General features: G+C 41.5%; 5 protein-coding genes across 18 annotated transcripts; 2 read left to right on the top strand and 3 right to left on the bottom strand.

Moving 5' to 3' along the window:
- Positions 1-2306: 2306 nt before the first annotated feature.
- LOC113027699 (myosin phosphatase Rho interacting protein) lies at positions 2307-38907 on the top strand. Of its 4 annotated transcripts, XM_026177395.1 has the most exons (24): positions 2307-2695; positions 2882-2947; positions 12611-12762; positions 12871-12955; positions 13051-13222; positions 13526-13970; positions 17019-17145; positions 18219-18323; positions 22633-22689; positions 23060-23128; positions 23212-23301; positions 24387-24496; positions 24661-25216; positions 26159-26296; positions 27826-30402; positions 33189-33336; positions 33461-33578; positions 35142-35301; positions 35426-35539; positions 35696-35782; positions 35875-36037; positions 36130-36215; positions 36558-36632; positions 37946-38007. In XM_026177395.1, the coding sequence occupies exons 1-23, from the start codon at positions 2471-2473 to the stop codon at positions 36588-36590; spliced, it is 5883 nt and encodes a 1960-aa protein (XP_026033180.1). In that variant the 5' UTR covers positions 2307-2470; the 3' UTR covers positions 36591-36632; positions 37946-38007. The 4 variants fall into 4 exon arrangements, with proteins under 4 accessions (XP_026033180.1, XP_026033179.1, XP_026033181.1 ...); XM_026177394.1 differs by lacking the exon at positions 36558-36632 and having other exon boundaries at positions 2308-2695; positions 37946-38907; XM_026177396.1 differs by lacking the exon at positions 36558-36632 and having other exon boundaries at positions 2552-2695; positions 27826-27885; positions 37946-38907.
- Positions 38908-41402: 2495 nt separating this feature from the next.
- Positions 41403-52340, top strand: LOC113027698 (transcription factor 20). Of its 4 annotated transcripts, none has more exons than XM_026177392.1 (6): positions 41403-41637; positions 42728-45399; positions 47099-47192; positions 48397-48446; positions 48564-48627; positions 50051-52340. In XM_026177392.1, exons 2-5 carry the CDS (start codon positions 42733-42735, stop codon positions 48624-48626), a joined length of 2874 nt encoding a protein of 957 aa, XP_026033177.1. In that variant the 5' UTR covers positions 41403-41637; positions 42728-42732; the 3' UTR covers position 48627; positions 50051-52340. The 4 variants fall into 4 exon arrangements, with proteins under 4 accessions (XP_026033177.1, XP_026033176.1, XP_026033174.1 ...); XM_026177391.1 differs by lacking the exon at positions 41403-41637 and adding an exon at positions 41663-41769 and having other exon boundaries at positions 50077-52340; XM_026177389.1 differs by lacking the exon at positions 41403-41637 and adding an exon at positions 41663-41769.
- Positions 52341-54911: 2571 nt separating this feature from the next.
- Positions 54912-69651, bottom strand: bsk146 (brain specific kinase 146). The gene is made up of 5 exons (XM_026177388.1): positions 69409-69651; positions 61246-61496; positions 60372-60574; positions 60057-60248; positions 54912-59975 (listed from the first exon to the last, which is right to left on the bottom strand). Exons 2-5 carry the CDS (start codon positions 61415-61417, stop codon positions 59217-59219), a joined length of 1326 nt encoding a protein of 441 aa, XP_026033173.1. The 5' UTR covers positions 61418-61496; positions 69409-69651; the 3' UTR covers positions 54912-59216.
- A 10661-nt stretch (positions 69652-80312) lies between these two features.
- On the bottom strand, positions 80313-126293 carry LOC113027695 (uncharacterized). Of its 8 annotated transcripts, none has more exons than XM_026177383.1 (48): positions 125953-126293; positions 125430-125600; positions 120165-120982; positions 118653-118842; positions 118200-118558; positions 117616-117735; positions 117339-117536; positions 117053-117193; positions 116260-116520; positions 114322-114502; positions 114050-114216; positions 113759-113899; positions 113496-113674; positions 112790-112962; positions 110834-111058; positions 110632-110741; positions 109893-110108; positions 108167-108293; positions 107832-108051; positions 107585-107732; positions 106779-106956; positions 106481-106658; positions 105738-105864; positions 105508-105627; positions 104812-104962; positions 104610-104722; positions 103937-104087; positions 102749-102997; positions 102249-102461; positions 98303-98484; positions 98001-98184; positions 97419-97561; positions 95673-95854; positions 92572-92831; positions 92235-92472; positions 91968-92151; positions 89020-89146; positions 88743-88829; positions 87691-87876; positions 87348-87610; positions 87039-87187; positions 85739-85823; positions 84438-84552; positions 83075-83206; positions 82736-82987; positions 81349-81490; positions 81084-81240; positions 80313-81005 (listed from the first exon to the last, which is right to left on the bottom strand). In XM_026177383.1, the coding sequence occupies exons 3-48, from the start codon at positions 120969-120971 to the stop codon at positions 80592-80594; spliced, it is 8925 nt and encodes a 2974-aa protein (XP_026033168.1). In that variant the 5' UTR covers positions 120972-120982; positions 125430-125600; positions 125953-126293; the 3' UTR covers positions 80313-80591. The 8 variants fall into 8 exon arrangements, with proteins under 8 accessions (XP_026033168.1, XP_026033171.1, XP_026033170.1 ...); XM_026177386.1 differs by lacking the exons at positions 125430-125600; positions 125953-126293 and adding an exon at positions 122477-122865 and having other exon boundaries at positions 120165-120212; positions 120309-120982; XM_026177385.1 differs by lacking the exon at positions 125430-125600.
- Positions 126294-130135: 3842 nt separating this feature from the next.
- LOC113027833 (sulfotransferase family cytosolic 2B member 1-like) lies at positions 130136-142333 on the bottom strand. Its single transcript, XM_026177654.1, has 6 exons — positions 142094-142333; positions 133064-133275; positions 132231-132357; positions 131959-132053; positions 131667-131847; positions 130136-131094 (listed from the first exon to the last, which is right to left on the bottom strand). The coding sequence occupies exons 1-6, from the start codon at positions 142230-142232 to the stop codon at positions 130985-130987; spliced, it is 864 nt and encodes a 287-aa protein (XP_026033439.1). The 5' UTR covers positions 142233-142333; the 3' UTR covers positions 130136-130984.
- Positions 142334-143306: the final 973 nt, after the last annotated feature.

The raw sequence follows: 143306 nt of genomic DNA, 5'->3' as shown, positions 1-143306 counted from the left end.
TTTCAACATTGAAAAACAAAACAAAACAATAACAGGATATAATCAGATTGGTTGTAGATATTTAGTAAAGGTGATCACAAGGGAATCCCACCGACTAAAAAGGTATCAGTGCTTGCTGTACATATCTGTGGGTGCAGCAGCAGGAGCTCAGGGACTGGGGATGCTCTGCTGCAGAATCAGTTGGTTCTATCAATACAGTATTAAATGTTAACAGGTTGGATATAATAATCGTAGAGTAGACCGTGGTCCCTCATTTATTGCAGCAGGGGTTCTCAGAATAACTAGCCCCTGGTCACAGTTCTCACAATTGATTCTCAAAGTGCAAACCTTTGTAGATTGCAAAACGTAAAAGTATTATTATGCCGCGGTTTGTCTTCATCTGCCCGCCACTTTCGTGCGCCTTTTTCCCTCACGGTGCAGGTGTCTATTTCCGAATGAGGCTCATAGTTATGGGTGTTTTTGTGCTGTTTTTCTATTGGACGCGATGGTTATCAAAACCAAACGTGATAAATTTGGCAAGCGCAGGAGATTTGTCAATCAGGCTGCAGAATGCAATGCTGTACTGTGCAATAAAAAATCAGCGAAAAAGCAAAGCAGTGACGGATGAACAGTGGGACCACTGTGTGCTGTTTATTAATAAACAATAAAATATATTCCTAAATGACAACATGCATAAAAGCAGAACGGTATTTGTACGTCAGTGGGAAAATAGCGGTGGCTTGCTAGCTTTTGTGCGGCTTCCCCGGGTCAGTGAAAACTTTCAAAAGAGAAATGAATGAACTTACCAGGTTGCCCGATCTCTTTACATATCTTCCTCCAAGCTCGGTCCTTTTTATTCCTGTCTCGGTACTGAAAGCAGCTGGTGTTGTACAGCTCCGAGTTGTTTGCTACCGCATTGATTAGCCTTCCCCTCCATTGAAGTATGAAAGGCTTTGGCTGGATCTGCCCCTTTGACCTAGGTAACAGCCACGTCACCAGGCTCCTGATTGGTTGTCGCGGCGCGATTTGACGCTGGAGTTCAGATTTTTCCAACTCGAGCGGTAGACGCGAAACGCGCGTATGCACAAAATGCAACACAAAAACTCACGCGCGTGGTTTTATTCGCGAGTCAAACGCGCCAGACGCGCTACACTGACGCGCGTTTCACGCGTTTTGGCGTTTCACGCGTTTTGGCGTTTTCGCGACGCAAATCTGCTTCCGAATTTTCGCGGGACCCGCAATCGCGCGTCATCGCGCCTTTCCATTGACTTTACATTTTAGTGGCAGACTCCGAGCCAACTAGAATGAACCAAATTCTTCTGATGATGAAATTCTGAGGAATGCAGCTAGTGGTGTCGTTGATAATAAGTTTAATGTTGTTCCACAACTTGTTGGTTGCACCCAATATACACAAGTAGGGATGGGTATCGTTTAGGTTTTATCCGATACCGGTGCCAAACCGGTACTTTTGAAACGGTGCCGGTGCTTAAACGGTGCTCAAACCGGTGCTTAAAGAATGGAGAACACAAAATTGGGCCAAAAACTCATGTTCAGCTGTTTTGTTTTGTTTTTTGGTAAAAAGATAACAATGTTAGCCTTTTCTGCAGCTATGGGGCATATATGGTATCATTCTTGGCTGGAAGCAGTGCTTAAACACTGGAAAAAACACAAACTTTGTCCAAAAACCTCTCATGTTTAATTGTTTTCCACTTTTTCTTTGGTCATTTTAGCCTTTTTGTCCAGGGTGAAGGGAGTATCTGCCATCAAACAAGAAGACAGCCGCATGTAGCTATGATGATGTTTGCTAGTTCACCTTACATGCATTAATGTAATAACGTGGTTAGCCTACTCAACGTAAATTACACACGAACAACATGAAGCTACTCACACAGAGAAGAACGGCTGCTGCTGCCATCATCATCCGTCATCATTTCTGCTACACCGGCAGGGCTAGGGGCCAGGACTCTCCTCTTCGGGTTTTTAGGGGATGTTGCAAACTCCGGGTCCGATAACAGGCACCACACCCGCAGTAGATGTGCACAGTGTGAGGTCTCGCAGCAAGCTATCAAATACGGCGCATTTCTCGGCTTTTAAAAAAAACGCTATGCGTCGCCAGGTGTTTCATCAGATTGTAGCTGATGCGAATTCCCAACCCTTATCCTTAGTTGGGCTTTACATACACGATACACAAATAATTTTTTTCAGTATTCAAATGCATAAAACGACAGGTGATAAAGCTGGCTTCACATCCAGCTTCATCTCAGTTTAGTTGTTGCTACTAGCAGACAAAAAACTGCGATCACATTTGGTGTTTATATGGAAGTTCTGTCCATCTTTTTCATTGAGGTACTTTTCAGTCAAACACGCCATCAGTCAGTTTGTCATATGAATCTCATCTACTGTGGTCACATGGGTTTAAAGAGGCACTGAAGCATGTCATCATATTGAGCTGATTACATTAAAAGACACGCAAAGCGGTTTTGTGTATAAAATGCAATGCATGAAGAGAGGCAACATCCAAAAACACCCAAAAAACCTTCTCCCTCTCCTTCCCATCGCCTTTATTTCCCACTCTTTTCCAGTTTTAATGATTACCTTAATTGCTGTTTTGTTTTTTTCTTCCTCTTTCTTTTTACAGGCCAAACCTATTTATGGTGGATGGCTGTGCTTGGCTCCTGAAGGAACTGACTTTGACAATCCTATGCAGAGATCTCGGGTAAGGGCATTTGTTGTAGTCCTGCATGTTGCTCTATAAAATGTTCGTACAATGTACTGTATGGACATTAATGCTTGCATATCTACTTCCAGTTACCAGAAATGCCCTGAAAGAGGAGTACTGAGTATGATGCCTCTAAGTCGATACAATTGAGGCTAGCCACTAATACCTAATTTCTTCTCACAGAAATGGCAACGGAGATTTTTTGTGCTGTACGAACATGGCTGTCTGCGCTTTGCCCTGGACGAATCGGTGAGTAAAGGATGTTTTTTTTCTGCATTCCGTTCTGTATGGGCGTGGAAGCCAGGCTGTGAAGGTGAAAATCAAAATTGTTTTAGATCTTAAAGTTCAGGGCATAGCAGGTGTCCATGTCTGCGTGTTGTAGTTGTACAGTTTAGGGGTAGTGCAATTTCTTGGTATGTGTGATTCCTACTTCAAAAGACACTGAAAAAGTCAGCTTGCTGTGACTGAGGCTTTGCTGCTGAATCAGTTTTCACTGAGTTTCACTCGACCCATCAGGGCTTTCACTAACACTGTCACTCTCTTTCTTTAGAGGAGCATTTCCTACAATAACTGTTGATCTTACTTGATTATACTCTTGTGTGATGTCTATACAGATGTTTTGGAAACTGCTCATTAAGGCTTTGCAATATGGTTAAAAACAACCCTCCTATATCAGTATACTTAAGAGACATGTGACATTTAACCTGATTATATGTCAGGACATAAAAAAGTTTATAAAGACCGACGTGAGCTATGTAGAAAGTGGTGCAGATGTGAAGGTGATGTGCTAGCTAGAAGATGACTTTGTTGGCATTTGTGGATGACACTGTCTCTGCTGCAACTGTGTGGGAAGCTGCGGCTGGCAACAGTGATTATGTTACTGAAATCAACCATAAACTGTCTAGACAGACCCGAGATTCAGTATAACAGTTATTCAGATGTTGTGCACAGTGTTTGATGCCACAGAAAATGAAAAACTGTGCTTCTCCTCTACTAAGCTACAAGACTGGCTAAAATAAAGGCACTTGAGCCAAATTTGGTATTGTGTTTGTCAGTTTACCTGGGTATTTGGCTGCACAGCGTAAAAGATTTTGGGGTATGCAACCTGACCGGGATAACAGTAAGGTGAAAAGTTGGCTTGAACAGGATGGAGAGTAAGAGTGGAGCTCACGTTGATGAGGAAACAGGTGGGGGGAAAGCAGCATAAAAGCACAGATGGTGGCTGTAGGGGAACGTTTTTAAAACTGTTTCCCCTCACCAAGCTAAAAAAAACAACTTTGTTTTTTACTTAGAAACTTGGAGGAATTATATATTATAATTGCACCACGAAGCAAAAAGCAACAGCAGTGCATACAACAAACATAAGCTACCCACAGACCAGCTGATTTTAACACAGCTGCAAAGGCAACTTGTTATTGGTTAGCAGTTGAGAAATGTTAAAGCGTGAAACATTTAAATGCAAGCAGAAAGAGTTCTAATCATTTACAGGAACAATGGAAAACTCTAAAAGATTCTTAAATCAATCAGTCAATATTTGTATGGATGGTTTTTCACTTCATCCAATAAATTGTGCTCAGTTTAGACCCCATGCTTGCTTGTGTGTGTATAATGACTCTGATGCATGTTGTGGATAAAGCATGCAGTTAGTAAGCACTTCATATGGTTTGTTGCTGCGTAGTCAAAAGTAATGCAGCTACTAAAATCATGTGATGTGGCTTAATGATTTCTGACTCCCACATTTCCAATTTTAGACGTTCTCCTAGGAAGTTTGCTTGCTTCGCTTGCTTCTGCTGTGCAGCAGAAACATTTAGTGTTTTATTGTTTGTAGCGTGTTCTCAGTTCTGTCTGGGAATGTGGTCTTGATACTGAAGGTTGATTAAAAACACTTAGCAGTGCTGAAAATCTCAAACCGCATTAGAAACTTTCCTCACTAGTTCACAGAGGAGCGAATAGAACTGAATCATTTCATTGAAATAAGTAAAGGTGCATGTTTAATGTTGTGGAGACTTTGAGTTAAACATTTACTCTCTATAGCTTTTTTCCAAGCTATAGAGAGTAAAAGGCTGGGAAGTGTCTCCTGCCCGCTCTGAGCCTGCGCCTTGTGCTAGTGTAGCGCCAGGGGAATGCGACACGGGTGACCAAACCCATACCAGCCGATCAGGCTGGAGATTAGGCTGCTTGTGAGTAAACACTGGGGGCCGCACACTACCAACCAGCCTGCCGGAAACACAGAGAGTGACTTTCTCATGTATCCTGTAGAAATCATAGGTCACACGAGTGTTTACCTTTGCCTTTCATCTTTCTTTTTGTGAGTGAGCAGGACAGTGAGGGGGAGGGAGATGAGCTGACTTTACATCAGCACATGGTGAATCTCTTTTCTGTTGCCAGTGATGACAATGGGAGGAAATGTGGTGCTTGTGAGCGTGCGTGTGCACGTTTCCACTGTGTAATGTGTTTCCAGCGACACCCAGGCTGGTGTGCAGTTGTTTTCCTCTCATTGTAACAGGGATTCCAAAACTGTCTGCCTCATTGTCTTTTGGTCTTTTCATCTGCTCCACAAGGCAGGAAAAGTGGGTCAGGGAAGTGGCCGCTTTGTGCTCTAGACCCCTGAAGATAGGAACTCTCCAAGCCCTCGGAGCTTATGACAACCGTTACTGTTTTCAAACTCATCAGGCTCATGGTTGTTTACAGAGTAGCTCAAGCCACCAATGGAGGGTTAAAATGATGTGATTGAGGTTGACATTTATTCCTGTTTCTCTGACTTTCTCTGGCCTTGTTGTATCAGAGATTTAGATGAGCCACTCCTACTCGCTCTTTGTCTTTAACTGTTTTGATGGCATTCTCTACACTTTTATTGTCGCATGAAGGGAAAACGACACATTTGGAACCTTATTTTATAGCTTTGCTATCAAGATGCTTCAGAAGGGTTCAGTGTTTGTTTCTTTTTACTGACTAAGACTAAAACAATAGTTTTGATTATAATTATGGTTCACACTCATTCAGTCAGGTGGAGATGCTGTGTAAGGTTTTACATTTTGTAAAACTATTGACCAATAATTTGCACTGTGTAGTCACAGGGTACTATATGGCATTCTCGACTATAAATAATACTTTCTAAACTGTAGACCACTTGTTGCATTTGAGCAGCAGAATGCAGAATGCTAACCCTTCCTCTTCTTTATTCTTCCTTGTTGCTGCTTCTCTGCTAAACAGACAAGACAGATTTTTGACACACACACTTGCAAAGCCAAGCCAAATGTATTTATAAAGCACTTCAAACAGCAGCCACTAGCCAAAGTGCTGAACATGTGCGTAAAGACTATAGAATACAGCGCTGTCTCTCTCCGTCACTGTAGAGCTCAGCAGTATGACTAGAAAAAAATCCTTGGAATTGCCACAGTTCCTCCAATGTCTGAAACAAGCTGTTTAGTTGGGAAGGACAAGTAAACATTTGGAGTGACTGGAAACCTGACTAAAATCCTACCACACGCCGGTAAAATTTAAAAAAAAGAACAAAAAACAAGACCACGCAGAGTGAAACTCGCCCCAAAGGGCAAAGGATAGACTAACCTTTCATGTTTTGTTTTTAGTACAATATGATGACATCCTGTTATGCTGTCGTTATGCTGTCATTATGATGTCGTAGAGCGTAAAGTGTGCTCTCCGTGCCCTTTCGTATGATATATTACTCAATATGGTTTCTTGAAATTTTTTCAAGGTGAACTTTGGGCGCTGACAATGAAGGTCAAGGTCAAATACTAAGCCAACCTAGGTATTCATGTCCTCCCAGGCCTAGTATATTATCTCTTAAGGTTCTGCTGATTTTTCACGTTCGGCGTGACCTTGACCCACTGTTCACACTGATAAAATCAGGACTAGCTCTTATTGGTATCTGCCGTCACACAAAATATGAAAATGATATCTAGAAAACTGCGGACACTAGACTGCTAGCAAACAGACAGAATCGATTACACACTCCTTCCCTTCAAGGGCAGAATAATAATAACTAATGTTAATTAATATTTTAGACAAGAATTAGTAACAAAATATATAGTTTTTTTTAATGTTCTGGCTATTTTAATATTCAGAAATCATGCTCTGCTCGACTGTTTAGTTCCTCTTGCTTTACAGACACCCACATATAAGCAAGCTTTGTTCTGATTGGCTTCTCCACACAAACAACAGGTAACACAGGCAGGTTTCTGTGCTCACTGCCAGAACTGCGTGTTGGAGACGGCCACTAAGAGTATCCCCTTTCACTGAAATCTCAGGGATTAAAAGGATTAATTGGACTTAACTCTTTGGCTGCGTTTAATATGAGCGTCTGCCACTGGAACAGTGTATATACTGTACATAAGATAAAGTAAGAGGGAAAATGATGGGTTTCCTTGAATCCCAAGATCGTTTAACTTGGAGCAATGACGTCGTCTGATATTTTTCGCCATCTAGGCAGCGGTCTATCTGAAGCAGTACACCCTTAATGCTGAACTATTTTCTCCATGAAAAGAGGGAAAGATGCTTTTCTGTCTAATGCAGCATTCCTCCTTTAATGCCCTTATTTGGTGAACTGCAGTGTACTTGCAGCTCCGGGACCATACAGAGAAAGAGAAAAGGAGCACTAGCCCCTAAAAAAAAAAAAAAAAAGGGAAAAAAACCCACAGAGGAAACGTCAGATATGCCCCAGACCCAGACATTCCTCACACACAGCCTGCCACAGTAAGCACCCTGCTCCGCTGATGCTGGCCCATCATAATGCTTCCCATACTTGAACGTCACTCTTAAACAAGTAAATGAATGGAAAGGGAGACATTTTTCATGAAGATCTAACACAGAGTGGGACCACCCTGAAAGCTTTTAGGTTAAAAGGTCAATGACCATGAGAACACGCTGAAGAAGAGGTCAGGAGGTGACCGCTTTAATCCAGAGCTGCTTCTGTTTTACATCATGTTTTAGAAAGGGAAACTGGGATTTCTGTCACCAGTGCTGCTAGAATAACCCACTCTAGCACATCTCAATCAGTTCATGGTTGTTTTAACATTTAGGCTTCTCTGTGTTAAAGGTTTTGATGATGGGGAACTGTATCGAGGAACAAGCAGCACATAAAACAGCAGTCTCTCTCCAGAGCCTGCTGTGGCGGATTTGCCTTTGGCTCTGCCTGTAAAAAGCCTCCTGGAGGATTTATCATTTATGGAGTGGGTGTACTCCACTCAATTCTACAGCTGGCCCACTTATTTTTTCATGCCGTTTTAACAGTTTTCTGGAAAGTTTACTGTTGGGCTGGGGCTGTAACATAAAATGTTTTTTTTTTTTAAATACAGATTTTACCTAAAAGTCCATTTTCTTAGCATGAAGCATTTTAATTGTCAGTCTCGTGTGGGTTGTATTGTTTGAGTGCCGTTTTCTCTGTGTTGTTGTTTCTTGTGTCGTGTCAGCCAGAGATCTCGAGAGGACTGTATGAGAAAGTCGTTTCTTTTAATAATACCCCATAGCCAAGCTAAAATTAGTCACCACATGGAAGACGGACACAATTGGAGGATATGGAATTGGCCTGGTTTTGTAAAAATCAAACCCAGGACAATTCATTTGTTTTTGAATAGTAGCCTTGGCAGATACATCTCCTTTGTTTTGGTGCCAGTAGCCGAGGGCAGTTTCTAAGCAACAAGTTGCCTTTATGCTGTCAGCATCAGCTGGACTGCAGTAGTTCATGCTCCACCTAGCAGCAACAAAATACAGTAAAGCCACCTTCGGGCACAGTGAACAGCGAAATCAATCTTACTTACTGGATCAAACACCAGTAAATATATTACAAGAAATCCAGTTTTAACAAGTTTGCTTTTCCTAAAAGTCCACATGCCGAACACATTAAAAATAGTAAGGCTGCTGAGGACTTTGTTCAATAAAATATTTTACAGTCAGTATTTGCATAGGAAAACAGTAAGGCCACTGTATTTCAGAATTTTCAAGGGATTTTCTAGCAGGCAGGAAAACCTTCAGGAGTCATCGTCTAATTTTGAGCCTCTTAAGGAGGACATGAAGCACTAAACATCCATCCATCCATTCGCTTCTGCTTATCCTTTTCATGGTCGCGGGGGGTGCTGGAGCCTACCCCAGCTGTCAAAGGGCGAGAGGTGGGGTACACCCTGGACAGATCGCCAGTCTGTCGCAGGGCTAACACAAAGGCTAATTTACATCATCATCAACTCTGTCTGTGAAGCTGGATTTAAGAAATAAGTGCTTAATGTTAAAGTTTCAAAAGCATGTTTAGTGCCATCTGCTGTCAGTACTGAACTGATGTTGTCATGTGGTTTAGTTGGTTGCAGCAAATAGACATTAGCTTATGTTAGCTAACCAGTGAAAGAATTGATAACTCAGAGGAAGATAAGGAGACTATAACTAAAAATCAGTTTAAATGGATCACTTTTGTGCTGCCCCAGGCTGCAGCAATGAGTTTTATGTTAAAGCTGAGGATATACTGTCCACTTTCACTGTCTCTTTAGACGTAAGTGGCTCTACGGATTTTGGCTAGCTGCACTCAAACGGGAAAATCCAGCTGTTATCTGTAATGTTCGGGTTTGTAAAGCACTTTATGAATGAGATCTGTATAGAGGAGACCCTGTTTAAGTCACCAGACCGACAAGCTGGAGTTCACACTCCAGCTTTACCTCACCAGGCCGGGTGTAGCGAGTCGTGCAATCAGCCAGCAAAGCAGATCTTCGCATGATGCAATCAGCGCTATTTTATAAAATGTTTTCTTTTTTCCCAACACAACACAAAGTTTCCTGCATAACAGGTTACTACATGCGTATCACACCAACAAATCACTAACTTCTAATATGAAGTACTCCATCGCACCCATCAAACATTTTTTTCCTGCAGACATGCTGCTGATGATTCCTAGTCATGCTTCGGCAAGAAGCGTAGTTATGTTTGCGGTGTGGTGCACTTACGTATGTAGTAAACAGTTTGGATGTGTTTGGGCAAAGAGAGATGATTTCATTGCATAAAATAGCGCTGATTGAGGCTGGATCCAACAGAGGGTAAAATCCAGGAGTTTTCCATGCTAAACTCCCAAATTTTATAACATTAAAATATAGCAGAGATGCAGGCTGCTAGAGCTGATCAGAGTCTGCTAGGCCTCAGCTACTAGGTTGTGGCCTAGTTACTATTGGGTGTGTGGGTGGAGCATTTTTTTTATGTTTCATTCCTTCATTCAGATCATTAAAATCAGGTGTTTGAATCACTTTAATGGCCACAGGTGTATAGGACGAGTATGAAACTCAGTGACCTGGCAGTATAAAGGCCATAAATGTCAATAATTGCATGCTGAATGAGTAAAAATGTTTAAACTGAGCAACATTACATTTATGTGTTTCGTGTGTTGTGCTGCACCAGAAAGACCGTGTTCTTTTTGGTGCAGACCCATAAGTCTCCACCCATTAAAGGGACAATATTTCTGTTCCTCAGCCTTAAAGCAGAGATAAAACATTCATTCTTAAAACTATCCGTGTACCTGCTCTCATTTGCTGTTTGGTTGTTGTTGAAATGGTTTTGTGAGCTTTAATCTGAGAATCTGGCGTTTCTGGGTCTTTCTGTGCAGAGTTTGCATGTTCTTCCCGTGTTTGCGTGGGTTCCCCGGGTACTTCGGCTTCCTCCCACAGTCCAAAGGCATGCAGTTAGTGGTGATAGGTTAATTGGAAACACAAAATTGCCCATAGGTACGAATGTGGGCGTGAATGGTTGTCTCTCTGTGTTAGCCCTGTGACAGACTGGCCTGTCCAGGGTGTACCCTGCCTCTCGCCCTAAGACAGCTGGGATAGGTTTCCTGAGCTTAGTTGTTTGTTTCGTAGAAAAGTTGAGTCAGAAAGTACTGATGCTGAGAAGAGATTACTAGAGTACACCGACTCAGAATTGTTTTCCACTTCTTAAAGCGCTGCTGGGCTTCAGCTTCTCTGATCACAGCAAATATCGTTCGATTTATTAATGTGGCATTAGTCTTGCAACCCTGTGGGCTTGCACATAGTTGTCAGCCATTTGGTCCTTATTTTCACACATGATCATTTTTCTTTCTATTAGAGGAAATTCTTCCACAGCGTCTCAGTTCTGAGGTACGACGCCATGTAATTGCCATATTTGGCAGGCCCTAGGGCTTTACAGATAGATCTTAATAAAGCTGGATCTGTGTTCAGTGGCCTTAAAAGGAGCTGGAAAAAGACCCAGCACCTGTTTTACATCTGTAGCAGGCACAGTGCAGCAAAGGCTGATAACAGAGCGGCAGGATTCTGAGAAGGTCGGAGAGGAAGTTTGGAGGGTTTTCTCGACATTAACGAGACTGTACAGGTTCAAATGGCAGTCGGACCACACAAAACATACAGGGAAGTGACGTCAGAGCTAGGGCAGGGCGATATGACCAAAAATATTTATCACGATATACATTTGAAAATTTGCAATAACAATATAACTGACAATATAATTGACACTAGACAAAATACTTTACAACTCCACAACTTTATTAATGCAAAAAAACCAAAAACCCATCAATGTATTTTCACTTAAACAAGCAGCTGTTTTTTATGTGCATTAAAGTTATATAAAAATTTAACAGTACAAATGCAAATTCCTCGCTGACAGTTTAACCAAAAGGCATTTCCAGTGGAAATTGGCCGACATATCCTCAGCATAACCATGTATAATATCCACAAAACTTAAAAAGAGGTTATACACACACGATACGGTAATATTATGTTGAAGCACAGTACGTATCACTCCGCCAGGCTCCTGCCTACGATAGCCATAATGCTCCGACAATCCATCAAGCGGTGCGGGTTCGTAGCTTAGCAAAAACATTTGACAGAGTTTCGAGCGCCGTGTACATAAAATCGTTTCGAGGTCGGTAAACACAACCAGAATTCATACATAAGGCACACGGGATTATAAGGGGCACTGTCGACTTTCAGAAAAATCAAAGGATTGATTTTAAGTGTGCCGTATTTTCCAAACAACACGGTAATAACGACGGCCCGCTAGCATGCTCTACCAAAAATAGTGCTTTGTTGTGTATCTGATGGACGAAAGCCAAACCAGTTCCACACCACTGAAGTTGCAGCATTTTTACAAACCAATTCTGATTCATCTGTTTCATTCAACGATCCGCTTTCGCCCTTCTCGTTCTGCGTCGCCGCCATGTGCGTATGTAAACAAAGGCACTGCGCATGCGCGTTTTACCCATATTCTATCGCGATATTTCATTTTCTTATCGTTGCCCGACAACACAAACAACACAAACGTTATACTGGTATTACTGTGAACAGTATAATATGGCCCTAGTCAGAGCTTTGACTGTGGTTTGTGCTTTGTGGATCAACCATGACGCTGAAAGCTATCAGTCTCCATGCTACAAACAGCTCTGTTCTTCACTGAGCATGCTGTTACCTTCACTTTTCACTCAGTGTGCTATAACAGAGGACTCAACTCGTTACCATAGTGACGTGGCGATAGCAGCCGAGGGTTCGTACAGTATGACAGAGAGATCTGAAGCATGTTTTCCTTTGGAACGTGATATGAGTATTTAGCTGGGCGAGCACACCACACATTTGTTCTCGCTCTGTTTTTAAAATGAACAGGTCTTAGGTCTCTAACCTAACACTTCCCTCCGCTTAGCTATGTGACGCACAAGCACAAGCAAATATGGAGGCTAATTTGTAGGTCTGTGCTGAGTACCATACATGCATGTTAAACATAATGATTGGCCATGAGGGAGATAGTAGAGATCTTTCACATGTCACATGCAAAAAAAAAAAAAGTAAAACAGTTACCCATATCTCCAAAGTGAAAACTGGATTACCTACACAGTGTATAAATATCCAAATATTTGGATACGTCTCTGCTCATTTTTTCATATTGTGTCTTTTCTAGCCAAGCACGCTCCCTCAGGGCACAGTCAACATGAACCTGTGTACAGACGTCATTGATGCAGAGCCCAAGACGGGCCAGAAGAACTCACTGTGCATCATCACACCTGACCAGGAGTACTACATCAGAGGAGAGAATAAGGAGATCATCAATGGGTAATTTGTCCAGATATGATTACTGATGGGTTGTCACAGGGTTGGATGCTGATGTCTGATATTCAGAAATCTTTGGGCATGTGTGTTTGTGCACGCACACACCTGCAGGTGGAGTGAACAGCTGATTGTCTACCCCCGAACCAACAAACAGAACCAGAAGAAGAAACGCAAAGTTGAGCCTGCCACCTCCCAGGTAATCCTCCTCACAACACAAACGTTCAAAGGTCAGGATCATGCGCCACCTTCTTTAGGCCGTCATTTTTGACTTCATTGTGCATTCACATCCAGGAGCCGGGTCCAGCCAAGGTAGCAGTAACTGGGTCTGGTATCCCAGAAGCGGAAAAAGTTCCAGATTCAAGCTCCATCATCTGGCAGGAAGAACTGAACCAGAGGGAGGCTGAAGGGGCAGCAGTCTGGACTGCTGCTGAGCTACCTTCAGGATCACCACTGCCCCCTACAGGTAAGGAGAAATAACACATTATAAATAAGGTCAAAGGTGATATTCAAAAAGGATGTAACCAAGTGAAAAAGACACCACATTTAAGTTTTTCATTAGGCTTTACCCAGCCAGTTGTTTTCTAGATAATGGGTTGTTTATTATTGAAGAAGAAATTAAAGCAATTTAAAATGACATAAAAATACATGTTTCCAAGGTAGAGAGTCTAATCAAATGGGTTTTTGTTTTTTTAAGTCAAATTTATTCAATTAATCTTATTTTAAATAAATATATGGCATCATGACATCTTCTGTTCCTCATCTTTAGGGGACTCTGCATCTGCGGCCCAGGCTTCTGATGCAGGCTCAGTGAACGGTGATGAAGTGGACCGGGGCGGCCTGCCGTTGCACGGCTCCACCCCCCAGCCTCCCAGCGACCTGCTGTCCCCGACCGGCTCCTGCTCCAGCCTGGGAGGCATTCCGCGCTGCCTCTCACCAGCTCCCAGCGACCCCTTCCCCTCCGGCAGCTCCCTGCTCTCCAACGGCTCTCACATCAGCGGCTCAGTCAGCTCTCTCGACTCGGATGCCAGCGGCAGCACGGTGACGAGCACAGACAGCCACCCGGCCACCCAGAGGAGCGGTCACTCCTACAGCCACCACGACACGCCGCGGTCTCGGCGGTTGGAGGCTGAGGCTAGAAAGGCTGAGAAGAGGAGCCGGTTCAGGAGCCCAGACAGGCAGGAGAGAGAGGCCGTCTTCAGCCCCGAGAGGAGGTCAGTGTTCACTGACTTCTAAACTTTCTCTTATGTTATACAAATCATCCAGCAAAACAGCAACAAGTGAAGCATTTGGAAGCTGAGCTGTTTTCATTTTACATTAATGATAATCTGATTTCACAGATATTCGCAAGACGTCTCTCTTTGTATGCAAACAGCTGTTAATGCAATCTGACTGATTTTGTCACAAATTCAGTCAGACTGATCAGTGGAAATGGTGAATTGTGCAGCCTTGTACAGTTATTGTGCCGTCTTTTGGATCCATCTTGTCTCATCTTCCCAATATCTCAGAAAATAAATTACACTACCTCTTCTAGGTTGTAGCTACGGTCGATAGCCACCCTGACTGTCAATAAAGCTCTCTGGGAGTTGATCACGATTAGGTTAAGTCACACAGCGTTGTCATTTGTCCACAGACATTTAAATATAATACACAAACTATGAACTCTAGCTCTGTCTTAGTTGTATTTTTTGTGCTCAGATGGACTTGATTGAAAAAAGTACTACATGTGAGCATGCAGGTAGCATGTTGATAAGCAAAGGTGATAAGATCCTGCTGCGAACTAGCAGTTTAATCAGCATCTGATTAAACCTGATGAACCAGGTCAGTGGAATGCTTTCTTAGAATCTCAGCTCTCTGCGTTATATTGGATAGCATCAGTTTTTTACCCGTGTTTTTATGGGAAAATGTGTTCCTTAACAATCACCCCTGCCTTTCAACTTTTTCCTCCTTTTAAAAAAGCACACAGTGCAGGTTTTGTACTTTCCGTTCAGCAATCTGACTCTCTACGACTGGTTATGTTTGTGAAAGGTCTCTCTCGCACACACAGACACCAGTGAGGGCAACACTTCAAACAAACCTAGTAGGTGAGGTTGTTACAGGGGTAGCGGGGTCATCTTTTTCCTCCCAGAGCCAGCTTCCTGTGCCATTCAGATAGCTCCATGCCTGCCAGGCCCAAAGGGAAAAGGAGGTGGAGGAAAGTGGCCCTTGAACATTATTAGTGTCCTGAACCAGTTCATGTTCAAGTGAACACACATCTGTCTGTACAGCAACCAGGGGAGCAGCCTAGGAGCCGCTTTCCAACACTTACCAATGTTAATGTGCCATTATGTAAATGGCACATTAACACAGCAGGCATCTGCATAGCAACAGCAGCCAGCTTTATATTTTTTGACATTGCAGTGTGGGGCCAAGGATGGAAAATAGACACAACAACTCGAAGATGTGGTCCCTGACTGAGAAATGTCATTAAATCCCGTTACGACTGAAATCCCTTTCCTGAAAGTTCATACTTATTCACTGCTGAGTTTGTTAGTTCAGCTCAGGATGAGATGATCGAAGCAAAGCCTCTGGTCAGCAAGATCCATCTAGAAGTAGATGTCGCAACAAGGTAAACTTGTGGAAGGATCATAAAGGGTTTTCTACAGCTGACTGCATGGCCCAGTGTTGGCAGCATGGCACTACTGTGTTAGTTTTCTGCTAGTTTTGAGTCTCCATCATTCACACTGGCTACCTCGTGCAGGTTTATCAAAAGGCACGAGCTTTTGTCCTTGCATGATGGGCTTACATGGTCCAGGCCTGCCTGCCTAACAGATGAACCTTTGTCATTTCGCCCCGTTTCACATTCAGTCATTTGGTTTTAATTTGAATAATATTTTAAAGTTCAAGGAAATTCCCTTTAAAAAGACAGCACGTGCCAAGTGGTGCTTTTCTTTTTCCTAACTGAAATGAAGTAACAGAAGCAACAGCACTTAGCCAGAAAGTGCATGTGCACTCCTGGTCCTTGTCTGTTCCTCATCTGATGTGTATTTCTGACAACTTCATGTGAGCCTGACTGGGGCAAACGGTGGCCTCCACACTGTCCTCATCCTCCTCCCCTCTGCTTTATTCCCTTTTAAGGGCAGCGACTGTAGCAGAAGTGTCCCCAAATAAGGGCAGCATTTAAGCAAAAGAGTAATATAATATTTCCCACTGCTTCTTGCCCTCTTCCTCTCTGTAATGCAGATTTCTGTTATTGAACAAAAGGCCTGTGTGGGAATGTGTCAGAGCAGGCGGTGTTGTGTGTCACAGACTGAGGAAGGTTGCAGATGGACTTGAGCGAGCGTAGGCTGTTCTCAGATCTGTGATCCAGCACTCATTTTACCCTTGAGAGATCGTTCTGTGAATGAGTTTCTTTAGCGTAATCTGTTGCAGATGATCAGCCTGTCCACTACATCAAAGACCCATGACTATTTACTGGGAACATCTCAACTCTTTACATTTACATTTGAAGTATTTGCATTTTTTTTTCCTTCGCCCAAAGAAACATTTCTTGACAGCACTGGCAGAGCAAGCTTTCATTTCCCCTTAGGAGGCGTGACTTAAAAACCTGCTGCTACACTGTCACAGACCTGAAGATTAACCCATAATGACTTTAATCCTGCAGCAGCAAAAGCTTTCTAAACGCATCAACAACTTTACCTGCTGTTTGACTGCAGGGTCAGAAATATAAGCAAGTTTCTGCTTCCAGTATCTGGCACCGATGATCAGTGCCAAAGGGAAAAAGTTCCCAGGGTTTTAAGTATTTGGAGAATGACGCTTTTTTGGGGGGTAATTTTGCAAACATGTGGTCTCCACACAGAGAGGCCCAGCACTTTTGAATTAGGAATCCATTTGTACTATAATGCTACAGGTTGCTTTAAGCAGACCTGTAGATTTATACTCTATTATGAGTTAGTCAGTACTGTAAATCAACCAGTCTTAACAGCACAAGTCCATTGTGATCATCAAGACTGTAAGAACAGAAACAAGCAGATGATCCCAGAGCTAGGACAACTGATCTGATTAGTGACTAAATGTTTGTCAGGCTGCTGTAGAAGAAAATCTCTAATTTTCTTCCAGTTAACTCATTCCCAATTCCAGCGTCTTGAACAGTTTTTTTTTTTAACACAGTACAAGTTAGGTCAACATGCCAGTTGAGAGCCTTTCAGTGTCATTACCATTCATGACGATTTATAGAAACTGAATGCCTTACATGTTTAACCAAAGTGTGCATTTGTTTGCAGTCGCTCCGGTGTTATCGAGAAGTTGGAGGCCTTGGAGTTGGAGAATCCAGAAAAAATGGAGGTGGAGGAGTCGGGGAGAAGCATAGTCAGACAAGGCCGAAGTGAACACAGACGCTTCCAGAGAGAGGTAACGTGTGTGAGTGTGGGTGTGTTCAGTCCAACAGTGCCAATATTGTGCTGCAGTTCACAATAGATATGGTAATATGTGTAAACAGTGATTTTCAACAACATCACATGGAAAGCCAGATGTGTTCTCAGCAGTGGCCCTACCAGGACAAGTTTTGGTTCCCCCTCTGCCCCGCTGCTATCCCACCGCTCCTCCTCTTTCTTTTCCCTTATCCTCACCCTCTTCCCTCCGTCCTCTCCCTCTCTCTGTCCTGTCTTTGTTTTGCTTGTAGGTCAGAGGTCAGCAGGGGTTGCTGTATTCATTTCCAGTTTCCACTCTGTGGTGGGATTCCCCTGGTGATTACATTTTCCTTTCCCACCCTAGCCCCTTGCGCTAAGTTTGAGCAACTCGGGCCTGAGTTTAGCAAGACAGTGACCCGACACAGAGTCCCCACTCGGACACCACTTGGCCCTGGATCTGTTTCACCATAAAAATATTGCGTACACGTACGCAAATAAAGCAGCCAAGACTGCTTGTGTGTCTCTTACTGCACACAAACGCTCTGTTCTCCTTATTGTTGCGTTGAAACAATGCACACATTTCCAGCTGACGCATTTAGCCTCATGCTAACAGTGTGTATTTTTGTTTTCAGCCTCTTTGATTCAGTGCCGAATTCGGCCTCATAAAACACATGGGCTCAACAAAGTAGTGTTTGTCATGAGATTTCTCCACAGCTCATTAATACCCACTCAAACAGACCTGATTACAAAAGAATGGGTCAGTGATTCTTGCCTGTTCTGTGTGTTTTCTATAAAAACATTTGCCCGCTACTTATTACTTGCAATTTACACAAATCTCACAGAAAACTCAAACATGCATCTATGCTTCCTTTTTTCGTCTGTACTATGGACTGTTTTCTATGTGAAGGATGCAGTGCAAAGTGTTATAAATTACTCATCACTTGTATTGTTGATGTTGAGCATGGGAATGCTGACTGTAGTTCACTAAATGGCTGTGGGTGTCAGTAGTGACAGTAGTTTCTTGGAAGTTGCTGAGAGCTTCTTTAAGGGTGTTTATATGCGTGTGTTGTTTAGGAACAGAGGCAAGACGTGGGTCAGGGTCTGGACTTTCCCTCTACCCTGCCCCCTCTGAGAAGAGCCAAGTCGTTGGACCGGAGGACCACTGAGTCAGTCATGACGGTGAGTGTTCTCTTGTTTTTGTAAAGTCTGCGATCATGATAAAACTCCAAGTGTTCCTGTCGGAGAATTGACCTCTCAAAGTGAGCAGTTTGTTTTCCAGCCTTACTCACTAATTGGCAAGAGTCACTGCAGCAGCGGAGATGATAAGAAGTCAGCTGCTGTTGTTTGCTCAGCATGTTGATGGGAATTGTTAGTTCGTCATCCCGCGTTACATCATTATTCGTTTGTTGTGTTATACGCTTGTCTCACACATTAGTTACCTAAAAAACTGTTTGTGATTTTTAATGAATAAATAAGATGATTGAAAAATTTGTTTATATTCATTGAACAATGTTGGCTTTACATTTAAAGCCACTCATAGCGACGTTTCACTGGGCTAAAAGAGCCCCGTTTATAGGGACTCTGGTAGGTTTCCTTTAAAAAAACAAACACTTTCCCTCCTCGTATACTTTGACAGTGGGTGGATGCTCATGTTAAACATGGTAAAATCAGAGTATGTACAGCTTAACCATGTCAGCGCAAGTAAACCCTGTGAGTACCTTTTCAGATTGGCTTAACGCAAGCTGACGCATCACAACTCATTACAGCTTGTTTTTCATTACATCAAGTAACACTTAACTAAGTGGAGTAGTTATAGCAACCCGGTCAAACATCACACGACGTCATTTGTATGCGATGGTAAATGTGTTGCTCGGTCTGTGGCTTTTTGTCAGACTCGGGGACACCCGTGTTGTTGTTTGTTTTTCTTCCATTTTCCGAGTTGCTGGTTTCAAAAATGACAGTTTTAGATTTTCGTGAAGGGGATGCTCTCATGACTCATCGAATGAAGCTGCTGACTAGCCGTTCAGTCAGCAGTCTGACGACGTCACATTCTCGGATCACCTCAGATTGCTTGGAACCCCCTGCCGAGTAGGTACTGCTGGAAAAGCACTACTTGTTTCAGTCAGTGTGAACTGAGGGGAAGAACCAAGGCTCATTAAATGAATCTTTATCTATGTTTTACACTGTGAATCATAAAACGCTACAAATCCATGAATACAAAATATGGAGCAGGAAATGGTAGCAATAAGTCCTCTTTAATCTTGAATTATTTTTAGGGAAAACCTTTGCCTAAAAATGAATCAACTTTAATATTAAAGATATTATTCAATATCTAAATAAAGATTAGATATTAATAAATATGTTAAGATATTTATTAATTTACTTAAAATATAGTTAAGCTGGAGAACAACATGAAAACTGTCATATACAGTAACTAAGAGTACGCATGAAGTTTCACATTTCCACACATCGCGTCTAAATCCAGTTTATTACTTTGACTCTTGTTTTGTCTTCAACAACTTAGCAAAGGTAGTTTTAAGCTTGCTTGACGCTTGTGCAGGTAGCAAACAGTAAGTTTATCAGGACTGTTTGGCTGAAGTGGGAGTTGAATATTAATATTAATATTTAATCCATAAATAGTAAAGTGTCTTATTTCACTGTTTTGTAATCTCTGCTAAAGCCACGCCATGCTGCTGCTAAAAGCCGCGGTGAACCAGTAATGAATATGGTTCAATAGGGTGATGAATAAAGGAGCAGGTTCAAAGTTTGTCCTAATAATTTTCAGACCTGAACGCTCCAGGACTGAAAGGTCAGTGCGTTCTGTCTGTGGCCTCGTAAACAAAGCTGCTCTTGTTCTGTTAAGCCGGAGGATCAGAGGTCAGCCGCAGTGCCAGGGCTTCAGCCGAGCAGAGAGAGATCGCTGGCTTGTTGTTGTTCGAGCCTAAGAGGCGTGATTCGCTTAGGTAACACAGTTAGGAGAATTAAACATTGAGCAAACTCTCAGCAGACATCACTCAACAGTATGCCACAGAAAACATTCTATAGACAGATTTAGTGGGGGTATTAACACTGATGGTGCAAGTGGAGCGTTACGGGTTTGTTGTTCTTTTCCACCTTGATATTACTCTTTTTGCACTACAAGTAGTCTCACAGCTCAAAATAGTTCTTTGATTTTTATTACTGGGTCTTGTGAAGCCCCTCAGTTCCAGCCACTATCTAAAACTTTCTGCTCATTCCTTCACAAACAGTAGGTTTGAATAACAGGTTGATGGAGCACACAACCAGCACTGTATGCCTGAAGTGACCGTATGAAGGATGCTCCCTTTCTTTGGCATCATTTAGATCTAAGTGGGGGGAAATGTCAGAAACTGAGCATTTAGAGTACACTGTAAATAAAAGAAGCACAAAGCCACCGTAAAGATACCCGCTGGTTTCTAGATCCCACATTGGAGGTTAAATGTCAGCATTTGGCTACACTTATCTTGGGTATCCTATTTGGATGAGTGTTCAATGAGAGCATGACACGCTCAGTTGTCAGCTAGCAGTCTTTTTTAGCTAAACTGCAGATGTTCAACACATAGACATAGCTAGTTAATACCAAGCAACATATGAGGCTTAGCCCATAGCTGTCCGCTTGCTGTACTAGCATCACTAGTAGTCAAACTAGCCCTGCCCCTAATTTTAAATCTTACCAAATAAAAATATCTTTTTTTTTTTAATACCCCAAAAGTCCAACTAAATGGTGTATGTAATGAGAGTCTATGGGGACTGACCTGTTTTTGGAGCAAATCTTAAGTGACCTTTAAAGGAACTGGCAGTTTTATTTTTATTTTTTAAGCAGACTTATTTTTCAGCCCTAGAGTTTGCCTCTTGGAACTATGGGAGAGGATTAGGGCCAGTATTTTTTTATTATTATTTTTTTAACCACAATTCTGAGATTATTGTCAGATTTCAAAAAAGTCCAAAAGAAGTCCTCAATTTGTATTTTGGTCTCCCCCCCTCCTCTTCCAATGGCTCTAATCCTCTTCTGTATGGCTCAGTCTAATACACAGTTCGGATTTTTTATTTATATTTTTTCATTCTATCAATATATAACATAATATGTAATAATTTTTTGCTTTCTGTCTATGATTAAAATCACAATTTCTATAAAGTTTCTTCAGAAGACTGAAGAAGTCACTTGGATGAGTGGTGAAATGTTTCTCCAGTAGATAATGGTACGTTCAGATGAACAGAATCAACTTTCTCTGACTTCAGTCAGCTGTTCAGATCCAACCTTTCTCCTGTAAAACCTTCTGCAGCATTTTACAGGAGAAAGTAACTGTCCTTGCAGTTTATTGTGCAGGTAAACGGGCAACTGTGCAAGGACAGCACTGTTTCAGATCCTTCTTCTGACTTTAAATATGTAAAATCTCTCCACATTACTGAATTCCACTTACCTTTTTTTCAACACTGTCGTCTTTTGAGCCGAGGGCTGCTTTGATGGGAGCGTTAGCATTTGGTTTTGTCATGTTGTTGTTTATTTCACTCATGCTCCTAATGTGTTGGTTTGTAAAACTACAGCAGGCCCAACATTAGCACATGTGCTGCTGCTCACGACGTAGCGCTAAATCCATTATCATCGGCCTTTTTCTGGTAAAATAAGGTTGGAACAAGTTCTGTTGACTTTATATTGATCATCAGCCATAGTCTGATGGAAATAAGATTGACTTTAAATGGAATATCTGATACAAACCAACTGTGACCTCTGACAAACTTTATCAATGTGTGATTTCTTTCCTAATGTTCCTTTGGCCTTGTTGTGGTGGTGCAAGGGTGCTGTAACCCCCGTGCTGCAGGGCACGGCGCAGCCCCCTGCTCTCCCCCTGCTCTCCCCCTGCTCTCCAGGTTATTCTTCTCATCCTGCTCTCTCTGTGTGCAGTTTGTTATGCTGCGTGAATTCATTCTGCTAGATCTAAGATGGAAAAAAGAGACTATGTCTGAGTGTGTATGAGCCCGTCACAACTTCCTACTGCTTCCTGTGGTCACTGTTCACGTGTGCGTGTCTGTGTGTGTGTGTGTGTGTCAGGCTGAGCACTTGGGTTCTGTGGGCAGCACAGCCCTGCAACACATGTGGCAGAAGTTGGCCCCAGTCAGCGGTCCACATTTACATCCTCATCCTTGTCTGATCCGCTGGCAGGGTCAACTTCTCCCTGCAGCCGACTGAGTGAGCATGTGTTTTAGCTGCTGCTGATTTTTGAATGCTAGCAGTGAGGTATTGAACTTGAATTTGACACACTGCCACTGCATTACCTCTCGTTTTATTTAGGCGCTGTTTGTGAGAAAAGTTGAAGTCCTTATTGATGCTTTCTTTTAAAATGAAGATGGGTGGTGGTAGTTTGCTGCTGCAACACATTAATAAAGAACAATGAATGAAAAACATGTTGCTTTGTGACGTTTTCTTAGAATCTGTATCCTCTCTTTATCGATTTATTTCTGTATTTTTTAGCCGGACTTGCTGAACTTCAAGAAAGGCTGGATGGTGAAACTTGACGAGCAAGGCCAGGTACCATTTTTATTAGCTAATTAGGAGAAACGTAAAGAGGAAACTGGAAATGGTATTAACCATTGAAAGCTAAATGAAAATGATTGCTGGAGTCTTCAAAAAAATCAAGAGTTCAAAAACCTGAGTCACTGTCTGTCTGTAGCGTTCGATGGCCTTTACACACCTGTGGCCACACTTTGATGTTCCATCTTCAATGGACTTGAAAGACGAGGGTGGTGCTAGGAAGCTTTAAAATACTGTTTATAAGATATATAAAGAGACAAACTCTACACTGACACATAGGACTGTGTGGACACTCGATATGTGACTTGCTATGCTACCTTGCTGTATTACACAGCTCTGTTTTTAAACTGTAAATTTTTTTCTCAAGTGGAAGAAGTACTGGTTTGTGCTGACTGATCACAGCCTGAGATACTACAAGGATTCAATTGCAGAGGAGGTGGGCTTATTTGTTCTCTTTCACACCTTGTGTTTTTATTTCCTTCTACCTTTAAAATGCGTCTTTGTTTCTGTGTAACTCAGGCCTCTGACCTGGATGGTGAGATTGACCTGTCCACCTGCTACAATGTAACTGAATACCAGGCTCAGCGAAACTATGGCTTTCAGATTCATGTAAGAGGCTTTGCTTGTTTTGTCTCAAACCTTTCTGCTCAAGGAAAAATCTTTCAGTGTGATGACATTGTAACAGTTCGTGTGTTTGATTCTAGATTTTGTTGCACTTAACCATTAGCAATACTTAACATGTAATTTTGCTCGTCTTCTGGGGTAAATGCCAGATTTTCCACTCGATATCCACAGTAAAATGTCATATTGTCTCATCATCTGGGTGTTTTTTGTCACTCAGTATTTAGTTTAAACAAGAAGAACATTTTCATTTCATGCATTTTATTTTATTTCAAAGGCATTGAAAAAAAGTGGCCACCAAGTGGTCATCTTAAGCCCTTATGTGTGAACAGTAATGTGAGGCTGTCTGTTTGCTTTATTCTATAAATGCAGTCATAAAATCACCGATCCAATTTAAAAACTGCTTGGTGACTCAGAATGTAAGAGAGTGTGTATGTACCCTCCAATCTGCAAGAAACTTTCCCTGAATATTGTCTCACACGCACATTACTAACATCTCTCTGTTTTATATTAATTTTCCTTGAGTCGCCACTAAATACTGAATGAAGGCTTTGGAAAGTGCTGCAGGCACTTTTGCTAGTACTCCTTATACGCAACCACACAGCTCCATGAGCTGATGTCTCCACGTGGTGCGTTCAACTTTAAGTCAGAATTTCCAACTTCCTGGTTGGAATTTTTTTTTAACTGGAACGCCCCCTCAAGTCAGGCTTCCAACTTGGGAAGTTGGGGCAGCTCCATCAACTCTGACTTAACAATCAACGATGGCAGCAGCGCACGTAAAAACGAAACAATGAAAGTGTATAACTTAGTCTGAACTGCTGTTGTTCATTGGACATCTATGAACGTGCTGCAGCTGTGTTTGTAGGCACAAAAACAGAAATCACTGTATTTGTAGTGATGCGGGATTATTTGGGTTTTCTTACTTTTCCAGGTTTGCTACTAGAGAAGCGCTAATGAATCTGCTACGATAAAGAGAGATTTCTATTCAGGATTTTTTTGGCTGCTACATCTCTTCTCTATATCGCTCTTTCTCATCACTCTGTGTGTTCTTCACTGTGCTTTTTGATGTTTAGACGCAGGAAGGAGTGCACACTCTGTCTGCCATGACAGCAGGCATACGTAGGAACTGGATCCAGGCAGTCATGAAGAATGTCAGACCCTCCACTGCCCCTGATGTGGCAAGGTGGGTACAAGTCACAGTTATAACATGCTTCTCAGTTATCAAGAAACTCAATGCTTTCGTGTAATATTCATGTATATTAATACATTAAAAGATAGATTTCAAAGTTTAGAGATGAAAAAAGAACAGGAAAGCAGAAACTTACTTTGCTTTCTTTCGCCGTTTAGCTCAACCGAGGATCATGGCTCATTCTCTCCTTTAGAGGGTCTCGTCAGACCAGATGTCACTCAGGACTCTCCTTCTTCTGAGGCCTCATCTGTAGACAAAGAAGCCACTTCTGGAGTCATTAAGAGCCGAGCTCGCGAGCGCAGGCGAGAAGGCCGCTCTAAGACATTTGACTGGGCAGAGTTCAGGCCCATAGCCCAGGCTCTGGCTCAACAGCGGGCGCAGGAAGCCGAGAGTCTCCAGGCAGACATGGGGGAGCTCGAGCGCAGTCGGAGAAGAGAGGAGAGACGGAAGAGGTACGAGAACGTGACAAGCTCAGACCCTGCATCGGTTAAAGAAGGAGGGAGGACCGACGATGAGAGGGGAGACGAACCTCCGGGTTCGCTAGGTCCCGTATCTCTGGAGAGGCAGCAGATGGTGGAGGAGGTGATCGAAGAACACTGGCGACAGGTAGAGAAGACGCCCATGCGGGAGGAAAGGAGGGTGCCGCTGCCCACCGCAGTGCAACCTAGAGAGACTGTAGAGCTGGAGCAGCTACTGGAGAGTTATAAGCAAGGGGTATGTTTCCTTGTTTGATTTAGATTGTTGCTGTTGTTTTGAGTGAAATTCAAATATACAAAGTGAAGAATCCAGTCAGCAAGTACAGAGCTAAGCCTGTATTTAAGCTTCAGGGGGAAAATGCATTTTAGATTTTATTTGGTTAGTTTTAATCGGTTTAAGAGCTTCAGTAAATTTAAACTTGCCATTGAATTGATTGCTGCATACAGTATAACATAGTCATGAATAATAACTCTGTAGTGTAACAGTTTAGGTATTTGCTTAACAAGTGAAAGATGAATCCAATGAAGCCAGCATCTTACCAACAGTCAAACACGGTGGTGGTAGTGTGATGGTGTGGGGCTCTAAAAACAAAAACAAAAAAGACTGAAATCCTATTGAGATGCTTTTGCAAGACCTCAAACAAGAAGGAGAGTGGGCAAAATTTCTTCCCCAGTGATGTGAAAGACTGATTCCAGTTTTTGCAAATGCTTGGTTGCAGTTTTTGGTGCCCCAGGTAGCACAACCAGTTATTAGGTTTAGGGGGAATTCACTTTTCCTACATAGGGCCAAGTAAATTTGCGTAGCTTTTTCTTTAATAAATGAAGTCATCATTGTAAAAATGCGTGTTTGCATTTATTCAGGTTGTCTTTAAGTCTCCTATTCAAATAACCATATGGTCAGGGCCTTTCTGTGGGGGGTGGCATGGTCTCCTCCCTCCTCTCTGGGTACTCTGCCTTCTCCCACAGCACCAATAACTGGGCGTTTGCTGCAGTTAGTGAGGTTATGATAATTGGTGATTCAAAATTGCCTCTCACTCTATGGCAGCTGGGATTGGCTCCAGCCCCCCTGTGACCCTGAATTGGATAAGCAGAAGAGGATGGATGGATATATATATATATATATATACACACACTACATTATATATTTTATATTCTAATATTCTTCCTGCCGTTTTTACAGATTGAGGACCTGAAGGCACAGTTGAAGAGCTGTCACAAGCAGCTCCTGGACTCAAATAAGCACAAACAGGAGCTGGAGATCCAGCTGAGAATGGCTCTGGAGAGAGAGCAGGATGACCGATCTGGTTACATCTCTCCGGTGAGTTGTCCCTTTATTCTGCTCTTATGGGAAGTCCTGTTGTAAACTCGATCAGTACATTCTTAACTGAGCAGTGGTTTCTACTTCATTTCGTAACATTTTCTGCATGTTGTATTTTATCGAGAGAAAATCGCAACCAAACTGACGAAGCTACAACGTGGCTACAGATAAACGCCTTTGCATGACTTCATTGCATGTGGAAAACGATAAGATTTTCATTACTAAATTGGCTTATACTAGTTAATCTGCTCGCTTTGTGTTGTAGGTTTTTACTTTATCAGGACTCATGCAAGGAGTTATTTGAGTAATTTTCTTGATTTTGGACCAAAGGACTGTAGTTTTGCAGTTTCTGGAGAGGTGTTATTTCACTGTAAGTGTTAATTACATGTGAAAAGTGATAAACAGACACAAATATAAGAATAATGTTGAAGTGTGTTTAAACATTTACCGTATTTGAGTTTTTTCTCATAGAATCAATACAAAAAGATGAACATGAAATCAAAATTAGAAAAGCGGAAGTGAAATGATGGCATTTTTTTTTTCTCCTTGTAATTTTCTCTTTTGCATTTCGACTTCATCATTCAATTTATAGCAATAGAAAATGGAAAAAGCGAAACTTGAGTAGAACTTGTTTTCTTTTTGATTCATTTTTCAGTTGTTTGTTGCCGAATTCATGAAGAGAATTTTGTCTTTGAGTTTAGAGTGACATTTTCCTGCATAGTCTCTGGCACGATTGCTTCACTTGTTGAAATGTTTGTCTTGACATGGAATAATAACCTCTTGGCCTGTATTCTACTCATTTGCATGGACATCAGATTCTTCTATTAACTGCTATAAAGACATCCATTTGTTATTCTTTTAACAAATTTTATATGTAGAAGTGTACTGACATAAATGTATGATGTCGATTTCTTTGCCTGTGTTTTGATGTATGGATGGGTTCTTACAGAGTGAGGCTGAATGATGTTTTAAATACATATATATGTAAATTATATATAATTTTGTTTTTGGCAGATTTCAAGTATAGTGCTCTTACTCTAGACAGTGAATTATTTTGAGAAAGTTGGGAGGGTGTTTGAAGCATTAGATTTGAGCTGCATAATGCATTTCATTATCTCCTCTCAGACTTGGACGTGAAACCTGTGAAATGTGTGTTTGTAGGACCTGGTATGCCTTTCTATCCTTGAATAAACCACTCAGCTGAAACTAATATTGCATTACTTACCACTTAAAGTAACCTTTAACCATTAAATGTGCATGCTATTGGTATTAACTAACCCCAGCTATTTAAATCTTTCAGTTGCTTTTAATTTACACCTTTAAACCAAAAGAAATTTTTGGATTTGTTTTGAATCTGTTCATTTGCATAATTTGGTATTGTTATGTGGGAATGCTTAATGTAATGTCACTTTTTAATTTAATAATAATAATTTAAAGAGAAATAATTAGTAGTTAGCGCTGGAAATTATAAGCAAGCTTTGTGTCTCCCCTGCTGTGTGTTAACCAACTGTCTGGTCCCCTTTTCCAAGCTGGAGCAACCTTTGGGTCTGGAGGCTGATGTGACGCCCCAGATGAAGAGGCCCGAACTGGTTAGTTCTCAAGCGCAGAGTTTAACAAAGAAGTACCAGGAGACCAAAGAGCTCCTGAAGCTGCAAGAGCTGAAAAAGCGCAATATGCAGGCACAGCTTGGCCTCTCGCTTTCTCACCTTCCCATCAAGGACCCTTACTTTTCTGAATCCCACAAAACATCCATCCTGGAAGGCCCTCCCCCTGAACTTGTCCAAAAACCAGTTAGCTTTTTAATCCAGGACACCACAGAGGCTATTCAAGAACTAGAGGACTTAACGCATGACAATCCTCTGACTCTAAAGGAGCTGGCGAAAGTGTTGAAATTACATAGCTGTAATCAAGACACAGCAGAGAAGCATCAACTTCAGAAGCTGCTGGAGACCTGGAAGCACCAGCAGGAGTTAGAAAATGAAACCATAAAAAAGAGTTTAGCTAGAGCTGGAGAGAGCATCCGCAAATATGAAGCTCGTCTTCTAACCATGGAGGACATGGTGGGGAAAGTTCACAAGCAAAGTTTTGAAAGCCCAAAGGGCTCCTACAGTCTTCTGTCCAAAACTGAGAACTACTCAGAGTCCAGTGATGAAACTATTGGAATGCTGTCTCAGAGGATTGAACTTTTAACTAGTGAAAATGGAGCATTGAAACAGCGATGTCAGGAGATAATAAATCAACTGACTGAGGCTGACAGAGAGATAGACAGACTGAAAGCTGAACTCATCAGCCAGCAAGGTGGCAAACAGCATCACCTTGTCTTGGAGGAGCTGAAAAGACTAAAAGCTGAACTGGCTGAAAACCAAGCCAATGCCATAGACAGGGAGTATTACGAGAGGGAGTTGAATGAGAAGTCCTTGAGGCTCCATGAAGCGCTCGTTACATTGGAGGAGCTTGGCAGCATCCTTAAAGACACTGAAAAGAAGCTACAGTTAAGAGAGGCCACACTGAAAGGTCTGGGCTTCCAGGGAGATTATGAAGATGACGAATTAAACCCAGAGAAAGAGCAACTCCAAGAGCTGCTTGAAGCCTCAGAAGCAAAGTTATTTGAGACCAAGTCAAGCCTTCAGACTACAGAGCAGCGCTGTATGGAACTAGAAACTAGGAACAGTCAACTAGTTGAACTAAATCAGAAAATTGAGAAGGTCAGCAGAGAGAAGCTAGAAGAAGCAGAAAATGAAATAAGGGTGCTAAGAGAGAAGTTGGTAATGAGCATGAGTACAGATGAAAAGGATGCTGAATCTGTTGAGGCAGAAGAGAAGCATGTGGATGATAAAGGACTTTTAATGAAAGTAGTACAAGAGTTTGAGATGAGGTCTGCATCGATGAATCAGGTTGTGGAAATGTTAGAACAGGTAGATGTTGATGTTGAGAGTATGCTTGGTGAATTAAAAAGCACTTTATTTTCCTCTTCAGAGGAAGAGACATTTTACCCGAGTGGAAAAGATGCGTCATTCGTGTTAAAGGGAGAGTTCTGGAGCCAACTGTTGGGCACCACTGTAGCAAAATCAAAGGAAGACGGACAGAGCCGTGACAGAGGGGTAGAAGAACAGATGATGGCAGAGAAGAGCTTAATGCTCTTGATTAGGAGGATTTGTTCGCAGGCAGACGTTGGAAGTGACAGAGTGACAGATTTGGGATCGATGTATAGCTGGCTTGATAATGAAACAAATGCTCTGATTCTTAAACAGTTAAAAGAAATTCTGGAGGAAAAGTCGCAGAGATTTAAGCAGATTGCCTCCAGTTTGAAGCTTGATAAAGATGACAAACTCCATTCTTTGGCATTAGCAAGCTTTGGCCAACAAACACAATCTTCCAAACATCTGCGTGAATCTCTCAAAGAAGCATACATATCTTACTTGATTATTAGGCTCAATGTCCAGTATGAGAAAGGGCTAAAGAAAAAAGAGGAAGAAGTAAAGATGCCTGGCGTAAATTGTCCAAATTGTCCAAAATTAAGAGAAGTTGCCAGTGGGCTTCAGTCCAAATTGGCAGATCTTCAAAGTCAACTATCTGAGGCGTATTTGAAAGCTGCCCCAGGGTCTCAAACTCTGATTCAGATTGAAGGAGAATCCATTGATTCAGTCGATAAAACCATTGAGCTTCATGATATGATAGCCGAGCACAGGAAAGAGCTACGAGAAGTCAAAGATGGCTACGAGCAGGAAGTTGATAAGTTGAGGCAGGAAATAGCAAAAGCCAACGAGACACTTCGTCTCCGTTCAGAAGAGAATGTAAAAGAGATTGACTCGCTGACGAACTGTATGGAGAACTTGAAGGAGCAGCACGAGAGGGAGATGAGTCGTCTCCTGGAGAGGTTTGACCGGGAAATGGAAGAGCTGCGAAGCATGATGAATCTAGCAACTGCAGGCAGGAATGAAGCAGATGACAACGTACCTTTGGATCACGCCTTGACCCTGAAAGAGCGCATCCAAGAGCTGGTGACCCAAGTCTCAGTCATGACCGAAGAGATGAGACGGCGCGAAGAGCAGGGCGACGTAACCATTCTGCGGCTGAAATACGAGAAAGACCTGGAAAACCTGAAGGTGGAAGTGCTCCTTGTCCTTGCCATCCTCCATCTGTGATGCCTTGTTTTCCTTTGTGGCATTCCCAGATCCCCCTCCCTTCCCCAACATCTACTCCCTTCTCTCGCTCTTTGTTCCGTAAACCAATTTTCTTTTGTGTTGCATGAAAACTAACCTGCTGCAGGTTTATGTTATCACTGATGCTGCTTTAGTTGTTTATTGAGGAACCCATTTTGTTGATGTTTCGTCAAAGTTACCTTAATGAATACAAGACTGAAGCCTCAAACTCTGACTTGGAGTTTGAAGCTGATGGCTTCTCTCGAATTTGGGCTTCAGAAATCTGTCAGTGCCCGACTGTTCTGTGAAATGAGTTCCTCTATTGGTAGTTGAGTGTGCTTACTGATCTAATCTCGGCAGTTTTAGTTACAAAGCAAATAACTGATCCTTTGCAGCACCTTGAAGTCTTTTAGAGTTAAGAATTTTAAAAAGACCATTTCTGTTTTCAGATTAATATTAACTTTAATTCTTTTCCTTTTGCCGTTTCTACTGTTTATTCCATACTGTGACTGAGTACTAGCTTTTTTTTCTTGAACTTGTCAGCAGCTAATTGGCAGCACTTGTGATGAAACCCAATATTTTCTCAAGCAGAAAAATTAAATGCCATTCCTAAGATAATAAAGGCTTGTCCTCATATACAGGGTTGGGGGCGGGTTTCCCATTCGGCTCCAAGAGCTGCCCAAAACTGCACACCTCTGCAATGGGGAAAATGCCCTCAGTGACAAGACGTCACTGAATAAATATCTTGATCTGAAATTATTTGATATTTTCTTGAACATAAAGGACAACAGCTCCTAGTTTTTCAGTAGGATTTGTATTGGAGAAGGTTTAATACAAATTCCATTATTATACCCTAATTTGCAAAGGTATGCTTCCAAAAACTCCTGAATCCAGATAGGATAGGCTTCCAATGGTTATTTGTTCCTATATTAGGCCTCACATTGCCATTTATAAACTACCAGAGCTAAAAGTAAATAAACCCATCCCCCATAAATCATCCTGCTATCAGAGGCACAAACAATCAGCCATACCTGTTTATTAAACACAGTTTCTGAGCACTTAATGCAGGGATGTTTAATTTGATATGCTTACATGAATGAGTGTTTGGGGTTGTGTCTGCTAAGTTTCAGTTTTGAGGTAGTAATTGTCGATCACAGCTACAGTACGTTCTGTGATAATGAAATCTGTGACACCATGAATTCAGTAGATGTTGCAGAAAAACACAATTCAACTTTAACAGGGCAAACGGGACCTAGTTATAATTTTGTATGTCTAAAAGAGGGAATGGACATACGGCTTTGGTCAAAAGTTTATTTACACTCATCGTGGATATGAGTGTTGTTATTAATAATGAATTCTTTTGGAATGATTGTATAGCATACATCTTTATTCACTTTATAAACAAGAATTGGGTGAACAATTTCAAATTCATTTTGGATTTTCTCTGAAAGGCTCAAATATAAACATATATTCATTAAAACCTTTAAGAAGTGGTCACAAAGGTTCTAATGTATCTTTTAACTTGACAACACCAAGGCTTATTACTGTTAGTTATTTATTAGCGATCATGATTGACTGCAGCTGGTAATTTCTCTTTGCCAGTATTTTTTGGATTGACCAGTAACACCTAGAATCACCATCACGTGATATGAAATTGGCCAGAAAGTTGAGGACCAGCCCAGGAACCAGCAAGGCTCAAGTCTGCCATGAGCTGGAAACCGCTAACTGTCACTGTCCAGAGTGAAGCCAGCTTTATGTGGCCACGGACTAGGAGGGAGTTAACAAAGAAAGAAGCCCCTGTTCAAAAATCAAAGCCTTCAACCGCCACTCAAATTTGCAGCTATAAATTTGGAAGCCAAATGGCCTCTGGAGAACATTGTATATGGTCAGACAAGAGTAAAACTGAGCTGCTCGGCCCCAATGACAATAGGTATGTTTGGATAGAGCAATACAGACTAGTATAGTAGCAAGATTGCATTATGAAGATGACATTTTAATTCATCATTCACACAGCTTTGTAGCACACCAGTGAGTTTTACTTGTGTTGGCTCCTCATATAGTCTCTTTGACTTCAGGCAAACCGAAGGACCTGGATCGGGGCACAGCCACCAACCAAACACCCAGATTAGTGGCAGTGAATGCAGGACGGAAGTAGGGCAAGGTTTTAGGTTGGGCAAGTGCAAAGACTATTGAAATCTCTCCTTATTGAGGATTATTATTCTCCCTCACTTTATTCTCACCATCCAGAAGTGGCAGTTTTGCAAGCTGATTGGGATGTCCTATGACATGTAATGTTTGAGACACCCAGTTATATAATTGTCAGCTTAACCACACATTCCACCAAAGATTTGGCCTCCAGGCAGATTAGGATTTGTGTGTTAGCTGTAGGATACAAGTGCTGTTTGGAGTCCGGATTTCCAGAAGCTTGGATATTGTGCTGTGGACAGGAGATGGCAGCTTTTTTTTCTCTTACATCTCTCTCATTGTCTTTGCCCTTTTCTTACGTGCGTTGTGTATCCTGTCATTCCTTTTAATCCTTTTTGTACTCACACAGGCTCAACTTGCTCATGGCTGACAAGCTCAAGCTTGCAAGTGAATTGCTATAACTAAATTGATGATCTTTGCTGACATATATATAAAGGTCCAGGAGGTTTTTCCTCCTGCTCAGCTCCTGATCAGGAGAACCTTTTGGTCCCACGTTCAGGTGACCTGTAAACTCACAGCTGCAGTGTGCTCGCTTTTTGCCACAGGCCACCTGTGAGAGAGGTTTCGCTGCAATGGAGGAGTCTCACCAGAAAGTGATCGACGAGCTGCAGAAGAAACACCAGAGAGAGCTGGAGAACCTGAAGGAGGAGAAGGAGAGGCTGCTGGCCGAGGAGACGGCAGCCACCATCGCAGGTAAATAGAAAAAGTCGTACCAACTGTATCTTTTTCCTACTATATCTTTAGCTCATCATAACTTGCTTACAATGCGTTACAGTAAGTTTTGATTAAAAAGAAACTTTTTTGTTTGTTATCTCAGCTATTGAAGCAATGAAAAACGCCCACCGTACAGAGCTGGAGAAGGAGCTGGAAAAGGCTCGCAAAACCAACAGCAATACGGAGAATGCAGACATCGAGGAGATCCGCAGACAGCATGAGTGAGTTCTTCTCATACCCATAAGCACCAAAGTGTTTGTAACCCCTCTCTCATCTCAGCTGATGAGGGCTGACAAACTATCAGGCTGGCTGAACCAGTGATCATGCCTGGTGGGACATGTCAAAAATGCTGTGAAGTAGTTGTTTGACAAGATACAGTGCATTGTATTCTGTGTCCTGATTGGCTGTAGACCACTGTCAATCAATCTCGTGCCGTGTCTCCTGTACAGTACAGAACGCGTTCAGCTTGTCAAATTTACATAAATCTTTGATCACTACCAGCGTGACTCTGAAGTGCTGCGCCGTGTTTGTAAGTTTTCTCCCCAACAAACACAACAATGTCGATGAAACGTCGTCACCTGCAGGTGCCTTTGGTTTCATTCTATAATACTGGTCTTATTTTTCTAGCAGGTTTGAACTTTGAGAGTTTAAACAAGAGAGAAAAGTGTAAAAATGTTCATTCCTGTCTGAACAAAGTGTGTAATGAGGGGTTTTACAGCCTTAAAACATCTGTAATAACTGTAAAAAATAAAGTAGGCTACTTCGCAGATTTCACTTATCGCGGGTTATTTTTAGAACTTAACTCCCGCGATAAACGAGGGACCGCTGTATACTTAAAATATCTTATAAAGACAATTTTAGGTAAAAACTGAACCATTACTCCGTACGGTGTGGAAGTCTGTTATGCAGTGGTGGATTTTGGCTGGCACGGTTTGAGTCTGTCCCTGACATTGAAGGAAAGCAGCCTTCCATGCAAATGGTTATAGGATGAATATTATGTGAGTTATGTTCTGGCCACAGCTGTCCTCAACTCAAATCTCAGCTGAGCTGAACACCTATTGCTAGCTATCAAAGCATTAAACTGCTTTTTTGTAGAAGAAATAAAATTCAGTTCATTTTATATTGTTAGGCACAGACCTTAATAATTCATTAATGTAGAGAAAATCCCAACAATCATGCTCGTCATGGATACATAAAAGAATATTCCTGTTGACTAAGTAGTCCACTGGACAGGAGGAAAAATTCAGATTAATCCGCAAGATGACTTAAAAAGGAGAAAACTGTTGGAATTGAGCCCAAGGTTAAAATTGTCTGTACAAATGTTCCACATGTATTTAAGAGTTGACTGAAAAAAGCAATGGTTCGTGTAGCTCGACTCTGAGTGTAAGATAATTGTACTAATAGGTTTCTGCTGACTGTGCAGGTGTCACTGCTGACTTGTTGGGACATGCATGCATGCACTGTGTTCAGCAGCTTGACACCCTGTGATGCTTCACACAGGAACATGTGTGGAAGTGCAGGTGTTGACTATAAATCACACTGCATTTAAACTGGCTTAGATTTTTTTACATTCTCTATTTTCACTCTGATGCCGGATAAAAGGAGAAGCTCTTTTTTTTTTTTTTTATTGCAGGGAACAGTTTGCTGCTGTTTATTTGCTCTGAAATAAAAGTACTCAGCATTAACCCCAAACTAACAGATGCTAAAGAACTGCCTGACCTTCAGGTTTTTTTCACTCCTGAAGTATTTTTTTCCTCTCAGCACGGTGTTGAATTGTATTTCAGGGAGGAGTTGTGTTCCTTCCAGCGGGAGATTGAGGTGTTGTCGGAACAGTATTCCCAGAAGTGCCTGGAAAACGCCCACCTGGCCCAGGCACTGGAGGCAGAGCGACAGGCCCTCAGGCAGTGTCAGAGAGAGAACCAGGAGCTCAACGCGCACAACCAGGTGCCGACAGAAACGCACACTGCTCACCTGAGCGCACAAATAACTGTGTTATAACTGCCCCAGTGGGCATGAAAGTGCACTGTCATTCTGAGTCTTCTGATTTGCTTCTGTGGGATGTTTTCAGGAGCTGAACAACCGACTGGCAGCAGAAATCACTAAGATGCGCTCCATGACCTCTGAGGATGGAGTGGGAGACACAAATACCACAATACAGGGGAAGGAGCTCTACGAGTTAGAAGTAAGGTTCAAGTCGCATAAGTTCCTGGATGTGAAACGTATGAAAACGAGTCTCTGCTAGTAAGGTTTTAATAGCCTCTCCTCAGGAAATGTTTCCACCCTCAAGGTGACTTGGCTCATATTTTTAGCATAATTTTTTCCTCGTCTTGTTTTCCAGGTTATGCTGCGAGTGAAGGAGTCTGAAGTCCAGTACCTGAAGCAGGAAATCAACTCCCTCAAAGATGAACTGCAAGCAGCCCAAAGAGTACATTTCAGTTTTTTTCTTTCCCCCTCATAAATTCATCACAGATCTAAAGATAAATCCTTTCTCTGAACTGCCAAACAATGTGCTTTCAGGATAAGAAATATGCAACAGATAAGTACAAGGACATTTACACAGAGCTGAGCATTGTCAAGGCCAAAGCAGAGCGGGATCTGGGCCGGCTCAGAGACCAGCTGCAGCTGGCTCATGAGGCGCTCGGGGAGCCGGCGCTGGAGGAGGTGGAACGAGGGGGCTATGGTACAAAAACGCGCCGCAAAACACACCTCATGTTGGAATCGACTCGCACCCAGACTCTTATCTTATTGTGACCGACACATTTTTTCCTCCAGATATCATGAAGTCCAAAAGCAACCCTGACATCCTCAAGATGGCAGCTGCTGCAGCGAAACGCTCAGAGCGCACCATGAGGTCAAAGGTGAGTGTCCTGTGAAGGGGCATGCAAAGAGTTTTATCAGATGTGTTAATTCAGGTTTTCTCATTGAACTCTATCACCCATTGTATCATTGCTCAAGCAACAGCAGATATTGAAAGTGGTTAACTCCAGCCTTCAAAAGCCTGAGAAGTTGTTTCCAGTGACTTGCTGCCACCTACAGGTCACCTGCTAAGTTGCATGCAGCATTGCATGCAAACCGGCTGCAATTTCCTGATCCATGTCGTGACTCCCATCAGAACTGCATTGTAGGCATTGTATTGCAAATGAAACACCGCAGTAGTCTTACACACACTTGCCTGTGTGTTTTCCCCCTTCTGTCTTCAGTCTGTGAGTCGAGACATGCCCTGGGACAGTTAGGGCTGCTGACGACGTGTAAGCTTCCTCCCCCTTCTCCTTTAGGTAAACCAAACCAGACGCACCCATGGGTGGATAAGCACACCCTCCTGTCCTCCACCTCTCAAGCCACTCAAAAGATCAGATTCTGCACATTAGTATGCACAAATACTCCACACTTGCATGGTGGTGAAGAATGAATGTCAGGTTTGGTAGAGTGACTGTGTATGTGACTTATCACTGGGCTTGATTACTAATATGTGGGTCCTTTCACTTTATCAGCCATGAACTGTATTGTATGAGGGGGTTACTTACACAGTGCTAAACAATGAAGTCCCAAACCTAATAAAAAGCTGTTTGTCAGACAAGTCAAGATGCACCTGAACTCTTAATTAATCAGCACTGTTAGGCAGGTGAATGATTAAAATGACAAGAACAACGTGGAAAAACTTTTCCTTCATCTTCACTTTCTCAATAAAATCAAAAAGTAATTTTGCTTGAATATCTTTAAATAGACTTGTTAACATGAGAGTTTTTGTCTTAGTAATAGTTTAATGTTCACAGTAAAATAATACTAGAAGTGTCTGCATCTAGTCGACTCAATATTTTGTTGTTCTTGTTGGTTAAACACATTTTATTAATGCACCAATGCATCAGTTCCCAGTTCAAAGATGCGGTTGGCGACTAACCAGCACGATCTCTATGAAGGGAAGTTGTGAATGAATAAGGGAGGAAGTAAAGAGGTCACAGCCTTGCTAACTGCCACAGTGCTTTGATGTGAAGCTGCCTAGCTTGGAAAATGCTTTTTCAGTTTGAGTGACTTCATGACAAAGGTAAATGTAAAATCAAATATAAAATGTTGGCCAAGATATGAACTTCAATCACAATGGTCATTTTATTTATTGCACATTTTGTTATACTTTTAATTCAATGTGCACAAAGTAAAAGCTTAAAAAGCAACATATGATTTACAGTGAAAAGAGCAAAATAAAATGCAAGTTAACAGTGAGAACAAAGAGGTTTGGAGTCTGCTTTTGAATATGTGCAATTAGCTGAACATTAAAAGAACCTATATATGTATAAGTTATAATGGAGAAACTTCGAGGTGAAGGAAAAGTGTTGACGTAAAACAGTTGAGTTAAACCCATTTTATGCAACCTTTTATCAGTTTTGGGACTCCATAGCACACATGCTAAAGAAGGGTTTGCTATCAGTTGTAGTGTGGTGTGTTAACACTCTATTTGAGAGGGATAACTCACTGGGTGACATCAGGTTTACACTGGGAGAAACACTGCTTGCTCAGAAACAGCACACGTGTCCAGAGTTGGGTTCATCATAAACTTATTTAGCATCTGCTTTTTCTCTCTTCATCCCACCAGAGTCTGAAGGAAGGGCTGACAGCGGAGCAGAGACTCCACCTGTTTGAAAATAAAGACACTAAGGAGTTCTGACAGTGACACGTCACGTCCCCCTACCTTGCTGCATGTTTAGAAGCCCACTATATTTTAGCTCTGTAATGACTTATTTAGTAACAACTACACACTGGTCACCAAACACAAATCATTTATTATTAAAAACATGCTATGAAGTTTGAATTTCATGTTTAGTTTGCATTCCATGCACTTCAGTTAACTGTGACTTTTTTGTATTTTTTTTCCTTACTGTAAATACTGTTTTTAAATGAGCATTTTTCATGCATACACTAGAACTATGACTGTGTAAGCTACTGTTTTAACTCTCTAGACTGTTGCTAGCCAAAAGCATAAATGTGATGTTAAATGGCTAAACTACAACTACATAATGACGAGTAATACTTGCATAACAAAACCGTAGGAATGAGTCTGGCGTTCAGTCTGCACGTTAACGCTCCTCCTCTCCGTTATCATTCCAGCACAGATGGAAGTGTTGCTCAGTAAACAAGCTATAGAACAAAAGTGCTTGTCTGCATTAGAAAAAAAGTGCTCACCCATGTTGCTGCTTTGGGTTACTTTGAAATTAACATCAAAGATGTTTCTGCAGTCTTGGGGAAAAAAATCAGATAAAATCAGTGCGCGACAGCTGAATGCATCAGGACAAGATTCACTGACTATAATTTAAATATATATGAAAGTTTATATAGATTTTTTTTTCTCTCACTGCAATCATTGGTCCAACTGTATAGGAGTTGCTGGAGTTGGTTTATGTTTGTAGTCTTGTTCAGTGGCAGTCCCTTTGTATTTATTTAAGTGGTTGGGATTTTTCTTTCACATTCCCATTCCTCTGTACTCTATTATTGTAAATATAAAGCAAATATACACCAACTGACTACAGGTTTATTAGCAATAAATATTTTTGCACCCTTTTCTGTGTGTTTTGAAGTTTTGAACCACATTTGAACTCGGGGTGTGTTTTTTATGGGGATAAATATTCTCAACAAACACTGAACACAACTTATTTTATTGTAACGCTTAAAGTCAAAGAGGGTCGGGCAAAGCACAATCAAATAAAACTTTAAAACTGACACCCACCCCCATTAAGAATATCTGGTAAATACAAAGCTGTACATATCTTCTGACTACTACAATCGCAGTGGTGGTAGGATCATGGTAAGAAGTCGCTTCTCTACAGCAAAAATGAGTCACGACGAAGGACTGAAGTTCACCTTTCAGCAAGACACCACATCCCAGATTTGGATACGGATTTCTCTCCTAATATTAGCTATTTGCTGATTTGTATGTATGACTCCAGACACATGAAAAACGTGAGAAACACTACAACCATTTAATTAGTGCTAATGACGCATAGTTTTTCCATGAGAAGGCATGCTGCAACGTCCCCTGTAACATGTTTTGAATGAAACAAACACAACAACCAGTTGATTTGAGCAGAATGTAAATGAGAAAATAAACAACTCCACACATAACAAATATTAGGGAATCTATTTTTTGGAATAAAAGTGTCTGCTAACATTTTCAGTATCATTATTCATCTTAAAAACTATTCACAGAAACCAAAACCCCCTTTTTTTTGTACCAAACTCTAAACATATTTCATTCTGCAAAGTTGACCAAATTGAACATGACCCTATGTGAACGAGTGGAATTGCAAAAAAATTACAGTAGAAGAACTATTTTTTTGTACTTCCACACTGGCTTCATTTCTCAGCTCCAAAGGTTGTCCCTTGGTGTCAAAGGGTCTGGCTATAGTCATACGCAGTAATTGCTGTGACATTCCTTTGAGGCTGGAGTGAAAAGGTTTTGGTGACAATGAGCATATTCTATTACTGACCATGGTTTAACAAATGGACGTAGTAATTTATTTAGTATAACCCAAAATGAGACTTATAATTAGATGTGTTGAGGTGACTGTTGTGATCTGGCCTTATATAATTAAAATGGAATTGAATAAACCCGGGAACATGTTTACAAAGGCCTGTTTTAAATTTCTGAAAAACTATTTTCTTGCCATTGTTTACGACCTTCTTCATAATGGTCATCAGCTGTTTATTGTGCTTTAGCAAAACAATTCACTAGACAGTAGTATATGAACTAATTTTGTTGCTTGCCTATGAACAGTCCTGTGGTTTTCATTTCTCTGCTGCATTAACAGGTTGCTTTGAGGCCATTAAAAATAACTCAGATCTAAGGCACGCTAAGCTATTTTCAACTATAGAAAACCTGTACAGAAACAGGTTCAAAGTTTAAAGTGTGATGTTATGATGAAGTAGTACATGCCATACTGCATATGTTTTGCATACTGCATAGTACAGTACATACTTTGTGAAGGCAACAACCAGTCATACCTACTGCCACTTAGGATCACCAAGTAACCTAACCTCATGCATGTCTTTGAACTGTAGGAGGAACCCAGAGAGAACATGCAAACTCCACACAGACTCCCATGACCGTCTTGCTGGACGGTCACACATTACATTGTAACAACTGTTATTCACATCACCAAGTGATTTTAATGTAACTTTTGTTGTACAGTATGCATTATGTGTATGTTAGTGGTATACTAATTGATGGAATACTTCCTTATCTCAGTCTTACCACTGTGCTATTGAACCTAAAGTGTGTTACCACTTTGGATTTCATCATTATTTATTATTCATCTCTGGCTCTCTTCCACAACTTGTGTTTTGTCCTGTCTCCCTCACCTCACTTCCAATGGCTCACGGTGTGGCATGGGTCCCCTCCCTGAGCCTCTTCTGTCAGAGGTTACTTCCTGTTAAACGGGAGTTTTTCCTTCCCACCTTCGCCAAGTGCTTGCTCATATGGGGTCGTGTGATTGTTGGGATTTTCTCTGTGTTATTGTTATTATTAGTAGTACCTCACAATATGAAGCACCTCAAGTGTAGTGACTTGATGCTAATATAATGAAACTGAACTATTATTATTAGTAGTAGTTGTTGTTGTTGGCCTTTCTTTAATACTGCTATCAGTAGCAACGAAAGATCATAAAACACTCAAAAGTAAGGCACTGATTAGTACTTTCTATTAGATCACACCACTCGTCTCCCATAATGCCTTTCTGTTCCTTAGCCAAGTGACAACTGTTTCATTGCTCGGTTTGACTTGTCAGGGCACCCGATATCAGATGACGGCAATGCTGAATAAAAAGAAAACACAAAAAACTTTTCATCATCAGTGACTAGCAGCAGAACTTGACCTTGAAGTAGGCTAGCCTACTTCAAGGTCAAGTTCTGAAGCTTTGACAGCTTGCACGCAACCGCTGGATAACTGGCAAATTAATTTATCTGGAATAGATACTGAGTTTCATTTCGCGAAACCTTTTTTGTATTTGGACTTTGCTTTTTATTGACATGTTAAAATTTTATAGCACTAAACCTACTGGTAATTACTTTATTGTGAAAGGAGTGCCCGGAAGCCTTAGATTATGTACAACTTGACAGTGCTGCTATCAGAGTAGTGTGTTCCTGGAAAGTGTGTGGATCTTTATTTAATTTAGGGCTTTCTCACTTTGTAATTTTTACTGGGGTTCATTAGAATAGATGTGTTGCTGAAGGAGATGTGGGGCGGGAGGGATTCTTAACTGGACGTTTAAAAAAGCTGCGATTTCTCCCGTCCGGGTAAGTTTTGATCAGCAGCAGAACAGCACAGCGCATTACCTCCGCTCTGTCTTTGTTTCATCCAGCCGGGCCTTGCCCCGATGCTTGCTGTTCTCTTTAATTGAGAGAACGTCTCGCCAAACTCCATGAAAAGTAACCCGTAATTTGATAATACCTTGGTTTACGTGTTGTTTGGACCTCTACTAGCGAACAGGATGTCTTTCTCTAAATCTTTAAGATCTACTCTTCAATTCGGAACTCATTTAATAAAGCAAAGGCCACAATTTTAAACAAAATAAAACATCTTTAAATCTCATTGGCTGCTGTTTTCGCACTAAAGTTAGTAAGAGCCGCAGTAGGATGTAACCCACGGTGTCTGTCACTGAGCTATAAAAGTTGTCAATTTATCGGAATAATCACACTTTGCGGGCAGTGGACCTCGCCGAAATGAACAGTGGCTGTTGTCGATAAGTAGAAGTTGATAAATCACGTTTTGTATGATACGGTTTCCAGTCTTCAACTAAAAAGCCCTTAAAGTTCTCAAATCTTTAATGCAGTTAGAGAATGTTACCGGAGCCGGGCCTAGCTAGCGTTAGCTGTGGCTAAGCTAAGTGTGGTTAGCAAGCTCGACCTGTTAGTTCTAGTAGTTAAAAAGTCAGTCCAGCGTTCGGACAGAGATTATTGGGTAAACGTAACAACTTTTTATTCAGAACATTTAATACTATTAAGACAATTTGGAAATAAGCCAAAGCGTAAATTGTCAGTTAACCCTTGCCATATTCTCCAGCGTTAATGAAAATCAAGCACACGTCAGTTTCCAAGCTAATTTTAATAGCATGACTTCATTTGTACGGGGTTGTGGTTCAGTTCTTTGCTTCAAATGAAATAAGCTTACTTTTGAGTGTGTTGAATAACAGTGTAACAAAGTGTCAACTCAATGTAATGGTAAAAAGTAAAACTGTGATTTGGAGCTTTTGGGGGGAAAGAGTATTTGGTCTTAGGAAAGCCACTCTGGTTATCCTGTGTAGTGGTGAAATAAACCCAGAAACTGATCTCTGTATGCCACCATTTATAAGCTAACATGAATATCTTCTTCATTTTTCTACTGCAGTTGTTATGGAGCAGCCACCAGGGAGCATAGATGATCTACAGCCTCAAGAGCTCTCTACTTCCTGCATCCCCACTGTGATCGACCTGGCCAGGAAAGGGGAAGAATGTGTCCTCAACTCCACGACGGCTTTTGATGGCTTGTCGATGGTCAAGAGCCCCGGCTGGTTCCCAAACTCTGGGAACAGCAACCCTGGATTACAGGGATTCTCAGAGACCAGCTCCTCAGACATCGCACACCAATCAGGGGATCAAATTCAGCCAGACAATGCCTTCTCGCGCACTACAGTCACCCTTTCATACGTGAGCCGGTCTCACGTCTTGTCTTTTCAAGACACCCTATCTCAACACTCGCCTCTGTACAGTGTGTCGCCTATCAGCAAGTTCTCCCTCCACCCTCCTTGTGACACAGATAAAGGGCTCGGGGAGACCGGCTGTGCAGTGAACCAGCATTACTTGGCGCAGGTTGAGGGGCCCGAGGACCTCGCCACACAGACGGAACTTTTTCAGTCATTGTCTCAGGCTCAAGGGGGACTGGAGAACAATGTGGACAGAACACAGGACTCTCATGAGTGTAACAGTGGAGTCACTTTCGTTGAGAATCACAGCCTTGCTGGTGATGACAGCCCACATCTGGATAACTGTTCAGGAGCATGTGCCGAATCCTCTCCAGAGACTTTCACCCCTGTCACAGAGAAGGACGAGGAGAAAGCAGGCGCTGAGGTGCTCTTTCTCATGTCTAAGACACCAGAGCAGGTGGTTGCCTCAGACAGTGCGGGTGCCAGAGACCTTTGTTCACTGAGCAGGGAGTATATAAGTCCTCTGGAGGACCCTGTTTCCCCCTCTGCTACCTCACTGGACGATGTGGAAGATGTATTTGTGCTGCCTCAGGCCTCGAGCTCACCCAGCGGCGACAACTCTTATCTTGAGACAACTGAGGGGGTCTCGTGTGATAGCTTGAATACAGAAGGGGCCATTCAGCCAAGCTCTGGCATCAGCGATGGCACCACAAGGTTGGATTCAAGTGATGAAAATAAACAGCCGGGCAGTAGACGAAAGGCTGCGCTGGAGCCTTTGATCGACTTGACAGATGATGTTTGTGCAGCGGAAGTTCCTGAAAACAATCACAAGACTGTTATTCCTCACATGAACGGGAATGCAAAGGCACTAGAGAGAAGTTTGAAAGAAAAGAAGCTGCCAATACGTTCCAGCAGAGGGACACGGCTAGAGGCCATAGTTATGAATATAAATTCAAGCAGGTATAAAGTATCAGGATGCATACGCACTAGTAACAAAGTTAATGCTTCCCAGTCAACATCTAGCGATTCCACTATATCTATTTCTAAGAAGAAAGACTCTGTGTTAGCAGGTAAAAGGAGAAGCCGAGTAAAAGTGTCTGCCTCAGCGAAACCAGTGAAACAGAAAGCAGTAACTCCTCTGAAAAGAGGCAAATCAAATAACCTGAATACTGACAGCTGCAAAGACTCTACCTCTGATTCAGAAATGATCGGTAATTCTAAAAAGTCACGGCGCAGCGCGCCTCCAAAAAGCCCCCGGTCTGCTGCGCGGAGAGAGAGTTCAAAGACTGAACCGGTGAATGTTTCCCAACCTGTGCACCCACCCGAAACTAGCCCTGTGAAGTCAAAGAGGAAAACCTCCCCACAGTCAAGTCCTCAGTTTGCTCTACATAATAACTCAAAGGAGGAGCCTGAACTGCTTCCTCAGCCAGACCCCTCAGTGGAAATCCAGGTGGCAAGATTTTCACCACCATCAAAATCTCCAAAGAAAAACCAAGGCAAAGCCAACAGCAGATCTCCTGCTAGCAAAGCGTCGCCCACTGCCAAGACGAAGGCTGCTCGCACTCCCAAAAGAAGGCGAAAGAAACATAAAGCGGGTCAGTCTTCGTCCATGTTTTCCCCAAAAGAGCCTGAGATCAAGCTCAAGTATGTCAACTACAAGGAGGATAAAAGGGATATGAGGCCAGACAGTTTCTCTCCGTTTATCCACGTGGAGCGTCAGCAGTCCTCTCCGTCGCTGTGTACTGTCGTCAATTACCCAGAGGAGGTAAGGGCGCAGCACAAGAAGGGCTCGCAGCAGCAGGCTAATACCAGCGGCTTCATTTCTGCAGTCGTACCCAGCACTTCCTGTCTGCAGCTGGGCCGGGTGTCCACTCACGGTCAGGATCAGCGCCCTCTTATCTGCTGCCTGTGTGGGCAGTCAGCCAACGCCATGGACTTGGGGGACCTTCACGGCCCTTACTTCCCTGAAGGTTACCAGCCGAGCACCAAAAAACCAGCCAGCACTTTAGGCCTCAAAGAGGATGACTACAGTGATTCGGACTCTTCATCTTGCAGCATGAGAGGAAGGGGGAGGAAGTGTGCCGCTGTGCCCGCTGTGCGGGCCCTGAGGCCTGGAGCTCAGCTGAAGAAGAGGGGCCTAATAGAGAACCACCGATGGAACATCAGCACCATCGGCACAGGCAGCCCTGCAGCTAAACGAGTGCGGTCAGATGCTAGCTCTGCGAATGTGGAGGACTGGTATAGCCCCCCTATGTTGCTTCTCCAACCTTGTGAATACTGGCTTCATGAAGACTGCGGCATCTGGTCTGCAGGCGTGTTCCTTGTGAAGGGCAAAGTGTACGGCCTGGAGGAGGCTGTCAAAGTAGGCCAGGAGACGGTAAATTTGCACTTTAAATTTGGAGTGTTGCACAATAGCACATGGACTCATAGCTGATATAATGAAGCTGGAAATGAAAGCAGCATTGTGATGTTAATGTACTGCAGGTGGCTTGTTTTCTGTGCCTGTAAGAGAGTTATATATTTTAAATGCTTTCAAATCACTGCAAGAGGAAATGTGAATAATTAGCTTATTAGCTCAGTTAGAAAAACACTGGAAATTATTGGTGCAGGGAAAACGACAGTGAGACACTATTTTTGGGGAGATCTCTTTACTTTTTGGCAAAGTTTTAACCATCTACACAGTAAGATGGGTACAGTGCATTCTCTTTTGAGGCCAAAAGTCAAAATTTGCAAATAGCCAGTCAGGATTTCTCACCTGGAACACCTCCCTGAACTCAGGCGTCCAACTCGGAAACCTGGAGCAGTCTCACTAACTGTAGTCTGTGTAGCTACTGTTGTATATTTTCTACTGGCTAAAATAGTCATATGCACTGACCCGGTTCTGTCTGTGAACGTGCTGCAGCAGTGTTTTTAAGTACTGAAATCCAAGCATAGGGAGTGTTGTTAGTGATGTATTAGTAATAAATATATACGCTCCCCCTTGCTGAGGAGCAAATGAAATCCGGATTTTCCAACTTTGCTACCAAGACTTGGTAACCTCGAGAGTGACGCCACTCCCGGTTCCAACATGGGTCCTCCAAGGCCGTTATTCTTAAGGAGAAAAATGGTGCCAGTGGCTTTACAACCATATAATTACAAGCACTGTGCAGTCAGAGTTAGGTTCTAATTTAGCTCTTTATAACCTATTTGATATAACCAGTTAGAAACCTTGTGAGAAAAGGCGAAAATGACCGAAAGTTGATTTAAAGGTTCTAGTTTCTGAAACTATCCTTATTCAGCATGTAGTTCAGATGACCTAGTCCAGAATTCCCCCAATGTTTCATTTGCCTCTTTTTAAGATAAGATCATTAAATTAAACATTGATCTCTTTTTAAGTCATTAGTAGAAATCTTGCATAACTTAAGGCCTTCGATATTTATATGATGATATCAAATGTGTGTTTCATAAAACAGTCCCTGCAAAATGTGTCACGGCAAACTTTTGACTGTTGGTTGAGGTCATACAGCTCAAGATAACCTGAGCTAGCTTGTGTTCATCCATTGTTCTACACATACACTTGAGACACTGCAGCTGGAGGAGCAGCTAGTGCCAGCATGTCCCTGCAGCCACCGGAGTAGGAGTTATGCATAGAAATTAATAGAGGTGATAGTATATTTTAGCTTGAGCATGCCTCGGGGACTTTTAGTTTGATGCCTGATACGACTGAAGATCAACATTGGCATCTTAAAGTCAAAGTGTCTCCTGTATGAAGGGTACACCAAGGCAGCGTTCTTTCAATTTCTCCCAAGGTGATAAGGTGTTAACCATCTTAAACCATCGTGAGTCAGACCGATGTCAGATTGGTGGTAAATGCAGCCTTTCGGTTTCGCTTTATTTTGAAAGACTGTTAAAGAGCCTCACTGTTTACATCAGCCATTGTACATTATGACGACTGCTGCTGAAGGCAGTGTTTTAATTAAAACTATATAGTAATTACCTTAGTGCTATATATCCTGTCCCATGTAGTAAAAATGGAAATCACAGCTTGCAGAAGTGTGCACGATGTCTTCTCTTAACCTCATCTGCTGTTTTTTCAGACGTGTTCAGCGTGCAATGACCCAGGTGCTACGCTGGGCTGTTTCTTCAAAGGCTGCCCCAACAAGTACCACTACAGGTGTGCTCTGGAGTCAGGTACGCAGCAGAGCAAAAACTCTTATCATGCCAGTCTTGTGCAATTTTAAAATTTGCATGCATGCTTAAGTTGTAGACTGCATGTAAAAGATGGACCCGAATTAATTTCATTGACCAATAATTTTCGTCATAGTTTGAAACTTTTGTCACGAAATGTCTGTGAAGGTTCTCAGTCATCCAGGTCATCGTAGTCAAAGGAGCTTGCAAAGAAAAGCATCTGGACTCCTTTAAGTTGCTTGAAGACGTTTCACCTCTCATCCGAGAAGCTTCTTCAGTTCTAAGGTCAAATGGCGGAGAGTCCCAGATTTAAACCCAGTGGGAGTATCCCCCCCCCCCCCCCCCCCACAGAGGGACAAAAGGACCCCCTGATGATCCTCTAATCACCTGAGCCAAGGTGTGAAAATGGGTGTGGGTCCCAATCAGCCAGGCTCCTTTGACTTTTGTCACAAAATAAAAATGAGATAATGCAGGGGAAGTGATACAATCTGAAGTAATCTCCTTGTGCATATTTGACTCTGGCCAATGCAGAAGTGCCTCAAACTTGGATTCTTTCTGCTGGCGCCTGTGTTTGGGGAAAAATGCTTTCAGTTGTGTAGAAGTCCGCGGGAAAATGGCCCTGGCTCTAGGTGACATCCGTAAACCTTTTACGGAGTGTTTTATAGTCTTAACTGGTAGTTCCAAGTTTTCTTAAATACAGCATTTTTTTCTCTAATAGTCAAAAAAGCGAAGTATGTTTTAGGGCTTGGTGGCCAGGTTCATCTTTTATATACAGTCTATTTTTTCAGGCTTATCTTGAGTGTTGAATTTACTTACAGTAGCACGCAGCCCTGCAGGTTTTCCTCTGGTGATTGGAATTTTTGCCACCACCCACACTTTGATGGAGTAACTTTAGATTTATGTATGCCATCTGCCCCTCTGACTACTGTTTTTACTCTTTCTTATTTACTTTTTTTGCTCCACATCTGAAGTCTCAAATTAAACTTTAACAGGTACAAAGTTAAAGTTGAACACATACACCCACGACTGTTGCTTTGTGCTCAGTGTGTGCGTGCACGCATGTGCACTGTTCTGAAAATAGCTCCTTTGTGAAGGGCTGTTGGCTCTTATCACTTCCGCTCAGGCTGAACTTGCACGTGGGGGCGTTTGAGCCTTGCAGATGAATCAGTGCATCGTTGCCAACTCCTGTTCTGTTCTTGTTCTGCAGACTGTGTACTCATTGAAGAAAACTTCTCCATGAAGTGTAAGAAGCACAAGGTGAGCAGCAGTGCTCTTTAAAACTGTATTTGTGTGCGCTTTTAAAATGTATCTTATTGAAGATTTGGCTTGTGATCATTTAAAAACGTAACCTCTGGATTTGTGATGTCTTCTTAGAACAAGACATTCAAAGGCCCCTCCAGGGAGCAGATGGGACGAAAGGGGACAGAAACCTCGTGAGGTCAGTAAATACTTTTTCTGCTTTCTGCTGATCAAACCACTGACAGTTGAAATATATCGGGCAACAAGAGAGCGTTTTTTGTATTTTTAAAGCTGTGAGCCAGTATAGTGGTTATCTTGGTTTGGAGTATCTGCTGAGCGGCAAAAGTACACAAGCTAATTTTAATTTAGCTCGTTTTCTAAACCCACAGTACCGATTTGCACGAGGCATCAACTTCCTGAAAAACAGTATTGAGCATGGTTTTAGTTTAACCTCAGCCACAATCAAATCATATGTAGACGTGCTGTTACCTCTAGAACATCGAAATGCAGCCAGAAATGAGTGATTTCATTTAACTGTTTCCATTAACTGTTCATGATATTATAACAATCTGGAAGTGAATGGGAAAGACAGCAACTCAGGTTAGCTCAAGAACAGTGTGTACAGAACTTAATGGAAAGGGTTTCCATGGCTGAGCAGCTACATCATCAACCACAATGCAAAGTGTTGGATGCATGGGTGTAAAGCATGTTGACACTGGACTCCAGAGCAGTGGAGACATGTTCTCTGGAGCAGCGAATCACACTTCTCCGTTGAGCAATTCGATGGACGAGTCTGGGTTTGGTGGTTGCCAGGAGAATGGTACTTGTGTGACTACACTGTGCTAAGTGTAAAGTCTGGTAGAGGGGGCATTATGGTGTGAGGTACGAGTTGGACTCGGCCCCTTAGTTCCAGTAAAAGGAACATTTTGGCCACTTTCATGGTCCCAACAGTTTGGAGATGACCCGCTCCAATTTTAACATGACTGTGCACCAGTACATAAAGAAAAGCCCATAACGACATGGACGAGAGAGTTTGGTGTGGATAACTTGACTGGCTTGCACAGAATCCTGCCTCAGCCCGACAGAGCACCTTTGAGATAAATTGGAGCAGAGACTGAGCTAGCTAGGCCTTCTCATCCAACATCAGTGTCTGACCTCACAAATGTGTTTCTGGAAGACTGGTCAAAAATTCCCATAAACACTCCTAAAACTTGTGGAAAGCCTTCCCAGAAGAACAGAAGCTATTACAGCTACAAAGGGTGGGCCTGCATCATATTAGTCACTATGGATTAAGAATAGTGTTCGCTCAAGTTTATATGCATGTGAAGGCAGATGAGTGATTACTTTAGGCAATATAGTGTATTTGTTAAAAACATATAAGCTAGTTTTATTAGATCGGAGGGTTTACTTTAACAAAGCATGGTTAAGTTTTTACTAAGGGAAATGGGAAACAAATGAGAAACATTGAGACAAATCGACCTGCTCTTATCACTCGAGCTACTGGTGGTTAGGATCCCGAACCCTGGTGTGATGACTCATGTAGTGGCAGCTGCTGCTACTTTTTTTGCTCTCTATGAAATGCATTGAGAGGGGTTTTTTTGTTTTTGTTTTTCTCCTGTTAGAAGATTCACCTGCAGCATTTTCGCAGGCCTTCCCACCACCTCGCTGGTAACCATGGCGACACTGGACCAGGGTTGTTCTGACTGACAGCTAGCACCCGCAAACCTTAACTTCACCCTCTGTCCTTCAACTGCACTGTTAACCCCCACCAGGCACTGGGACTGGAGGACCCCGGTCACCTCCCTCAGTCCAGTCTGACAGTACTTATCAGCCAACACCACCCGCGGACTGACGAGAACCGTTCTTGAAGTAACATGCTGAATTTGTTATTTGTGTAGTTATTTATATGGGATGTTTTGGTTTCTTTTTTCTTCTTCTTCTGAATTAAATATGAATAACAATCAAAGATATTTAATTTTTTTTAAAGATTTTCTAAGTATTTGATTATATTTGGGTTATTTATTCTTGTATTGGTTTCTTTAGCAATTGTCAAAGAGGTTGGATTGAGTGTTGTGTTTTGTTTTTTTTAAGTTATTGCTAAAGCAGTTTTGATGTTGAATTAAACAGCCAGTCATGGAGACAGAAAGAAGGGGCTGGTGGTTCAAGGTAGTACCCTCCCAGAGTAAAGGTACCTGATTATCGTCAACACAACAGGGTTCCAGATTTAATGCAACACCTTGTTGGATCATTATGCTTTCTGTTTCCCGTGCAGATTCACCCAGCAGGTGTTACTGAGCGAGCCGCAAAGCGTGCATGTATTTGAATGTATTTTCACAGGAAGCACTTTGGCCCTCTGCTCCAGCTGCAGTATTACTGTCTTCAGCTGACCACTGCCTCCAAACGTTGTTGGCTTCAGGCTCTTATATCTGGCTTTTGAGGCTCATTGGTCACCTTGTCAACTTAAAATAGTCAGATCCAACTGCCTGCCTCCCACCTCGGCCTGAGAGAATTTCTGCCTGTACGATCTTTAAATCAGTTTGGATCTTTACAAACTTCAGTCTGAATTGTTAGGAGCTGTGTTAGGGGTTTATAAATTATTAAACAATTAATTTTCTTCCACTCCTTAAGGAAAGGGAATCCTGTGTTAGATTTCCCTTTCATCATCTCAACAAACCAGCCCCCTTAGACTACAGGACCACTCAGCTGCTCACTTGACTTCAGACCCAACAAGGAGGGGCAACAGTTACTCTGGTGTTCCATCGGTCTTAAATTGAATAGGAATGGCCGCGCTAGTATTAAGGTTCCTGATGTCTTTACTTGGGCCTACATGCTGCTTTTGAAGAAGCCTTATCTGACTTACCAGCGCTACATGGACTCAGTGTTCCTTCACTAGCTTGTGGTCCAACAACAAATCCGTGGATGTACTGCACACGGTGTTCCTGAGGGCAGCTTGCATGCACTTTTATGCAGCAGACTCTGTTGTTAGTAATACCAGATACGTGCTGGGCCACCTCCTAGTAAAACCCTCTGACTGCACAGGTGCTCACCTACTCTGTGGGACTGGCTCAAACCCAGCGTACCTGTTGAGGACGTCAGACTCTGTTTTTTGTTTTAGAAGAAAAAGTCTTTGTGATCAGTTTTGGTGTTAAAGTCTGTGTACTTCTCCTTAGCGCCATTAGGAGCAGCGCTGTGCTGTGTGAGGCCCATTAAGCCATTACTCGATGTCAACAGACATCCACACAGAGGCAGCTGAAGGCTTCGTCTGCTTAGTGTCTCACCAGCAGCAGCAGGATACAAACACACACATCTCCCTACCCTGAAAACACCATGTCTGTTCCATTTGTGCCATCTTTCTGTTTTGCCGTTTTTATATTTTGTTGCAGTGAAATAATAAATGTTTTAATCAACCATTTTTAAGTAAGCAGGTGTGTCACTGAGCCTGTAGGTCTTTGTTTTTCGTTTTCCAGTTTCAAGCACTTGTACCAAATAGAGATTTTGGAGAATGTTTTATTATTACAGTCTTGCAAAATGCTTGGATTTTTTAAAACTATGTTGTATGTGTGTTAATCTCAGGGCTGAATCTCAGATATTCGAATGGGTTTTTATGTTTGTTTTCTTCTGTTGTGTCAACCCCACATTGACTGGAGCAATGACACATGTAGCAGGAAGTGCTCATCTCCTCAGATGTAACGCCTTTTTTCTGTCCTGGTTACACACTACTCGTCACATTCCAACGCCGCCTCCATGTGTCCGTCAGTGATGCGGTGTTTTGTTTTAGGACATGGACTGCTTCACTGTCACACTTTTGTCATCGTCTTATTTTTATGGTAACTTTTTTTGTATTGTCTTGTCCATTTGTTGGAGCACCAGAGGTCATGTAATTGTTTAAGAATAAATATTTTGTTCACTGTTTTTCTGAAAGAATTTTTTTTCTTTATCTTGAGTAAAGTTTTTATCTCATAATATAGACATATTAGAATACTGCAAAGCATCAGAATGACTAATATGAAATTATATATTATGATAAAAATAAATGTGAAATTGATATATAGTTATAGCATTTATCCCTTCGTCCTGCATACTGAGGTGATGTCCACAGTTTGGCTCAGTTTTTCCAAAGTTGAGACATTTTTGTCTTTTTATTTATATGGTTGGGAAGAAAGCAGACAAGGGACAGCAGCATAAACCTGCAGCCATCTACAGATTTTTGTTGAATGCAATACATAAAACAACCACACACCCCTAAAAGAGAAGGAAGGGATGAAAGCATTTAAACCTGGGACACCTCCAGTAACTGGATAAAACCGTAGATGCTGCTCTGGGCGCAGTCGTTTAAAAGATGTAATCTGAATAACAATTATCCAGCTTTGACAGGGCCCTTACTTAATCCACTTTGTCTTGGTTGTTCAAAAGGACATTTTATAAAATCACACTGATCCAAAACTACTGAAAGCCTTACTGGTAATAACCAGTAATTTTACTGGGATGCAGAGGGCGCCAAAGTTCATGCAACAGAAAAGCTCCCTTATTAATTCATGATATTAAGTTTGACATTAACAGCTGTTATGTGAAATATCTAGTTAGCAATGCATTTGCTGTTTAATTCATAACCATATTTCACCTGCTTTGTCTTTATGAGAATGTAACAGCTCACAAACACTTAGCAAAAACACAAAGACAGGTGGAACTCATGCATGAGTAAATCTACTATTTAAAAGCGCGATCGTGGCTCAAGAGTTGGCAGTTCGTCTTGTAATCGGAAGGTTGCCGGTTCGAGCCCCGGCTTGGACAGTCTCGTCGTTGTGTCTTTGGGCGAGACACTTCACCTACTGGTGATGGCCAGAGGGGCCGACGGTGCGATATGGCAGCCTCGCTTCTGTCAGTCTGCCCCTGTGACTACAACTGTAGCCTCCACCAGTGTGTGGATGTGAGAGTGAATGAATAGTGGAATTGTAAAAGCGCTTTGAGGGTCCCGAAAAGCGCTATATAAATGCAATCCATTATTATTATAAAACAAAGTGTAAAAGAAGGGCTACAATGCAGTTTGCCATTCTCTTAACTCTGTTTTCTTGTTTGACTGCCTTTTGACTTTTTATTTCATTTTTCCTTTGAAGTCCATTCTATTCAGTTTCAATTCAATTTTATTTATACAGTGCCAAATCACAACAACAGTCGCCTCAAGGTGCTTTATATTTTAAGGCTTCAGTAATACAAAGAAAACAGAGAAAACCCCAACAATCATATGACCCTCTATGAGCAAGAACTTTGGCACCAGTGAGAAGGAAAAACTCCTTTTTAACAGGAAGAAACCTCCGGCAGCACCAGGCTCAGAGAGGGGCGGCCATCTGCGGTTGACCGGCTGGGGGGAGAAAGGAAGACAGGGCAAAAGCACGCTGTGGAAGAGAGCCAGATATTAATAACAACTAATAACTGAATAAAGAATGGTGTATCAGTATCAGTCTGATTCCAAGTATTTGCTGGGATCAGAGTGGTTTGATATTTTCAAGAAAATTGATTAGTTACAATGTCCTAGAGGGGCGAGAAAAGAACAACAATTATCAAAAATGAAAATAAAGTACACGGTTAAACTATAAAACAAACGCTCTTTACTGTGATTTTTAGTAAAAAATTGAAGGTCACAAGCTAATTCATCATTAGCTGCATACTATCAGGCGTCTATGGCCTCGTTAGGCTTAAATATTAGAAGTTAGTTACTGTGTCAGCTCCCTGAATCCAGAATTGAATTTAAAGTCCTCCTCCTGATATACAGAGGCATAATTCACCATCATGTCTTAACGATCGTCATATTAAATGGCAGAAACAATTCTGTGCATGATTCTCCTCTTATCTGCTTTGGTGCAAATAATTTTTTTTTAACTTACTTTGAAAAATCCTGGTAAACATGATTGAACCTTTGCCTCGCGTTTGATAATTAAAGGGTTCGCCTTAAAACTGGTGCATTAACTAAAATCTGAAATTATTCTTCTGAATTATACTTGGACACTGTACTCAGCCACCCAGCATTTACGTTTCTATGGAAACATTGTAACATATATCCAAAATACTTTACTAGCAGCATATACCTTTATTCAAAATATTTTGTGGTTTCAACTCATACAATACTAGAAGTAATTTATCTACTATTCTTGTTTTATTCATTTATAAATTTCAGTGCACTATATGAACATCATTAACCTGAGCCCCCATATTAAAATTTAAAATTAAACCTTTCCTGCCAGAGGTCTCTTCCTGCTAAAAGGAAGTTCTTTTCCCCCACCATCACCAAGTGCCTATTCACAGGTTACCATGGAGTGTTGAAGTTACTTATTTCTTCTTGGTTATAAAATTTGTCCACATTCTTTACGGTATTAGGTGCCCCTAAAGATTCCCTTGTGTGAATGCGATTACATAATTTCACCTGTATGAAATTCAATTGCATAACAAAGAACTCTTGGGAGGGGAAAAACAAGAAAAATGCAAATATCACTCGAACAAGAATTCTTATTTTATTGACTAAATCTCAGCTTACAGGAAGACAGTTGTATTGCAAAGACAGAACCGGGTACAAGTTCTAGTGCTGTGGTCATCTACTCACTAAAACTCCACAAAAACCATGATGCTTTGAAATACAGCTATGTCACCGGACAGAAAGACACTGGAACGCCATTACAGCACGTCACAATATGAATAGGATGAGGAGGCAGCGGTGGCTGACTCAGACGCTGGGAGGGATCAAGGGGAAGGTGGCGTATGACAAATGCACATCTCACTTTCTAGTTTTGTGTCACTCATCTTCTCTCCCAGCTTGTGAACGGATGTGTCCTCGTCTGCAGCGTACTGTATACTGCACTGGTATTTCATCTGAGCACAGTGCTTGTACCACAAGTTCTAGTGAATCATTTACTATCTTAAAATTATTCTGATAGGAAACTACAGCAGTACGGGGCGTGTCTTTCAAAATAAAGATTTACTTTTTGGTATTTTGATATTCTGTGTTTTGCTTGCTAACTCATAAAACAGGGACTGCAACTGATCATCATTCATTCATTAGAAATAACATCCTGTTGGCTAATTGTCTATAACTAACAACAGCAGTTACTTTGGATTGTTAGGTTAGACTGGAGGTTTGGGTATAATGTTTTATAAGACAACGTGATAAAAAGTCAAATTTTCTGTTTTAAAGAATGTTGGCAAGACGATGCTAAAACATCTGACTTTACCAATAGCTCTGTCTCCACTATCAAAATGTTAGCTAGCTAATTTAGCTACGGATGGTTCCATGCTTGGAAAAAAGAAGCAAGGCTAAAGAAGAAAATTGAATATTTCAATTTCAAAATACGCGACATAATTAAAATTTTACTTGTGTAAAAAGCAACATCAGGCTATTCTTACATTAGGGGTATGATAAGCTAATGTTGATCTCTTTACTAATGCAAGAGAATAATTCAGAAAAATCAAGCTGAATGACACCAAACTAAGACAGCTTAAAAACACTGAATTCAGGGGTTGTTTGACACAGATGAAAAAAATCCCGGATCCTGTTTGCTAAACACAATTTTCAAAACTCAACTGCCTACATAGCATAAAAGTAAAGGGAACCTTTTATTCATTTTCATGTCTTTGTCATAAACATACTGTTACAGTGTTAGATACTCATATTAATGATGCTTAGATAGTGAGGTCTTTGGATGTATAATGCCTGTGAGCTGAAAACTACCTTAAAACTTGTTTTAAACACTCAGGTTCTGATAGCTACCCTTGGATCAATATGATGTCACGAGAGGGAGGTGATATACTCAATACAGTCATCCCAGGAACATAGCTTTAGCTGCAGACACTGTCATCCCACCTGTCTGCTATTCAAACCTTCTGTTTACAATCGGCAGCCAATCAGAAGAAAGTTGTCTTAGAGGGGAGGAGCTAAAGTAGCTCGTTTCAGTTTAAAATAAATAACAATTACTTTGAAAGGAGCAGAATAGGTCCCCTTTAGTTATAGCAAATCTAAACTTAGCTTAAAGGAAAATGAAATATTGTAGAGCAGCATGAGAGCCTGTGTAGCCCAGAATGTGCCAAAGAAACAAAGGCTCTATTAGGGCCATTTTTTGTGTTTGAAATGAGGTGAAAGCCACCAGAAGTTGTATTGAGCTGCTGGCAATCTGCAGTCTTATCATTTAATATCACCGAGCCCTACGTACTGGCCCTTTTACAGAAATAGTATTAAAGGTGGCCATGGTGTCCATGTCTGAAAAGTGAAACCATTAAAGAGGTGCTTTAAACCCAAACTGTTTATACTGACCACCAGGCGATGATCCCTGTGGCTAAAATAGGAATTCCAGCCATGTGTGGTAAATGGAAAAAAACATCATTCGTTTCACTTTGCAAATTTTTGTCAGAAAAGCGAATTATGGAGGCCATGCTCATTGGCCAGTGACTTGTGACTGACAAAACGCATAACATGGCTTCATAGTCAGATCCACCTCTGGCTTGACACATCTGCTTTCCAAGCAAGAGCAAAGTGGTGACGCTGAAAACACAAATTCACAAACCAATCAATAATAATGTCTACACTACTGGGAGACTGGTTTGGTGTCGGCTCTTTTTTACGTAACAAGAATTGTCAATAAAACCTCCCACGTGTCTCTATTTACAAGAATCCTCACGTTGCTTATCGTTGCACGTTGCCATGGGTGCTTCAAGCACGTCACGTTTATTTGGGAAGAGCGCGAATGTTGAAAGATGGTTTCGGAGTGAACGCTGCAAAGGAACAATGACGCGATGAGGTAATGTGGCTTCATACGGTCATGCCAGTGTGGGATGTGCTTGGGCTCGCACGGTTTACTCCGCACAGCACAGCGCTGCTTGAAGTTGACAGATGGGGAGCAGTGTCCGCATCAGGACCGTCCTTTGTTCTGAATCAGGAGGCTGCCGATGAGGTCAGAGATTGTCACAAGATGCAGTTATTTACTCTCTCGCTGATCCAACGCATCATGCGGAGGGGCTGAGCTGGTCCTCTGTCAGATCCGAGCTGAGGCTACTGACGTGTTGTTTGTCACCGGTACACTAACTACAACTATAGAGTGCTACAGCCTGTGACGGGATAAACACTGAGCAGTTTTTCACAAGAGGGCTTTAGCACATACAGTTTCATGCAGTTTATGTCTGAAAAGCAACACAGAGAACATCCATTCACACACTACGCATGATCCACCCCCCCAAAGAAAAATAATTCAATTGATATTCATGAAGTCAAAAAGGAATGGATTAGTTTTGTTGTTGTTTTTTAAATCCAAAAGCAAAACATTTAAGTCCCTACATTTGATTCAAATTCAAATCTCTCGCTCTGTCTTCATGCTTAGCTTTTTTTTAGTTCCTGAAGGTGGTGAGATGAGCACACAACATTAATAGCATTACAAATACATCACACTGGTTAGAAACTAAGTAAGTATATTCAGATTTTTTTTCTTTTAGCCCTAGGATGTCTCAAGAGGTCATAACAGCAATATTCACTCTGGGACATGATGCAAGAAATTGTGCTACTGCAAAAAAAAAAATCACATCACAACATTTTACCTTTTTTTTCCTCCTAAAGCCAGTTCAGATTCGAAGTTTGAATTACTCGTCATGCAGTTTATAAAAAGTGACTCTTGAGTGTTTGCTTTTTTCCCCCTGCACTTAATTGGAACAGATCATTTTTCTTTTTCAGACAAAGTTTAAAAGAAAACACATTTTTAAGTGAAGGTCTGGATGAAAACGTGAGCAAAGCAGACAGATCTTTTTCTTGTTCTCTTTTGGAAAAAACGCTTCAAAGGAACATCATACAAACGGAATTTCAGGAGTGAGTAGAAAAAAGTCTTCCAACTGTGAAGTAGATATGTTCATGGTGAAGAGCAGAGACATCGCACGCATTCGCTCCATCTAGTCTGAGATGAAGGAAAGCTGTAGATCATCTCACATAATGCGCAAGTATTCAGTATGTACAGCAGCATACCACACCTGTTACACAGCTATACCTCAACACCATATCACAATGCTGAGTCGAATGGGAAACAAAGAGAGCTACCTTACAAAAAAATAGAAAAAATAGATTGTGTAGTCTTTTTTTTTTTATTCTTTTTTTAAAGATTCAAATAAATAATAAAATTCTCAAAGAAATATTAAACTACTTGTTTTAGATTCAAACGCACGGCGACGCACACGGACACATTCACACTTTCATATTCTTGTTACAAGTAAAACACTGAAACCACGGCTCAGTCAGTCTTTTTATCTTGTAAGGTGTTAGCTTGAGCTCTGTTTCGGTCAAAAACACGAATCTTTTGTCCCTTGGCTTCTTAAAAAAAAACTTCTTATCAGTGTTGAAGAGATCACGAGGAGTTCTGCCCAACTCCTGCTGACTTTTTTATCTTTTTATGTTATTTTAATTCATTTTTTTTGCTGCAAGTATTGCTTTAAGGAATATATTTTGGTCTTCTTGTCAGATCGATTTAGTGGTGAAATCTCTAATGTAGCGTTTTTTTCTTCATTTTTCTACACTTGCATTTTGAACGTGTCCTTGAATTCCAAGTGTTAAAACAGGACATTCGACCAATCATGAGGAATGTGTGCGTTCTACAAAGACGTCCTCGGAAGTCCTCCGGCGCGTGTGTGTCTGCGCTCTTCCTTTCCCACAATGTTTAAAACAGGAGACGTGTTAGTGCTTTGTTATCGCTTTGTTTCTTTTCCCATGCATGAACATCTACGTGGTTGGATGAGAGGTATAAAAGTGTGTGCCGGTGAGCCCTGACATGCTCAGACGCAGATTTCTATGGGTGTCGGCACTAGCATGCGGCCGCCAGGTGAGCCGTTTTCTCGGGGCATTCGATCGTAGCTGTTGGTGGATGACACGGAGCTGTTGGTGGAGACGGACACGAAATGGTGGCCCCCGCCGGGTTCCATCATCCCTCCTTTGGCCCCGCTGCCTCCGCTCCCCCTCTTCACCGCCACTGGCAACATGGGAGAGAGGGGCGACACTGGGGAGCGAGGTGACAGAGTCTGCTGCTTCATCCTCTCCACGAGATGCTCCTCGTCTTCTTCCCCGGACGATGATGACGAGATTGTGCCGTCCACCTCCCCACGGACTCCTCCTCCACCTCCTCCGCCGCCTCCGCCACTAACTCTTTCGCCGCCACCTCCAGCAACCATGTTGCCGTTGTTGTTATCGTTCTCCGCGTCTAACATCCAGGAGTGGCTGAAGTACCCGAACACTTCTTTGACGGAGCAGCGGCGGTCCTGCTCCACCGATAGCAGGCGGCGGAACATGCGAAGGGCCTGCTCGGTGAAGCGCCTCCACTGCGACGGCACCGTGTTCGTCCTCCTCCTCTGCCAACGGATGAACTCCTGGTAGAAAGAGTCAGAGGGCAGAGCCTTCTCCCAAGGGAAGTTACCAGTCAGCATGCAGAACAGCAGCACACCGAAGGCCCAGACGTCAGTGCTGTAGTCCACGCAGAAGCCCTCGTGGCGGGACACATCGCAGAGCTCCGGAGCTGTGTAGGGGATGGTGCCGCTCACCTGGAGGGAAAACCCAACAGGTTACAGTCACTGGAGGAAACGTGCGAATATAAAAGCGTACAAAACTCAAACACTACTCACTCTTTTCACTGGTGAGCCAGCCCGGCGAGTCATTCCGAAGTCAGAGAGCTTGACCTTGCGGCACTCTCGGTCAAAGATGAGGATGTTTTCAGGCTTAATGTCCCGATGGACCAGCTTCTTACAGTGCAGGTAGTCCAGAGCGATGGCTACCTGGTGTACACAGCGCTTTGCTACTGTTTCAGGAAGACCGACCTTGAGGGCCAAAGAAAGGAAAAGCACTATTTTATTCAGGGGATTTTACAGTTTTAAGCCAACTTTCTTCTGACTGTGGATCAGTAATCATCTGTATTACTATCGTTATCTGCGAATCAGCACCTGTGGAGGAATTATATCGAAGAGGTCTCCCGCCACGGCGTACTCCTGTGCAAACACGTAGTACTCGTCGGTCTCGAAGGCGATGCCAAACATGTTGATGATGAAGGGGCACGGAGACAGGTACAGGGAGATGCTGTACTCCCGTAGAAAAGACTTCAGCTTGGTTGTCTTCTTCTTCAGGAACTTCAGTGCCATTTTTGTACCTTTTGGGAAAAATACAGATTTTTTTTTACAGATGCACAAAAAAACCAGTTTTTGTATCACGACTTTACTGAGGTATTATTTTAAATTACTCACTTATTTAGATTTTGTTGAGGCTTAAAGTTAAACCCCTGTGCTGATTGGAGTGAACTGAAACTCTTTGAATTCAATTCAGCGTTATTTATGTCACTAAATCACAGCAACAGGGGCCTTAAGACGCTTTATATTGTTAGGTAAAGACAGAGAAAACCCCCGAAATCAGATGACCCCCTTCAAGCAAGCAATTGGTGACAGTGGAAAGGAAAAACTCCCTTTTAACAGGAAGAAACCTCCAGCAGAATTAGGCTCAGGGAGGCGCAGCCATCTGCCATGACCAGTTGGGGGTGTTGTCGTCTATCCAAGAAGACCGTGCTTGAGATTTCTGCTATTTTAATTATTAGTCTGTAACTTTTCACTAAGGAGGTTTCTGTCTGTACATTTATGAATGCAGTTATTTAACCAAGCTTGCAATTTAGCATTCCATCCACTAATCTAACTATTAACACTTCTGTCTAAACAAAGGGACGTCTCATTAGGAGCCAAAAGCAAAATTACACTTAAGGTGCAGAGACCAAAACAAAAAGGTGACAGCGCAATCACTTAAGACGTCATGTACTCTGTGGTGGTCCCTTACCTCTGATCTTGTGAATGACCAGATCCACCTTGCCATAGGTTCCCTTGCCCAGCTCTCTGATCACCTCGTAGTACTTGTTGACCTCTAGTCTCTCCAAATTTTGGGCAGCAATCAGCTGCAGCTCATCCAGGATGTCCATGTTGGCTCGAGAAACCAGCGGAGAGGAGGTCATGGTGCAGACTGCTTCAGGGTGCAAAAAAAACTGACTCGGGTAGGACAGGAGCAGCAATAGCAGCTAACAGCTGGTGTCACTGTACAGAAAGAAGAGAGGAGAAACATTTTGAAAACTGCTTCATCCTTCTACTCTTCCTCATTTCAAGTACAACAAGTTGGCTGTGATAGGACGGGCACACGAAGAGAAAAACAGGCTCTCGTCCTCTTGTGGGACCAAAACAGGAGCATGTCATATGTGATGTTTGTGTTGCATTCCAAGGTCGGCAATGCACAGCACGCTGTCGACACCGGAGCTCACAGCGTGCTGCTCTGATCTGCAGTGTGATAGCCGCTGAAAATGCTAATTATCTGCAGTGAAGGCTTAAGTAATTCTAAATGCTACTCGCCAAGGGGGATACCAGAGCTGAGCTGTGAGCTGAGTCACACACACACACACACACACACACACACACACACACACACACACACAGGCAGCCAATAACAGTCCTTTCTAGAAAATCCAATTCCTGCTGCAGTGTGATTATTCTTAGTGATTGCTTCCCTTTTTTCTCTTCCTGAGCGGCTGGACCTGCCAAGCACTGACCCTCACTGATCCAGGCGAATGTGGAGGAACTATAGGAGCGCGCGCACACACACACACACACACACACACACACACACACACACACACACACACACACACACACACACACACACACACACACACACTCGTTACACAACCCGAGGTGCTGGAAAGCAGCCACTCTATATGAGCAGACACTTGGATTGGCTTTATATCTACAGCAGCCTCCTCATCATCAACACACTCGCCTGCCATTCCATGTACTTCACATATCTCATATTCTCCGCACACATCCACAGATGGATAACATTTCATTGCACAGTCTGGTTTTAGATGCAGAAAGTAACATTCAGTTGTATGCATCACAACGTTAAGTTGCCAACTATGTGATCAAACACACACACACGCAGCAATGTGCTACTTTACAGTTTTTTCTGAATGCTTAAACCCTAACTGTGATTCCTGTAGCACAATCTCTAAAACTATTCAGACTTATAGCAAAACCACTCACTGAGTTTGCAAAACTAAAAGCACAAAAACTGCTTTGCACTCAGTTTGCAATTTTGTAACACACACTTTGCAAAACTGTAGGCACAATTCACTGCACAACACTCAATTACCAAATTTCCAACACACTCCTAGCAAAAGTATACACATGTATGGCTATCATTAACACTAATTTGCCAACTGTCTGGCACACTTTCACATGTGAAAACTTTTTTAGATAATTAGTTCACTTTGCAATCAGCCTAAGCACTATAATACAAGTAAGCTGTGTGTGCGGAGTACAATGGAGGGAGCAGAAAGAGTGAGAAGTAGAGGAGGCCGAGGAAGAGGACGTGGAGGTGAAGAAGTAGGATGAAGAGGACGACAAGGACAAGGAGGAGCAAGAGGTTGACGAGGAGGGGGCAGAGGAAGATGAGGAGGGGGGAGAGGAAGGGTAGGAAGAGTAAGAAATAGAATTGCTGATGACATCAGAGCTACAATAGTGGACCATGTAATCAACCGTGGAATGACACTGAGGGTAGCTGGCCAACGGGTCCAGCCTAACTCGAGCCGCTACACTGTAGCAAGTACCATAAGGACATCTTGAAATGAGAATCGGTGAGTACAGTCACTTCGCACAAAGATTTGTAGCACTGCCATATGCCAATGAGAAACACACCAATACCATTGATGTAAAAATACTGAAATTGTTACTTTACAGAATTGCTAGATGACCAGATGCTGGGGGCAGAGGAAGCATGTTCACTGCAGACCAAGTAACCCATAGAGTCATTATGGCGATTGCAAATAATCCTATACTTGGAAATAAACACTTGTGTTTGTTTTGATGTGTTTGAATAAACAGCAGTACTTGAAGTTTGGATTCCTCTATGCTTATGGATCTATGACAGAAGTAGCTCAAACTGACATAGCCTACCTTGTGCACAGAGGAAGCAAAAGCCAGATGTGTTTTGTATTCATACCATCAGTGTGCAGTTGGCGCATTGTGTGCTTAGTAGATGATGGCTTGTGTGTACTGTTTGATACGGAAACACCATTTTTACGAAGAGTTAATCTAGCTGTGTTTGCTTTTGCAAGAGAACTACAATGTTTTGATTATTGGGTGACAGGTTTTCTTATTTGTGTGAAGAGTTTTGCAAAATTAGCCAATAGTTACAATAAATGTGCTTAAGCAATCAGAAAAAACTGTAAGTACCCCGTCGCCCCTCCACAGACCTCTGCGTTCTCTGTGGGAGTGTAATCTTTTTTGCGTGTGAAGCGGACAGGAAGAGAGGCTGACGGCAGCAGGTGAGGAGAGATGAGTCAGTTTGGGTGATAAATGGCAGTGCAGAGAGGATGTACTGTATCTCTCTCTCTCCTCTAAATAAAAGCTCTTGGGTGCATGTGATAAAAACACACATGCACAGGAGGGAGTTGTAAACAGAAGAGACCGTTTGTTTCTGCCGGGGATCAGAAGTGCTTACTGTAGCACTGCAGGATTGTGCCTCGTTCTTTTTCTGAGTGTGCGTTTGGCTCTGGTATGTTATCACGATAACATTCATAAACGTACAATGTATATTCAGTCAATAATAACTACTTAAAGCTGCAAATTCAACCAAGCTAGCTGTTTTGAGTGAAAACTGGGGCAGTAAATTTGAACTTTTCCATTTTTTTTCCATTTAGCTCCATCAAAAAGCGCTAAATAACTGAATAAACAGTTTAAACTGATTTTCCAATAACTAATTAATTATTTTACAACAAGAATTACAGTTATGAGTAAATAGTGATATAGTGATTTAAGTGTTGCTAACAGTGTTATCTCTCTGTAGATGAGGAACCCAGATAAGCCACAGATATTGACACTCTGCAATGCTTAGAGCTAATTAGCACCAGTTAGCAAGCGCTAATGAGTCCTAAAGATGCTAACAGCTACCACAAAGATGGAAAGGGATTGTATTTCTCACATTGTTGTAGTTCTATCCTTTATAATATAAAGTGCCACTGTTTGAATAAAACCAAACTAGATTTAAACATGCAAAAAGACGTGCTGTGGTGGTTTGTACCATCGCGTCACAGCAAGACGTTTCTGGGTTCAACTCCACGGGGCAGCTTGGACTTTTCTGGAGCTTTTTGGTTTCCCCCCACAGACATGCATGGTGAGTTAATGGGTGAATCAAATTTTTATCTAAATGGATAAAAAACTAAAGTTGTGGACGCAGTAAACATGTTGCAAAAAAGGAGGAAACATGCACACTATTTGGCACCAAGTGTATCTTCAGAAAAATGGGAATTACAGTGGCTGTGAAGATAGCACATATGACCCAGGCTGACAAAAAGGCCCAGTAATCATCTCCTGAACCTGTATCTATTAATGCCATTGTACTGGTTCAGTTGTCCAGCACAGTCTGCAGACCTTTAACGACTGGCTAATGTGATTTAACTTATTTCGTACCTCTTTACTCAGGACGCCCTGGAAAGCAATATTAATACTGAATTGATTTCTGCCTTAGGTCTGATGATCTTGACTAGATTGAGTCCCTAATCATTTTAAGCATAACCGGATTAACGCACTTCCACTGTGCTCGACCAATTCGTTTAATGGAGCCAAACTTCCAGCCCGATTTCATTAGGTGTACACAACCAGGAGAGAGCACGGAGCGAATTTCAGCTTTGAGAATAAACTGGTTTCATAAAATCAAAGTAAAAGGAAAATTTTGACAAGGTACAGCAGCTTGTGTGGTTAGTTGCAGCAGTGATCTTCAAACTGTTCCCACAGCTCTTATTAGCAGATCTAGAGCTTAAGTTTTTCCAGCTAGTACGTGCAAAAAAAAGTCTGTGATGTAGGTCAAGCTACAGTCTCAAAGTTCAGAAGATTCTGCATCTTTATATATTTAATATTCACATCAAGATGGTGTGTGCGTGTGTGTGTAGACCAGACAATCCCAGCATTCATCACACTCTGCCTTTATCTAACACACTCTGTTTTCAGGTCTTTTTTTCCTTTTCCAGCTTCTATAGACCTGTGTGTTTTTTGGCCTGCTGCTGTATGCGTGTGCTTTCGTTTACCACAGCTAAAACTGCATCTGTATTTGTATAGAAGCAGTAAGACTCGTGTAGCTCAGTGAGTCATCAGGCCAGGATAAATGTCGGCTCTCCGTGTGGAGGGGAAGTCTGCAGTCCCACTGCGTGAGTGCATCACATAGGCTCACCTTTAACAATAGAAACAACTCGATGCAAAAGCAGCTGCGTGTCGCAAGTGCTTTGCATCGCTGGTAGGAACAACTGCAGAGCAGCTGGATGGGTAAAATGAGATGATCAAAAGGGTTCAAATTTGGTAATTTCCCTGCAGCTCACGTTCAAATAATGCTGGGAAACTTTTCAGGATGAGGTGAAGGAGAATGGCAGCCTCTGTCTCACACCACTGTTGTTGTACTTTTTGGTGTTTAGGAGTATAAATACATAAACAGATGTATTAAGTTAGGGGCAACTGCATACCACATACTGTAAGTTTATACAAAGTTATCTAAGGTTGAAATAAGCCTTTCACATATTAATTATTTGTTGTAATCATCTTCAACATTCGCTCCACTACACATTATTATACACATTGTTCATTTTCCCCAAAGCATATCATTGATCTATTCATCTCAAAGCGAATTAATCGTCAACAATTGCTATAATTGTTTAATATTTAATAAATTATTCGACAAGCACAAATAAGAACCACACGCTGAGTCCAGTGTATTATTGTGAAAGGAATATTTCTGGTTCTTTTTATACAATGTGAAGATGCTAACCTGAGTCATGGTAAATTCAGATTGTCTGGTCTCTAGTTTGGGACAGTTTTATGCTAAACCTAAAAAGTCAGTTGACAGATTGATGCTTGTGTCAGTCCTCCTTTCCTGCAGACTGTTCTCTCCGACAGCCTGCAAAATTCAACGTTCTGGGAACAGACACAAAATACAGCATGTTCCTTTCAGCTGACCACATCCCCCCAGCCCTCCCCACTCGCTCAACACTGACCCTCTGTGCCACCAGGTTTAACACTCTGTGGAAACAGAGCAGCGACCAGGGGCCGCAGCTGACTAAATCCCAGACTGCTTATGCAACCAGCGGGCCGAGCCGGAGCACATTCGACGAGCCAAGGCAACGATCACAGCCACGTCCACCCCCACTGATGCAGCCGCGCTGCCCTCCAACAATAACAGCTTAATTTTTTTGCATTTGAGTGACTGTTTCTATTCTCCTGATAGATGTGCTGCAAAGAAACACATTCCTGCCTTCCACGTGAGAAACTGCAGCAACAAAAATATTTAGCCTTTAAATGTTCTGGACACGTTTGATTTGTCTTCTATTTATTGAAAAAAAGCTGCTGACTGCTGCACACGCACATAATCAAAGTGACTGTGTGTAAATGTGCACTGGCAGGGAGCAGAGGGAGGCCAGCAGCAAAACACCAGTCAGTGTGTGTGTGTGTGTGTGTGTGTGTGTGTGTGTGTGTGTGTGTGTGTGTGTGTGTGTGTGTGTGTGGAAAGTGAACAAAAACAGAATGTGGTTGCCAAAATCTCTAGTACCTACTTATATTACAGCTCCTCAGCAGTAGATATTTACACCTTAGTTTGATTTTACAGATTTTATTTAGAACGTTTTAAAGGCCTGAAATCAAAATCAAGCAAATTTTACTAATAAAATAAATAAATAATAATAATATTTTTAAAAGGGATCAAAAAGAACAGTAAATAATACAAATTGAAATACTAAAAGTAAAAGAGATGCACTTGGAGAAATTTAAAAAAATATATGTTGCTGGTTATTTTTGGAGTTTGGGGGACAAGAAAGCTCTGTCGCCTGTACGAGCCAGTTGGGAATTCTGAATTACTAGAAGGTGCTGATCGACAGACCTAAGTGAGAGGCATAGGACAACTAAAGGATTTGATAGTTAACGTAGGCGAGCCCGTGTAAACACTTACACGCAAGCAACAATATTTTAAAATGAATCCTGTACTTCCCAGGAAACCAGTGTAATAGTTTAAGAATGGGTGAAGCTTCCGTGTATCTTTCAGGAGTCTAGCAGCTGCAGTCTGAACCAGCTGCAGACATGTTTTAAGTGTTTTGCTCAACCCAACATATAATAACTTGTAGTAATCCAATCTAGATCATGAAAAGAAAGAAGTTTTTAACTATATTTAATATCTTAATTTGAGAAAGCTGGCTATAACAACTGCTGTGATCTGTCTAATTAAGGAGATGAATCAAAGATAACACTCAGACTTTAAACCTGAGGTTTAAGAAATGAGTCTCAAGATCTAAAGGGATAGTGAAAAATGTAACTGGCTGCTTATTCGCCACAGGAATCACTAAAATTTCAGTTTTACCATCACAGGGTTGAGAGACGGGTTTAAGAGGGAGGTAAATCTGGGTTTCATCTGCAAAAAAGTAGTAAGGAACATGATGGGTTTTTAAAAAAAAAAATAAACCCAAAAGGTGTGTGTACAACTGAAGTGGACCAAGAATGGAACCTTGAGGTACACCACTGGTTAAGGGGGTAGTTTTAGAAGAATAACTGCCAATGCTAATGGAAAACCACCTACAACTCAAATAAGACTTAAAACAGTTCAAAGCCATCCCACAAATAACAACACAATGAGTGTTCAAGATGTTGTAGTCCACTGTATCAAACACAGTGGTAAGATCCAGTAATATACGTACAGCATTAACTAGCATCAACAATAAACAGGAGATCACTGAAAACTCTTAACAGAGCAGATGCGATGAATTTGACTGAAAAACCTCACCAATATCATTGGTGCGTAAAACAGACGGCAGCAACAACTAGCTTAATTAGTATTTATGCTAACTAGGCTATATTCAGGGCTTCATCTTCATATTTAGCAAACAAAATTTAACTTGGTAATTTGATTTTTTAATCAAAATTGAATAAGGAAGATCTATCCTCTCAAAATCTTTATGGTAATACTGGTTATTTTCCATCTTCAACTAATTCAAATTCACCAGTCTTATCCATCAGTCGTCCTACCCGCATCTTCAAGCCAGTCAACCCAGTCCCTGTTCTTTAGAATCATTATTTAAACTCCTTCCCATCACCTCCTCATCTGGGTTATTCGGTCTACTTAAAGGTATGTGCTCACTCAGCTCTCCACCCGGCCCCTAGTTCAAGTTCAGCTGGCATCTCATCAACACAATATATAGGCACTGTGGATGAGCATTGAGGCATTGATTACATGATTTATCCAAAATAATGGCTTAGATCGGCTTGTATAGATTGGCTATAGGGCGTAACCCTTCATTTTTCTAAGCAAGTCCCCAAAATTGCCCAGTATAATCCAGCAAACATAGACAGCAGGTAGACCAGTCAGAATGTAAACATTCTGGTCTTGTATCATCCTCCAATCACTAAAGGCTTCAGCTTTCAGCAGGTCTGCATCGTCACCTGCAGTGTGTGTGCTCAGACAGCACTCACTGAAGGGAAAACCACTGTCACTTTAGTGTAACAGAGCTTAGATAGCGGAAAGGAACAGACATGCATTAGCTCCTGCAGATACCTGACTGCCAACCCCCCTCCTCCACCCCTTCCTCCTCCTGCAAAAACACGGGATGCATAGTGGGGGTGAGAGAGGGCTTTTAGATGTTGTGTTGTGATCAATAATACAAATTCCACTACACAATCCGATACTGTAAACAACCTAAAATGCTTACAATCAATGATATTGTTCCTTGCTAGAGATCAATGACATTAGAAAATGTACATACAACATAGAGAAGAAATCACAGTTTTGTTTTCAGTGTGAACGCTGCTGTATGGCATTGGCCTAATGATGCACTGCATGCACACATCATAGCGGCACACACAGTAACGGAGCCTGGTCGGTCAGGGTGCAGGTGAGGATAAACGGTCAGCCCGGGTTTAATTCGCTACTCACCTTTCAGTTGATACCCATATGGAGACTGTGAAGTCCGCCCTGTCGGCCCAGGCTGCTACTGGTAAACACACAGGGAGATGTGAGCACATACTAAGACCAGGTGAGCCCAGAGAAACGTCTGATATCGGTGTCCAGCGAGAAGCCTCCGAGCAGCGTCGGTGGATGTGGTGTCGAGCATCCTGCAGCCTCCTCCGGCTCTGCGTCCTATTGTCTCCGCATCGCTCTGTCCTCTAGGATGGGAGGAGAGCAGAGGCAGGGGAGGAGAGACAAAGCCCTCCCCCTCCTCGCTGGCCCGGCCAATCGCAGCGCTGCTCCGCTGGGAGCCGCCGCTGCTCGCTGTCTCCATACAGACTATGGTACATTCAGGGATGATGGGAAATCCAACTTCTTCCAAATACAGTCAAATAAATAAATATGTTACCAACAGATAGCTTGAACTGGATATTGGCTATTTTTAATAATAGCTAAAAACAACAACAACATTATTGTTATATTATTATTATATTTGCTTTTACATAATTTTCTCTGGGATTAATAAAGCATTCTGATTCTGACTCGTAAACGTTTATGTAAACAGACTTTGCTGTGTATGTTTTTATAAAATGTCTTTAGGCAATGTCATTTGAGGCAGTGTTGGTTAGTACAAAGATATATTAAGGCTTTTGTGCCAAGAATAAACACATAAATCAATGGAGTGGTCTGTCCCAGCTATCACGGCCGAGAGGCAGGGTGCACCCACAAATAAAGACAGACAACAATTCACACTTTATCCCAAACCCATATGTGTCTTTGGACTGTGAGCGGAAGCTGGTGTACCGAGAGTGGCCCCACACAACCCCCTATGAATAAGCACTTGGTGACAATGGGAAGGAAAAACTCACTTTTAACAGGAAGCAACCTCCACCAGAACCAGGCTCAGGGCGGGACGGCCTGGTTCTGGTGGAAGGAAGAAGAAAGGACAAAAGACACAAGAGAGCTAGAGATTAATAAAAACTAACAATTAAATATAGCGTGATGTATAAACACATAGCGAGTGTAAACAGGGTGAAAAAGAAACATTCAGTGTGTCATGAGAAACCTCCAGCAGCATAGAGCTATTGATGTGTAACTAAGGGAGGATTCAAGGTCACCTGATCCATCCATAACTGTAAGCTTTATCAAAATGGAAAATTTAAGCCTAATCTTAAAAGTAGGGCGAGGGTGAGAGGGTTCCTGTCTCCTGAATCCAAACTGGGAGCTGGTTTCACAGAAGTGGGGCCTGAGAGCAGAAGGCTCTGCCTCCCATTCTACTTTTAAATACCCTAGGAACCAAAGGTAAGGGAGCAGTCTGAGAGTGAATTGCTCTTCTGGGGTGATATGTTACTGTGAGGTAAAGATGGGCCTGGTTATTCAAGACTTTGTATGTGAGGAGAAAGATTGTAAAATTGTTACATTTAAATCACTTGGAGACAGAATGTTTCTAATTTTAGAGATAGTGTGTATCACACAATGGAAATTTGTATTTGTCTTTTATAACTGGTATTATTTGTGAGCGTAGATCTTTTTTGGATTATATTGGACATTTTTAGTGTTTTGTATGATATTTTTTTTAATCCACTGCGGCCTACTAGCTGTCAAATGGACTTGATAGAATAGAATAGAATAGAATAGAATAGAATAGAATAGAATAGCCTTTATTGTCATTGTGCAGAGTACAACGAAATTGGAGTGCCACTCCCTTGGTGCAAGTTTCAATAATAAATATAAATGTAAAATATAAAAAGTACAAAAAAACAATCGTAAGTACTCAAACAATAGTATGTACAATATATACAGGATAGCAGCATTAATATGATGACAGTATGAATAGCAGCATAATATAATGACAGTGACGGTATGGAATAGGTTGAATTGTTTTTGTGCTTATTTACTACGGTGATAGCTCTGGGAAAGAAGCTATCCCTGAATCTGTTTGTCCTGGTTTTATGTGACCTGTACCGTCGGCCTGACGGTAATAGTTCAAACAGTTGGTTGCTGGGGTGAGAGTGGTCCTTGATGATATTGCCAGCTCTGCTGAGGTACCGAGAGTTTGCAGTGACCTCCAGGCTGGGCAGAGAGCAGCCAGTGATCTTCTGGGCTGTGTTGATGACCCTCTGCAGTACTTTCCTGTCCGCAGCTGAGCACCCTGCATACCATGTTGTTATGCCGTACGTTAGGATGCTCTCTATGGTGGCTCTGTAAAATGTCACCAGCAGCCTCTCCTCCAGGTTGTTCCTCCTGAGCACTCTCAGAAAGTGGAGACGCTGCTGGGCCTTTTTAACCACCGCTGTAGTATTTGCAGTCCAGGAGAGGTCATCAGATATCTGCATGCCCAGAAACCTCATGGAGTGTACCCTCTCCACACAGCTCCCGTGAATGTAAAGTGGGGCCGGGTCTGCTCTGCCCTTCCTGAAGTCCAAGATAAGTTCTTTAGTTTTCGTGGTGTTCAGTTGGAGGTTGTTAACTGAACACCACTCAGTCAGTCTGTTGACCTCATCTCTGTAGTCCGACTCATTCCCCCTTGAGATGAGTCCAACCACTGTGGTGTCATCCGCGAACTTTATGATGGTGTTTGAGAGATGGGTAGGGGAGCAGTCGGATGTGTAGAGCGTAAACAGGAGGGGACTCAAAACACATCCTTGTGGAGACCCGGTGCTGAGTGTGATGGTGCTGGACCGGTGGGGGCCGAGTCTGACAGACTGTGGTCTATTTGTCAGGAAGTCCTTGATCCAGAGGCAGATGGGGGTGGAGAGTCCCAGGTGAGACAGTTTCTGGACCAGGATCTCCGGGATGATATGATTGAATGCTGAGCTGAAGTCCAGAAAGAGCATTCTCACATAGCTTCCTCGGTGCTCCAGGTGACTCAGCGCAGTGTGGAGCGCTATGGTGATAGCGTCCTCGGTGGAACGATTTGTCCTGTAGGCAAATGGGTGGGGGTCCAGAGTGGGAGGCAGACCGGCCCTGATGTGCTGACAGACCAGTCTCTCAAAGCACTTCATCACTACAGGCGTAAGTGCAACAGGCCTGTAGTCATTTGGGCTGGCCACAGCTGTCTTCTTGGCGATGGGGATGATGGTGGAGGTTTTGAGGCAGGGCGGGACGGTGTTTGATGACAAGGAAAGGTTGAAGATTTTAGTGAAGACTCCGGTCAGTTCGTCAGCACATGCTCTGAGAACCTTTCCATGTATTCCATCAGGACCTGCCGCCTTCCTGGGATTCACTGACCTTAGAACACACCTCACTTGGTGCTCCCTAAGTGTTAGTGTGCCAGTGCTGGGGGCGGGTGGAAGTGGTGTGGCAGCTGAGGGCCTGGTCGTCTCAAAGCGGGCGAAGAAACGGTTTAGATCCTCAGCCAGTGAGGCATCAGATGTTGCCTGGTTATTGCTTCTGTAGTTGGTAATGTGATTGATCCCCTGCCACATTTTTCTGGGGTCGTTGTCAGCAAAGTGATCTTCAATCCTCCTCCTATAGGCAGCCTTAGCTTTCCTGATGGGCAGCCTTAGCTTTCCTGATGATAAAGAAGAGGGTAGGCCCAGATATGAAAAGGAAGGACTGCGTGGAAGCCAAGCGTGTGAAGGAAGGACCTGTCGCCCGATTGTCAGGTGAGACGGCTCGTGTGAGGATGCCGACCCAGTCCTGACAGCAGAAATGGCGACAGTGGGAAATAACGCATGTGATCGACAGCAGGGCAGAGCTGTGAATGGACGAGCCTGGTGGAGGGACGAGACGGAGATGGGAGGCTTCTTCTTGTCCTCCTGGGACCAGGTTGCTGTGGTCCCTGCTCTGAAGTGAAATTGCTCAGCTGTTTTCAAACACGAGGAACATTCGCCTTGGCTTTGTAGGACAATGCATCGCGGGACTGTGGGGGATTTTAGTGCACAAAAAACTGGCTCACATAAAGACATCCCCAGGAAAGGAAGACCACGAGTCACCTCTGCTGTTGATCCGACTCATCCGAGTCACCAACCTCAGAAATTGCAAGTCAGCGACCAGATAAATGCCACACAGAGTTCCAGTAGCAGACACATCTTTACATCAACTGTTCAGAGGAGACTGCATGAATCAGATCTTTATGGTCATATAGCTGCTAAGAAACCACTACTGCTTGTTGCTAAGGAAAAGCAACAAGCGAACAGATTTGTTTGGGCCAAGAAACATAAGGAATGGAGATTAGACCAGTGGAAATCTGTGCTTTGGTCTGATGAATCCAAATTTGAGATCATCGGTTCCACTCGCCGTGTCTTTGTGCGACACAGAAAAGGTGACCGGGTGGTCTCTACATCCATGGTTCCCACTGTGAAGCATGGAGGAGGAGGTGTGATGGTGTGGGGGTGCTTTGGTGGTGATGCTGTTGGGGATTTATTCACAACTGTGGTGTGCAAGATGGCCTGGCCTCCAGAGTCACCTGACCTAAACCCAGTCGAGATGGTTTGGGGTGAAGAGAGAAGGCAAAAGGGCCAACAAGTCCTCAGCATCTCTGGGAACTCCTTCAGGACTAATGGAAAACCATTTTAGGTGACGACCTCATGAAGCTCATTGAGAGAATGTCAAAGGTGTGCAAAGCAGTAATCAAAGCAAAGAGCAGCTATTTTCAAGAGTCTAAAATATAAAATTCTGCATTATTCCATATGTGTTCGTTCGTGGTTTTGATGCCTTTAGTGAAAATATACAATGTAAATAGTCATGAAAATAAAGAAAAACTTAAATGAGAAGGTGTGTGCAACTTTTGACTGGTAGTGTAGATCCAGGAAATTATAGGTCATCCAGGTCTTTAGTGTCTCATTCCTGCAGTTTAATTAATTGTGTCATCTGGCTTCATGGATATAGCTGGGCATCATCTGCATAGCAGTGAAAATGTATGAAATGCCTTCAAAGGATACTGCCCAGATAGAAAAACAGAAAGGCTTGTTTCCATTGTGAGACTTAAAAGGCGACTTCTGTGTGTCCAAAAGTAAAGTGTTAACAACTTTTTATCATTTAACTTAGCAGCTACTGGCACGTCTTCCGTGGTGGAAGCAGAGTCTGGGGACGAAGGGGATGACCCACCAATCTCTGGGGGCGAGGTCACCGAGGCAGTTAAACAACCCCTTGGTGGCAGAGCCCCTGGGGAGGCTCTGCCACCCCGAGTTCCTGAAGGCTCTGGATGTTGTAGGGCCGTCTTGGTTGACACGTCTCTACAATGTTGCGTGGAGATCAGGGGCAGTAACCCTGGACTGGCAGGCCGGGGTGGTGTTCCCCATCTTTAAGAAAGGGTGTTTTCCAACTACAGGGGAATCACACTCCTCAGCCTCCCTAGGAAAGTCTATGCCAGGGTGCTGGAGAGGAGTGTTCGTCCGTTAGTCGAACCTAGTGGTGAGCGGTGGTCTCAGGATTTCATCTCTGCTTTTTGCAGATGATGTGGTTCTGTTGGCTTCTTCGGGTGATGGCCTCCAGCTCGCCTTGGAACGTTTCGCAGCCTAGTGTGAAGCGGTGGGAATGAGAATTAGCACCTCCAAATCTGAGGCCATGGTCCTCAGTTGGAAAAGGGTGGAGTGCCCACTCTGGGTTGGGGACGAGTTCCTGCCCCGAGTGGAGGAGTTTAAGTATCTCTGGGTCTTGTTCACGAGTGACGGGAGAAGGGAGCGAGTGTTGTGGTGAAGAGAGAGCTGAGTGTAAAAGCGAAGCTCTCAGTTTACTGGTCGATCTACCTCCCTGTTCTCAACTATGGCCACGAGCTGTGGGTAGTGACCGAAAGAACGAGATCGCTGATACAAGCAGCGGAAATGGGCTTCAGAAAAGTGTGGCTGGCCTCTCTCTTAGAGATAGGGTGAGAAGTTCAGCCATTCGGGAGGGGCTCAGAGTAGAGCAGCTGGTCCTCCACATCGAAAGGAGCCAGCTGAGGTGGTTCAGGCACCTGACAAGGATGCCCCCTGGGCGCCTCTTGGGTGACATTTCCGGGCATGCCCCACGGGGAGGAGGCCCCGGGACAGACCCAGGAAACTCTGGAGAGATTATATCCTGGGAACGCTTTGGTATTCCCCCGGACAAGCTGGAGGAGATGGCTGGGGAGAGGGAGGTCTGGGCTTCTCTGCTTGGGCTGCTTCCCCTCGCGACCCGGCCCCACATAAGCGGAAGAAAATGAATGGAACTTAGCAGCTGACTAGTGAAACCCTTAACCCAGATCTTAGATCAGAGCCCCGGGTTGTGAGCTGTTCTGATCAATATTTGTAGGGACTTAAAGCATTGCTTTCTTATTACATTTTTCTAACTGAAAGCTTCCCCGTGGAATTATTTTCAGTCTAAAACAAAGATGTAAATAATCACACCACAGGGGAAGTCTGGTCACATACCTTTTTCGCCATAAGAATAAAAATATTGCCCTTTTTAATTCTTTAAAAAATTAGGCTGGTACCTTTAAGGGAATACAGTGAAAGTACATGTGGATACATTTAGGTAAAAGACTCATTTTAATTGTGTTAACTCTACCAATTAAGGAGAGAAGAAAATCCAGCCACCTCTGCAGCTCTGCTTTAGATTTATGAATTAATGACATATAATTCTCTTGGTAGATTCTGTCAAGTGAGGAACAAGCAGTTATACCGAGGTATTTGAAACTACCCAGGCAGTATCTGATCTGTTCTGTCATGTTAATTGGAAATGCTTCACTCTTAGTGTAATTAATTTTAGAGCCTGAAACTGCACTGTATGATTTGAGGCGTGCAAGAAAAAAATGGAAAGGAATTGTTCAGTTGAGCTATAAATACTAATAGATCATCTGCATAAAGTCCAGTTTATGCTCCTCGTGCCTATTTTTAAGCCTGTAATGGAGAATTTTGAACAAATAGCAATGACTAATGTAGGGTTTTTTATGAGAGAGAAGACAAATATGCTCCTATTATAAGTTTTCCCAATTTATAAACAAAACGGTTAGAATTTCAAACTAGTTTTACATGGCACCATGGACCTCCTCTCTCTGGCTCAGAGACAAAGGCTGCCACGCCTAGGAAGTAAACACTTTTCATTTTGTGTGATACTAAGGTGATTGGTCAAAACAGTTTAGGGTGGGCTTAGGTCTGATGTTGGCTCACGTTTCTTCTTCCGCAACTTTCTTGGCATCTCCTTATTTGGAGATGCCTCTTTAACCATCACCATGGCAACCACCTCTTACCCTCCTGTCAGACCTGCATAAAGAGAAAGGCAGACAGTTACGACTATGTTTACCTTCTGGTGCCTTCACTCCTCAAATTCCTTAGAGAAGGGGGCTCCTCTACTGTACTACTATACTAAACTATAGTATAGCCACCTACTTCTAATACTACTCTACAATGTTTAACTGTGTGCAATAAAGTATAAAACACAGTTATGTGATGCTAATTATAAGATATTAGCCTTAAAGATGAAAATAAATCCCACCTTTAATGGCTCTGTAACTATGTAAAACAAGGCAGGCGAGCTTGGACATCCGTGCCTACAACCACGGGACAATGTGAAGGCGTCCGACAGAACTCCATTAGTCAAAATCCAGGATCTGGGACCATTGAAAAGCTTTTTAACAGATCTAATAAAGGAGTCCCCAAAATTCATGACCCTTAGTCTCAAAAAGAGAGCTAGGTTCAGTTCTGTCGAACGCCTGCTCAGCATCCATGGATAATATCACCAAGGGAAGCTCTCATTTTAGAAGTTTCAATTATATGAAACAGCCTCCGAACATTATCAGCTGCTTGCCTGTTTTTAACAAAATCTGTTTGGTCTGCTTGAATAATTTTAGAAATAACTTTTTCTATTTGAAATGCTATAAAAATTAGGCAATACCTTATAGTCTGACTCGAGGAGGTTGAGGGGCCTAAAATTACCTCTGTTAATCCTTCCCAGGTTTGGGAAGTCATATTATTGTTGCAGGCACTAAAGACCGAGGGAGTGCCGCCTTTTGAAAAGTATTCTTGATCGTGTTTGTGAGAGGGGTTAGTAGATTTTTGTTAAGTCTTGAAGTATTCAGTCGGAAATCTATCAGGGCCTGGGGCTTTTTTGTTTTGTAACAATTTAACAGCGAGAAGAAACTCGTCCTCTGATGTTTCTTTCTCCAATATGTGTTTATCTGTTGTGCTAATCTTTGGCAGAGGTAATTCACTTAGAAATTGTTTTATTTCAGTACTGTCACTATCATAGTCGGTCTCATATAAGGCTTGATATTAGTTTTTAAATTCCAGATTTATATCTTTTGGGTTTTCTAAATATCTGCTGTAGTTTGCCAGTCTTATTACCAAATTCATAATGCTATCTAGTTCTGGCCATTGCAGCTTCAGCTTTGTTTGTACACATATTAGTGATTCTGCAAATACTTGTTTTGTTCTCGAGTGATCAATTTCCAAGGTCCTTATGTTGCTATTACTATGGTGGTGGCTATCCATGTGTAGCATTTCATTCCAAGACTAATTTCATCATGTGGACAGCAAATTATAAAAGAAAACTCCGCTTAGTATTTGTCATGTATGGCAGGCAGGATGGACCCAAATGCAGGACTCGTACACGGAACGTAAACTTAAAGCAGCAGCTTTACTCGCTGAGAAAAATCCTCCATAAAGTAACTTTACAAAAAACAAACCAAAACCCTGAACATGGAAACTAGAATCACTAGAAAATAAGGCGCACAGAACTAAGAATGATAGAAACCAGAAGCACAGCGAAACTTACAGCACATGGGATGGTACAATGCAACAACGGACAGAGGACAACACAGGGCTTAAACACACAAGGGAGTAACGAGGGAATGGGAAACAGGAGGGAAACACAGCTAGGTCTAATCTGACATAACAAGACAGGGAGGAAACAAACCTGAATGCACTGAACACAGGACAAGAAACTATCAAAATAAAACAGGAAACATGAAACCTTCACAAAGACGCAGACTAGACACTGTGAAGTGGAGACGTGACTGATAAGGGGAACAAAGGGAACATGAAACACGGAGACGAGAGTAAGTAAACGTGGAACAGAGGGAAGATACAGTGAACTAGAAACTATAAAAGTAACACAAGCAGAAAACAATAAAGAAAACCAAACCCATGAAAAACAATAAATCAAAGAATATAACTTAAACCGTGACAGTATTATTTGTCTTATGGATTCTATCTTTAAAAACAAGTCTGGAGTCTGATACAGATCTAAATGGTATTTTGCTGAGATCCAAGTGGCAGTATGCCCCATGCTTTAGCTTACAACAGCAACCATAAAAACAACTGAATGTTGAGTTTACAAGCTACACATGAATGCAGCATGAGTCCAGTACAGAGGGGGGCAGCTATGCAGTGCAAGAAGAGTCCCACTTCTAATATCAATGTGTTGTTTACGAAAACAAACATCACCTGCTAGTCATCTCCTTTTTGACTCATGCCTGTGGCCTCATATCACAAAACATCAGCACAATATTCAGCTCTGTGCTGCACGATATAATGACAACACTCAAAATACTTTATTGGCCCTCCAACAGAATGTAAAATGCTGCAAAGGATTGTAGACAAATCATTTCAGGACCCCTTTGCTCCTTTACAGGAATAACCCTCTACTATTGATTTATTTTGTACATTTTGTGCCTCAGTGCTCCCCGTGACTGATTCTTTGCAGGAAACAGCCCTCTGGTTACCATAAGGTTGCATCATGAGATGAAAATAGGGAGGTGCCGTTTCCCCAGGCTGTTTCTGATCTCTCCACTAGCACTCCTCACATGCCTAATACGTGTCCTGCTTTGGAGATATTACTGTCCTACAGAAGCTACACAGGGTGTGGCTGTCAAAGAGGGGGTCCAAAGACCACCGTAGCAGGCGGGGATTTCATTAGCTTCCCTTTGCAGTAATGGTTGAACTAGACAGAATATCAGGGTTTAGTCAGACTTCTAACTATATCAGAATGAATTTGAGAGGTGAGCTCAAAACCAGAACTGGCTTAGGTAGAGGCAGCCATATTACTTTAAGGCTGGACTACTGTAATTCCAACTGTAATTCAGGCTGTTCTAAAAGTTCCTTGAAAAGTCTTCAGTTGGCCAAAAATGCCGAATCACAGTTACTAACATGTACCAGAAACAAATAACGAGAGGTTGTATTTTCCTCATATTAGTGCTTCTTTGTTGCCGCCCTGTTAAGTTCACACTGTTGGCTTACTTGTGGTTCCGAGTTTCTAACCAGCTTCCGGTTTGGATTTGGGAAACAGAGATGTCCTCTTTTCTTCCAAGATTACACTTCAAACTTTCCTTTTTGATAAAGCTCAGAGTTTGGGCTGGATCAGGTGACCATGAACCATCCCTTAGCACAGGGTCAGATTGCTGGGGGACTTTGCCTGATGTTACGTGATGGGTGTCACAAAAGATCTTTTAGCTCAGTGATTCCAAATATCAAGTCTCCAGTTATTTGTCTGACCCAAAGGTGGCCAGTGGCTTGGAAAAACATGGAAATCTGTCGTCCAACATTAAGTATTATGTAAGTATTATGCCCCTAGTCTGGTTGTGATCTTTGAGCTTTATTTTGACACAATGAGCACTTTCTTTTGGTTGAACTATTTTAAGCACGTTGTAACTGTTTTGTAAAGTGCTGTACAAATTAATGTTTTATTCTGATGCACTTACCCTTCACTCGCCTCTTTTCCCTCCTCAAACATATAATATACTACTGTGAGTCATTAAGGTTTGTCTTCTCTCTCCTGTAGTTTCTGTTTAATCCTCTTTGGTGTTCATAGCCTCACTATGCTCCTCTTTGCATCCTCCTTTCTTGTCCTTCACCTTCCACTTGAGGTCACTTGTTAAAAGGGAGTTCTTCCTCCCCATGGTCACCAAGTGTTTGCTTATAGGGGAACATTGGATGATGGGTTTCTCGTCATGTAAACATATAAAGTACCTTGAAATTCAATAAAAGAAACTCTTCAATAGACACACTTTTATTATTTCAAAGGAATAAAGGAATGGTACAGAAAGTAAAAAAGGTTAGCAGATTGCTTAACTTCACTGAATATGGAAAACAGTTGACATTAAAAGGAGCAAAATGTATCTTTTGCTCAAAAGCAAATACAATACATTAAACATAAACGGCACAATATACAGCTAAAAGGACTCAAATCAGTGCATTTACTACAAACATTAAAAATTACACAAAATTATTTTAGGCAACTTGTGCAAATATCTCCACAGATTTTAAAAGGAACTACACAAACAGATAAAGAGCTAAGTCTTTGGTGTGGAGATGCTGCGCTAGGTTCTGAATCCGACAAAGGCGTACGTTCTGAGCATCTCCAGTGCTGTACACTCTGTATATGTGGTATCGTTCCTTCTCCTTCAGTGCAAAGTCCAGCTCGTTGGCAGACATGTGGATAAATGACTTCTCTTTCTTTATAGTCGACTTCACCTCCACATACACCACCTCAGGCTCTCCTGTGGATCCGAAGGTGAGCTTAAAGTCGTATGGCTGACCGGTCTCCCCGCTCTGATTGCACCACATGACGTGTGTGGGTCGTCCAGGGTCGCTGCTATCTCTCCAGTGGCACAGGAAGGAGTTGACCAGCTGCTCCCCCCATTCGCCGATCGCTGCCACATCTATCTCGTCTTCTGATAAGACCACCTACAAAACAGAGGAGCTATTAGGAAAGACTTGATAACCAGCGACTAGGAAACCAAAGCTTGCAGTCGGTATACTGACGGTGGTGGGTCTCTGGCAGGTGAGCTCCATGTCTTCAAGTGTGGCCTTGGTTTTGTTCCAGTGAGGAAAGTCCAGGTTCAGAGGAGGACGGATCTCTGCAGCAGCTGCTGCAGTCCCCTGGAAAGTACTAGAAAGCACCACAGCCTCAGGTACAGCACTGACAGAGAGAGACAAAGGAGAGAGATTAGAAATACATACTCAGTAAGAGTGAAAATCAACATTTTCTGAATATTTTACATATTTGGGAAGAGGAGAAGAAGCCTACAGGCTGTTTGGAACGGGCTGGCTGCTGGCTGTCTCAGCAGGTGGTTCAGATGCAGGACTCGGTGGAGGTCTGGGAGCTGCAAGGCTTTTCTCTCCACCTTCAGCTGTGTCAGACCGAGTGGTCTCACTCTGCTGACGGCGCTCTGTTGGTGACAGACAACACCAAATGGAAAACGTTAGTTTTTACAGGATGTGCTGTAACAGTTTGGGAATAATGACACAACGCAGAATTAAACAAGAACTTTCTGTTTGTAGTGTTGTGTCTTTGCTCACTAACAAGCTAAAATCAACATCTTAACTGATAATGCAAGATGCAGCTGGTTAAGACAATAAAACTAACTTATTGTGGACGATCTTTTAATCTACCTGTCTCTCCCTCTCTGTAAGTATTTTCAGTTTCTTGTGATTATCACAAACTGAGAAAGACGGTTCTGTGTTACCATTCTGCCCTGTGGTGAAAATATAATTTTGCAAAGGTAAAACACTTAAAGCTGCACACATTTATTCTTTGTCCATTTCTAACACAAACAGCCTGAGCAGAGGAAGAAGAAAATCATTTTCATATATATCTCCTGTCTTCCTTCTCTCAGCCAAACCAGTCGCGGCAGATGGAGGTTTCTTCCTGTTAAAAGGGAGTTTTTCCTTCCCACTCTCGCCACAGTGCTTGCTCATAGGGGGTCATATGATTGTTGGGTTTTTCTCTGTATGTATTATTGTAGGGTCTACCTTACAATATAAAGCACCTTGAGACGACTGTTGTTGTGATTTGGTGCTGTATAAATAAAACTGAATTGAATTGAATATAAATTGCTAATAGTCAAATCCATCTTAAAACTGTGATGTTTTTTGTTTGTTTTTTGTGAAAATCTGACTCACTTGTGTGTCAGATTCTAGTAAACAGAAGTGTGTTTATTTTTGGCTTCAGTTTTGTTCTATAAAATTTAGTTGCATTTGTTGCTATTGACTGAAAAACGAAAAAGTCCTAAGCTGTTATCTCTCATCCAGAGGCCCTCGCTATACTGGAAACCCACAAATCCGCCTGCAGCGGCAAAATCACTAAACCACCTGAAAGTTTACTAGATTAGGCAGGTTAATAACTCTTTTTATTCTGCTGCAGCATAAATATGGAGAAGTGTCACCTCTGATATCAGAATGTTAACTGGTGCAGGAATCTAATTATTCAAGTGGAGGTTTCTTCCTGTTAAAGGGGAGTTTTTCGCCATGTGCTTGCTCACAGGGGGTTGTTTGATTGCTGGGGTTTTCTTTGTATTATCGTACGATCTTTACCTTACAATACAAAGCACCTTGATGTGATTTGTTGTGATTTGGTGCTATATAAATAAAACTGAACCGAATATCTGTGTTTTTAAGGATCTTGAATGTGAAACCTGGTGGTGGTGGTGTGTTGGTGTTTGCAGCAGCAGCAGTTGTGTTAGCTTGCTCTGGATGACTGGGAAGCCTCTGAAGGCTGGGTTGGTCTGCAGGTCTGTTGGTGCTGCTGCTGCTTCTGGGTGGATGGTTTCCTTCGTGGCTGCTTCCTCTGGGTGCGACTTCCATCTCCAGGCCTTGTTCTTTCGGTCCAGCTGGAGGAGGCCACATCTTCATGACGGCCTCCACCACTTTGCTATCTTCCTGACCTCCTGACAAATGTGACAAATGAAACATGCACTTTTTATACTGCTAATATAAACAAAATTTTCTTTACTCTGAGCATCTGCATTAAGTACCAGCTCGACTGCCTCCTGTGCTGTGTATTGGTGCTCGAGGAGGCCAGCAGACAAGCGTCTGTTCCCCGTCCTCTTGTCCAGGGTGAGATGGCTCGACTGTGGAGCTGGTGGAGGAGAAACTCCTTGACAGCACTGGAGGATAATAGTTTCAGTTAAATCCAAAGAATATAAAGGAAACATTGAAATGAAACCTTAAATAAAACACCAATCATACACAGTGTGAGCCTGTCTCAGAGCTGTTGTGCCATGAAAGCAAAATGTGTAATGAAAAAGTCTTTGATCATATTAATCCTTGTAAAATGTGTGTGTATGTGTGTGCTCTCTGCTGCAGTATGGGATCTGCTCCTCTTGCTCTTTGAGCCCTGGCAACAGCTGCTCTTTTATGTCACCACACACAAGAGTGAACAAACTCGAATTAGCATATGCGAGAAACACACCAGTTATGTGCACTGTGTGTGTGTGTGTGCCGAAGGAGAGTGTTTGTGTGAGGCTGAGACTGTGAAGAAAACCACTTTGAATATTATGAAATGATAATGGAAATGGGGGCAAGTGTCACAGAGAGAATTGGAGGAACTGCAGATGGAAGCGTGAGAGGAAGCAGCAGTGAGTTTTAGGATTCAGCTCGTGTTGCAGTTGTAGCACTGAGCTGATATTCTGCATCAAACTGTGATTCTCATGCACAACAACACTGGGCTGAACACATGGATTTTTCAGGCTGTTTTTCAAACATTCTGCAATTTCACAAAGGTAAGTAAATCAGTGAGGAGCACTATAGAGTAACAAAGAACCTTATTTACCGATATATATTTTTGGCACTATGGCTCTGTTGTAGGAGAGCAGGTGTTAATGACAAGTCCGACCCATGCAGACAAGCCAAAATGAAAGAAAAACATAGGAGTTGGCTGGGTTGCAAAGCAGCTTGCAGATGTGCAACAGGTGTGGCCAGGTTACAGCAGCTTAAATCGCATGGTGTGTGTGAAAATAGCCAATTAGAGGTGTAGAAGAGTGTAAACAGAGCCATCGCAATGACATCAAGCAATGCTACGTTCAATTAAACTGTTATTTTAATCAAACCTATTTCGCTTTGAGAGTTAATGTGTCTGTTATGGTGAATAAATTAATGGAAACAAGTGGAAGCTTTGACTTTTCAACTTTCACCTTTAGTATTCTGTTCGATCAAATTCCATCAACATAACGATAACCTATCGGTTACGCTGTTTTTCCAAAAGGTTACTACCTCTGTGGCCTAGGGGGTCACTGTTGTCCTGACTGACAGATATGTTCTGATATTTATGTAAATCCAACATTTCATGTGAGACAGGATGGCTGTGTGTGTGTTTTTTCCACCATGTGTCTTCTGTACCTCTTTCAGGGGGAATGTCTGGTTTGTGAGGCTCTGGGACCTCCCACAGTTCCTCCTCACTGGGCAGCTCTCTGATTTCCTCTTTGGCAAGTAATCTCTTCAGGGCTCTTGGGTCCTGCATATGTATTTATTATAGTTATTGTAGTTATTATAGTATACACGGCATACACATAATATTAGGCAAGGTTGACAGACTGTATAAAAAAGATGGACGTAGCAACATGATATCACCAGTGGTTTGTGGACTTTGTATTTTAAAACTAAAACATTTACATTTTGCCTGTTGCCATGTTCTTTTTTTTACATCCAGAAATGACCATAATCAGATGAGACACAGGAGTGCTAAGGTAACTGCTACAGCTAACTAACATAGCTAACAAGCTGCATCCGTAAACTGTACCAGGTGCAATGTACAGACAAAGCCTTAGGAGCCTGCCTCAAATGGAAGGTACTGCAGTTTTGGCACGTCCGCATGCTTCATGTTTATTGTTGCCTGGACAGCATATAGCATTTGTTTTGTATCAAAGAACAAAACTAACTGCATTTCATAATTTTATTCACACTGGAAGACCTGTGGGACTTGCATTTGAGTTATTTAGGAGGAACACAGAGGTCTGATCCATTCATCATCTGTCTGATTCTCCCTGTTCCTCCTTATAAAATCACTACATAATAAGACCAGTGCTGACTAGATCTGAGGTCTCTCTTTTCAGATTCTCTTGCCAACAGTGGCAACGACAGACATTCTCAGTAAAACTCCGATGTCCTAATTAACACGAACTTCTAGTCATCAACTTCCTGGGATACTCTAAGTAATAAGTGAATATAATAAGTTAGGAGCCAGATTTCCCCTAAGCCTCTCATATCTGTCTGACTGCAGTGTAAAGGGATGTTACGCTACAGGATCATATCATTAAAGCCTTTAATCAGACACTGAAGAATTTCATTTTATTGACTTTGGAAAATCCCAAAATGGAACCTAAATCAAACATTTGATCCAGATGTCAAAACTGATTATATAATGCAGCTCTGTTCTACTGGAAAACCAGAAGAGAATGATCAGTGGAGCAGGATCAAAGCTGAGGCCAGATCTGAGCATCTTTTGCTGCTGCACTGCTCTATGAGTCGGCAAATAATGCAAATGCAACTGCTCTCCAGGGAAACGGCCGTTACCCGGCGCTACGGTCAGCTATGTGGTGAGTTTGTGCAAGTGGCAGGATGAAAAAGTGCAAATGACTAAAGACTCTTTTCACTGGTTGTGGATTAGTGATCGATGCTGGAAGGAATTATATATCACTTACACTGCGCGAGGTTATCAGGCCAAAAAGGAAAGGTGTCAGCTCCTTTTGGTGGCTGCTCTCTGTGCAAAACAATTTCACCACCTCCCTGAAACACACACAGCATTGCAAGCTACTGTAAGACAAATGCCAAAGCATGTACAGGGTAAGTCTATGAACAGCTTACTCAGGATATGTTCTCTTTATGAGACTTAAATGCATGTGAGGGAAGGACTTCTGAAATTCAGCAAAGATCAATATGAGTCTTCATCATATTAATAAAATCATGTGGATGCATGGATCTCAACTGACAGCTAAGACTCGATGCCATATTAAAAATTAATTGTAGAAATAATCTGATAATAAAAGGGTTTATTAATTCACTTATATCTCACTGAGAAACACTCTGGGGAAAATGGCTAGAACTTCAGTGCCAGAGCTTGCAGAACTTAATAGTTTCTGTTGATATTAGTATTTCTTTAATAGCTGTTCACATGTTCTGAACACACATTACGTGAATGATGCTTTGTTAAATTACATCAGGTTGGTCCAAATTGCACCACAAACTGTTGATCACTTAGTAAAAATCCAAAATCCAGAATTGCATATTTCTTCTTCGGTCACCTTTCTCACTCACTATGTGTTAATGGCCTGTATTTGTATAGCGCTTTTACTAGTCCCTAGTAAAAGTTCCTTAATAGGCCTCTCTGTACTGAATCATACTTATTTATCTCTCGCTCTCTTCCACAGCATGTTTTTATTCTGTCTTCCTTCTCTCACCCCAGCAGATGGCCCCGCCCCTCCCTGAGCCTGGTACTGCTGGAGGTTTCTTCCTGTTAAAAGGGAGTTTTTCCTTCCCACTGTCGCCAAAGTGCTTGCTCATAGGGGGTCATATGATTGTTGGAGTTTTCCCTGTATGAATTATTGTACAGTTTACCTTAAAGCGCCTTGAGGCGACTGTTGTTGTGATTTGGCGCTATATAAATACAACTGAACTCAATTGAATTGAATTAGAACAGAACGTGTAAATATGCTATAGTAATGCATATAATGATGAGGTTCTACTCTGTGTTTCCCTCCAAATTCAATTCAATATTTTTCTAATGACTACACATAAAACTGCAAAACGAAGGAAAATAAAATAGAGTTCTGTGGAGTTCATAGAAAAATAGTTGGACACCAACATTTAACACTGAACTGTTCTACAAGACTTTTCCTGACTTAGTGAAGGTTGAAAAACATCACTGATTAAGACATGATTAAGACATTTAAGAATCATTTAGATGGAGAAACTAATTTCTGAGACCGTCCATCACACACAAACCTGCAGATGTCCAGCTCAGCTGAGAGATTATCTTTCTGGATGTAAAGCTCTTTTTTATCCTTCAGCAGACAGATGACATCCACGATCTCAATCACAGGGTCCTCATCGTCAGCTACATCCAGCTGGTGGCGAATGTATAGCTTGCCCACCTGTGAATAATCAGACAGAAACAAAGGAGTGCATATTTGTTGTCTTTGTTTTCATGCTTTCTTCCTTGCAGAGCTTTAGGTGTTGTGGATGCACCTACAAGAAGACTCTTAAGAGGAAAAAATAAGACAAATTAGGGTTCCTTCAGATTTATCCTCTTACCTGTGCAAAGGAGAGGTGCTTGATTTTTCCTGCTATGTTTTGTTCAGTCAGCTCTGAATAGACTTCATTCAGTTCGTCATGGTGATAGAGAAACCTCTGAACGTAGGGAACAATCCAGCGCACCAGGCTCTGCATGTACGGACAGGGCCTCAGGTTCTCAGTCAGAGGCTCACTCTTGACACATTCGGAGAGCTGACGAATACCACAGATGTCCAGAAACAGTTGTCTGTCTTCCTCATTGAATGCAGTTCGATCTGCCGCGTCTATTAAGAGAAAAAAAATCATGAAAGTATCAATCACAGTCTATTCTAACACAAACAATAAAAATGTAAAAGCACTATACCAGAGTTTCCTGTCTTGTTCTTGAGCGCCGTCTTCTTCTCTGGTGGGGGCAGGTTGAGCAGACGCACCTGCTTATGAGGTTTGAAGATCTTCTCCAGCTCTTTGCTGTCACTGATCATAGGCTTATGTGCCAGACTCACCCAGTTGTTATTCTTAGTAGGGAAGACCTTCTTATCAGACACCATCCCTATCAGACATGCACACAACCATATAAATCAGACACGTAACACATAAACAGCAAAGGTACACACAGAATAAGCTGTAGACATTTAGCATGACTTTTTTTCTCATTGTACTACAAAAACTGCAGGTTGGTTGTAAGAGGTTCACACTAAATGCAGATTTCGATTTAGCATTTCATCTCCCTTCCACTTATTTGAAGCCAACCATCTTTTGGTTGCCCGGCAGGTGGGCGGGACTTCTGTGCTGACCATATAAAACATATCTGCGGTCAGCATCATATAGATACAAAAGTAGAAAGAATTGCCCGATGTTGACTGTTAAGTTGGTTCTCTGTGTGCTCATATTTTAATGATTTATGATGCAAGTTGCAGCAATCTGCACCAAGGTTTACTTTAATTGACTGCTTTATTAACTTTGACACATGCTGTTGTAACTGCTGACCATACTGGTGATCCAAACTGCCATAACAACTTTCCATCATTTTAAGAACACTAACATGCACCCATGTCTTTTACCTCACACAATATCTTTGCGTCACATCTTTCACCTGATGCTTACATTCAGCTTTCTGCACAAAGGATCTGCTGAGTATTTATATTGTTTTAAGTCTGAATAAATATTTTTCCGCAGGTACTACAAGAGTATTGCTAAATGTAAAAAATATAAACATTCCCACTCCAGACAGTGCAGTCTGACTGTCTTCAGTCCCAAGTTCAAAATGCTTTAATGCTGCAGCAACAAATTCATCCCAGCTGCATTTAAAGCATGCGGCACACTGACAAATGGCAGATAATGCTGGATTTCCAACAGAAATTCTGCGTGAACAGGTAAAGAAAGGTGCGTTGTTTTTGGAATAGATACATGACTCACCTTTCAAAGTGGAGCAGTAACTGTGATTAAGTTTGGACTGAGGAATTCTTTCCTGGTCTCCGGACATTTTGGATTTACAGTTTTTAGCTGTTAAAACAAATACGACATTGCATTAAAATATTTTATGTAAAGAAAAACAGAAGAAGGATCAAGTATCAAATCAAGCTAGTCAATGGAGAGACTATTGAGCAGGAAATAATGAGCTCCTGGCAGATGGGACATCAACAGTAAACAAATGTATGAGTCAATGAAAGAAAGGCAATCTAAATGTTCTTACCAAGTCTGGCATAGAGTATCGAGACATCCTGTAGCACTTCAGCAGTTGGTATGGGAAAGGAGGAACAGATCAGTTCCAACAAGCCAACATACTGGTTCATGTTGGGGTCGTTTTCCACATTCAGCAGCTATGCATGAGAGAAAGAAATGCAGACACAAAGAGTTGAATTAGTATTAGTATTATTATTAGTATATAGTACTGCATTTTTGTTAACAGTCGGTCCTCCTTTATTTTTTTTTAACTCAATTTGATTTATATCAAATTGCCAAATCACAATTCATTCAAGGTGCTTTAAATTGTAAGTAGGGCTGGGCCATATTATACCGTTCACGGTAATACCGGTATAATGTTAGGCAACGATAGGAAAATGAAATATCGCGATAGAATGGGAGTAAAACGCGCATGCGCAGTGCCTTTGTTTTCATACGCACATGGCCGATTGTTGAGTGAAACAGATGAACCAGAATTGGTTTGTAAAAATGGTGCAACTTCAGTGATGTGGAACTGGTTTGGTGTTTGTCCGTCAGATACACAACAAAGCACATTTTTTTGCAGAACATGCAAGCGGCCGTTGTTATTGTCGTATTTGTCGGACTAAGATGCTCTTAAATCTGGGAGTAATCTGGGTCCTAAACTCCAAATTCTTCAGTTCAAACGAACACTGCAGCATCACTGAGCGTTAAAAACTGTCTAAATTCTTTCATCTTTAATAAAACGATCAGCATTGCTGCTTTACCAGGTGTAACTATGAAGTTTAACTTCCAGGCATCCATGAAAACAAAAGTTATTACATTTAACGGAGTTAGAAGTTAGCAGGAAGCTAGCGGAAGTTAGCTCGCTAGTTACCTAAGCATGATATAGCACGTTCTGACGGAGAGATTTCTGAAAAAAATCAAACGTACAGCTCTGCTATCACTTCCAACATAAATGAAGACAGGAAACTAAACAGCAGTGACGTTTGTAGGGTTACTGAAGTTGGGCTAGCTGGTATATAATGATGTGCTACGTGATCGCTAGCGACACAGCTATGTTAGCATAACATAAACAGTGAAGCTGGAGTTAACGTGAAGGTTCTTCATGGTTAGAAACAAATGCAATCGCATGGCAGGATGCTGTAAACGGACCAAACTTCAGTCAGGAGAACAACTGAGATAATCCATCCACTATACGAGGTTAGTCATTAATATACTGCAACAACATGGGAATAGAGCAGCTGCCAGAGAATTCAACATTAATGAATCAATGGTACAGAAGTGGAGGAAGCAAGAAGAATGAGTTTAATAAAGTTTGATTTATCTGACTGCTTTGTTTCCTTTAATGTGCCTTATAATCCCGTGCACCTTATGGTCCGAAAAATGCGTACTGCACACTGCAGTTTAATGTTGCAAAGCACCTCTTTTTAACTTCAGTGGATATTATACATGGTTATGCTCAGGATATGTCAGCCCATTTCTACTGGAAATGCCTTTTGGTTAAACTTTCAGCAAGGAATTTGCATTTGCACTGTTACATTTTTATGAAGCTTTAATGTACATAAAAACCAGCTTCTTGTTTAAGTGAAAATAAATGGAAGGTTGTCTTTTTGCGCTAGTAATGTTGTGGAGTTGTATTTTGTCTCGCATCAATTATATCGTCGGTTATATCGTTATCACAAATTTTCAAATATATATCGTGATAAATATTTTTGGCCATATCGCCCTGCTCTAATTGTAAGGTAAAGACCCTAACAGAGAAAACCCCGAAAGTCATATGATCCTCTCTGACAGGGGTGTCACCAAGGGGAGGCTAAGGCAAGCACTGGCTGCCACCTAAAATTTGCTTCCCCCCTTTGGCAAGATGGTCCTCTGTTGGTAATAATTCTAATACACATGAGCAAAAGAGAAAGGAAGACACCCTACAATGATTTGAGACATTGACTGCCTATTTTCAGTGATATCATCTTTAATAGCAAGAAATTAACTAGGCATATAATTATTTTCTTTCTCTCTTTTTTGTCATATTTTTTCTAGTAACCTAAATTTGACAACAGCATAATAAATCTGGAGATTCTGTTGGTGTGCCACCCCAGTGTTTTTAGTTGCCCCATATGGCACCACTAGGCACCCCTGCTGTATGAGCAAGCGCTCTGACGATAGTCAGAGCAAGCCATCGCTCAGAGCAAGCCATTGTTTAAATGGCTAACTAGCTAGCCAATAAAGTTTTACTTAGCACAATCAGTATTTGCTATGTAGGAATAATGGAGCTGCTTTACTTTAGTTATTAAGGAAATCTGAAGACAAATCTACAATAAAGCAGACAATTGTGATGAAAATTCCCACTGAAATTTTATAGGCAGTACTCAAAAATAAAAATCCAATGGCTTTCTAGCCCAAACACAATACAACCATACAATCCTTTTCAACAACTACCCTCTAGGTGACCTACAGCCAATTCTAGCACAAGAACAGTAACAGAAAGTTTAAGACTTTTAAATGGCTTTTTAAAATTAATCTGAGTTTGTATACAATGATATCTTAGTTATACCAGGAAACCTGGTTGACCCCAAATGCTAAGTACACCAATGGACACCCAGACTGATGGGAAGTAAACAACCTCTCTGCAGATAATCAGTAGGTCATATTTTACACTTCGAGAAAGAAAAATCATGTGAGCTTTGTTTTTTGAAAAATGACTAAAGCATTGAATCCATACCAAAATACCATTCAGTATCCTCAGAACTAACTCAGAGCATGGCTACACAATCTGTCTTCACACTGATCTCACTGTGCTGAATAAAACCTGCTTCCTTGTTAGCTTAACAGAAGCAAATCTGCATTATTCTCATGTATTGATTCAGTGCTTTTACTGATTGACAGTAAAGCTGAAAAGCTGACAGTGACATCAAAGGGAAAAAAAAGAAAACAAAAAGAAACCTTATGTTTCTTTTCTTCTTTAGTAGGGCAGCTTACCCTGACGAAGAAGTCTTTCATGTCTTCCAGACGGTGATAGAAAGGAAACAGGACTTTGGGCTCCCGGACAGGGCTGTCTGGTTTACGTGTGAGCTCTTTGTAGCGCTGGAACATGTTTGTTGGGTCGCCCCAGCACACCTCTTTCAGGTGGTAGAACCGTCCAGTGCACCAGTCATCACTGCGCCTGAGGAAACAAAGTACTGCTTGTGGTTTTCAGGTACTTTGAGAATAATCTGAAAAGGTATGCTGAAAATGATGATAATGTACCTTTCGTTCTCTATAAACACAGCAGGTGTATGCTGGAAGAGCTCCTTCAGGCTGCCCTGAGAACAGTTTTGTTGCAGGTAGGTGTAGACGTTGTGGATGTGCTGAATTGTGGAAGTGAAAGTTCCCCTTTTTGACTCATCCTCAGGGAGCCTTTGCTCCTGAACATCTTCCTCTGGTTTGATGCACCACGTTTTCAGATAGTTAATCAGAACATCCACTGAGATTGTTTCTCTCATCCCTACAAGAGCAGGAACACAGTTACAGACTCCTTTACAGGACAACCAACAAGAATAGCAATGGACAAAAGTAATCGCCACTGTAAAAGACACATTTTTACCAAGAGCTCTGCTGAAGTCGCTGGAGCTAATGTCCACATAGTCGACATGGGTCCCCAGCAAGTTGGTGACTTCAGGTGATGACAGGTAGACAGAGTTCGGACAGAGGTACTTTCTGTCCAGCTGGCCTCCTTGTTTTGGGCGATAGGCTGGCACCCATTCAAGACGACACAAGGAATGGTAGAAGGAAGACTTGGTGCTTTTGATTGGTTGCCCATCACTGTCGATCACCTGGGCTGTGAGGTACTGAGAGTAGCAATGTCTGAAAGAAAGAGACAGAGAAAGAGACTGTTTGAGATGTTTTCAACCCACTTCTACAGTGGATTGAAAACACCACACGTTACAGACGACACGCGACACCATTAATGTGGGGTCATTACAGTGCATGGCTGACAATTCTCCAGCTGTCCTGATTTAATGACTCAGAAAAGTGACAGAAGTGTGTGAACTACATTCTCAGCAGCATTGTGAGATAAATATACAGATAAATTTTCACCAACCTGATCAGTGCAATAGATACCAGTTAAAAAATAGTATTCTCTGAGTCAATCTCATATATGCTGTGGAACACTTTCCCCATCCTGTTACCCTGTAGAAGGTAGATATTGTTGCTTAAGCATTTTCCACATGCCTTTATGGGAATTCTCCCACCTATGGGTGCTAAATATCCTTGGGCAAGATACTAACCCCAAGTTGCTCTCCGAAAAATCCACTGGAATGTGTGAATGTTAGATATGGGTGAATGAGGCAAGTTGTGTAAAGCGCTTTTAATGCTCAGATAGAGTAGAAAAGCTCTATATAAGAACCCGTCTATTTACTGTTTTAATGGTTTGAGGTGAACTGAGCTTCTTGTCTTAAAGTGATGTTAAACTGATACATTCATAGGTGTGTGAGATTGTGTGTATAGCATAAAATGAATAGAATAAAGCACTGCATGAATGAGTGCATAAGTAGGTAAACATGGCTAGAAAAGTGATTTATAAATGCCAGTCTATTTGACTTTCTTTATTAAAGTGGACCTACTATGCGAATTTCCAGTCATTTGGACTTTACTAGACTGACTTTGGATAATTCATCATTCAAAAAATCCAGATTTTTCTTACATTGGGCCTTGGTGAAGCCCCTCTGTTCACCTACTTTCTAAAATAAACTGTTTTTGCTCCCTTCCCCGGCATTTAAGCCAGCTTTCATCTGGTTGGCTGCCCTTTCATGATCAGAAATGATATCACCATATTAGGGTTATCCACTCACTGACATCATACAGGGCAAAGAGTAGAAAAAGCAGATTAAAATAGGAGGAAAAAGAAAAGAATTACACCAGTTTCTAGAGCTAGTGAATGGTATGGTATATATAAGGGACATGTAGTACATTAGTACTAAGTATTTATTTATTTATTTTTACTCATTCTGTATTTGAAATTTGATTTAAAGATTAATTGTTAACTATTCATTCCTTCAATTTCATGTGCTTTAGTCCCTTTTTTCAAAGGTCACTGTTTTGAAACTGAAAATGACACTGCTGTGATGCATTTGAGAACTGTTCGGGAGCCACACCATCTAAAAACAGTGCAGTTGATAAGGACTACAAGCATAAACGAAGCTGCTGATAATTCAAACGAAGGAGAAAAAGCAAAAGTAGACACACAGACAGGCACAACGAATAGCTGTAATTTAAAACCTATAGGGTAGTGCTTGGCAGTCAGCCAAAGTCTAAATGATAAATGAGTTTTAACACGCAAAAACAATTTTGGGATCCTTTAATTATTCATTGAAATGTGATGTATAGCAACAGCTGGTACGAAAATCTACACGAGAAATAATTCAGCTGTGTGCTGCTCACTGGCATGAGTTTGGGTGACCTCCTTACCTAAACTGCTCTTGTCTGTTCCCACACAAATATAACAGGAACTCATGAGATGGGACCGCACTAAAAGCACCTAAATCCAGATTACGAATGTTATGCCTGTGTGAGCTCAAGCCCAAACAAAAGCTCGGTGTGTCACTGCTTTTTTCCCTCAGGAAGAAATGATTTTGAACTGCTGGTGCTGGGGAGGTCAGCCCTGTCACCTCACAGCAACAGGTCCAGGGCTCCAATGTATTCTGGGGCCTTTTACACACAGAGGCTATTTAATCCACTTTATATTAAAGACTTCATAACACCATATAAACCCAATGGTGCACTTGACTCTGAGACTGCAGGTTTACTTGTGGATGCTAGAATGCCAGCTCGCAGTTTGGATTCAGGAGACAGACCCACTCTCTACTTTTGAGATTAGGTGTAAAACTTTCATTTTTAAAAGTTTATCTTTAAGGCTGATCAGGTGACCCTGAATCCTCCCTTAGTTATGCTGTAATAGGCCTAAGCTGCTGGGGGCTTCCCAGGAGGCCCGACTTTTTCCATTATATGTTTATATGACACGCTGCATTTAATCATTAGTTAGTATTGATCTCCGGCTCTCTTCCATAGTGTGTCTTTTGTCCTGTCTCCCTCCCCTCACCCCCCTTCCTGAGTCTGGTTCTCTTGGAGGTTTCTTCTTGTTAAAGGGAGTTTTTCCTCCCCACTCTCACCAAGTGCTTGCTCATAGGGGGTCATCTAATTGTTAGGCTTTCCTTTGCATTATTGTAGGCTCTTTACTTCACAGTACAAAGCAAATCTAGGCAAATGTTGATGTGATTTAGAGCTTTATAAATAAAATGAAACTACACTGAATTTCGGTTTCCTCCCACAGTCCAAAGACATGCATGGGGTTAGGTTAACGGGTAATTCTAAGGATAAATGTTGTCTGTCTCTATGCTTTAGCCCTGCAACAGACTGGTGACCTGTCCACAGTGTACTTTCTCTCGCCCTAGATAAGCTCCATTCTCCCCACAACACTGAACTCAATAAGCGGAAGAAAATGGACGGATGGATGCCCAACAATGTCTGCACTCTAACACAGTAATCACTTAATGGCCACAGTAGAAACAATAGGAATTGCCACCTGATGCTGACTAATCCCAAACCCATTAGTCTGACCATTTGTTTCCTGAAATTGGGCAAAATCCACTGGAAAAACATTACACAGGAGGGGGAACATGGTGTGTTTCATGGTGTGATTGTTACCCAGTTTCCCAGTTGGCCTCCAGCAGCTCTAGCAAAGCCATTCTCTGCTGCAACAAGAGGGAGCCAGGCAGTTCTGCTGTGGCCAGAGCGTGAAATTCCTCACACGGGTAGTCGTCGAGTACATAGCCCTCCCCTGGGACTTGGCGCCACGTTGCACTTTCGACTGACCAGGGGCTGGAGGCCTGGTGGAGGAGTATGGCAAAAAAGTAAGCTTTACCACTGATATCGACATCTCTTTTAAATGTTCAAATCCATCTGAAGTTAAATCAACTGAGGTGTCCTGCAAGCATTGCTTGCTTCTTTATAGCCCATAAAGAGTACAGTAGCAAACTGAATGTGTCTTCTCTTAGGTTGTTATCTACTAAAGCCAGAAGAAGAAGAAGGAAATCTGATCATGTCCAAGGAACACTGATCGCTGGCGGCTCATACAAAGCCAAAACCAGTTTTTTTTGATTGGTCCAAAACCTGCTCGCTTTAATAATTCGTGTTTACTTTGTTTTGTCAACTTTTATACAGTTACAGTATAGGACACCAACAAACAGTTGTTAAGACTGATAGATTTATGTGTTTCAGGTTGCCTATAGTTGCAAGTAAAGTAATCATAGACAGTTTTTTTCTGCTATCTTGCTTGATAAATGGCTTAATGAGATAAATCAGTTTTAAAACTACTGTGAATCACTTTTGATTCTGACTGTTCAACTGACAAAAAAACACAAGGTCCAGTTCTGGTTCTGCCAGAGGTTTCTTCCTGTTAAAAGGGAGTTTTTCCTTCCCACTTTTGCCAAAGTGCTTGCTCATAGGGGATCAAATGATCGTTTGTTTTTTCTCTGTATGAATTATTGTAGGCCCTATAATGTAGGGTCTACAATAATACATCTACCTTACAACTACCTTACAATATAAAGCGCCTTGAGGTGACTGTTGGTGTGATTTGGCGCTGTACAAATAAAACTGAATTGAACTTAATTGAATTAGCCGTTTGAGTCAGATAATTTATACATTCACAATCCTACAACAAGTGGGCAAACTCTACTGCTAATAGGCGGCATAACACAACCAACAGCTCTAGAACAGTTACTAAATGGATCTTCTGGAAGGATTTCTTATCATGGCCCTAACCACAGAATGAGCAAAGCCTACTTTTGCTTTAACATCATTAACAATAGCATAAAAAATCCTTAATGTAATGACTTGTTAATAGCATCTGATCCATACAGTGTTTTTAAACAGGAATGATGTTATCGCAATTTTCCAGCATTGTATGTAGGTAGTATCAGTCACACCATGACTGATAGTATCATCACAAATCCTCATACTTTCCACTGTAGCTGTGGCTCAGTCTAAAACAGGCGTCAGGAATGTGTGAGCTGCACACCTCCGACTATGCCTGAGTGACATTTCTCAGCAGCCACCTGTTTTTCTTCTTATCCTCAAAGCAGCCATTGATCTTCCTAGTTCTGGTGCGACTCATAATTGTTAGTCTTTTCGTCCTTTAATCACTACCTTACTCATCACGATGACTCACAGATGCAGACATATAATCTGGTCTTCCTCTGGTGTCCATGGAACCACTAAATATTTTGCCCTTACAAAACACATCCATAGCCTTTTATCACCTGTGCTTACATGCAGAGCCATCGTGACCTTTGTCTGATCTTTTTCTGCCTATCTGACTGGATCAGTGCAGCGTGAGCTGTGTGTCATTCTTTTCTAGCTGAGGTAACAGTTCAGGAATATCGTCCTCACCAGTTCTGTAGCAGTGAGTGTTTGTCTTTGTTTGCAGATGATGAGACCATCTTTGATTCCCAGTTTACTGAACAGCTCTCTCCATCCTGCCACATCACCGTCTGTCTGCACATAGCAGGGACTCAGCAAGATCCAATCATAGCCTGGTGAAAGGGAAACACAACAGTCAGCAACACAAAGGTTTACAGAAGGAATATCAACAAAGAAATGCTGAACCTGGTAACTGAAAATGTAACTGATTAAAATGAGTTGTTCAGTCATACAAACAAGGTACCTGTGATGCATGGGCCTTTGTTACTAGAATATTATAAGAATAGTCACAGGAACACTGATATTTAGATTTGGTGGCAAGGCTGTTGCTGTCCCTTTCACACAGGCAAGGGGAGCAGCAGCAAGACCCGAGCAGAGAAGAGAGCAGGTATTATTGACAGCAGACTTAATCAGTGTTAATTGATTATGTGGGAAACATCATGAAAAGGATGATTTGATGTGAAGTTGGGTTGCAAAGTGGCTTGCAGTGCGCCTTACACCAACACAAGCTGTTATTCTTTCTTTTAATAAAAGCTGTGGGATTCTCCTTACCAGGCAGCTTCGATGGTAAGTTGACGTTTCCGTACTCTTCAGAGAAATGCACCCTTTCATTGGATGGGCACAGCAGACCCCTGGAGGTGAGGACGGGTACTGCGGTGTCTGAGTACTCCTGGCTAGAGGACGAGTGCTGCTTGATGAAAACCAAGTAACTCACAACCACAGGTGTAGGCTTTGACTTCAATGAAAAGGGTAAACAGAAATAAGAGAAAGAAGAAAGAAAATTCATCCAATTTTTTTTTAAAAAAGATCACTGATCATTTTTTTTTCTCATATTCATTTACAGTGTTTGTTACCTTCCATTTGTTGTTCCTTATTGTAGGGTAGATGTGCTGCTCCAGCAGCTCTTGAGGCTCTAGCTCGTGAACCCCAAGTCTTCTGAGCAGCTCATGAACCTGCTGACTTTCCAAAGGCTCCAAACAGCTCAGCAGGGACGGGTGAACCACACTGACATCCTTGTACAATGCAGCCAGTGGTCCTGTGAGAAGAAAAGTACAGGTTATATCACCAAACTGGTCACAAAAACAAAACCTACTGCATGCTCCTCATTTACTGTAGGGTTATATGTTATATAATAACCACCCTGTTTAAAGTTGAGTTCTTTTGAGTGAACCTTTTCATCAGACTCTAGAAAGTGTCACTCCAGTTCATTTCATTTCATTTCACAGACTCGCCCTTCAGAGACTCGCCTGTAACAGATGTGAAGAGAGGCAGAAGACTGCTGTTGTGGCAAAGTGCTAAATGTGGAAGACGTTTTTTCTGAACAGGCATCTAGTCTCATTTTGTCCTGGATTTGGGAAATACACAATTCTTGGTAAATGTTGAATTACTCATACACTGTCTTAATTTTTAACACAATACTACAATAAAACACAGCAACTACCTTTAAGTAAAGACCTCCAGTGACCTACTTTTCTTCCTTTTAAGGCTTGCATCTGAAGGAACGCTTTCCCACTGATCTCTGCGCTGCTCAATATTTCAGAAGAACACTGTGTTTAACTTCGCTGTCTCTCTAAACCCATCACACTCATCTCTGTTCACCTCGCCTTTGAGCAGAGCCTGAGGTTTATGCTGCACCGAGGCTGATTTAATCTACAATCACTGACCCGAAAAACCAGCTAGAGTAAAGATTTCACTCTGACTTTTATTATTTCCCCATCAACTTTCCAAACATTCTTTATTGAGTCTGTTTCCAGTGACAAAAGCTTTTCACAATTATGAATAGGAGCCTTGCACTCAAAATCATGTTTTTCACTAGCCAAGAATTTGTCAAACTTTATTGTTCTCAAACACCGGTGGTGTGCACTGGTGATTTAGTGCTCTTACATGAAGCAGTCGACCCACAGGAGGCAGATCAATGCCCAAAATCAAAGCCAGCCTTACTGTTAGTCCTCGTGCAAGACCATGCTTCTGGCAGCAAATCCTAAAATCTGAAACCTCACTGGTCACACACTTCCTGTCAGACTTACTACACAAGGCGAATTACTGTCCACAGTGTTCCTATATGCTAATTAACCAACACAGAAGCAGCCAGTTCATTTCAATAACAACCAATGCAATGCATCAAGAGCGGCACAAATTAGCAGGTCAGATGAGGTAAATCTACCAACAGCACAGGTTCAGCTGTGCGACTTCTAATGTGATGCAACTGTTTCTCTCTGGAAACGACACGGCAATTCGTACCAAGGAGCAGGAGTGGAAAAATAAACGTTCTGACACGAGTAGCACGAGGGAAATCTTCCTTCAAAAAGTGAGAGGGGCAGCATGAGGTCTTTAAGGCAGGAAAGGTTTATGTTTGGATGAAATATGGGAGCCCAGGTGCAATGGAAGATTTATCCAGAGAAGAACTGCTTTATTAGAAACGACTTCCCTGTATTGACCTGAAATCTGTGTCTAACAGCTGACCTATAGGAAGGAACGTTATTGATTATCAGATCCAGTGTACTATCTACTCTTTATATGTTTTTTTGTTGCATTCATTTTTTAATGACTCACAACCAGCTGTGTTCTAGATAAATATGATGGATCTGCCTCCCAAATAAACATCTGGTGCAAAAAAGCTATTTTGTAATATTTTTTGGTCTTAAAACAATGGTGGAATTTTCTATAAACTTGATAAATTGATCCTTAGCAAGCCAGATGTCATTCTTTTAAATGCTCCCCTCCCCCTTTCTAAGGAAAGTAAGATATTTGTCTAATCTAAGCAATTTTGAAAGACAGACATTGGTGATGCTTATGTGAGCCACAGATTCCAGAGAAAGACAAAGGCAGCAGAGGGAGAGGGGAACACGAGCACTTTGGCTCCTTAAAGAAACACTAAACCACTTAGACTGCACATCTATTAAAGCCAGCAAGCTGCAGCGGCAGGATGCTTACATCAAAGTGTGAAAATCCATTATTCATGCTCGCCATTCTAAACGTCTGCTTTGGGTACCATTTTCAAATACGATGACGCACAACACAACACCGGTGCCGTTCCTCAATGCTTGTGCGAGCGTGCTCCGACCTGAGTGGCTACATGCCTGCTTATTCTTGGAAAGAGGTCAACTTCATCTGCAGACTGTACAAGTTTGTCATACACCTACTTGGCTAACCTGCATGTCTGAGTCAGAAGACAAAGCTACTGACGCAGATCCTTTTAACCTTTTCGAGAGCTCAGAGTCTTTCCCCCTATGCCATTTCTATATCTACTCAGACATTAAAAAAGAAAGTTTGAATGTGTTCTGTAGTCTGTTACCGTGTCTGTTTACTTAAGTGCCTTGATTCAAATGTACCAGGTAATGCACTGTGCTATTTTTTACTCAGTTTATGAAGCTCCACAACAATTTCCAGCTTTGCAAGGATTTCCTGGCTGAGGTTTGTGAGCACAGATGGAGAGTGTTACATGTGCACTTCTCACCGTCAACAAGGTGATACTTATTTATCCGTTTTTGTTTCTCCTACATCAGTTTGTTACATTTTTAGAAACTGAAAACCTGTGAAAGCGTACTGTTCTATATTCTCACTGCTTTCCTTTCTCCATCTCTACTGCTGGTTCACTGTTTTTTGTTTTGTTTTTTTCACGCTTGTTTTAGCAAAGTACAATCATCACATGCGTATCTATAAATTCTCTGCAGGTGCAGAGCAATTATCTGCACCAAAGCAGCAAAAACACAGAGACATTGCTGCTGACTCTTTCACAATTCTTCTTTAATTCTACATGCAGCTGTACACTGTATGCTGGGCCTGTCTTTTTATCACAATACTGCAGCTATTCATCTGTTAAGAAACAGTATTAAAATATGCAGTAGTTTTAGTTTTACTTATGTATGTAAAACACAAGCTGATGTGGCCATTGTGAGGTTGCCTATTTCTTTGTGGATTATACTTTTAAAGCCTTTTACTCTTCACATTGGTTTTAGGAGCCATAAGTTGCCATATTTGGATATGAGTGTGCAAGGCTAAGTTCTCAGCTAATGTTAGCAAATTTGTTTAGCAACCATTGAAAGAAGAAAACAAGCTAGGTATACAGCTAGGAACTAAAGGCGCTTGTCCTTGTGTCAGTACCATAATAGCATCCACTTTTTTACTCACTCCATATTTCAAGCTGAAGCTGTTAGTATTTGGTCAGTGCAATGTAGTTTTTTTTTTTGTATAGTCAAAGATATCGTATTTAGAACAGCGCTTGGAGTGATAAGCTATCAGCTAACAGGCTAATTTAACAAGTGCACAGAGACACATATTTGCAAATTATAGCAAAGTAACAGTACATGAAATAAACAGCTCCACACACTGCAGAACTCACATTTCCTCATTTATTGCCTCTAGTAGTGTATGACGTTCAAGCACATCGTGTAAGAATCGTTTAACCTTTTCTATATTAAAAAATAATAACCCCCACACAGTTGTTAGAGGGGCTGAAATTAACTTTTAAGAAAGCAAGTGCTATTTTTACCTGCCTGTAAAAATGCCTGCCTGTTTTTATGCTAAAAGTAGAAAATGGAATGCCTTGCTTTTGGAGCAGCCTCTAGTGGCCATTGGAGGAAGTGAAGCTGTTTGGACTTCTGCAAGCTTCACTTTTCAGCCCCAAACTTTAGGCTTTTCCTATTCTATTCTTTGACTTAAAGCAAGGCAAAGTTATTTCAGAAGGACACACATAATCAAGATATCAGTTTGCAATTTAATCACCGATCACATTTCACAGATCAAGCCTCTTAGCCACTACATACTGCCACTAATAGAGTTATGAAGTCAGAGTATTACCTGTCTGTGCTTGAGCTTTCTTTTTCTTGGTCTTGCTCTCTTCCATTGGAAAGAACACTCCTTCCACACTTAGTGCCACCGCACGTCCGTCAGCTAGAGGGATTATGGGTAGCTCTCTGAGCGTCTGCAGGATGGAATCTGCCTCTCCGTATCCATGCTCCAGAGCTCGGAAGTTACAAACCAGCAGCCTGGCCAGCTGATGTAGACCTGCATCTGAAAGTAACACAATTCAATTCAATTTTATTCATATAGCGCCAAATCACAACAAAAGTCGCCTCAAGGCGCTTCATAGATACAGAGAAAAACCCAACAATCATATGACACAGTCTGGTGTTCAGATTTGCCATTACATAGGCAGAGAAAACATCAGTTTGTTTCTACTGAATGAAAAAGAAATAAAATGGAATATTTTAAAGTTTAGCCATTTATTATAATGACAATATAACTATGCAGCATCATATTGCCCTCACTGTGAGATGCCAGTGTTGCTCTGCACACACCTGAATGGATACCTCCCACTGTCATCAGCTCCTTGACCATGGCTGTGGTTACTATGGTAACATCCGTTCCCCGCAGGTATCGGACTCCCAGGTGAGTGAGCAGGGAGGTGGGCGGTGCTGGGCTTAGATCCGGATGCAGATAGGACAGAGACAGATGCTTTTCCAGCTCACCTCCACCAATCACTTCCCGTATCACAGGGTCCTGACAGACGGCCACCTGGGAGGGCAGCTTGTACACAATCTTACCATCTGAGAGAGAAAGCAGAGGAATGTTTACAGTGTTACAGGGAAGAAATAATCTTTCATATTTCTTTGACATGCTCCTGTTTGTGCTCTGGTCTAACCCCAGCTCAACCTGTTTGGTTTTTCGTTTTTACCTTTACCTGAGCTGGTTAAACTTGTGTTGACTCAATGGAAATATCCTCTGGCTCACTCAACATTTTACTTGCATCTTTGTTTAAAACAGGTTTACCCGTGTCTGTGTCTGTATGCGAACTGTAATCAGTGCTTCACTGGTCTCTAGTCAAGTCCTTGCTTATTCTAAGAATGCTGTCATCTTCCACTTTTAAAAAAAGCCAACCTTGAATCTTTTCTTCTTAGCACTTACACATTAATCTCCAGTTTATTATCTCTTGCAAACATTTTATAAAAGCTTGTAGCTCACGAGCTGACAGATGTTCTGGATAAATGCAGTATTGGGGTGATCCAGTCTGGCTTTTGCATTGCTCATCTTACTAAAACAGCTCCTCTTTAAAGTGACACTTTGACCTAAACTCGTAAAAAACTAAATTCTGACCACCAGGTTTTGTCGATAGCCTGAGAGACTGGGTTCGGGCTGGTATCGGGCTCCGCTTTGGTTGATTGATTCTCCTCATATCTGCCTGAATGATCCTTTTCTGTGTCCTGTTCCACTTCTCTTGCCTACAGTGTGCCGCAGGGTTCCATTTTGGGGACCTTATTGTTTATGTTAGATCTGCTCCCTCTTTAGGACACTCTGAGGTTATTTCTTGTTCCTTTTGACTCAGCTTTAACTTTAAATGAAGTGAAATCTTTGGCTCATTTGAGCTTTTTTCATTCAAGAAATATTCCCAAATTGAGTTAATCTGTATCACACTCTGCATTAGAAATTGTTGGTCTTGCTTTCATTTTTCACATCTAGTTTTAGTTTTTAGTTTAGTTTTATAATACCTGAACTGAGAGTAGGCAGGAAGGATTTGCCCTTGAGCAGCTGAATGATCTGCCCGGCAACAGGCTTGAAGAAGTCCAAAACCTCGTCAGACAGGGGGATAAACTGAAGGAACTGGCACAGGCCCTTCAGTCCCTTGAACTCTGGGTGATTCTGGAACAACGAGAAGATGGAATATGACATAAAAGAAAAAGCTCTCTTCAGACGGAGACACAACCAAGATCTAATATTAGCCTAATAATACTTTATGTTCTAGACTTTTTCTTTAGTTACCTCAGCTACAAAAAGAACCAAGCCTTTATTGGAAATAGACAGACCTGTAATTTCCTGCTACATACCAAATCTGCATATTATCAGATTTCATAAACTTCAGTGCTCAGAATTTATTTTACACAGTAATGTATCAAATATGCAGTTTTAACGCTCTCTTCTAATAGAATGATTTAATGTATCTGCTAATAATTTCTGGTTAGTATGACTGAGCAAATTTTCAAATTTTATCCTCCTGCCCAGATACGTCACAGTAAACGATCCTTAAATCATATTTTCTAAATCAACTTGCATATTAGTTTCTAATGATTTCATACTGCAACATAATGTGCATACACATTCCATGTATCATATAATATTGCACTTTCTTGGTTATTGTTCTCTATTTCTGCAGCTATGTCTTACAGTGAAGACATCCATGGCCTGGAGGAAGAGCTGTGCTATTTCAGACCGGAGCCACTGGTTCCAGGAGCTGTCTCTGTCAACATCTTCACGAGAAGAAGGGATGTCAAAATCACCTAAACAAGAAACGGACATCAGTTATTGACTGCACTTGTTCTTCACCCAACGGCGCCCGTGAATAAACTGCTCTCATCTCCACTCTCACCTTGGATGATAAAACGGAAGCCAAAACTGCGAAGGGGCAGGTAAGCAAACACGGGCTGCTTCTGAGGCTGGCACACAATGTTACTTCCTGTGGAGTCGCTGCCAAGCTGGAAAGCCAGAGCGAGCTCGGTCGACTCTACATCCTCTTTGATCTGAAGGAGGCACAAATCAATGTCACAACAGAGCCAACAACTTGCTAACAGGCTGACTTCTTGCACAAATGGGTTTGCAAAAAGTGAGGCCACTGGAAAAAAAGAGAAGAAAATCAAGAGCACAGCGTGTCTCAAATAGCCTCTGTCACTCAGCTTTGCTCATTCTCTTACATAACCTAACTGCAGGTAACAGGACGCTGCCTCTGGGAAATAAAAGAAGGAAAACAGCTGAAGGAGTAAGAGCAGGTATTACTGAACCCTTTCAGCCAGACAGATCATTAAAATCAGCTCGGTGGTGTTTGAAAATACTATCCAGTGAATAAGTTTTCATAAAGTCTGATGGAAACCCGAGAAAAGACATTTGAGGAGCAGAACGATCAACACTCATATTTACAGGAGTACATCAGAGAAATGCAAATCCACAGCAGATTTTATTTATGCCCCAGGAGGGATGGAATATAGGAACAGATGGTTAGCTGTTGTTCTGAAATCCAAATATGATATGTGCGCCTGAAAAGTTGTGGGAGTTAGCTTGTGTGCATCACCTTCTTGGGCTTCAGTGTGGTTTTGACCACTAGCCAGCGCTCGGTACCCTCCGAGTGTTCCACCTCGAGCACGTTGTGATTGAGATCTTTACGAGTCATCGTCATGAAACGCTTCTCACTCTGCACATAGACACAATAAATACAGTAGCAACAAGGTCTTTTATTCCTAATCCATTTAGGTGGGTTTATGTGCAAAAACACACATGTGCAAGCGCTTGTTGTTGACTTACCTGATTGTAGATGGTGATGGAGCGTAGTCGATGCAGGAAGAGCAGCAGCGAAGGGTGCACGTCATGAAACAGGTTCCTGGTCTGATGGCTCTCAGTCCGGAGAGGAAGGCTGATCTTAGTGGTCCAGCTGAAAAGAGAAGAAGACAAAAAATTAGACCATGGGTCTAATGTGAGCAGCAGACTGCTAATAAAGTTAAACAGATGTTTTGGCTTCCCCATAACCAAACTAAATTACCCATATTATAACAATAAACAAGGAATACAACTATTTATACTAGAGTGGGGACATAAACAAAGAGGGTCAGACTCTGACGCAGGGCAAATTATCGTGAGACCACGCTTGCAAAAAGCAGAGGAACGTTTAGCAGCTGACCTACAAACAATGTGCCAATTTATGCACACAGACACAGTCAGCGTTTCAGCGATCCACTGAGAGCCCCACAGATTACAGGGCAACAAATGAGCAGACCTGACCAAGAAGCTGACAATGCAGATGCCGTTTGTTACTTTGGATCTCACAAACATGAAGTATGTAGGGAGATGACGGTAAAGATGGGTTTTAGCTGCACTCTGTAGTGTAGTTTATCACAACTGTGTAATATTGAACTCCAAAGTTAAAATAAGAGGTTTGTTTTTAGAAACAGCTCCAAGAAAAGCACTGGTGTAAATACTGAAACTGGTAACAGATCAATTCAATTTAGCTGATCGACTCTCAGGGTACTGGGATCAATAAGTCATCTGACCTGTGCTGATTTATGTCCCTCAGCTGTGGATCCAGAGGCCTCGTATCTTCAGTCCAGTGGGGGAGGATGTATCCCATGGGGCCACAGTTCTTGTCAAAGTGCAAGTGGAAGCCATTGGAATGAATCTCAGGACAGTCTGTGACCTTAAACACTGACTTGAAGCCAATGCCCTTCTGTCCTGTACGAAGTAAAACAGGAGAACGTCATTTGTCTATGTGGTTTTAAGTTCTCCAACACTACACACAAAAAATTTAAATTCCTTTACACAGTTGTAACGGTGGAAGAACGAAAGAGTTACCAATGTATCCATATTTGTGTTTTCCCTTAGTGCTGCGGCCTACATCACAAATAGCCCGAATGTTCTTCTCCTGGAAGCCGGTTTCATTGTTGAGGACAGTGATACAGTCTCGCTCCACCATAAAAGCCAGCGCTGGAACAACACCAGGCTCTGCCGGGTAACTGTTGTCGTCGGCATTCTGAAAGAAGGGAATACAAAGAGTTCGGAGGATATTGGACAAAATTCAAATCAAAATACTAAAGCAAAGAAGTTTCCTTTCATAGAATTTTTGACCCACAATCAAACTGCTGTTTTTTGTTTTACAGATCTTTGAAAACTATTTTTATCCTTCCTGATTTCTTATTTTTCCTTATTTGTCACACCGGCCACGTTTCGGTTCATCAGACAATTTTTAAGATCCACCAAATTTACCCACTCTCAACAGTATTGCTTTAATTTCCAAACATTAAGCTCATGTCAAAGCATCTCAATCGGATTTAACTCAGGACTTTAACTAGGCAACGCTAAAACCTTCATTTTGGCCTTTTTTAGCCAACTTGCAGGTGTGTTTCAGATGATTTCCATACTGTATTACCCAAGTGCGACAAGACAAGTGAGGCCTGCACTTCTTTAGAAGTTGTTCTGGGTTTTTATGATCTATAATCTTGATTTAAAAACTGCATATTGTATTAACTCGGGTTATCTTCGTATAATCTTAAAATACGTTTGATGATATGAAACCTGAGAGTGTGACAAATATAAAAAATCTAAGAAATCAGGATGGAGAAACTCCTGGAAGCTTCTGATAAACACGTTCAGATTTCTACCTGAATGAGCTCCAGGACAAAGTGTGTGTCCTTGCTGTAGAGTTCAGTGGAGAGGCGGTCTAAGCTGCGGCCCAGTCGCTCCTGGTGGACCTGCATCAGTTTCTGGCCTTCAGCTGTCAGTTTCACTCCGATGCCAAACTCACTTTTCCTGTCAGAGAAAGAGGAGACCAAAAAAGAGTGACAGAGCAGCCACAACCAAATCATGACACTTAAACGGACAGAGCAGTTATGGATAAAGGTGACAAACCTGATGTCTTCAATGACGGCTCTCTGGATTGTGTCCTCGGACTCACAGCTGTCACCCTCTTTTTCATCTCCGTCAGACATTTTGAGCTGTTCCTCGCCCTGGCCTCCTTCAGCGTCGCTGCTGACGTCTGATATCTCTCCGTTAGGCACCGAGGCCAACTCATACAGCTGCTCTTCATCCTCTTCCTCCTCCTCAGCCTCTATGTCTTGCTCATCGTTGACTTAAAGAACACATTTGGTAAAAGATGTCAAAAATGGAAGCAGATTATAATTTGTCACAGTATGAAAACAGTAATAAAGTTCAAAATCCTGCAGTGGAGAGCCACTTTCAATCACCTTGGTGTGGGCTGTGGTACAGCTGGGAGGATTCAAAGCTGTTGTCCATGATGTTATCCTCAAGAAAGTCATCTTCACTCATGTTGAGAGCTGACAGACTGCTGCACTCAGAATCTGTCAAATTAGACTGAAGACATAAGAAAGGTAAGAAGAATAAGTTAATAACAGAAATATGCTGCTGAGCAACAGTGTGCAACATTACAACTAGTAGACAACATTGTTGAGCATTTCTTCACATTTCTGTATTTTTACTGCTTTGTACTTTCCACACAATTCAAATAATTAATTAATAAATTTACTGTGCTGTCACTGACCAATCAATCTGATCAATGTGACTTAATGGCACCTCATTGGTTAGCGCTGTTTCCTCACAGCAAAATGGATCTGTGAGGAGCTCCACATTTTTATACTGCATGATTCAAAGTTCAAAATAAACCTTAGTAATTTAATAGTGGGCCTTTGTGTAGCCGTCCAGTTAATCCACTGTCTGAAACAAGCTGATTTCCCTTTAATTGTACATTTTCTAATTACCCTCTGCAGAATTTTAATAAAACCACCAGGAGGCTGCTCACGTGCAAACAGCCAGAGTTGCGTGCCTAAAATGACTTGCATCAGGAATATCACTGAAATCTACGAACAAGTATTTGGGCCGTGTTAAGAAAAATAAAATAAGACCTTTTTGAGAATAAGGTCGAAATTGTATTTCGAAAAAAAAAAATAAGTAGAAATGTGGAGATTACAGTTGTTGTCTCAATACAAACTGCCACAGCTGCCCTGGGAGTAAAATCAAACTTCAGAATCGTTTTCAGTAACAAGGAAGGAAATGATTTCTCTTCAGAACGTAAACATATTGTGTGATGAGAATAAGGATGCAGAAAAACAGAAAAACACACGAATGTGGGAGAGTGGATTTGTACAAAATGAACAGCCTGGTAATGGACAGATGCAGTTATGATAGTTATGGATGTGCAACCAAGACGATGTATGTACAAGTTGGCTGATCAGTTTGTTTAACAGTGCATTTTGTAGAGGGTTATATGTAGATGCAGTAATCTCCACATTTCAACCTTTTTCTCTAAATACATTTTAGTGTTTAATCTGGAATTTCAAATTCATTTTGAAAATGATTAACTAATTTTTTTTTCTTGACGTGACTCTGTCCTAGAAATCATACAAGAGTCAAGAGTGGAGAAAAAATGTCTAGAAATCCAGGTTTTTGGCTCACGGGACCTATTTTATATACATTCTATTCAAACGTTAGCTATCCAGCAGTTTACATCTGCCCTTTAAGAAGTCTCTGATGCAGAAGAAAATATAGATATCTCCTATATCTAGTGATAATAAGTCTCAATTCTGAACCTCAAGAGTTCCTTTTGCGCAATAAAAATGTTTAAACATTGCTGCTTTGTCGTGGCAGCAGGTCTTTGGCATTATACCCTTAAAAAAAGCAGACTTTTCACTAGAACCAGTTCTTATATGTTGCTTTTTTCCCCTTTTTTGTGTTTTTCTCTTACTATTACTGCTTACTTTACAACTCAGCTATCATATACCGCATGCCATTTTTTATGTTATTTGAGCAGCAGTGAGATTCCAGTATACTCTAAATACATAGTCCATAACTTTGTGGATTGATGTTGTGCTGATATATGTCACTGACAAAAAGGACTCTTCAATTCCAGTGCAATGTATAAGCTACATTTATAGATTCCCTCGCTTGTGTTCTGACCTTGGCTTGGTCCACAGGTGCTGAGTATGTGTTACAGCTCTGGCTTTGAGGTGGGTTCAGCTTTTTCTCGTAGTCTTTGATCCAGTCTGGGATGCCTAGAAGGATGCCCAAACGATGCAGACAGTTCATGTACCTCGGCTCCGACTGAGCCACGGTCATCAGGACCCGTTTAGATTTGGCCTGGCCCAGGACACGGGAGAAGGGCTCCAAAAACACCTGGAAGAACATAAATGCCAGAATTTTAAATGCACATGACCGTGATGTTTGATTACACATATTTGTTATGTACATTGTATTGTACAAATTGTTACAAAGCAAAAAGAGACAAGATGTTGCAGACAACTTGAGAGAGCTTTAGCTCTGAGATGTCCAACAAGCCATCTAAGTCTGTGGTTGGCATGACAACTGAATAACAGCCTCCTCTTCAGCGATTTAGCTGAACAAACTAAATTCAGAGGCTAAAGCTGCCCACTCATGTGTTCCAGGACACACTGAAATGTTGTCACATGTTCCCTTTTTGTTGGTTGAAAGCTGTTTACTGGAATCATCAACACATAGTGCCAGCATCGATGTCCAATAACACTAAATATGATCAAGGGTTTATGTTGTGCCAAAGAGCACAAACTAATCAAAACATCAACTAGATTTCAGTTGGATATAAATATATAACATATCAGATGTTGAATTTCTAGCCTTCTGCAGAAGACATGAGATGCATTTTTCAGCATCCACTCCTGACCTGCAGCAGAAGAGCCTGACAGGTTCTGGTGGGGATTCGTGTGAAACACTCCAGGAGGAACTTGGCAACTTTGTCGTAACATGACACATCCTCCTCAGCCATGGACAAATCTAAACGACACAAATTCTGTTAGTCCAGTTGTGCTTTACTCTTTTCTATGGAGCAAAATGATTTTCCATCATCTATCCTGTTAAATACCTACCTTCTTTAGCCACAGCTGCTGCCAGAGAGCTTTGCATGTGGTTGCTCAGGAGGGCTATGGGAGCATTAACTATTCCGTCAGCTACCACCATGGACACAAGGTGGCCAGCTGTGCCCACAGGATCGAGGGCCGTAGTGGCACTAGAGAAGTGCTTGTCTCCTGTGTCTGTGGTGACCCTAAACAGCACACCGGGGGTGACCTCTAATGCTGCTAGGCCTGTATTACCTGTGCAGTAAGTAAAACATGAAATCACCCATTAGTTGTTGATGCCTTTGTATTACTGCTAATTGCTCAAGAGGACACATCAAATTTAATTATCAAAGCCTGAATACCCAAATGATGCAGACAGCTTATGTGTCTCGGTATGGAAGAGGATTACGGCAACTAGGAAAAATACAAATGGGCACGTCTTCTTTTTCTTTTCCGCAATCAACTTCTGTTGTTTTTAATTCAAATTCTGAATTATTTTTTTCTCAGAATTCAGAATTCTGAAATATTTCTCTTCTGTGTTTTTCAACTTCTGTTGTTTTTATTCAGCTTCTGTTTTTTTTTAATTCAACTCATCCCATTTTCATTCAAATTCTGAAATGAAAACATCATGAAAAGATGATGTAATCAAATTAGTACTCAGTTATCTAAAATTTGCTTTCGAGGTTGCTGGCTTTTTTAACTGTTCCAACACTAAACAATAAAAGAGACACTAGATTCTATATGTCTTAAGAAATGTGATTTAGTTAACTAAAAATAACTGCGAACCAAAACTAGAAAAGCATTTTTATTAACTAAAATAAAACAAAGTAGCAAAGTAACTAACAGTAATGGTTTTGCAAAGTCCTTGTTAATTTGGTAAATACTTTATCACAGCTCTTCTGATGAGGCTGTAACGGACGTGCTTATTGAGACTTTGGATGTCTGAATGAATGTGAGTCAATTGCTTTCATAATGTTCTCTTTTTTTTATTCTAATATCCATACTGATCTCTGGCATTTATTCTCCATATAATAACACTACAAATGTCTAATAAAAATTAACAACTGACTAAACTACAATTAAACATCTTCAAAAGCTAAAGTGGAAAAACCAAACCAAAAGGTGAAAGGATAAATGTTTCTCTGTGCAATGTGAGACACAGTGGTGGTCATCCTGTCCTTTAATGTTAAAACTTAGAATATGCAAACTAAGGCCTTCAACAAATAAGGTTATATTTATCTTAGTAAGAGCTTGCAGGAGCTCAAAGTGCAGGACCCAACTGCAGCACAGCCGTAAAAGTGGGAGCAGCTGTGTGTGGCACTGCTGCAGTTTTCAGCTACACTTGTTGTTGCAGTCACAGCAGTGCTCACTCTGTGTCTTCCACATTTATTTTAAAGTATGTAACTTAATCTAATCATCTTTTATTTTACAGTGTGTAGTCATGTTTATGTTGAAATGAGTGCACTGGTACGGTTAGTTACGTCTCACCTTGTATCGACTGCCCTCTTGTGGACTTAATGTGATAATCAAACATGATTTCTACACACGTTTGGCACTTTTTGACAGCAGAAACAAACATTTTTTATTTATATCTTTAAATCGAAACAAGGCTTTGTTTGTGCATAATTAGCTGAACTGAATGGCAGAAGGTAAAAATAATGCACTCTATATTACCAAGGATTCATTCTGGATTCAGTCTACACATATACCGTATCACTGAACGACGTACTGTTTTATCAACTCATTTTACACCGATCACTGGTTTATGGGAAATGGGACACCTTGTATATGGTTAAGTTACATTTAAGCACTCAAAGTGCTTTCTACAACATGCCTGAGTTAGCTGACTCAGGAATACGGTATGCTGTAGCTCAGCAAGTATGACCTGCTATATCTCCTGAGCTACAGCCACCCCATACATCACATTTTGTTCAGTTTAAAAAGTCTAAAAATGGTCATGTTCAAAGCAATATGCCTCGTGCCTACCTGCATTTTTTTCAATGAATTCCTTGAGGGAGCCGTGAAGGGGTTTAAAGATCAGCTCCCACTGGCTCCACTCACTTAAATCCTCCAGCAGAGGGCAGGAGAGCAAGCTGGCCAGGGCCTGATCCTTGGACATTTCACCAAGCCGACCCACTGACTCAAATCCACCTTCAGCACTGTTCATGGATGTGAAAGACAGAAGAATAAAGGCAACTGACATGAAAACTGGACCTGTCAAATGATGGGGAGTTTATCTTTAAGTTATTCATCCTCCCATAAGGTTTTCTCATTTTAAAGGGGACCTAGCATGCTCACTTCCAGCTCTACATATTTATTGTTGGACTCTACATGTCCAGGCAGAGCGGCTTTGTTTGATTCAGAGTTCATAGCAATCCTTATTTATCTTAATACTAAGCCTTGGTACAGTGTGTCTGAATCAAGCCATTTCACCATGTCTCCATTTAAGGCTGCTGTCCCTTTTAGCTAACCTCTTCTAATTAGCTTCTCCTCACAAACAGAAGGTTTGAACAGCAGGTGGGTGGAGCCTCTCACTGACACACCGTGCCAGAAGTAAAAAAACAAACAAAGCCTGAGTTTTTGCCTCCACCACTCTTACAGATATACAATAAACATAAGGAAAAGCATAACATTACAAATCCTTCCCATATACTGAGGTGCATTTCTGTCTGTCTGGTGATAGGCTTCTAACCTTGATTTGCCTTGTTTAGCAAACAGGGCTGATTCATAGCAGACTGGGCTCAGTCCTCCTCCACCCAGTGCTTTTTGGCGTTGGACCAGGTCAGCCAGTCTGTGCAGAGGACCATGCCCCAAGTCACGACTGTCCCGGACCCCATAGTGAGACCTCAGTGCTGACTCAATGTAGGAGAGCTGAGGAAACACAGTTGCAGTGTAGTTTTAGAACATCTACTGTGAAAAAAGGTTGCTGTATCTGTGTCTGTTTTTATGACTCACTTCATCTGGATCAGTGGAGGCTACGTCGCCGCACTGTTTGATGAACTCAAAAACATCTTGTTTGGAGGGTCTGAAGCCACTGCCGGCTCGCTCCATGCTGCTGCCCAGAATCAAGGTGGACCCCACTGTGTCCTGCAGCAGCTGCACACAACCAGATGAGAGACACTGAATTTGGATGATTTGGTGCAACTTGTTATCTCCTTATTATGACCGCAAATTCTTTTGCTTTGTTAATTTGGTCCCATACCTGCGATTTGCAGAGTTAAAGTAAATCAAAAATGAGAGAACTACCTGAATGTTGTTCACCAAAAACTCCAGGAAGCTGCCTTTCTCTAAAGACAGGAAGTCTTTCACGTGGAAGTGTTCAGACAGTTTTTTCTCCAAGGAAGCAATGTGTGCCAAAGTGATAGCTGAGTTCTGAGCAGCCAGTTTGTCCCTTAGATACTGCTTCACTTTAGCTGAGAAATAGAGAGTAGAAATGTGCATTTGCCATTTAAAAATATAACAGATTCATGTTTAGGATAGGATAAGCTAATATATGTGTAACATCTTGCGTTAGAAACCTTCGCTTGGGAGAGATTTGGTGGATTTGTCCTCTGTTTTAGTTTTTTCCGTGGGTTTGGAGGTCTTGTCTTTGGGCACTAGGTCGTGTGGAACAGCCAGGGATCCCCCACAGATGGCCAGCTGAAACAGAGCTGTTTCCAGCCGATTACCTGACACCTGCAGCAGGAAGTTCTGGACGTGCTGGATCAGAAAACAAATAGAGCATTGTGTCACAGGAGCGCAGAAATAAAACAGGCACACCTAGCTTCTCTGTTGCTTCTCTCTCTGCTCAGAGCAAACACAGACTTCAATCTCGTGTGTGCCATTACTGTGTGTGGATGCTGTTTATTATATCTAAGAACTGACTCTGAAAAAAACAAACAAACTAGAAAATCTTTTCCAAAAGTCTAGTTTTTCTGATAAATGTGGACGGTGTGAAATCTGAAACCTGCTTTGCTATTACCTGCCAATTTGGACTAACACATTTCCAGCACAGTCTTGTCTTTGTTTTTGTTTTTCACTTGTCTGTTCTGGGGCAGAATGTGAGGTCTCGCTTGGTTTACAGCAAATATAATAGAAACACAGGCATAGTTTGGGCACTGATGCTCAATGTAAGAATTGGTGTGTGTTTACTTTGAGTAACAATCCCACAACTCTGTGTTTTTTCCATTCGTTTTTTCATATACAAGAGGTGAAAACCACATTTTCCATGGAGTATGTGTCACTGATAATTCCTGTAAAATGATCCACAGTAGGTTGGTTTCTCTGATGAAAACCGGCAAAAGCTGTTTTACATTTGTAAAACAGCGCATAATTACTATATATAGACAGCACTGCAGGCCAGTAGGCCAGTCTTTTACAGGCCTCATGTATTATCTTACTGGTCTGCAGAAAAAACAAAACATCTACTAGTATTTTAAGTACTTTAGATGCCATCTTAATTTATAATCAAACAGCATTACTAATTACTATACTTCTATCTTATATGAATAATCCAAATCTGTAAATTATATAGAAACTACATTCTTAAAATAACAAAATAATAGATCACTAATAGAAAGAGAGGGGAATAGGTGCTCTCAGCAGGCAGCAAAGTGCACCTTCATATGTCATGTTATGTTTTTGAGTTTATGGACTTTTGTTTTGTTGGTGTAACTTTTTTTGGGCATTTATTCAACGGTAGAGCAGTTAAAAAAGACAGAGAAATGGGGAAAAGACACACAGCAAAGGGCCCCGGGTCAGAAGCAGGCCACACCCTGGACAGGTCACCAGCCTGCTGCAGGTCTTCTTCATGTATTTAGTTTCTAGTTCCTGGTTGTACTTGGGTTTAGTTCTACTCTTAGTGATTGTTTTTTCTTCCTCGTGTGTCACTTCCCCTGTATTGTTCATTTGTGCATCTGTGTTTCCCTGTTCAGTTATCACTGCTCACTTCCTGTTTGATTTTGATAGATATTTGCTCCCTGTGCCTTGCTTTTAGTTTTATCTTCCAGTCTCTTGTATGTATGGACCGAGCTGGGATGTATCCTATAGACATACTAGAGACAGCTTTCATTTCTATTTGTTCTTAATACAAAACAGTGTTGGCCGCTTACTTTTCTTCATGTTTGAGCTTGTTGAACAGGAGTTTTTGTCATCACATAATATTATCCTGACTATATGAAGAAAACAAAGTGAGCATTCACCTCAGCCAGTTGGATTCACAGGTAACATATAAAAATAAACATATAAACCACATCTTACTAGTTATGTGCCGTCAGTCACATAACTCAAGTTACAGCCCTGCTATAACTCATTCACACCTAAATGCTTTAGTCTAGCTATTAAAGTTGTAACCAACTAACACACGCTCTCACTCAAACTTTGATGGATGCTTTAGCGTCATTCTGTGACCCTCTTACTGGCGAATGACCCAGTCCAGATTCAGTAACACAAGACATCTGTCAGTGTGTGACACCCACCTTGGCCATCCTGGGGCTGAACACCTCCCCTGCATTTGTAAAGACCGCCAGCACGACCTCGGCCGCTGTCATTGAGGCATACTTCTTCGAGAGATCCGAGCTGCCCGCAGAGGAGAAGGAAGCTGCTCCTTTCAGCGGCTCCAAGATGCTCTTTTTGAGTTTCCTCAGCCGTTCGTATATCTCCTCCTCCAGCTCTTTCTGAATCACCTCCCTGGCACGCTCCAAGATGGTGTGCTCGTTACGGCCTACCTTCGAGATTGTCTAGAGTAGACAAATGTGTTTGTGTTTAATATGAGAATAATGGCAAAGTATAGCAGGTTAATCTTTACCCAAAAACACAAGTGAAGTCGTTTTTTTTGTTATAAGTTCACGAATGAGATTTCCACACATCTCACTGTTTGTCATAGTTAATACTTAACAACGCATGGACAGTGGGGTTCACAGAGAAGAAATCACAGCATTATTCATTAAATTTATCAGTTACTTGAAACTACCTTCAGCAAAAGAAATAATCAGTGTGGTCCCAAGCGGACATAGGCTCTAGCTGAGACCACAGCCGGAAGCAGAATAAAACAATAATTCATGCTGGCACTTTAACTCGATCCCAAGCCTCCCTGTATGTTTGCCAAGAAGGTTCATCTGGGAGGATACCCAGGCTGTGCGGGGTGTGGCTGTGGATGCACATGCAGCTTGTGTAACCATAATATATCCCAGCAAATATGTCCCAAACCTCTGCTGATCATAACTCATCAGTAAACCGTCCTGGAATGTAGCAGAACATTGTGCTTCTTACCGATATGGGCAGGCCAAGACCAGTTATCCTGATGCCCAGCTCGTATGGAGAGTCACAGTTATAGTGGTCAGCCAGATGCTTCATAAACTCAGCCAGGTCCACTTTTACCTTCGTCTGCTTCCTCCTAAAAACACGAAGTTGCTAAACAAAAGAATGGAAACGACATATATTTATGACATATACTGTAACTGTAAAACATAATTTAACAACAACAACAACAACAAAATAAGCTCTTATAAACATTAAAGCTCAAGTGCAAAACAAAACTGAAGCCCTGTGAATGCACCTTTAAGATGTCTACAGTCTCGATCTGGTGGATATCGTCATCTTTCGTGTTGCTGTCAATCTTGAATATGCGGTGAATGAAGGGGAGCTTGCAAAGGGGGCCGAGGTTTAGCTCTTCGTAGCGCTTCTTGTCCTTGAGGCCAGCTAATGACTGGCCCAGCTCATACAGGGTACAGATGGATGTCACTGCTGAGGTGGTCTGGGAGAAAGAGGACAAAATAAAATTCAGTTTGGCAACCTGACAGTGAGAAAACAGGTGAAAACTAATCCGTGCCAACCTCTATGAACATGTTGATCTCTCTAATGAGGTACTGAAGATCTTTTAGAGCTTTAAGAGGCAAGTGCTCTACCCCTCTTGGGTCCAAAGAAGGCACCAGCCTGCATACCCGGGATATCACCTGGAAGCAGGAATGAAAGGCAGTGAGAGGACAACAACAAAATCAAACGCAGCGAGTTAGACCAAATGTAACAGAGTGAAACATGACTCATTGTGGGAAGCACAAGCCTAGCACACCCGTAGTGATGGTGCCAAGCCCAGATAAATGGGAAGGGCCAAATCAAATATCCTCTTGGAAACTTGACAGCAGATGAGAAACAAAGATGCAGCTGAAAAACAACTGGTGATAAACTAAAGGAAAAACAAGACGGAAGAAAACTGCAAGCGAGAAAACTGGCGTAAATAAATATGTGTGTAGAAGCCCAAATATATTGATGGTAACCTGGGTTAGAAACAGTGAGGCAAGCAGTGTAGTCTGTGAGAATAATTTAATGTTGCATAACAGACTAAATGATTAGGAAAATGATCAAATAGCATATTATGCACAGCTACACAGTAGAAAAAATAAGTATAGTTCGTCCTCACCTTCTTTGTGGTGACCAGCTCTCCATCCCCAGCGATTTCTCGTATGACACTCTCCATCAGAGTGTTGATCGTATCCTGATCCATGTCCCTGTTTCTCCACCTCCCATTGAAGTCCTCCTGGTCTGCTTCCATGGCCTCCACAGCTCGCATATTTTCTCCAAGGAGCTCCCTGAGCTGTGCATGATAACCTTTATTAAAGACAGGACCGCTGCCTTCTCTCGGGCTGGCATCCCTCACTTTGGTCTTCTGCTCTTTGGTCAAACTCCGATCTGCCCCCAGCACTGGAAAATCAGAGGCAGACAGGAAGCTAAGCCCACTGGCCTGTTCCTGTTCTTTTTCAGGTTTAGGACTCTGTGTTGCTGTGGGAGGATAATACAAACTATTTAATTAATATGGACTATTGAGAATCTTTGCCTTTTATGCTTGAAATGGAATGTTTTGATGTTTGGCTACCTGCAGCGGTCTGCCACACCCCAGTCTTGGGATGAGTTGTTGGCTGAGACTGAGTGGGGAGCTTCTTGGCTTCCCAGTTGTCGTACAGTGACATGTACTGGGCAAGAGGAAACTTTTCACCAAACTTCTGAGAATAGCAGGTTTGAAGCTGTTCCATTGATGGAGCAGTTAGCTGGTACGTCCCCATCACCTGAAACACATCAATAAACTTTTACACACCAACTGGTTTCCATAGGCAAATACCTGCTATAACACAGTGTACTGCAGAAGCCAAAGTTCAGTTTTAAGAGTACATTGGTAGAAGATGAGTTCATTAAGATACAAGCTTGTAATGCATAAATGAAGAACTCTATTAAGAACTTCCACAAAGCTCTCTGTGTCTGGCAGTTTTTTGCATATTTCAACTGTTTTAATGTAAGACAATCTCACAATACATTGAAGTGAGCAAAGCACGCTTTATGTTTTCACATTCTTAGGTGAGAAAACTACTTACAGATGGCTTCAACCAAATTAAGTAGTGAGAGGGAAAACGAGCTGTCTCTAACTGCATCCTTCTATTTAGTTTACAAGCATGGGTGTGTTCCCACTATCAAATATAACTACATTAATGGGTTTATGGAACTGGATAATGTACTTAAAGCAGTAAAAATGCTGATTGCTGAACTCCTCTATGTCTGTTTTCTGTCGACTGTTTTCTTCACTATATAAGTAATACTGAGTAATACTGAGTAATATTACGTGTAGTCAGAGGTATGAGGAATGGAAAATGTTGTCAAAATCCAAATGAAATCGAATGCTGCAAATACAAATGCAAAACTCTGCATGGTCAATCTGGGACAACCTTGTCAAAATTTATGTACTAAAAAAAATGTACCGTATACACAGGTAGTGTGAGACATGTTTACGCTAAGTGGACTTTTTAATTCATTTATCCTCCTGCAATGAAAACTCATTACTCTGTAAATTAAAATAACCCCACCAGGAATATTACCCCCCAACCTAAGCATGTCAGGGAACAATTTAGGCCTCTTTTTATATTTTCATCTTCGCGAGCTAACAGACACAGGACTGAGAACTATCTATAAGAGATGGTAGATGCTCAGCTGCTGACTGCATTCTAGTTTACTGTTTAGGCTAACCAGTAAACACATTTGAAAAAAAAGCATTCTTTACTATCTTTACATTAAAAAAATTCAGTTTTTTATCTTGTGCTTTTGTTTTATTGTTCTTCATTGAGTCATTGTTCTATTATGTGTTTTATCCTATTATACAGTGTCCTTGGGGGTCTTGAAAGGTGCTTTATATATAAAATGTAGTTTATTATTATTATTATTAATAATAATAAATTATGATTCCTTTAATGTCTGTACCTTTTAACTTAAGAGGCAACTATTAGCCTCAAAAGTATTGCAGATTTTTAAGATGTCAAGATAGTCAGCATCAAACTGTAAAGATAAAAGATGCCTATATATATATATCTATATATATATAGTATCAGAGTGCACAGCTAACCTCTAAGATCCTCTGGTAGAGCTGCTCTTGGGACAATTCCTCAGCTGGCTGGGGTACAGTAAGAAGGGGAATAACAGGAACATAATGGGAGGAAGATATGGAAGCAGTGGAAACCAAAGGAGATCCAAGAAGGTTCATTCTTGCCTGAGTGGGAGGAACAATCTGAGGACTGGCATCGCGCTGTGGTAGAGTACGAAGGGCAGGGCTACTGCTCCTGATAAGCGAGTCAGGCGTACGTGGTGTTGTAGGTCTGCTGTTCTCTTTAGTCTTCGTGAACATCCCAGCCTGAGGCTGATTGTGAGGCCGGTGAGTCTTATGGTACACCACATCCTCCACCACAACCAGATCTTCATTCAAAGAGTCTACCAGGCTGGAAACTGTTTTGAAGTCCATAGAGACTAAGGAGACGTCATGGCTGTATTTCTGTTGATAGGCTGCAGTCAACAACTTCAGAGGGATCCCATCCGGATGTCCTTTCATCATTTTCACAATTCTCTTCAAAGTCTTACATCTTTTTTTCACTTCGGGAGCTGTTGCTGATTCCTTACTTTGAGCTGCAGCTCCACATTTGGCCCCAGCTGTCGCCTGGTTTCCCCCACGATGGTCCCTGTGAAACACCAGTTCTTCTTCTAGAACCAGATCCCTCTCCATCGAGGATACCAGGCTGGTCATGGAGTCAAAGCCCAGTTTGGATAAGGTCAAGTTCTTGTGATATGTCTGGCTATAGACGATAGCCAGCTTTTTAAGCGGGATCCCATCAGGGTGCTCCCTGACAATGGACACTAGCTCCGTCCGAACTTTTTCCATCTTGAGTGACACTATCAGGGAGAAAAGAGACCAGCATTAATGGACAATATGATTATCTGCTAGAAAAATAGCTTGCTGTATAGTAAGTAAATAAGTAAAACTTTATTTATATAGCACCTTTCTAGATAAAAGACCACAAAGTGCTTCACGCAAGGATAACAAAGTATAAAATAAAACAGACACCACTTAACAAAATGCAATTCTAAAAAAATGTGCTTTTAGTTGTTTTTTAAAGGAAGCTACTGAGTCCCGAGATCTTAAGCTCAGTGGGAGAGAGTTCCACAGTCTGGAAGCCACCGTGGCTAAAGCTCTGTCTCCCTTAGTTCTCAGCCTTGTATGATGAATGACAAGTAGGCCCTGATTACATGACCTAAGAGACCTGCTAGGGACATGGGGCTGTAGAAGTTCAATGATGTAGGCAGGAGCATGTCGATGAAGAGCTCTATAAGTCAGAACCAGAATCTTGAAATGGACTAAATTCAATGGGGAGCCAGTGCAGCTGTATTAGCAACAGTGTCACATGTGAATACTTAGATGTTTTGGTCAGAAGTCTTGCTGCAGCGTTTTGAACCATCTGTAGACGCTCCAAGGAGTTTTTGTTTAAACATGTAAACAGTGAATTACGGTAGTCCAGTCTTGATGAAATGAAAGCACCAATGACAATCTCCAGTTCAGTACGAGATACAATGGGGCTTAGTTTAGAAATGTTTCTTAAGTGAGAAAAGCAGGACCGAAGTTAGTGTTACTGTGTATACTGTGTTTGGCAGTGTACTTAATGTGTTAACCAGCTATTAACCAGTTTCGAAATGGTGGCGCCACTGCTCTAAGTAATCGCTAATAAATTTATTTTTACAGCCAACTGTAAAAATGTCCAACTCACTGAGAGCACGTTCTTCATGTTGTGTGTTTATACGGTGTTTAAAATTACTTACACATCAAGGTTAGAATCTGTCTCTAACACATATGCCCTGAAAGCTCCAGTGTAAATGTGGCTATAGTCAAATATAATTATATAATTAATTATTATATTATTTTGATGTATAGTTCAATGGCTTCTTATGTTCTCCAATACCATGTTTTAGATTGTATGATAAATGAATATGTAAATAAAGGCAGGTATTTGTTAACCCAGAGAATGACTCAACTTTACATGTTCACATTCCCAGCAGTCAGCTGTTTTATCATAAGGTTACAAAGCCATTGCCAAATACCTGCCTGGCATAACAAGACAGACAGCCAAAACTAACAGTTGCTGCAGATTGCCTGTTGCTGTTGAAGCTGGTGGCTGCCAGCTGATGCATGCATGAGGAAGGTGAGAAGGTAATTCATAGGTGAGGTGTCTTTTTACTAAGAAGGGTTTGCTTTACTTTCTTTCTTTTTTTTTTCTTTTTTTCTATCTCAGACTATTTTTTGGAGTATGACATATGAACATTCAGTATCTTGATTAGACATGCAAAAGTTATTGTATGACAAAAATTTACTGATTCTGAGGGTGTGACACTCACTAATTTTCCATAGAATGACTCGTGAAAAGTTCTGGCACAGCTTCAGCTATTTCGAAGTTGCATAGAAGATGAAGAACAACTGAAACACATCGTGTATGTGAACTTTACCATGTATATCCATCACCCACAACAGCACAACAAAAACATGGTCAGACATATGTGACAGATCAAAAGAGGAACCCAAAGAATTACTCCTATAAGTGTCACTCCATTTAAAGCCACAGCAACAACAAAGTTAAAGAAATCAATAGTCACAATAATAATAAAATAAAAATATTAAGACAGATTCACCACAAACTAGTGTCCACCAGTTCATCACAGAATCCGAGTACCAAGATGGTAGCAAGTAAAGCATGCATCTCATAGGCATTACAGCATTTAATTAAATACCTAAACAAGTCAGTATTGTTTTAGAGGCAAACTTAAACAAATTCTGATTTCTATCAGAATCAAAGTGGGAGATGTTTCACGTTTTAAATTATATTGGGGGGGGGGGGGGGGGGGGGAGTGCTGAAATGTTGAACTTTTGTTGAGTGATGAAAGCAGCGCAGTATTCCTCAGTCCTCGGTGAACATCATCTTCACCAGGTCTGCTTTGAAACATTCCTCCTCCACCTTAGGTTTGCTTTACTTTCTAAGATGCGTAGTGTATTTACTCAACACTGTGAGCTACTGTTTTGTTGCTTTGAGCATTTCATTGCATGTATCGCATGTCTGAACTTAACCGTTAAATACAACAATAAATATTCAATAGTGTGTGATTTAAGCTACAGCCCAAATTTAGCAAAAATTTAGCTTAGTTTGGAAAAAGAAATGCCATAAATTCCTCTTGTGAAATTACGCTGCTGGTGTGAACGGCTGCATTAAGAAGAAGTGATTCCAAAAAAACATTTTTAATAGACCAAATATTCACACAAATTTTACATGTCTGGTGTCTAAAGGTCTTTATTATTTATGATCACGCATGATCTGAAATGAAATCTATCACTCCCATCTCTGTAAATATAGATAGATGCTTCCAATTAACAGCACACATACAGTTCCACAAGTCGTTGGACAATAAGACTGTTTATAATTTTGCCTCTGAACACAACCACGGTAGATTTGATTTTAATCAAGCACCATGGTGTGAATGCAGTGCAGACTTTCAATTTAATTCAAATGATTTAACAAAAGTTAAATTAACTGTTAAGGAATTACAGCCATTTTTATACATACGCTCCCATTTCCAAGAGGCTGATCGTTAATGACTCTCACACCAGTATTAAAAACACTCCTTTATATTTAAAGTTAAGACGGTTGTTTGTCCAGTTACTTTTGAGCTACTGGCTTTTCTTCTTCAAGGACTTTGTGTCAATGTGTTTTACTTAAATTAAACTAGCGAAATATGCAGGTTTTAATGCTCAAATGTCCAAGATTAAATTAACACTAAATCAAACTGTTGTGGCTACTAATCCTGTGCACTAGTCAATGTTTTATCACTGGTGGCAAACACTAAATGTGCAGCACTGTGAATAAAATGGCACTAGTTATATCAAAATAGCAATAAGTGAGAACATGTTAACCACAGAAGCAGATTATGTTTTATCCAAAAGAACCACAATGTGTTTGCTGATGACTACCCTTTGTGAGTTTACACTGTTATCATCTATGAAAACCAAAAGGCTCTATAAACATATAGACTATATAATAGTTATATGTGTGCATAAAATACAGCCAATGGTACAAAAGTGCTGGAATCAGAGCAATCTTACCTGTTCCTTCAAATGATAAGATCTGCACTCATCTCTCCCTGAACAAAGACATGAACCTGAAACATCCTGTTCAAGCTTAAATACTCTCCTCCTCCTCCCTTCCCTTCCACCCTGCTGTGTTTCGTTTCAAGCATGAAGAGAAATGAAACTGAAACCAACAGCCATGCTCATGTATGCATGTATGTCATGTCTCTGTCCTTAATTGCGATGTACCCACGCTCACATTTCCAGAAATGGTCAAAGCATTAATGAAGACTGAGAATTTATAAGACAACACAGTGTAAAGTAAGCAAAACTCTTCTCTGATTGGACACTGGAAATTGGGGAGAAAACAAAGAGGGCATGAGGCCTTAGGTTTCACATTCCTGGCTTTTGCTTCAGCTGATTTGCATCAGCTGTTGGGTAATAAGCCATGTGACATGATTAGGCTCAAAACAATCCATTACACAAGGAAAGGAAACAGAAAGTAATCACAGCTCTGTGTAGTTCTGGATACAAATGTACATACTTGTGCTGTGCATGTAATAATTACATCATAACTAACCAGAATATTTGGCTCGCACTGAAAAACTTACAGCACAGTAAGTTTTGATCTTACTAAACTCTGTCTGTTACATTACTTCCTGTCAACCTGTGGTGATATAATAAGGCGTGGGGAAACAGAAACACACACAAGAAACTTCAAAGGCCTAAGATGTTCCTGCCAGTCACGTTTGGTTGCTCAACTCCTGTGACGTTCAAAACCCTCTTGAACTATAGAGGGGTAGCTCACAGTCCAAAAAAGTAATCAGTTATCTCAGCCACACCGTTTTCATCCAGTGTCTGAAACAAGTTCTTTTAGCTCTCTTTTCCTCACTTGAGATCCCTCACAAACCAACAACACAAACAGCAGGTGTGTCACTGAATATATACGGGCGATATTACCTTAATGACATCATGCTGAGCAAAGAGCAATAAAAGGTGAAACAGAGCAGTCTGAAACACACAGGGATTACTCGTACATACACTGACCTCATTATCTGAAACTCTTGATATGTTTAACATGAAATATCAAACTAAGGACAATTAAAACAGCTCCAATTTAACATGAAATATATTGGAAATTAGAGGCTGGATAGCTTTTAATATAGGCAAAAATGCGGGGCTATTTTACTGACACAGAATAGTATATATATGTATAGTCTGTCAGTGAGAACATACCTTACAGTGATCAGTGTGCTTCGATCTTCTCAGTGCATCACAATAAACCACGAAGAGTAACAAGTCTTAACTAGTTTACCTCAGCAGAAGTAAAATAGTTATGAGAGTCCATGTGACTTTTGTCCCAGTCTTGTGATATATGATAATTACCCAGCTACCTGAAACAGAGGTCTGCAACCGCCCGTGCAGTTAGGCAAGTAGTGTCAAGCAGACAGTATATCTGTATGTCCTCAGAGCTCTCTTTAATAAGAGCAGAAATGACATGTTTATAACATTATCTAATCAAATGTAAAACTACAGGGTTTACAGTGTGTCATTTAGTACAGCGAAAGTGCTTTTGAGCCTTCGGAGAACAAGAACAAAACATCCACTAAGAAACGACTACTTTACACTAATGTACCTCGTCATTGCATTGCAACTTTTATATTCATATATTCAAAATAATTATTTTGTTACGAAATACTGTGGAAAAAGAAGCAACAACCTAGAACGAAATAACTAAGTGAAAATGCTGTCCATCTACCTGTTATTACGATAACAACCCTTTAGTTACAGTTGTGGGGCGTGTGTCTTAGCCTGCATTCAACATCTCTGTCCGGCAGGATATAAGCATGACAGATACTTATGATGGCTAGCAACGGCGCTATGCTGGCTAGCATTCGAAACTAACAGCAGAAATATTATGAAGTAATAATAATGACATTAGTCGGTCAATATAAAGAGTTACAGCGATTAATCGGGGCGGCACTTGTATTAGGGAATCTTAACACTGTTAAAAAAGTCCAATTTAGTAGAAAATCTTAAATCGAAACTCATTGTGCATGCTAACATCTTGGCCGACTAGCTAGCTACTGCTAAGCTGCATTCACGTTGCTCGATAAAGGTGGTAAAAAACCGTTCTCTGCTTTAGAGGCGTTCATGTGCGAAAGCTACTCACAAATAGTATATCACTCACAATCAAATTTGTCACTATTTTGTTTCTAAGTTTGACATATAAAACCAAACAGACATATAAACAGTTTTCAGAGACGTGTGAATGTATATTCTGAGGTAGTGAGGTAGCCTTAGGGCAGCTTTTGTGTTAGACAGTGACATTATCAGCAACTGCTGATCTAGTGTCTGAAACAAGTTGTTTAAGATCCCGTTTCCTCCCCCTTTCCCCCTTTAACACTCCCTTTTCAGTGTGAGATTGATGAATACACGCTTTATATTTTGTGTAATCCCCAGTATCCTATTCTATAAATCATCTATTTGTAGTGGGTGTCTGTGAAGAACAAGTATGTCATAAAAAACAAAACAAAAACAGTTGTTTATGAGTTCAGAAACACATACAAACAACAACAACAAACAAAAAAAGTGTAAAGTTGAACTTAGGTTTTACCATTTCTTTGGTTGAATATTTAAAAATGCCGATGACAACACCCCAATAGACGTCAAACAAACTTTCTTAAAGGCTTAACATGTCTCAGCTTGGCATGCAGGTGTGTCACCTGCTACTCAAGCCTCTTGGTAGTCAAAAGATCATTGCACTTACTGTAGGAATGTCGTTTGGTGCCTCAACCAGTTCAACCACGTCTGACTCTGTGACTTCAATAAACGTGTTAAACTTTCACTCTTGTGCACTTGAGTCCTCTATTCCTGGAAGCATGTACAAGAAATTTTGAGTTTGAAAGTAAACTCTTGAGTTGATTAACTCTGAGATCAGCAACTCTGAGACCCCATTTCCAGTGGATGGAGGAATTGTATGTTTGTGTCCGTGCTGACCATGATATTTAACTCACAAAACAGGAGAGAAAAAATAGGAGAGTCGTTTTAATCGGCTTGTTATTTTGTTACAGGCAAAATACAAGTGTGGCATAAAATATAAAATGTTTTGTAATGTGAATTTCCATTAGATGCACTAATTTTGCATTTAGTTTTTAAATCTAATTTTTGAGCTGTGCCCCTGACAGGGCCAAGTGTAGGTCACAACAACTGAAGATAAACATCTGGAGAAACAGATCAGACGCAGACAGTTGTGAGATTAGTTGCCCAGATAGCAACAGACTCTGGACAAATTCAGTTTCAGTTCAATTTATATAGCAGCAAACAGCAACAATAGTTCCCTCAAGGCAACTTTTACTGCAAGTTTAACACTGTTCAATAATAGACAATAACAGACTCCAACAATCAAACAGCACCTCATGAGCCTTGGCAGTGGTGGGTAGGAAAAACTCCCCTTTAACAGAAAAAAGCCTCTGGGACACTCAGGGAGGGGCAGCCATAATATAATTAGGATAAAAATAGGATAAAAGACAGAGTGGAAGAGAGCCAGAGATGAATAATAACTAATGATTAAACACAGACTGCTCTATAAACACACAGTGCTTCTTGATGTCCCCAGCAGGGGGAGCTTCAGTGTCACCAGATCCAGCCCTAAATATATGCTTTAGCAAAAAGGAAAGTTTTAAGCCTTTTTTTGAAGATGAGAGGGTGCCTGTCTCCTGAACCAAAAGTGGGACCTGGTTCCACGGGAGAGGGATCTGACTTCCCTCATTTTTTAATTAAATAAAATCTGTTTGTGCCCTAATTTGTGACCCTTTCGTTGTTTGGACAATTATTCAGTAAAATACTGAAATCATAAAGGGATGGCACAGCTGATCTTCTGCTCAGTCCTACAATGATCTCTGGCTCAATTTTACGCAACTCAAGAATGCTGAAGTATTTCCACAACCGAATGCCAATTTTTTGGGGGGGAAAAAACAAATGAAAAATATATGAATTGCTTATAATTGTATTATTATACAATAAATTAAAAGAAAAGCTGCTCTAACTTTAACTAAGTTTGTGTTGGCTAATACAAAGTCTTAACAGTGGAAAACTTCTTTTACAATGCGGCACCAAGAAATCGCTAATGTTTTAAAATGTTAAATTGAAACAAATCAAACACTTTAAGCCTTTTACACTTCTGACAACACTCACTGCATGTTTGGGAAATGGAAACCACATCAGTGTCACCCTGAAACGCAAGCAGAATGTGTCATCAGGGACATTACACTGTAAAAACTGGTGTGACATAGAATGAGGCGCTAATTGGACAACTGTTCTTTGCAAAATAGCAAAAGGACTGTGTACTGCAGGACAAAGCACAGTAGTTTTCCTCTGACTTTAAGTGGAGCAGAGGAAAGATTTTGCAAGTGTGAGTAAACGGAAATACAAAAAATTAAGTCATTAAATAGTTACATATTTACAAAGATTGCAATCTGTTACATTTGAAACAAGAAAAGAAAAGCGGTGGAAACTATGGGGGGGAAAGAGGCATTCCATAATCGTTACTTATGATTAGTTTAAGTAAATTCTTTCCCTACGCACCCACGTGAAAAAGCAAAGAGTTCACGTTTTGACAAAGAAAGAATTTTACAGATATAGATTTCTTTCTAAACTCCACCCTGCACTTAGTTATTAGAAAAAGGATTTGCAGTAGTGATTCAGACAACTACAAACAATTATGGAACAATCTTGCGTTCAGTTACAGCCAGCTTTTACAGCATGACCTTTCAAAGGCTGTCTGTTCAGAACCACACACAAAAAAACCCTGTCTAAACCATTTATTGGTTTATGAGCCCAAATGACTTCATAATGATTGCTTAGTTAAGGTTTGCAGCTTGCTACTGAAGGTTAAATAGCAAGCTAAAGAAGCAGATCATTTTGGGTCTGCTAATTCTTTCTTGACAGTACCTTCTTTTCTGTGAGGCTCAGCAATCCCACTGCTGTGAAAGCAAACATGATAATCAGTATGACACCATTAACCGTCACTGGTTTTATCTTCTCATACATTTTGTTTTACTCTGTGTCTTTATGGTCACTTCACAGCCCGTCATGGCAGAAGACTGAGTCCGGTTCTGCAAGATGTATTTTCATGCTTAAATAGTTCTTCCTTCCCACTCTCTCCAAGGGCTTTTTCATAAGGGATAGTCTGATTGTTGCTGTTTTCTGTCTTATACTGAATGATCTTTACCTTATAATCTAAAGTGCCTTGTTACATCCCCCAGGAGGATGTCTCTTCTCCCTACTAACCCTTTGTTTTGTCCAGGCTCCACCTCCTCTGTCCCGATTGGATGCTGCGCAGAGTCCGGCTAATTGGTAATCAGCAGAGCACTATTTAAGGTCTGTGGAGCTGTGCTTCTGTGCCTTCTGGCTATTTTGGTTGCCATACCTGTGCAGGCTTGCATGCCTTTGGATCTTGTATGAGCATTGTTGTTTTCATGTTCAGACGGCTTGTAGGGGAGAGCTGCCTTTTGTTTTGACAACCTGTTTTCTCCTGTTTATGTGTTGTTAGGTAGGTTATGGTTATAGGTTGTATATGTTGTTTCTTTGGAGTTAGGCAAGTTTCTTTTATTTCTACATCAGGGATGTTTTGTTTGTTATGTTGGCCTTGGCTCTCCCTGACGTTATACCTCAGTCTGACCCCAAATCCCATCACCAGTATTAAATAAACCTTCTAAAATTACCATCTTGGCTCCTCCTTCTCTATCCACCTTTATGTTCGTCCCTTCAACCCCCTAGACTAGCCAGGGGACGTAACAGCCTTCAGATGACTGGTGATGTAACATTGCATTGAACTCAATTATGATTTACACCACGTTATCATTGATGTCCCATACACTGCTAGCTTGTACATTCTTTCTAACAATATTGTACATGTAGTAACATTTAACAAACATGACTTAGGCAAGATTTTAGGGCTTTAATCTGGCACAGTGACCACTTTAACAGACAAGATGTACGATCTGAGCTACAGAGGGTAGCATAACTCCTTGTGACACTTCAGAGCATTTGACCAGAAAAACACACAGCACAGGAAAACTTGCATACTTGTGCAGACCTGTGTGCGTATGCAAAAGTATTATATGTAAAGTGGCATTGCACCCAAATGTAAAAACTGTTTCATATTGAATAAAGGCATAAATCTACTTAAGTAATGGAACAAATGTTTGAGCATTAGAATATACTTTAATTATGCAGAATATATGCACTATATTACTAGATCATAATTTTTGAATGTTTATATCACATGCTTTTAATTACTTGTGCATCAGGGGGTAGCTTTATCTGTAACAATATAGCTTTTTATCACATTTTATGCTTTAAAATCTGCAGAATAAGCAACTTAAGAGTTAATATAAATGGTATTGAGTTAAAAGTACATCATTTGAAAGTTTGGAAGCAGAAAACAAAATGGCATAGAACAAACAAATACATGTTACATTTTACTGGTCCTATTGCCACTCTCATTCAGTGACATTGGATATTTTAAGTTTCACAGTTCTCTAGCCTAGTGGAAAATTATTTCGCGGACTCTTTCAACATCATCACTGACATCGACCCTGACAACTCCCTCACTCCATCAGGGTTTCACTTAAACAGAGCTGATTTTGGTTTTGCACCAATCAGAATGCTGTTACCAGTTTTATGTTGATAACTACGAAATTACGTCATGAATACATATCAACAAACCATTTAATGCTCTACTTTGTTTCTCTAATTCTATGATGAAATGACTTTCATTTAGTCTTTTAATCCCAAACAAATTTATATTTGACATCTTTCATTTTGTCTTTGTAAACAGCATCAAAGCATTCTGCTTCTGCCTCTGTTAGCTGATTCTTCCAGTCTCCAGCAATTCCTGAAACACAACACACAGAGAAGAATTAAACCTAAATTGAAGGAACTGTTGTGTCTATTATTTTAGGTTGTAAATGTAAAATTCTGTTACAGTTTTTCTCAGTTCCTTACGTACTATTACCAGGCTTATAAGCTAAAAATCCAAACCCTATCTCAGGTGATCATTTAGAAAGTTCTTGGTTCATTTCTAAAACCTAGGTATCACATCCAGGTGCAAACACAGAGTCAAAACTTTTTCTGCACCAATTAGAACCTTTAAAAGTCTGATAAAAGAGCGCTGGGTCGGTGATGCAAAGGAGGAACACAAGGACAAAAAAAATTACCAATAATCCAAGGTACTCCAACATTTTCCTGCCTGCATACTTTCATTTTAAAACCTACATCCACATTCACCTCCTCCCAGAGTCCTGTTTAGACATGCCAGTCGAAGTTATAGGGGGGTGGATAAGAGATATAACTCATGCTATTTCACCATACAGTACAGCTTCAAAACCAACATACTTCGGGGGGGGTTTGACGGGGGGAGAGGGGTTGGGTGCGGTAACCATTCTCAGTAGTATTACAAAAACACACCTTTCCTGAGGAATTCAGACTTGCTCTGGTCCATGATTTCTTTAGGAACAGCCGAGTAGTTCGACATGCTGTTTTTCTTCATGTTCTTGAACAAGCATCGGTCTGCTATCTTCTCTATTACTCCAGTATCCAGAGATTTCTCCATGAACTGAGCGATTCTGGCCACAGAGTCCTTCAGGTCCTGCACCGTGCAGACAAACACCGTTCAGCTCATGTTCTTACCACGAATCTCAGTGTTTGACTCTTTTTTTCGTGTTTAAATTATTTGGAAAGCATTTGCAGTTGTTCTCACCTTTAAAAGTTCTTCATAGGAGATGTACATGATGGACTCCTTATCTTTAGCATTGAGCCAACCCTTCACATGGTCAAACCAGGAACCAAATATAACTGAAAGAAAAAGAAAAGATTCCCTTTGAGTTATTATGAATACAATAGCAAACGTCTCTGCATTAATGGTTCAACTTCATCAATCCTTATTCCTCTTGTTACCAGTTGTAAAATACAACTGAATAAAAGGCTAAATGTCACCTGCTGTTCTAATACAGAGTAAAAAAAAAGAACAACCTTCTCCATCTAGGAACTTCTGGAGGAACTCGCTCTGTGGGCCTGGTTTCACCAGGAACGAAGTTGACCCGAAATAGTGAAAAGCAGACGTAAACACATCTTTGGGGTTCCTCATGACATAGATGACCTGGAGTAATGACAAATCATTACTTCACTTTAAACATTCAACATTTAAGTTTGTAGCTCTATGACCAAATAAAACTACAATGTATGTATTACACAGACAAAGCACTTTGAGTTCATAACCTGTCCTTCACATGCAATCACAGACCTTCTCACTGGTGATTTTTTTTGTATGGTTGCTTACTTTGCCATGCCAGACACTTGGACACAGGCACAGCAGAATACAAACCCTGTATTTCTTATAGGAACTACTAAGTAATAGCCTGAGGTCTCATAAGAAGCTGTCAGTGGTGAGTAATGACAAATCCTCTGTTCTTGTTGTTGTGTCTTTTAAATTGTGTTGTAATGTTCTTTCAGTTACTTCATTTTCTTTCCACATCAGTTTTCTGTGCGGAGGAAACCTGACAAAGACTTTCACATTTTTCTCCGACAAGTTGTATACTCAGTGTTTTATCAGGCTAATATTAGGGGCTGTTGGCTACATGTCTTTTACAAGTACATGTTGGCTGCCTGTGCTACATTCATGTTTTAAACCACTCAATTTAGATTATGCCTGGATGAATCCCAGCATATCTATGCCAATTATTTATTATTAAGGAGGAGAAGCTGCTACTCTATAGCAGGAATTAAAGAGACCCATAAAACATCCCATTTCACATTTGAATTAACAGCTTTAATGACCCACAAACCAAACTATGTGGCAGACCTACCTTTGGTTTAACTTCAAAGAAGGATGGCGGCATCATGCTGTAGTGGAAGTGAGTTGTAAACATGCGTGGAGACGGCCTCTTTTCAAGGTTGAGGGTAAGGGCTCGATTCTCCTCCAGCCATGGAACACGGTCCCAGTTGTGGAGAGTCTCAACGGAGGCCGGATCCCCTCCGCTGATGATGAGAGGGAGCATCTCCTGCATCCATGTCGTACCTACAAAAAAGAAACAATCTCATGTTTTGATTTAGCTTTTATTTGGGCCTCCCAATATTAGAGCGCAGCGGTTCGACTGAATTGAATTATCTTGATTAACATGTAGAGTGCAGAGGGTTTTTGCAACACGCTTACACATCATACTGGGCTGAGGGTGTCCGAACAGAATTTCCCAAACTTAAATAATAAATAGAATCAGTAGCATAATATTAATAATCAAGGCTAGTCAGGGAGGCGTCTTCTGTTATTGCAGGAAGCGGAGCAGATACGAGGTGAGGTCAGACGAGGACGGAAAGAGGAGAAGATCCGGCAGGGAGACAGCAGGACTGAAGAAGATAGTCATAATAATACATTTTATTGTTGTGGTATAAACTGTATGGTGCGACTTGAGGCAGGCAATGGCTGAGCGGGCTCATGTGAGCCTCCAGCTGAAACAGGAGGCTGCAGGGGCTCGGCTGAGGCGAAACAGGGCCAGCAGGTGCAGAAACCTCTGGCTGAAGCAGAGCTATCTGGAGCTGTGCAGGGCACACAGCTGGCTCAGGATGCAGCAGCTGGGGCTGCGCAGCCCATGCAATCTGATCGGGATGGCTGGCTGGATGAACTCGCCTAGCTCCCAGCTGACGGAGGAGGAGAAGAAGGCTGCACTGCCTCCAGGAGTGCAGAGCCAGCTGAGGTCACAGGCTCAGCCTCTGAGGGGAGTTTCAGTTTCTGAGGAGCCCAGCTGTGTGGAGTCTTTCATAAACTGTTTATGCTGAGTCTGAGTCTGCAGAAGGTCCCAGTGATGTGGAAGACATCATGCCTCGTCCCTGTACCAAAGACGCCTCGTCCCAGTGGCCCCCAGGATTACAGGCCCGTGGCACTGACCTCCCACATCATGAAGACCCTGGAAAGGCTCATCCTGGACCAGCTGCGACCCATAGTAAGACCACATCTGGATCCCCTTCAGTTCGCTTATCAGCCTCGTCTCGGAACAGAGGACGCCATCATCTACCTGCTCAGTCGTGTCTACACCCATCTGGACCAGCCGGCGAGCACTGTGAGGGTCATGTTTTTTGACTTTTCCAGTGCTTTCAACACCATCAGGCCGACCCTCCTGGGTGATAAGTTAGCAGCGATGCAGGTGGATGCTTCTCTGGTGTCCTGGATTGTTGATTACCTGACAGGAAGACCACAATATGTACGTCTCCCACAGTGTGTGTCTGACAAGGTGATTAGCAACACAGGGGCACCACAGGGGACTGTCCTCTCCCCCTTCCTCTTCACCCTCTACACCACAGACTTCAGCCACTGCACAGAGACCTGCCATCTTCAGAAGTTTTCTGATGACTCTGCGGTGGTTGGATGCATCAGCAGGGATGATGAGACAGAGTACCGGGCTGTGGTCGACTCCTTTGTCACGTGGTGTGAGCAGAATCATCTGCAGCTCAACGTGGCAAAGACCAAGGAACTGATCGTGGACTTCAGGAAGACCAGGAAACACTTGACCCCTGTTTCAATCCAGGGGGTCAGTGTTGACATTGTGGAGGACTATAAATACCTTGGAGTACACATTGACAATAAACTGGACTGGGCTAAAAACACCACAGCACTTTACAGGAAGGGCCAGAGTCGTCTCTATTTTTTGAGGCGACTGAGGTCCTTCAACATCTGCCAGAAAATGCTGAGGATTTTCTATGAGTCTGTGGTGGCCAGTGCGATCCTCTATGCTGTTGCATGCTGGGGGAGCAGGCTGAGGGTCGCAGATGCCAACAGACTTAATAAACTGATCCGTAAGGCCAGCAATGTTGTGGGGATGGAGCTGGACTCCCTCAGGGTGGTGTCGGAGAGGCGGATGCTGTCCAAGATAAAGACAATGTTGGATAACACCTCCCACCCACTCCATGACATGTTGGTCAGTCACAGGAGCTCGTTCAGTGAGAGACTGAGATTACCGAAAAGCACCACTGAACGACACAGGAAATCATTCCTGCCTGTGGCCATCTCCCTGTACAACGCATCCACTTAACACACTGTTTGCTGCTACAACTACACATGTTTCTTTTCCAAATATTTATTTATAAGTGACTTATGTATGTATGTATGTATGTATATGTACAGTGGGGCAAAAAAGTATTTAGTCAGCCACCGATTGTGCAAGTTCCCCCACCTAAAATGATGACAGAGGTCAGTAATTTGCACCAGAGGTACACTTCAACTGTGAGAGACAGAATGTGGAAAAAAAATCCATGAATCCACATGGTAGGATTTGTAAAGAATTTATTCGTAAATCAGGGTGGAAAATAAGTATTTGGTCAATAACAAAAATACAACTCAATACTTTGTAACATAACCTTTGTTGGCAATAACAGAGGTCAAACGTTTACTATAGGTCTTTACCAGGTTTGCACACACAGTAGCTGGTATTTTGGCCCATTCCTCCATGCAGATCTTCTGGAGAGCAGTGATGTTTTGGGGCTGTCGCCGAGCAACACGGACTTTCAACTCCCGCCACAGATTTTCTATGGGGTTGAGGTCTGGAGACTGGCTAGGCCACTCCAGGACTTTCAAATGCTTCTTACGGAGCCACTCCTTTGTTGCCCGGGCGGTGTGTTTTGGATCATTGTCATGTTGGAAGACCCAGCCTCGTTTCATTTTCAAAGTTCTCACTGATGGAAGGAGGTTTTGGCTCAAAATCTCACGATACATGGCCCCATTCATTCTGTCCTTAACACGGATCAGTCGTCCTGTCCCCTTGGCAGAAAAACAGCCCCATAGCATGATGTTTCCACCCCCATGCTTCACAGTAGGTATGGTGTTCTTGGGATGCAACTCAGTATTATTCTTCCTCCAAACACGACGAGTTGAGTTTATACCAAAAAGTTCTACTTTGGTTTCATCTGACCACATGACATTCTCCCAATCCTCTGCTGTATCATCCATGTGCTCTCTGGCAAACTTCAGACGGGCCTGGACATGCACTGGCTTCAGCAGCGGAACACGTCTGGCACTGCGGGATTTGATTCCCTGCCGTTGTAGTGTGTTACTGATGGTGACCTTTGTTACTTTGGTCCCAGCTCTCTGCAGGTCATTCACCAGGTCCCCCCGTGTGGTTCTGGGATCTTTGCTCACCGTTCTCATGATCATTTTGACCCCACGGGATGAGATCTTGCGTGGAGCCCCAGATCGAGGGAGATTATCAGTGGTCTTATATGTCTTCCATTTTCTGATGATTGCTCCCACAGTTGATTTTTTCACACCAAGCTGCTTGCCTATTGTAGATTCACTCTTCCCAGTCTGGTGCAGGTCTACAATACTTTTCCTGGTGTCCTTCGAAAGCTCTTTGGTTTTGGCCATGGCGGCGTTTGGAGTCTGACTGTTTGAGGCTGTGGACAGGTGTCTTTTATACAGATGATGAGTTCAAACAGGTGCCATTCATACAGGTAACGAGTGGGGGACAGAAAAGCTTCTTACAGAAGATGTTACAGGTCTGTGAGAGCCAGAGGTTTTCCATGTTTGAGGTGACCAAATACTTATTTTCCACCCTAATTTACGAATAAATTCTTTACAAATCCTACCATGTGAATTCATGGATTTTCTTTTCACATTCTGTCTCTCACAGTTGAAGTGTACCTCTGGTGCAAATTACTGACCTCTGTCATCATTTTAGGTGGGGGAACTTGCACAATCGGTGGCTGACTAAATACTTTTTTGCCCCACTGTATATATTGTACTATTCTTAGTTAGCGTATTGTCTGTCTTGTCTTAATGTTGGTTTAAAATGGAGCACTGTAACAAAAAATAATTTCCCCCAGGGATCAATAAAGTATTCTGATTCTGATTCACAGTCACGCAGTCTCAGAATAAACAATCTTTGGAATTATTATTCCAGACCAGGGAGGAGTGAGCACAGGGAGGAGTGGGAGTAACACAGTTCTTTAAGTCCTTAGAGCAGATGATTCTGTTTCTGAAAACACAGACTTTAAATTTCCAGGCTCAGGAGAAACGTAATCAAAGGTCGGAGAAAGTCCACTACAAAGAGGAAGCCGGAAACCAGGCTTTGTAGCCGGCTAGCTACAATCTTTATGACCACGACGGTATTCCTTATGAGTGAGAGGACCCAAACGCAAGCATTGGAGATGGAACAGAACTTGAACTGAAAGTGAGCCTTTGTTATGGCGGAGCAGAAGTCAAACAAAGCCAAATGTGACAATGACTAAATGACTAGGTTTCGCTAAGAAACCTAAACTGGGAGAAACCTTAAAAACAAGTACAAAGAAACTAAAGACCTGAGCACCTGAGACATGGAAACCTGGAGAATGGGAAACGCGAGACATAGAAACACAAGGGGAGATACGCAGATAATCCGGCAGCAAACAGAGGAAGACAAATGGCTTAAATACACAAAGGGATAATGAGGGAATGAGACACGGGAGGACAGCACAGCTGGGAGTACTCAAACATAACGAGTCAGGGAGGAAGCAAACCTAAACACACTAAGCAAGCACTACACAAGGACCTATCAAAATAATCCAGGAAACATGAGACACAGACTAAGGCTACGTTCACACTGCAGGTCTTAATGCTCAATTCCGATTTTTTGATCAAATCCGATTTTTTTGTCTGCTTGTTGACACTACAAATAAAATGCGACAGCAAACGCGCTCTAGTGTGAACGCTCAAAGCGGCCCGCATGCGCAAAAGAAGACGTCACACACAACGCGCTCTGTTTAGACCCAGAGCAAACTATTGTTTGACTGATGGCCCTTAATATAAATACTTCGGACTTCACGTTTCCCAATTTTGTTATTTCCATAATAATGTAAATAACCTAATAATGATCCTTATTGCTGTTTTAGAGGAGCGTTGCTTCAAAGGATAGTTGCAGATTTCTGTCAGAATCTGCAGATTATACAGTACAAATAAAATGTTCACGTTTCTCCAACGTTGTCTTCCCAGCAGTTTCACCGGATGGCCAGGAAGCATTCACGATGTCTTATCGGGCGCTTCTCCGGCGCTGATAATTGGCGTCTGTCTTGTGTCAGTGACGTAAAAGACGGATTTAATGCGACTTGACCGTTCAAACAGCAGTCGCTTTCTGAAACATCGGATATGTATCGGATTCAGTACCACATAAGTGACCCAGATCGGATTTGAAAATATCGGATTTGTGCCGTTCACACTGTCATAGCATGATCGGTGTGAACGTATGACGTGGATTTGACACTGAGACCAGGAGATATGACTGACTAGGGAGAAGGAGGGAACATAGTCTGGACAGAGGAGCTGCATGAACATAGAGAAAAGGGTGACTAGATATGAAATGTGGAATACAGCAAAGGCATAAACACAACCTAAATCATAGAAACTACAGAAAATAACTAAGAAACAAGAAATACAAAGACTATTACATGAATAACACTAAATCAAAGAATATTCAAAAACCAGAAAACATAAACCCTGCGTCCCCAGACCCAGAACCGTGACAATAACCAGGGTTTAGAAATGAGCGAGTTCCAGAATCTTTCACCTTAATGTAGTAGACCAGATATATGTTTCACTTGTTTGCCTTACCTTGTGATTGTGCATAGTATGGTCCGGACAGTCTGTGGGCATTTTATGTTCTACTCACGAGTCTGTTACTAAAAGATCTTTCTGTACAAAGCGAGCTTAATGCAGTATTCAAATATTTACTATAGGCCCACAGTAGTCAGCAGAAACTCGCTCACCTCATTTCATGACACTGGCAAACTTGAGTGTCAAATTTAAAAAAGTTGATGTCAAACATTTGTGCTGGTTTGTGCTGCAAAAAGTTTCGTTTGTGCTGCTCAGATCTGTCCTGCCATTCTAGCAAAACTGAATGCTGGCTTGACAATGAACCAGTTGTACACAGTTCCCTAAATATGCATTCTTCTCTTGTAATAATGAGAAAGCTTAAACTAAAACTACAATAAGCCATCCATTTTCTTCAGTTAGCACTGTATTTATTTAACTTTTTTAATTTTATCCAAGCTAAAGTCCCTGTCTAAGACAGAGCTGATCTAGTCCACTTCCTGTCTGTCCTTTTAAATCCATCTATCGCCTGCTGATTGTTTTTGGTGTTCACAAATACTTTGTAGAAAATATGTCCAAACTCTAATAAAACTTCACTTGTATTCCTCTGTTTTTGCAAGTAAAAAACACCATTCTGGTACTGAACATCACATTTTAAGTTGTAAATACACTGATTCTTATATCGTACTCCCCAAGAGTGCTCAAAGCACTCTATACAACATACTACATTCACCTATTCTCACAAGCACTCTAACTACATTCACACTGATGGACGCATCAGAGAGCAACTGGTTAGTTAGCAGGAGTTAACATCTTGCCTATGGATACTTGATATGCAGACTGGAGGAGCCGGGGATCAAACCACCAACCTTCTGATCATTAGGTGACCTGCTCTACTAGCTGAGCTACAGCCACCCCCAGCTGCTGGTAGAAAAGCTCTGCTGTCTGTGGCTTTATGACTAAAAATCAACCGGACATGATTCATTGTGTTAAAAGGGCAAGTAGCATGTAAAGTCATATCTATTGTCACAGCACCTTTAACAAAAACATAAAGAAAAGTGCCAGAAGACATTTTTGAGCCTTAGTACCACACAGCACATTCATAGGGTATATAGGGTCCGTCTCTTCAGAAATACCAGCCAAAAAGTGGTTCTGTGATTTTTTTTATGTTATTGCTCATCTTGATAAATAGAATGTACTGAAATTATTTTTACGAGGGGTTTGTACATAACATGAAGAAAGGATGCAGGTATAATGCACTAATACAGGTACAGCTGCTCTGTGCCACGGTAACTGTATTACACTGTTCCAAAAAATAGTAATGTCAAATTATTTTACTGTGTAGTTTACAGTTGTGTACTGTTTTTCTAGAACATCATTACATTTACATAAGTAGACTGTGATCTGACACGTCAAATGTAAAATAACATAACATCACTGTAAATGTAATAAAACACAATTTACTTGTTTGTTAAATAAATTCTTTTGTACATATGCATATTTAGATCGTAAAAATACATCCAGAAGTGTCTCCCATCATGCTTTGGGACATGTGCTGCTGTTTAGATGTTCTTGTTTCATTGTTTATGGTTACGTTACTTTAAACTGTTATCTTGAATGTTGTGTTTACGCAGTGGTGCAGCGTCACTGACAGTTGTTTTGTAGAGAGAGTGCTGTACCATGAGTGACTTCTGTTGTGCTGTTGTTGAACCTTGAGGCACATTGCACCACAAGTGTTTTAATAAAGAGCTCCCCTACCAGCTTGGGGTTAAGATTTCTCTGCATGCCACAATGTAAAACATTGCACGGACGCGCTGTGCTAATTATATATTTTGAAAAAGAAATGTAGAGGTAGGAATTGCAATTAATATAAATAACATGACGCTAAGCATCGGCCAATGAATGTGAACTAACAACAAGGTCGCGGGTATGGCTGCGACCGTAGGAAAAAACCCTAATATGAAGGTATTTTACTGCATTTTACAGTAATGTTCTGTTCTTCTAGAATATCATTAAAGTTATGTAAATAGACTTTGACTTCACATTTTGAATGTAAATTAACGTTAAATCACTGTAATGTAATACAACATAATTGTCATGATTATTAAATGTATCTGTCTGTGCATATGCATATTTAGATTGTTAAAATACATTCACAAATGTATCATGAACTCACAAATATCTGTCTGTTATTTGAAAGATTGAACTGTTGAATTCAAATGTAATGCTATGGAAAAGTATATAACACGATCCCTATAAGCTTGTGTTTCATCACATAAGTATTATTATCATTACTAGTTAGGGCGTTCGGGGCTCAAGAGTTGGCAGTTCGCCTTGTGATCAGAAGATTGCCGGTTCACGCCCCGGCTCGGACACTCTCCGTCGTTGTGTCCGTGGTCAAGACTCTTCACCTACCGCCTACTAGTGATGGCAGCCTCGCCTCTGTCAGTCTGTCCCAGGGCATGCAATCAATTATTATTTAAACCAACTGTTAACTGTATATTTCTGTACATTTACGTATTATGATTCATATTTCCACATTCAGTGACCTTGTTTATAGGTAATTTCATTGTTTGATCACGTAAAAATGTTCCTAATTTAATGTCTAAAAGCACTTGGAAAAGGCAGAATCCCATGTCAAATTAGCGCAACTAATTGTATTTTCATTACTGGAAATAACCGTATTTTTATGCGGGAGTTATTTTCTGTAATTATACGGTCGTATTTTGGCGCCCCAGCTGCCGGAATATTACCATTTTTTCAAGATGCTTTTTCTAACAGTGTATAAAACAGGTAATTTATGTATTTTATAACCCTCATACATTGCTTCTATAGACTGTAGTCAACTCAAAGACATTAGGCATAAATATACATGGAAGCATCGTCAATAACTTTGTGGCAGACGGTCACTGTGATCCAGAGAAATGAGGTTCTCAGGTTTGGAGTGAATTGCATATATTTAGACGCCGGGCATTGACAGACCTGTTTCTGCCGGAGACTCAACGGACAGTCGGGGATGAGAGCTTTCCAACAAGGTTCCCACAATTAAAATAAACCCCACAATGAAATTTAATGCTAAATACATACCATTAACGTGGTCGCATAAAATGGAAACTAAGAGCAATCCTTGTTTTAAACGACGTGTTAGACCAACGCCAGGACGATTATATAGTGTTATTGCTGCTTATAATAAGAAAACGACAGGTTGAAAAATCCTCTTCCAGCCTACTGAAACAAACCCCTCTTTAGCATAAAAGAAACCATTTGCAGTCGAACCGCGATCACTCACCAGACTTGGGGTACGTTACAATAAGGATGTCATCCGGACGAAACGCAAACTCCTCGTAGTACCTGAGGCTCTCGGGCGGATGGAGACTTGAAGGCACATAGACGCCTTTGTACAGCGTGTATAACTCTGTCTCAGTCATGCTTCAACAAGCAGAAGCAGCTCACTGAAAACAGCTCTGAGAGCTTCGAGCTGAAAAACTGCTGGACTTTGTCTCAACTTAACGCACTATCACTGTTTTTGTAGCTCGAGACTGTAGCGCAACTCCCGCTTCTCCTGTGGTCTCGCGCTGGCTTCTGTTTGCGTCACTTTCCAACAAGTGTGCGATTCTTTGTCAAAGCTCAAGCATTCATGACCAAGTAATCATTGAACTTCCTTTTGGAACATTATTCCCAGTGTGATTTTTGGCAAAATGGGTGGAATAGACTTTTTGTTACGTTGTGACTTTGATTGCAGTTCGTTACCTGTTAAACTCTCAGCTTTCCATCAGCAGGTCCTTCTCTACTGGAAATTAATCTACAAACATAACTTTACTCCTCACAATACCCCTATATGGAACAACAGGTATATTCGTTTGTGTAGGAAATCTGTGTACGTGGATGAATGGAGATCTAAAGGGATTTGGGCTGTAGCTCATTTAGTATTAGTATTTAGTATTTATTTATTTATTGTCATTGTCAAGAACAATGAAATTGCGTTTGGGGCTTCCATACAACCCCAAAAAAAGAAGAAAATAATAAATACCCCTTAAAACCCAAGTGTACATATTTAACCCAGTGTGACTCCAATGCAATAAGACAATCCTTAGCAATAATGTTCGTAGAAATTCAGACAAAGACCTGAGAAACATGACAAAATACAACAATGCAACCCATTCAATATTATTGTACTGTGAGATATGATATCAGATATGATAGTTATCTATTTAAGAAAGAGGGGGGGGGGGGCAGGAGGGGGAAGAGAATAAAGATATGGTGCACCAATGCAGACCAGTTCATTGCTATTAAGAAGTTGGATATGGTTATTGTCCGTGAGAGGGGGGCAGAGAGTTCAGGAGCCTCACAGCCTGTGGATACAGGCTGTTGGCCAGTCTGGATGTTCTGGCCTGTATAGACCTTTTATGGATGATAATGGGGTCTTATTAAAGCATGAGACGTTTTGTGAGAAATTTGATGTAAGATGTACTGTTAAGAGATATAAATCCCTAGTGAAAGCC

This window comes from Astatotilapia calliptera, chromosome 8 (assembly GCF_900246225.1).
Source record: "Astatotilapia calliptera chromosome 8, fAstCal1.2, whole genome shotgun sequence".
In the NCBI taxonomy this organism is placed as follows: Eukaryota; Metazoa; Chordata; class Actinopteri; order Cichliformes; family Cichlidae; genus Astatotilapia; species Astatotilapia calliptera.
Note: the sequence above shows the minus strand (reverse complement) of the source record. Positions and strands in the feature narration are given on the sequence as shown.

Excerpts from the sequence above, each read along its gene's own strand:
- LOC113027699 (XM_026177394.1), top strand. The coding sequence starts at position 2,471 with ATGCAATGCATGAAGAGAGGCAACATCCAAAAACACCCAAAAAACCTT. Across the intron at positions 2,948-12,610 it reads GCTTTGCCCTGGACGAATCG|CCAAGCACGCTCCCTCAGGG; the intron begins GTGAGTAAAGGA and ends TGTCTTTTCTAG. Across the intron at positions 13,223-13,525 it reads ATCACCACTGCCCCCTACAG|GGGACTCTGCATCTGCGGCC; the intron begins GTAAGGAGAAAT and ends CCTCATCTTTAG.
- LOC113027698 (XM_026177391.1), top strand. Across the intron at positions 45,400-47,098 it reads TCAAAGTAGGCCAGGAGACG|ACGTGTTCAGCGTGCAATGA; the intron begins GTAAATTTGCAC and ends CTGTTTTTTCAG. Across the intron at positions 47,193-48,396 it reads CAGGTGTGCTCTGGAGTCAG|ACTGTGTACTCATTGAAGAA; the intron begins GTACGCAGCAGA and ends CTTGTTCTGCAG.
- bsk146 (XM_026177388.1), bottom strand. The coding sequence starts at position 61,417 with ATGACCTCCTCTCCGCTGGTTTCTCGAGCCAACATGGACATCCTGGAT. Across the intron at positions 60,575-61,245 it reads GGTCATTCACAAGATCAGAG|GTACAAAAATGGCACTGAAG; the intron begins GTAAGGGACCAC and ends TTTTCCCAAAAG. Across the intron at positions 60,249-60,371 it reads TCGATATAATTCCTCCACAG|GTCGGTCTTCCTGAAACAGT; the intron begins GTGCTGATTCGC and ends TTGGCCCTCAAG.
- LOC113027695 (XM_026177380.1), bottom strand. Across the intron at positions 104,963-105,507 it reads CCACACTGAAGCCCAAGAAG|ATCAAAGAGGATGTAGAGTC; the intron begins GTGATGCACACA and ends TGCCTCCTTCAG. Across the intron at positions 85,824-87,038 it reads GCTGAGCTGGACATCTGCAG|GGAGGTGGTGAAATTGTTTT; the intron begins GTTTGTGTGTGA and ends TGTGTGTTTCAG.
- LOC113027833 (XM_026177654.1), bottom strand. The coding sequence starts at position 142,232 with ATGACTGAGACAGAGTTATACACGCTGTACAAAGGCGTCTATGTGCCT. Across the intron at positions 132,358-133,063 it reads TCTTTGAAGTTAAACCAAAG|GTCATCTATGTCATGAGGAA; the intron begins GTAGGTCTGCCA and ends TCATTACTCCAG. Across the intron at positions 131,848-131,958 it reads CCTATGAAGAACTTTTAAAG|GACCTGAAGGACTCTGTGGC; the intron begins GTGAGAACAACT and ends TGCACGGTGCAG.